At 36.1% G+C, this 144,179-nt stretch overlaps 1 protein-coding gene and 1 pseudogene across 2 annotated transcripts; one reads left to right on the plus strand and one right to left on the minus strand.

The window, feature by feature from the left end:
* Positions 1–2,668: 2,668 nt before the first annotated feature.
* On the minus strand, positions 2,669–2,826 carry LOC148091336 (U2 spliceosomal RNA; annotated as a pseudogene).
* Positions 2,827–56,754: 53,928 nt separating this feature from the next.
* On the plus strand, positions 56,755–116,585 carry EMC2 (ER membrane protein complex subunit 2). Of its 2 annotated transcripts, XR_015715783.1 has the most exons (13): positions 56,755–56,804; positions 59,656–59,769; positions 60,254–60,318; positions 62,316–62,401; positions 64,943–65,000; positions 68,956–69,041; positions 69,194–69,253; positions 74,321–74,402; positions 75,059–75,169; positions 76,509–76,613; positions 79,739–79,826; positions 90,297–90,412; positions 116,503–116,585. XR_015715783.1 is itself a non-coding variant. In XM_016224290.2 (11 exons), exons 1-11 carry the CDS (start codon positions 56,765–56,767, stop codon positions 79,823–79,825), a joined length of 894 nt encoding a protein of 297 aa, XP_016079776.1. In that variant the 5' UTR covers positions 56,755–56,764; the 3' UTR covers positions 79,826–80,128. The 2 variants fall into 2 exon arrangements, 1 of the variants encoding a protein (XP_016079776.1); XM_016224290.2 differs by lacking the exons at positions 90,297–90,412; positions 116,503–116,585 and having other exon boundaries at positions 79,739–80,128.
* The last annotated feature ends 27,594 nt before the right edge of the window (positions 116,586–144,179 follow it).

Genomic DNA, 144,179 nt, shown 5'->3' on the forward strand with positions numbered 1-144,179 from the left:
TTTTCCCCTTTATTCTTTTAAAATTTCTTCAATATATCACTTGAGTGAGGTGGGATTTAAAGGATCTTTCTATGATTACCAGCTTTACAAGTGGCTATTACATCACTGTGAATAGTCCAGGTTACTGAATGCAGTTTGTGGTTAATTTCAATATTCCTATTTGAAAGATTGGCTTATAATATTAGGCCTTTTATTTAATAGTTTCAAACTAATAGTAGTTGCTTCTGCACAAGTGGAATTAAGGACTTGAGAAAGGTGAAAGGAAAACAAATTCTTCACTATAAAGACATTTGTACTGTGAATTCCTTGCCATATAAATGCAATTCTTATTACATTTTTTGTTTTATTAAAAATTCTTTTTCAATAAATGGTGATGGAAAATATACAAAGAAAAAATTATTTTCAAACTATATTACATGCACTAATTGCAGAACATTGCTCTCCTAACAAAGGTAGAAAGACTTAAAAGGCTTATCAAAGGTTCCAGACATGTCAGAGTTGGGGACAGAATATTCCAATATTCCATATCCGTTTGCTTCTCTTAGATACCACATACAGAATTGGTTACAAATAAATGTCTATTTCCAATACCCGTCTCAGGGCTTGCTTTGTAATTTTATTCCTAGATACCTATCCAATATTATTTTACTTGACACATATGTTAACTGCTCTTGATTATTTTTTTTCCAAAAATGGTTTCCCATAGTGACAACTGAAACTCAAGTGATGATTACAACAAAAGAGATTTTAAGAGTTTTTCCAGAAACAAGGTCATTGGTGACATTTCCATAAATCACACATAATCTCAACACAGACCATCTTAGAGAGAAGCCTCACTCTAATAAGCTTAATATACAGAGGTTAAAATAGCCCCGTTGTATTTATCTTTCACTGTGCAGCTTACCAAAACCAAATATCTGTCATCAACAATTATTAATCATCCATATGACCTGCAGAGCATTTTAATAAAGCGTATTACGAACCTGGGGTTGGGGGGATGAGGGAGAGACACAAATGTGATCCGAATTTATAAAAGGAGATGAGGGTCCCTATTGCTCCACCACATCTGTTTGCCACATGTTCATAAATCACATCAATGTTTTGAACATTTCTCCTAGCACCTTCCTGTCACTCTGGTTTTATAGTTCATAATTTTACCCCTCCCCACCCACAAAAAATTCTCATTATTATATTTCAGGCTTGAGAGTGACATTTGACCAAGTATTAAGTCATGCAACTGCAGCTAATGGCTGTGGTAGTGCCCAAGGACCCTCCAGTTTCTGGAGATTTGGTCACAGCAAGCAAAAGTGGGAGCAAAACTTCTTGTTTATTCTAAAGAAGCAGAGAAATAATATAAAGTCACCAATGAGCACTGCCAAACCAAAAAGAAAGGTACTCTTTGAGTCTGAATCTATGAAATAGAGTTGCCAAAATGACAGCTGCTGACTTAAAAAGAAAGATGTTTTCCTTGCAAACAGGATCCTCAGTAACACCATTCACACTGCTCTTAAGGTTGTTTTCTTTTGCCAGTGATGCTAATGCATGTCTGCATGTAGCAGTACTTGCCCTCCAGGAGTTTGCTATCTCTGACAACTATGACATGTAAACACAGAACAATAGTCTGTCTTTACGCAATGCAATTCCAGTCAGCCTATGTGACCTGTTGGTTTATTTAATGTGAAAAGAAGTATGAAAACTTAAGATACAGAGGAAGTTAAGTTAGCTGTGCGGTATCATGTAGATGAAGCTGAGGTCTTGTCACTATGGCTGACAAGTCTCCCACCCCCTTGCTCTAAATGTATACTGTTGTTGAATATAATAACTAAAAGAAAAAACATGCCTATCTGTATCTAAGCTGGAAAACAAAAACGGAAAACCACAGGGTGCGAGAAATGAACAGAGTCCATCTGAAGCCAGGACAATGAATGGAAGCTAAAGCCAAATGGGCCATGAGGCTACTATGCCTGGATATTCTAAGGTACTGAGGTTTAAATCTGAGAGTAGAGAGTTGGGAGCATGGTAAGCTATAGGTGCATTCTCATGTAAAACTGAGAACCCAGGACTGGGAATTTGGTAAGAAAAATGGGCTGCCTGTCTTAGGTCATGGTTGAAAATCATCTTGGAGAAATCTAAACTGATACTATGTTGGGAAAGAGGGTTGAATTCACATATAAAGAACCTTAAATCAAGAAATTATTGTAAAAATTGGTTGAGAGACCCATGGAACTGGCAGAAATAGACATAAAACAGCCCACACTAATGACCGAGCCCTGAAACATGACATGTCCTTTGAAAACAATTCAACCTGAAGATAGAGTCAAAGTCTAACATTTGAGGCACTTGAGGAAACAGCTCCATGAGCATCAGGAGTTTCAACAACCAGGGGAATTTACATGTTAAAACATAGAAAATAGAATAATGTGAAAACATTTTTGCTTTAAATGTTCGAAGACATAATTAAGGAAGAAATCAATGTCATAAGAATAGCATCTCATAAAAAAGAAGAGGCAGTTTTGATAGAGAATAAAATTGAAGTCCTGGAAATGAAAAAAAAAACAAGTGAAAGAAAAAGCTCAAAATGTGAACTACATAGTATATTAAACATAAAGGGGAAATCAGTAAATTTGAAAACAGAACTGAAAAATTCACCTAAAATAAAATATATTCAGTTAAGTAACATGGTACTGAACATACTGCTATTCTCAATTAATTATGAACTCATTGGTAAATAAATTTTATTACCAATAAAAAAGACACATGGTGGATAGAATGAGCCTCTCTGACTTATATCTACACTTGATCTTAGCCAAAAGGCTGAGAAGCGATCTGACTTATATCTAATAAATCTAATAAATATTTGCTCCAGTTTAATAAATTATTAGGAAGGAAAAAATGAGGAAGCTCAATGAATGATAGGTATTATTATGTTTAAACCTTAAAAAGTTTAAAGTTCCACAGTTAACCATGAAAAGAAGCCTGCATCTTCTATGATATTAATGTCTATGTGAATATAAATTAACATTCTAAATTTACACGCAATTTGGCTTTTAGCAAGAGCCAGAAAGCCAAAACAACAAAAACAATTCTGATATTTATCATGGAGAAAAGAATACATAGAAGTCTTGCAATTGAATTTGAAGGAATTGCAGATTCATTGGAAAGCTGCTACCACTTTTTAAATGGTGGGGGAAAATTCAGCTTTGAGATTGTGCTGGAAAAACATTAAGCATCTTCCATGTCCAAAAGTGTTCTCTCCACTATTTGAAATCTTACATAACTATATATCATTTTCTTGGAATGTTTCATATTCTACATGGTTTAATAATTTTTTGAGGACTTGTATTTTTCCTTCTGGGTTATAAGAATTTGAAATTTTTAATAATGTTACTCATCATTGGCTTTCCTCACACACTTACCATGCACCTCATACATAATTGAAATTCATTAGAGTTAATTTGTGGATGAAAAGGTAAAAATAATTCTTCTGAAAATAACTGACCTTTGTAAAAAGAGCTGTTTAGATTCAGCAGCACTTTCCCCCTTTGTCTTAGAGGAAGATACCCATTCTCTTTACCCCAATTCTTACCCCACCAAATAGAGATCAGACTGGAGCCAAGAGTAAGATTTATCAAGAAATGTGTGCTTCCAATTTTTCAAGTTAAAAGTCTTCAAGGGTAGGTCCTTTGATGAGAACATCAACTATTCCTAGTTTTGAAGGTATCCGACACATAAAGTCACACTGCCCCCATTATTCAGCATTGGAGCTGACTCCTTTGTTCTTCATTCAAGAAGTATGTTACTTTACAATAGATCAAGAATGTTAATGGATTTGGTTTCTCTCCAATCACCTATTGTACATACAAAGGAAAAGGCAATCAATGTAGAATATTTGGTGATGTTTATTCTTACGGAGGCCTTCAATGCTTACTTCTATCTTCTTTCTCTTATCCCCCAGACTACTTCTGTGCATCTCTCATTACCATACAGGAGAGGCGTGCATGACAAATCATTTTCTAAATATTATTATCTATTAAGTCAAAGACAGCTTTATGTTGAAGAGTGGCTTAAAATCTGCACCTTACTGTATATATAGAACTCCTTAAGGGCCAGATGGTTTCACTTCAACGTTAAGTTGCTGATCTTCCCATGACACTGCCAGAGGAAAGTTTGGGACACCTCTTCACATGTTTCTTAGAGTAGCCTCTTGATACTAAGGAAGCCCCTCCAGATGTAACCCACTAAAGATAATACCTTGCAAACTGTAAATAAAATGGCAGCAATCAAGCTCACATCAGGAGGCTGTCAGCCTGCAGGAAGGTTTTGTTCCCTCTAGCAAAACTTAACAAATAAGATAGCAGGGAATTGAAGGAATGGGGTGTAGTTCTTACTCTGCCTGCACATTAGAACCATCCCAGATCAACTGAGTTAGAATTTCTACCCAAGAAAAATTAAAACATACATCCCCACAAAACCATGTATACAAATGTTCAAAGCAGTATTATTCATAGTAGCCAAAAAGTTCAAATAACCCAAATGCCCATCAGCCGATGACAAGATAAATAAAATGTGATGTTCTATAACAAGCAATTATATTCATCAAGAAAATGAAATTAAGTATTGATACACGCTACAACATCAGTGAGCCTTGAACACATGCTAAGTGAAGGAAACCAGTCACCAAAGGGCACATATTGCATGGTTTCATTCATACAAAATGTCCAAAATAGGAAAATTGATAGAGACAGAAAGTAAACTAGTGGTTGCTTGGAATGGCAGGGGAGGGGTGGGAAATGGGGATTGACTGCTAATAGGTATGGGGTTTCTTTTAGTGAGGATGAAAATATTCTAAAATTAGGTCGTGGTGAGGGTTGAATAATGCTGTTAATATCCTAAAAAAGATTGAATTGTACAATTTAACCGGTTGAACTGTAGGTTATGTGAATTATGTCTTAATAAAGTTGTTAAAAAAGAGAAATTCATTTCATATCTTAGTGTTTTAACATTGACCATTAATTACTTCTTTTTAAAGGGATTTATCTATATCAGTTACTCCTTTCCTCTTTCTCCATATAGCTCTTTTATAAGTAAGCTGATGGGAAACTCTTTACCATCTACTCCAGGGGAAAAAGAATTATAATCTTTGCAAAGTTCTTGTTTAAGAGAAGTTTGATACTACAAGTCTCACTATGTATAACAGTTTCAAATCCATGGCAAAAGAGGGGTTAGAGTGAAATCTGTGTCACTAAGAGATGCTGTCAACATTCTTTTGATATTAAAATACATTCTTCAGGACTAGAATTCTTGGAACTAGCACACAATTAGTTGTTTCCTTTTTACTATCTGCTGAAAACATATCTTAAAATAATCTATGTTATTCTGAAAAAGAGTTCTCATTGAAAAATTCCATTCTCACTTATCCTCCTGAAAAATATAGGTACATAATGATTAAGATTGGCAATGGGGCCCAGCTGGGAGTGGCTCAGCAGTTGAGCATCAACCTAGGATCCAGGAGATTGGGGTTCGATTCCCGGTCAGGGCAACGCCAGGTTGCGGGCTAGGCAGCCGATCAATGACTCTCTCATCATTGATGTTTCTGTCTGTCTCTCTCTCTCCCCTCTTTTCCTCTCTGAAATCAATAAAGATACGTTTAAAAAAAAAAAAAAAAGATTGGCAATGGGTTGAGAGGTGCAAGAGAGGAAGTTGGGCTGCTAAGAGTGCTGTGGGGAGTTATGAAATTGAGTAGGATTTTGTATTAATAAGGAGGGACATAGAGCAGATGCCTACCTCCTCCCTGACTGTATGTTGTGGTTCACTTGATTAAAGACAGGCTTTGAGTCAGCTTGAGCAACAGGGTAGGACTAAGCTGGTCAACTCAATTGTTATTTGAAATTGCACTTGGACACTTGGAAATAGCAATTTGGGTACTTTTGGGATTTTTTCCTCCCCTTCTGCTTTCAAGTGGTACAAAATAATGTGAAATTTTCTGGCCAATCATAGACTGATTGAGTATGTATAGTAAGAAGTCAACCACCAGCTAATCTCCCAGGGCAGACATCCCAGAACTGGTGGGTACATTCCCTTAGAATTAAAGTACCAGTCAAAGGCCTCATGAAGGGGGACAAAGGGTGCATTAATCTTACCAAAAACCTGAAAGCTTCCCATCATTTTTAGATTTGAAGTGATTTAAAAGAAACTGGGAATAAAAGATAATTTAACAAAATTTGTACAGTATGTATTAAAATAGAGGGGTCCATATCAAAAGTGTATTCATGGTCCATTCAAGAAGGGTTTTCTGTATAGAAAATGAATAGTATAGAAAAATAAGCAGTATGTTATACTATAACAATACTGTGACATAAATTATTATTCTCTCTCACAGTTGTTATTGCCCTTAACTCAGGCTATGTCCATTAAAAAAGGGGGGGTGGGGAGAAATACTGGTTCTTGCCAAAATGCAATCCTAAAGGTTAGTAGCCCTCAAACTAATTTATTTTACTTTTTAGAGCAGTTTTTGTTTTACAAAAAACTTAAGCAGAGAGTAGAGTTCCCATATACCTCCTCTCCCCTGCCCCAACTCTGTATACAGTTTCTCATATTATTAACATCTGGCATAACAGTGGTGCATTTGCTAAAATTGATGAATCAAGTATTGATACATTATTATTAACTCAAGTCTATAATTTACACTAGCATTCATTCTTCGTGTTGTATATAGTTCTATGGGTTTTGAAAAATACATAATGTCATGTATCCACCCTTGCAGTACTATACATAATAGTTTCATTGCCCTAAAAATCCTCTGTTTTCCTCCTGTTCATCTCCCTCTTTCTCCCTGGTGATCACTGATCTTTTTACAGTCCCAATGGTTTTGCCTTTTCCAACATGTCTTAGAGTTGAGGTCATACAGTAAGTAACCTATTCAGATTGACTTATTTCTCTTAACACCAGACATTTAAGATCCTTCTACTTCTCATTACTTATAGCTCATTTCTATTTATTGGTGAACAATACTCCCTTCAATGAATGTACCATGATGTTTTTATCTATTCACCTATTAAAGGGAATCTTGACTGTGTCCAAGTTTTTGAAATTATAAATAAGTTTTCAACTCATTTTGGATAAATACCAAGGAGTGCAATTGCTGGGACATATAGTAAGACTATATTTAGCTTTGTAAGAAACTGTCAAGTTTCCAAAGTGGTTGTATCATTTTGTATTACTACCAGAAATAAATGAGAATTTCTATTGCTTCATAGCCTCACCAGTATTTAGTGATGTCAGTGTTTTAGATTTTAACCATTCTAATAGTTGTATAGTGGTATTTCATTGTTTGAATGTGACATTCCTTAATGATGTATAAAGTTGAGAATCTTCTCATGTACTTATTTGCCATCTGTATACCTTCTTTGGTGAGACACCTGTTCAGATCTTTTGTCCACTTTCTAACTGGGTTGTTTAGTTTCTTACTGTTCAGTTCTAAGTGTTCATTATATATTTTGTATACCGGCCTTTTATCAGATACGTGTTTTGCAAAGATTTTCTTCCAGTCTGTGGCTTGTCTTTTCATTCTCTTTTGACCCTCACCCCATTATATGGCACAGTAATAGGCACAAAATAGAATCAATAAATGTTGATTGAATGAGCAAATAAGGTAATTAGGGTCCGCTTCTTGTTAGGCCTTCCTATGGCTGGCCAGAAGTTTCTTCTACACATATGGAAACCTAATCACAGATGAATGACTATTTTTTTAAAAATTTTTCTTAAAATGTTAATAGGCTTTTTGAACAACTGAAAAAATAAGTGTTTGAACATTGAATTTGCTTCAAATGATCTCAACAGGAAATCTATACCTCCTATTGGGATGTTCAGTAGTGATGATCTAGTAAGAACTCTTTTGAGGAAAGGAAGAATGTATTGAAGAACTGGTTCACAGAGGAAACTAAAGAGTTTGGAGTAAGTTAATTTTCATTATAAAGCAGGTCAGTTGAGAAGCAATTTTTTCTGGACCTTTTGTATAAAACCTAGTTGGGTTTTAAAATCTTTTCTCCACAAATCCAGTGTTTCCTAGGGATCAGTTATTCAAATCTACATACTTATGTTTGAAACCTGCTGCAAGAGTTTGCTTATAAGATGACTATGTAATTAATAGTAGGAAGAGGCTATTTCCCTGGTTTTACTGTTTCTGCATTTTGAAAAGGCTCTAATTGATGTGCTCTAAGAGTCTAAAGCAGTGTCTGCCAAAGTGTACCACCTGATCTTTAGATGAAAAGGTGACTTCTTTAAAAATAGGTTCTCCAGTCAAATTAGCCTTGGAACTTTTTATGCACTAGTTCAGTCTTGTTATAGAGATTATAATGAATATATTATAGCATATTAAAGTCTTAAAAATTCTGCAGTGAAAAAAAATCCCAAATTTTAATGAGTTTGGCTATAAAACCCTTTCCTAAATTAGTTTCTTCTGATATCTATTACCATCCCATAAAACACGCTTTGGGACATGATTAAAATATTTCCCCTCCCCCAAAGGAACCATCTTTTCCTTCTTCTGACCTAAGAACTGTAGAAGAAAGGATTTCACTTTAATGTTCATTTTGCACAGTACATGAGATTTTAGTATATAATTTGGTGATACTACAGCCTCCAGTAAGATATAGTCAACACATTATTTAAGCATATATGTAGCAAATAAAATTCAACCGTAATGCTTTGCCATCTGTAAAAGGATTGCATCACATCTTGCCAAAATGAAAACCTCTTTATTTGTTAATGTAGCTGTCACTCTGAGCCAGTTGTTTTTCAGAATGATGCCTTTGAAGAAGTATCACAGATTTAACTTAAATAGCCCAAAGAAATGGAAGACACATTTAGCACACTTCCTAAAAGACTAGTCACACTTCACAGTGCTTTAGAACATAGAAAACTGATTTTAAGATGTTAATCAGCATGGAGCACATTAAATCAGAAGGCTGTCTTGTATGTGAAGAAATGTGAACACTGCATTTTAAAGAGAATTACACTGGAATAGATAGAATGACTGATGTGTTAAACTTGTTTTGACTGATATTGTGAAGTACGTAAGAAATATGCAATTGGATTACTTATCTTGGCTTACATAGGCCTTGATTGTTTGGATGTGACAGAGACTCCACACATAACTAATAAAATTATTTTACTTATAATAATTTGAAATTATTTTCATTAAGAAAGAAAAGTGGTATTTTGGCACCCATACTGTGACTTTGTGTAATTTTTCAGAGAAAGAATTAGATTGGGGGAAAAATAAAAATCAAGGCAAATCACTGGTATGGACCAAGTGGTTAGACTAACTGAACTCTCAGGTCACTTAATTCCTTAAGGTATCAACTGCTGTAGTGTAATGGAAAGCACATGAACTCTTACATTAGGCTGTGTTTGAATCTTGCTTTTGGCACTTCCTAGTTCAAAGACTAAGAAGTTTATTTAATTTCTCTGTCAGTTTCCTAATCAATAAGATGGATCTTAAAAATAAAATAATTCGCCCTAGCCTGTTTGCTCAGTGGTTAGGGCACTGGCCCGTGGACTGAAGGGTCCCGGGTTTGATTCTGGCCAAGGGCATGTACCTTGGTTGCAGGCCTGATCCCTGGCCCTGGCCACATGTGGGAGGCAGTCAATCGATGTGTCTCTTTCACATGGATGTTTCCCTCTCTCTCTCTCTCTCTCTCCCCTCTCCACTCTCTCTGAAAAAGCAATGGAAAAAATAGCCTTGGTGAGGATTAAAAAATAATAATAATAAAATAATAAAATAATTCTCTCAATCAAGTATGAGTGCATAATAAAGACACCTTCAAAAATGCAAGATATGAAAGTTCCAATGGACCATTTCCAGGAAATTACTTTAGGATAACTTCCAGAAAACAAGATTACATCAAGAAAGAAAAGATTATGCTCAGCAAATTTCCTGTTAACCAGGCTCACAAGAAAATGATATACAACCCAGAAGTCCATTTCACTAATTTTCAATAAGTATAATGGTCAAGTGCTCTGGAACACTGTTCTTTCTTCTGGCTGTTGTATTTATCCCTAATGGAAAATCTACGTAAGAGACATGATATAATCAGAAGGTGGTTGTTTTGTAAATATAAATCAAAGTGAAGGGAAATAGTGATGGCCAATACACCCATGACCACTGTAAAGATATAATAAATACAAAAGCCTTTTGGAGCACTCCCATCCCACTCAGGATAGTGGGAGAGATTTGTCAGAATTCTTATTCAAAGTATTATTCTGCACTTAATTGTCACTCTTGGTGAAATCATTCTTTCCATTAACTGGATTAAATCTATAGATTAACCTTTATTGGAGGAGCTACAAAGTGTCCTCAGTCACATGTTTATAAACTATTATTTTTAGAGTGGATCACTTCTACACTTCAGTGATTATGTATGGTTCTTGCTTCTTTCATTCAAAGAAGATAACTTTATTTCCAACATATGGGAACATCTCACCATATAGTCCCTTATGTACTGACTAGATATGTGCCCCAACAAACTGAGTAAAATAAGCAAGAATACCCAAATGTAAGCATCAGAAACAAACTTGTAATTAGTAATTTTCTCAAACACCTTATTTAGAATATATTCGGTTGTAAGTAATAGAAACTAGCTCAAGACTGGTAAATTATAAAAACAGATCTTATAATATACAAGAAGCTACACAAATAAGTCTCTGAATGGAATGTGATCATTGGAGGCCTTATCAGCCAAAGATTTGGGATCATTACTAAGAGTTTCACTATCTTTGGAACCCAGCTACACTACATTCTATTATTTCACTATTAATATGACTTAGCTACACGACATATAACTATTTTCTGTTCCTCAATCTCTTTGACTTTAGAACATGCATTTTCTGAAATTAAAACATATCTATACCTTCCACTTTGATTAGTCACAGCTACTTTGTAATAGTATCACACACGCGCACACACACACAGTCACACATGCACATATACTAACCATTCAAACTCAGTTCCAAAACTGGCAAAAAAAGAACTAACAAAATTTGGTATAATTTCAGGAAAGAGTGATTTTTTACAGCAGTATTTTTTAGTCTTAGATTAGAGAGCATTATGTCACCTTGGGTTGCGCCAAGGGTCTTAGGTAGGATCGTTAAATCTGACCTCTTCTATGGCTACTGATGCTGTAACCACTAATCCTAGTCACCTTGACCTTTTGTGTCATTAGTCACAGTGGGCACCCAGTTGTAGTGTGGATGGATCAATGCGAATCTCCCCTATCACTGAAATACTACCTAAAATTGCATGCCCTATAGTGGGTAAGGGTTAACATCTTGATTTATAAGGAGTTAATTATAACCACCATTGAAACCAAGATCAAGAGCTGGGATTAAAACAAGCTAAAAGACAATCTGAAAATGTGAAAAAGACTAGAAGCAGAGCAGCTAAAATTTTGGGAAATGCTAGCACGAAAGCTTAGCATTTCTTAGCCTATCTGGAACAAAAAGCCCGTGCCCAGGTACAGGATAAAGGGAGTAGGAAAGTAGAGAGATAAATGTATAAACAGAATCACAACATATGTAATGTTCTACAACATGGCTTTTTAATTTACCAATATATATTTCTCTACATCATTACATATCACTTTACCTCATTATTATTTAAACTGTGTCATATTTCATGATATTGTCATACTACAAATTACATAATTGGTCTATTAATACAGGGTGTCCCAAAAAAGTATATACACATTCATTTCTGTAGATTCTTTTAAATTTTGAAAATGAACTGCCAAGTGTATACATTTTTGGGAGACACCCTGTAGGTATTTAGATTTTTAAAAATTGCAGTGAACATTCCATTTACAGAAGTGATGTAGAGAATATTTAAGAATCCCTATGTCATGAGCACTGACCAAAAAAATAAAAATAAAAACATGGATCCCAACTTTAGTGCTGAGGGAGATTCTGTGGCTCCCTGCTGGCCCAGGCATTAATCTTTGGTTGCTGGGTCACGGAGAGGCCCCCTGCAGAGGGTAAGGTAGCTGAGGTATTATTGGGTGAGGAACTCAGGGAGCTCAGTGCGGCAATCATTACAAAACGGTTTCTGTGTTTTAACAACCACCATAGCTATAACTTCCCTACTGGGTGAATAGAAATCCAGCTTGTACATACATCTTTGAATATTTATGTGAGTGTATCTGTTGCTTAAATGGCTAAAGTGCAATTGCTAGAAAAATGGAAGTTTATATTTATATTTAGAGAAATAATGCCAAATTGTATTTTAAAAAAAACTACATTAATTTATTCTCCTTTTAACAAACTTTCATCAACAACATCATTTTTTCATCTTTGTCTGTAGGCATATAGAAATTTTAGTACTTAATATTATCAAATTTTAATCTTTTGCTTATTATATGTTTATAGAAATTTGTATTATTCTATTTTATTTTGCATTTTTAAAAAATTGTGAGGCTGAGTGTCTTCTCATAGGTGTATATGATTAGCATTTTCCCCCCTGAGGCCAGCTACTTTGAGTTCTTTGTCCATTCTGCTATTGGGTTTTCATGTTTTTTATGGATCTTCAAATTGTTTGTTTTAAAAATATGTATTAAAGAAATTAGCCTTTTTTCTACCATATTTGTCATGTTTGCTTTTTCCAGTATTTTTGTATCTTTTAGCTTTACCCATTTTTTAAATATAGAGAAAACTTTCATTTCTAGGTAGTAAAAATTATCAGTCTTTTCCTTTTGAATTCTAGGTCTTGTGTCCCTTTTTAAAAGCCTTTCGTATTCCAATTTTATTGAAAACAGTCATCTGAGTTTTCTTAAAACTACTTTTATGGTTTTTGTTTAAAATTTTTTTGATCCATCTGGAATTTATTTTAGTGTAATGAGTGAGGTAGGAATCTAGCTTAATTATTTTCCAAATGGCTAGCCAGTTGTCCCAACACTATTTATTGACTAATCAGGTCTTTCCTCCACAGATGATACTAAATTCTCAAATGTGCTTGTATTCATGTTTAGATTTTCTGACGTGTTCCATTGATTATTTTTTCTGTTTTGGTATAATAGAATTTTTTAAAATCCTGACCTGAGGGTAAGTTTTTATTAATTTTTTAGAGAGAGGAAGGGAAGAGGAAGAGAGGAAGAGAGAGAGAGAGAGAGAGAGAGAAACATCAATGTGAGAAACATCGCTCTGTTGCCTCCCATATGCATCCTGACCAGGGACAGAACCCAAAACTGAGGTATGTATCCTGACCAGGAATCGAACCCACAATCCTTTTTTGGTGTACAGGATGACGATGCTCCAACCAACTGAGCCACTCAATGAGAAGTATCATAGTATTTTAATTACTTTAACTTTATTAAACATGTTTCGTTATTCTTTTCAGATTTTTTCTTAATAATCTGATGTATCCAATCATCTGCACAAAAAATTTTTAATTATTCTTTCACATTTCACAAAATCCGTTTTCTAATTGGAATCAGAATAAATTAGTAAATTACATTAAAGATAATTGATACCATTACAATAATAATAAGTCGTTCTACAAAAGAAAATGTTAAAAAAATAAAATGTTATGTTTTCCTAAATATTGGCATCTCAGTAAAATTTTAATTTTTTCTTTGTGTTTCTAATGAGTTTATCTCTAGATTTTTATTGTTGATTTCTAGTGTAAATTGGATCTTTTCTTTCTGCATAATTTCAATCCAACTGTTTGGTCTATATAGGAAAATTAATGATGTCTTCATTTTTTAACTATTATGCTTACTGAATTCTAGTTGTTTCCCATTATTTTAATTTGCCTTGATTGGACATTCTAGATAAACAACCACACTTCTTGGAAATACTGTCTCCTCTCTTACAATAGTTGTATCTTTTTATTTCATTTTCTTGTCTAATTTCATTTTCAAAAATAAGAAAAACCATCAAAGTAGTAGGAAAGCTAGAGATAGGGAATTTCTCTAGTGGCAAAACTTTATTAACATCCTTGGACAAAATAAAATGCTAAGAATAACTCCTTTTGTTCAGGGAAGCTACTTTTGTATATAGTCTTTGCCATATGAATCATTCTGGGTCATATTTTCAAGCTCAGCACACACCTCATGCCCTATAATTGCTCTAATAATTTTTAAATAAAAACACTGATAGCTGTGGACAGCTATAAATAACCAAAATGGAAGGCATTCGCACCATGCCTTCAAAATGCACTTGTTTAGTTTTACTTTACCAATAACTTAAACCACATGGAAAGGGCAAATTCTCCTGCACAAACACATTCTACAAGTGGCATGCACAATAAATGATAGCATTTGACAAGTTTTTACCAGGTTTTTTTTCTTTTCAGAGCCAGAAAAGCCAGTTGTTACAATCAGTGTAAAGTGAAAAAACATGTACCTTACCAATCCAAGGATTTCTTTCTTTTCTGGGCCTGTGTTAAATCACATTTATATAGCAGCAGCTTTGCTGGACAGGTTGCCATATATCCACTCCTATTCCTTTTGCTCCTGTTCCAGAAGCTGTGGGGTCAGTGACACAGTGGTGCCTATTAAATGCCATTCAGTGATGAGGTTGATAACTTTTAGGAGTTTGAAGTTGAAGACATTGATGGACTTCCAGATGTTCTGGCTCCTTTGAAGATCAACTGGAGAAACTGAAGGCCAAGCTTCACTGCACCTAAAAATACCAACTCAGGCTTCTTAGCTGAGATGCTATTGGAACTATAGCTATAGAAAAAAGATATGAATAGGAATAATACACAGAAACATTACTGAAATCATTAACCATTACAGGGAAAGTACATAAGAACATCCAAATTTAAACTGTGGACATTTTTTTTTTTTTGGCATGGGTTAAAAAGTAATCCCTCTGATGTGCTTATGTATATCATGGCCCTTTTCTTGTATATTAAACACTTGGGCCTGGAATACAAGCAGAGAGAGATGAGAAGGTGAAAGTGAAGCAGGTTAGAAGTTAAAGTCAAGGTTATGATTGCTTGAAGGATAGGGAGTGCTCCAGCTAGTTAATTCTACTGTGTTTCCAGGTGAACACAAGCGGCTCTTATCTACACTCATTGTGAAAATGTATTTTCTCACTTTTAGGGAAGAATTAAGTTGATGATTTGTTTATAATTAATATTTTATTTTGATTTCTAGTAATGATTTAGTACACTTTGAGGTTGCTATTCTAAATAACTTAAGAAAAATTTTAGATGACTAAATTTGGTGAAACTATATGTGATCAAGATCCAGGTTTAGGGGATTGTGTGACCAATTATAAATAGAATGCTTTTCATAACAACCAGGAACATAAGTGACAGAGGTGAGAAAGGGCAAAGTTAGAGTCTATATTTTGAGTGTTGAAAAGGTAAAGATAAGGTAAGACAAGCAATGATGTTGTCTGAGATAGTGCTGCATAGGCAGTTATGTGTATAGCTGTGGCTATTAGGTTTCAGCTGAGTTCCAAGTTCTAATAAATTAAAAACAGACGGATCCTTCAAGACAGTGATTTTCAATTTGCTCAGTTGACTAAGCAGCCATAACCCTTGGTACTGTCCTTCTATCCCCAAATAGTCACACACTTATGCCATTATATGACTAGGAACAATTTTATTATCAGAAGCTGGAACTGTGTTATAGAAATAAGAGTTTCTGATTCTCAAAAATAATAGTGCACAACATTTATAACAACAGTATATTTAGGAGGATGAGTATTATCTATCCCAGTTACTCAATTTAATATGAAGGATAAGCCTTACCCACTGAGTAATAATTTTGAATTTAATAATTTCATGTCAAATTATTTTGACATCCGTGAGGAGATAAGGAAACGTGGGCACCAAAATTTTCAGAAAGTGTTCTAGAAAAATTCAACTTGAGAAATGCCATTTGCTAAATTAAATTCACTGGGATTTGAATAAGGGCAAACAGTTGAGGTGGAAAGGATCTTTCTTCACATGCATTTTTAGGTATCTCCAGTACCTACCCTTTGCTTTGAGGGTTTACTGTTTTCTAGGAGCAAAATACTGAAGTAGAAATAAAATGCCTCTAGAATTTGTTAGTAGTGGGAACTCTCTGTTGATTCTTTAGTGAAGACACTGGGAGCTCAACAAAATGTCAGCCAAGTTACCCTGCTGTGAAGCCCACGCTGGATAATTACTCCTCATGCTCAGATCTCCAGTCAGTGCTTCAGTCCTCTGTCCCTAAATATGAGCAGATCGTCAAGACTACTGGACATCTGAAGAAAGGCTTGGAAACTGAACTAAAGAAGGAAAAAGAAGGGAAAAAAGCAGCACTTTGTAAGTAACAGAGGCTCTGCGACAAGAAGAAAACCTGACACTCAGTGACATCCTCCGGGGGTGAGAATTAGTGCATACATGAGACAAGCGAGAGATCTTGGGAATTAAAATTATAAAAGCAGATTTAAAAAGTAATAGATGGAAGATACAGTTGAGCAAATCTCCCAGAGAGTGTAGGAAAAAGACAAAGAATTGGCAGGTAGAAGAGAAAAAATTAAACTCTTATGTGGAGGTTCAGACAACTGGAGCCAAGTCCAAGGCTTGATTTTGAATTAACAATAAATATATTAAAAATTAAAATAAAGATAAATGAGGTAATTATTAACTCCAGGGAAAATGAAAAGATCAGTAGTAAAGACGTAGAAATCTTAGTTTTTTCAATGGTGTTTACAAAGTTATGCTAATGTGAACACTGAGGGATGATCTAACTAAAATGGTGCCTTAACTCTAGTGGACGGACTAGGAAACAATGTGTATGATGGGATGGGGAGAGGAAAGAGAGCCACATCCTCAGCCCCAGCAAGATGTCAAGAGGCGATGCCTAATACTGCAAAAAACAAAAGTAGCATCAATACCATGTATTTTTAGAAAAGTGAAAGTAAATAACATATATTCTTTAAAGTATTGTTTTTCATAATAAAGTTTCTATGATCTTGTAGAACAATTTACTGTTATTGTATATAAAATGTCTTTTAATTTTGCACATTGTAAAATTCCATTAAATCAGCTTTAAAATTTTTTTAAAAATCATTTCTTAATATATTCTATAACTTTATGGGGCAAAGTTTATTTTTCCCCATTTAAAATAAACTTTCTGAAAATGAGACATTTTAAAAATTGCCTAAGATCGCTCAGGAATTTTGGGAGAGTAACAAGATCAGAACACAACATTCCCAGTTCTCTGTCATCATGCCACAAAATCATGTTGAATTTTCACAAATACTTTAAAAATAATAAACAAACAAACCAAATAATTTAAGAATGCCAAAAAAGAAAAAAGAACCTACGCTGTTGGCACTGTTGTAAACTAATCGTGCATATTTGACAAGAACACATGAATTCCTGTGAGATATAAAAGTAGAGAAGTCAATTTCCTCCAAAGCTGTGGCAATCCACAATTCAATAAAGATCATCATGAATAACAAAAACAGCAGGATGAGTGATAAGATCAAGTATAGAATCAGTGAATAAATATGGTCCCAGGCTAATTACAGTATCTATGAAATCAAGGAAGGGTAGAGAAAATTAAACACACACACACACACACACACACACACACGTCAAAACTTTATTCCAATTATTTTCCATCAGTGGGAGTGATTATTTCTGGTTTTGATTGGAAAGGATCAGATCCAAACCAGCTCACCCTTTTAGATCAGAATTTTATTTAAATCTAGCTTATTTGAAAAATAACTTCTTTAACAAAATTATTAAAAGAACAGAAACAAAAAAGTAGATACAGATGTGGCCTCAGGTTCATCATCTGTAAAATAATAATAGTGCCCATCTCACAAGGCTGTTGTGAAGGTGAAATGAAATTACATGGAAGCAACTGACATAGTGTTTCAAAGCCATTTTAAAGGTAAACTCTAATTTCACTGCTTCTGGTTAGTTCTCTATACTGTTCTCCTATTTAGAAAAATATCTTAATAAACATATCAATATTTTTAAGTGATGGCAGGATCTTTAGGTATACGTCTGAAAGAAGAAAACTGAAAGGGGGGAAAATATATAAAAATTATAGAATAATTATGTTCATAATATATTAACATAATGTATTATCAGGAACTTTTAATTTGTTGCGTGTGAGGGTACAGACTGGAGGTTTTGGAATCTTGGACAGGGAGGAGAGAAGTGTATTCAAAAAACAAAAGACAGTGAGAAATATCCTAAGATGGGGAGAGAGCAAAGTTTAAAACAACCTTCTAATAATTACTCTTCCTCTTTCCTTTTCTATGTTGGACATATTCCCCATCCCCCCATTTTTTTTTTTTTTTAATAAAAAGTTGGCTACTCACCCTACAGTCCTTTGTTAGTGCAGCTTTGGGAAATAAACAGGGGGTTAAGGACACGGACAAAGAAAGGTCACAGAAGCAGGGCGGTGAATGGGGATCGGGGCTGGCAGTGAGAGGTGTCTGGGCCTGCAAACCTCTCCCATGCCCCCACCGCCCTAAGAAACACCTGGGAAATTGTGGAGGGTCCTGACTTTCCCAGTGTCTACAGAATAGGGAGCTGAGCACATTTGCTTGATTACCCTAGAAGGCTGGCAAATTTGGGGCTTCTCATTATTAACATCACCAGCCCTTTTTGCCTTCAGCTAAAAAAACTTGAGACACAAAGAACTATGACAGATGATAGCAAACCACAGCAGTTCCCTAAACAAGGACACACAGTAAGTTTTGATGATGTAGGGAGAATGGATAAAAAAGTTTAGAATGTTTAATGTTTCACAAAATTGCTTCACAAGCATCAGCTCGAGCAATTATAAAAACTCTGAGGCTGTAGAATCTGTTTTTCTTTTTAATGAGAAAAGTAGACTCAGATATGCTAAGGAACTTGCCCAAAGGACCACAGTGAGTGTAGGCTTTCCACTACAGTATATCAAAATCCTTAGAGGGGAGGGGAGAAGACAAATTTGGCCTACTTCAAATTTTGCCTATACCCCTTTGGAATAGATAAATCATCTTAAAAATTGACTATATGCTTAGTGTTATTGCAGCTGCTATTTAAAGATATTAATGAGTGTAATTTGGTAATGCAGACATTTTTTTTTTCAATTTTGCCAAAAATTAATGTACAGTCTAAAAGAGGCTACCCTTCACTATGATTGTTTTATCAGTATTTTTACAAGACACATTCCCTTCCATATTGGTTGTCTTTTTCTGTGACATTTTAATGAAAGAAAGTGGATTATTTTAATAAGCCCAGTTCTATAAAAGAAAATCTTTAAGCCAAAATGAAAAAGTTAGGCTGTAAAGATATCATCATATTATCAAAGTACTGATGGAAGTATGGAGTTTAAACACAAATGAGGCAAGAATTTAGTGCAATTTAAAAGCAAATATTCTGGGGAAAGCCAAAAGAAATGAAGCTTAGAAAATAAACCATTAAGGAGAAAAAATCACTACAGTTTATAAGTTATATGTTCATGACAGAAATATATTGAATAATGCATTCAAAAGCCTATGCATGAATGAGTGCCCAACATGTGTCTCTGTATCATGTCTTTAAATTTTGATTTCCTTATAATCACCCATTAGGAACACAGTTTTGGTACCAACTTTCTATTTCCCAAGTATGCAAATTCCCCCTGATTGGTGGTGGTTGCTAGTTACATGCCTGGTGTTGAAAAAGCCAACTTCTTGATTCCTAGTTTTTAGCCATAAACAAAATGAAAATTCATTGATTGAACACTGGTAGTGGTAACCTTACTGTATTGCCTGTTTTGTGAGCCTTCCCATTAAATTATATTTGAGATAATCTGATATCATTTTATGTTGAATTAATACTTTTTTTTGCTGACATGTTGGAGTTGTGAAAATTTTCCTGTACCAGTGCTTTACTAAGATTGAGTGCTATTTAGTGAATACAGGGCACTGTTCTGCCAAAAACCAAAAATCATGCCAAAAAGTTCTGAAACAATGGAGACAAAAACCTATACAATCAGAACATCATATTAGCAACAATGCAGAATAAACACAGACTGGAGTGAGCAACAACTATAAGAGAACCCATTATACTTCTTCCATTAGATTTCATTCTCTGAAAATATTTTTCTTCGACAGTTTCATCTATAATCATTTTATTTACTCAAGTTCAAATAAAAGACATTTTTAAGTTCATCTATAAATATCTGAAAATGGAAATTTCATCAGACAACATGACCAGGCTATAGCAATTAAGCACCCAATTCTACCACATACCATTCACATTGCTGAGCTTTGTGTACCCTACCATCCTCATAGATAAATGAACATAATGGGAGTATATATACCTTATAGGGTTATCTGAGGCATAAATGAGAACCTGAATGGTGAAAATAGAACTTGGCACATAGCAATTCAATCAACATTTGTTATTTATTGTTTCTGGTTTTCTTTTTAGTATAATTTTTTTATGTTGAATGTAATGGTTAAAATATATTTAGCTGTAAGTTTTAGGCTAAATTAGAGTGCTCTAAATGCACAGAAGTTTGTCTTCTCACTTAACAAGAAATCTAGACATAGGCAGTTCCCTCAGAGGCTCAACAATGTCCGGATATTAGTCAAGTTGAAATTTCTGGTATTCTTTTGGTTCCTGTGCCCCCAACTCCTATCTATAATCACAAGATGCTACAGCTTTACATGAGAGTATTCAAAGCAGGAAGAAAGGGGACAGGTAAAAAAAAACACACACACACACACAAAAGACTTTCTTTTTCAAAGAAGATTCTTTTTATGTTTTATTTTCTCAGACTGGATTTCATGCTCACCTGTAGGCTAATAAAAAATAAGATTCCTATGATTGATAGAGGCTAGTAAGAATTTATCCCTTAGGCCTGGTGCTGGGGGATTGCTACCCAAATAAAACTGTGGTTTTGTTTGCAAGGCAGAAGAGTGGAAACGCACTGACAAGACAAATGAGAGGGCGACTTGAGTGTTTGTTCCAAAGCTCCTCTATGATAAAGCTTGACTAACCACATAGAGCTGAATTATTACTTGTCTGTTTGTTCCCTGTTATTTCAATAAATGGCAAAAGGAGGCCAAAACTTATTTTTTTTTCTTTTGAACACAAAAATAAAGAACAGGTCTACACAATTATATAGGGAAATTTAGTGTAGTTAATAGTCCCTTTTTCTTCAGTGGTAGTTTGTTTACTTTCCCTGAATGATCCAGGTTAATGTTTTACATTCCTAACTATATTCTATCTGTTTATCCACAGTCATTCAACATAAGTACAAAATATTTTTTATGTTTTTAAAATAAATTGGACAATAAATAATCCACCTATTATGAATTACATATTAGCATGTCCCAAAAAAATGTATGCACACACTTTGAATAAAGGCAGTGTTTATTAAAATACATTTCATTTTCAAAATTGAGCTATCAGCTGTTAAACTGTGTATACATTTTTTGGGGACACAGAGTATAACAGAGAAAAAAGTTTTTTTAATGATTATGTAAGATATCTTACAACTCTCTCATTTTCAAAGTTCTGCATACAGCTGATTTTCAAGAGAATCACTCCACAGTGAATGTTAAACGGATAGAAATATATGTGAAAATGCATGTGAAAATCTTATGTAAAACAAAAGAATGGAAAGCCATACTCATTGTAAATAATGAATCAGTACATTTGAGGACTTAGTTCTTTACTTTAAAAATTCACGGAATTTGATTACTTTTCATTGAGAATATAGTTAAATATGAAAATGTCTATTTATAGAATAAAAAATTTGTTAGGCTTGCCCTTAGGTTTCACGTTTATTTTAGTTTTAATCTGTTTTCCACTAGGCAGCAGTTCAACCCTAGTATTCTTCATTGTCTTTTACCCGCTGCTGCCTTTGGTATAATGCACACCAGAAGTCTCCTAATTTGTGAGTGTCCCTTTACACCGATGGTTTCTAAGGTGTCCTAGCAGTTGGCAGTGATACAAATATTCATGAGAACATCATGTGATCATTAGTTCATTTTATCCCCGTTTGGCTGTTCCAGCCCCATGCAGCTAACACTATATAATACAATATGTTACTCTATGAAACTGGTCCCAGAACACAAGAATACTGTGGTAAAGAACTGAAGGGTATCTGAGATGCGTTAATACAGAAACAGAATTTAGCTCCTTTGCGAGGGACTGATTTTCTGGTCTGAAAGCTTGTAAATTAAAGATGCATGATTTAATCTCATAAAAGGTTTCACAAATGATTTCTATAACATAAGGATTTTTCAGCACTTTTGAGAAAGTAATAATAACTAGTTTCTGTCCAAATAATATAATGACCCAACTCTTCCATGGACTGGGTAGCCTATAAGAGGCTATGTAATTCACTCACATGAGAATATGCTGATAAGAAAATGTGTGGAGTAGACATTAGGCAATGGTTTCTTTTTTAGGAGGTATTTAGTTCAAAACACTTTGCTAAAAATTAAACCAAAACCCATGGATAAATAACCTTCAATCTAAGGCTTCATTTCTGATGAGGAGAGAATAAAAAAATATCATGGCCATCAGCCCTGAGAGGTGTGGTGGCTGTATTCAGAGACTGTGATCTGTGGTCTCCTAGCTTTAATTGGCCTCCTGGGGTATGCAGAATGTTGTGAGTTTGTCACACTTGTGGAGATCTTGGCACAAACTATTTACAGCTGTTTGGAGCTTTAACACACAATACAAAGGGCCTGCTGGGCCTGGCATTTGCTGACACAGCCTTGGAGTCAATGGAAAAGTCTGGCTTCTCTTTTGAGGTCCTCACAGTGAAGGATTTGCAGACTGTAAAATATACAAAAAGCTAAGAATCAACCCTAGCACAGCCAAAGCTCTTCTCTGCAGGGTTCCAGGGAGTCTGGTTAGTACACTTTTTCTGCAAAGCCCTGGAACATTTTCACCTTCTCCACTTGAACAAGGTCCTCCACAATAAAAGACTTTAAAATATTTTGCCTACATTTACCTCTCAAAGAGCTTATAACAGAAGACCCCACAGTGCAGCTGGTGGGTTGAATCCAATGCGCAGGCATTTTTATTTGTTGTTTGTATCCTCACAGTGTTTCATTTTGTTTTGTTTAGTTAATTTGAATTAGTTGTTGACTTCTAAAAATCAGGACATTTCACGTTTTAAAAAAATCCAATTCATATACTTCTCTGGAAAAATCATATCTGGCAACATAAAGTCTGAGTTCCCTCTTGACAACAGACAACTGGGGCCAGGTAGCAGTGGCATCGTTGAAAGGGATGTGGGTCCCCTCTGGAAGGCCTCTTGCATTTACATTCCCTGCCTGGAACTACTAGGCACTTGAATTGATAACAACTATAAATATGCCTTTAAATACAGATTTCAAACATAAAGAACAAAAAGGAGTAAGGAATAATATTATAAACAACATAGCCACCTCTTAATTTGCTTAAGGAACATTTCCTATTTTGCTTAAGAGTTTTTAAAGAAGTACATACGTATAATTATTTATAAATTTAAGCTCCCTGCTTATCCTTCCCAAGTGTCAATTCTCTTTTTCCAACAACATAGATAAGCTACTGACTTTAGTCTTTATCATTCTCATGCATCCTTTTTAACTTCCACTATATAGCTACTTATATATTTTTAAAAATTGAACATTTTGCAAATTGTTCTTTATATATGTATCCTGCACCTTGCCTCATTCACCCAAATTTACATTGTTGAGATTTATCCAAGCTGAAACATGTAACTCTAGTTAATTCATTTAAACAGATCTATAATCTGTTTCAATTTATTTTGTGATCTATTTTGTGACTATACCTCAGTTTACTTATCTATTTTTCTGTTGCTGAAAATGGGTCATTTGCAATTTTTCACTATTTCAGACGATGTTGCTCTGAACATTCATATGCATACTTTCCTGTGCTTGTGTACAAGAGTTTCTTTATGATATACCTAGCCAGGGATTGCTGGGCCTTGAGGTGTACTTATCCTGTTTCTCAGATATCATTATTTTATATAATTTACCCTATCAGAAGCATCTGAGAGCTCCTGATATTCTTTTTCCATATTAATACTTGTTACTGCTTCACTTTTTATAAATATACTGGGAGTAAATTCTATTTTGTTATTGTTTTAATTGCATTTTCTTGATTGCTAGTGAGATTGAACCTCTTTTCGTAAATTTATTTGCCTTTCAAGTTACTGAGATTTATTTGGTCATTTTTTTATTTGTTTTTGTTTTTGCTCATGTTTTTATTGCTGTTTTTTCTTTTGCTTACTGATTTGGAGAGATTCTTCATATATTCTGGATACTAAATCTTTGGTAGACAAATGGCTTTGGCTCACTTATCACTTCTGGTGTCTTTTATAAAGAGTGAATTTCCATTTTTAATATAAAAATTGTCAATACATTCACCAGATTTGTGCTTTTTGAGTCTTACATAAGAAATCCTTATCTAAGCCTAAGTCATAGATATTCATATGTTTTCTTTTAAACTTGCTTTTCACATTTAGATCTTTAATCAACTTGGAATTTGCTTTTGTGCATACAAACATAGCCTTATTTTATTTTTCAATATAGATACGATTCTTCCCAGCATAATTTTGAATAGTTCTATGCTCTCTCCGAGTTTATGATGTCATGGATGAATATAGAGAGTTTGGGGGCTATCAGTTCCCTTCCATTCATTGGTCTATTTGTCCTTTTTTGTGTTGTTACCACACTGTCTTAACTGTTGCAACTTTAAAATGTTTTGATACTTTATAGGGAAAGTCTCTCCTTTTCTGACTACCTTGACTCCAAGGAAGAAAATGCACAGATATTAGAAAATTTATCAAGGATTAGAATAAAGATTAAACTTTTCCAGACAGCTGCTTTAAAATATGTATTATTTCCCCCATTTTTTCGGGAGATAAGCAAATGCACTCTACTAGATGGGCAGCCTTTCCAGGCGAGCTGGCCCTTGGGCTCTGGTCTAACCTAGGTTCTCCCGAGGTAACGTCACTCTTGGCCATAGAACTATGCCTCCCACAGCGGGTCTACCCAGGTTCCTTAAGTCCAGAGCCTTTCCTGCCTATAAACAACTGTGGGGGATAAGGGCCCTGGCATCTGAACCTCAGGACTCTTGCTACCTATCTTGTTGTCTTCGCCCCTAGGATCTTCTCCAAGAAAATCCTCCACCTTTTCTATAGGCTTTCTCCCACAGATAGCCAAGCTTATTTCATTCTAGAAAAGAGTAGTCCTCCAAAAGCCAGTAGGTTTGATGAGAACAGATAAACGGTTGATGAGCCATCATCTCCCAGCCACTTCCACTGAGTGCAGCAAGTCAGCCTCAACCCCTCCCCTGCCATCGCTCCTCGGTCAGTAAACAGCCTACGATGTCAGCCTTGTATTACAACAAGTCCAGGGGCAGGTGGTTCCAAAGTTATAAATTCAGCAGCTCAAAAAATCTGTCAAGAACCTAGGATTTTCCTCTTCTTCCCCCTCTGCCATCCCCAACATGTTGGATCTGGTCATCATGCCTTTTCAGCATGGCTGTAGACAGCTCTAAGCATCACATCCTCACAAACACACATCGAGCAGCAGAAAAAATATGAATACCTGCCTTTGTCCCATTTCTAAACTGAGGAAAAAACTTTCCAGAAGGCTCCCAGCAAACATGCCATTATATCTTATTGGGCGGTGTTTCACTGACAAGAAAAATGGGATAATTACAACTGGTATATATTAATCGACATTCACTCTCTGGGGCTGAAGAGGGGCCCACTAGCTATTAGGCTTTTAAATACCAGATAAGAATTCTATTAACAAGGAATAAAAATGAGAATAGCGATTAACGAGACATCTCTACAGGTGCGCCAACCATATCCCGTAGGCCTAGTCCGAAGGGCTCCTGCAGAGCTTCGTCACGTACCTATGGCTTCCTGTCACTCTGCTTGACAGTGTTTTCTATTCATGGGAGCTTGCTCTACCAGGAGGAATCCTCAACTGATGAAGACAAAAGCTTCACTGATTAATGGAAGATTTTTGAGGCATGTCCTACACTATCTCCCAGAAAGTCACCAGTAGGATGGAGCCCCAGTTGCTCCCAGTGGTGGACTACTCAGTCATGCGCTTCAGTGACCTTCTTCCCTTCAGTATCTCACTTCCTCACAGTGCTTCCTGGGGTCGCACCAAATCGTTGTCTTGAGGTCTGCTTTTGGGAGAACTCAACTAAGTCAGCAGCAGTCAACACTGTCTGTCACTTATAATTCAGGTGCTTCTCTTCTGTGATATTTTCCCTGATTCCCAGTATAAAGTTACTTATTCCTTTGTGTGACCACTATATGGTATAAACCACTAATATAGTACATTTTGTTTTAAGTGTGTTTCTGTCCTACTATACTGTATGTTCCTGGCCTAGTCATTGCTACATTCCCATTGTCTAGCACAGTACCTGGCATACATGTAGGTACTAACTAAATGCTGAATACATTTTCAGCCCACTGTGTGATTTCTTACCTGGGGACTCTTCTCAAAAAACAAAGTATCACAATCCCATGAGCACCCCAGACATTCCCCTCCCTTCTCCCTTTCGTTGTCATCACTTCCATTACTCTCTGCTTTAACTGCTTCAGAGGTTAAATCTCCGGACTGCTCTAGGCCAGTAAGGTATTCATATGGGATAAATATGCTCTCTGTAAGTGAATGTCCCTCACGACATTTATTTTCTTTACCCATGTTTCAGCATTCCCAATCTCTGAGACAGATTGTTTAACCTAAACATTGCCTCATAGCTGGCAGATCGTGTCCAAACCCACTGAACTCCACTTACTATAAAATTCTCTATAATTCACTGGCCTAAAATATGGGCAACAGGGCAGAGGGCTACCCTTCTGATGCTGCAAGAAAATTTTATTTGAGAAACTCTAATTCTTAATGACATATTTAGTATATTCTCTTTTTTTCCCTTTAACTTTATTGTGTCATTGTGCAAGAAACTGAAACTGCCTTCAAGTATTGAAATAAAGTAGCTGGGAAACAAGTCAAATAGTGTAGTGGCTGCTATCTATTTATCCTACCCTTCCTCTTTAAAAATTAAAATCCTATGAGAAAAATAAACAAAAAAAGAGTTACTGTTGTCAATAAAACAGATGCCAATTCTTAATTTAGAATGACAGTTTTTAAAAGAGCAAAAATAGAAAACAGGATTTTAGGCAAATTTTTACAAAGAGAGGAAGGATGAGATTTTCAGGCCAACGTGAAGCTAGAGCAATGCCAACATAACCACTGACGTCACTGGGTTAGTATCAGATCAGTGTGCTAACAGCCGTCATGGTGAGGTTGGCTTCACATACTGACATCCAGTTGACACTGAGTTGAATGTAGTAAACAGGAGTGATGCCAGTGGGGAGAATGGGTGGGGCTGAATCAATGGTCAGACAGAATAATCTGTGAGATGAATGTGGCTCAGATATTAAGTCTTGCAAATAGTGGACATAAGTGCAAAAAGAAACATGTTATAACCAATATTTCAGTCCAGTTAACAGAGGCAGATTTATTGTGAAACCAAACAAAGATTAAGGCTTAGGTTCCCTTCATTCACACAGGTCCCTCAGAAATACCAGTACCTAATTTGTATCCAATATTTTCTAAGAACAATTTTTAGGGATTCCCTGCTCCCCAACTGTATGAGCCTCAAGCTCTAAAATAGCTAGATCTTCCCCTGCCACTTATATTTAATTTTTAAGGGGTTCCAGAAAAATATCAATTAAAATTGTAATGAAATACTGATTTTAAAAAGAGTGTGTAGGACTGTAATTCTGACAAATAAAAAGACACATATCATTCAACAAGTATTTGTAACCCCTGATCAAGAGGTTTAATATTCTGTCTCCTTAAAGTTATTACAATATAATTGAGGGATCAAGACATGGGCACGTAAAAATAACTATTGCAATTAAAACTGAAAAAGTGAGAAGTAGTCATTTAACAAATATTTATTAATTGTGAACTCTGTGCCAGGCACTGCACTAGGCACTCAGTATCCAATAGTTAATAAAACAGATATAATTTACCTTTGTGGAGCTGATACTCCAGTAAAAAAGAAATTTTTAAAAAGCAAATAAATGAATAAGTGGAATCATTAAAAGTTGTTAAAAGTTCTGTAAAAACAACTCTCAGGTTGCTAAGACAGAGATTAAAAAGGAAACGTCTTTTAGGTTGGGCAGCCAGTGAAGGTCTGTTTGAGAACTTGACACACCTAAAAGGGGAGAGGAATCAGCCATGACAAAGGTGAAAGAAAATACATTCTGGGCAGACATGTAAAGACCTGAGGTGGGAAACAGCTTGGCCCTCTCGAGCAAGAGAAAGGAAGCCAGTGTAAGTACAGTAAAAAGCCAGAGACATAAGGCAAAAGATCGTTGGTATATTCTACTGGCAGATAGAGGCTTAGAGTATTTGCTATATCTCTTTCTTAACTTTTGAAGTGATGGAGTCATAAAACTGACCTTGGTTCTTCAAACATAGTAGTAAAAGTAGTACAATATATAACCATTACATTCCAAGAGATCAGTTTATAACAATTTTAGTAAAGGGAAAAAATTGTGTTGTTTTATAAAGTTCTCATATCACATTCTCTGTCCCCCCAAAAAAGCATATAGCCTTGCTGATGTGTTTTTATTGAGTTAAAAAAATGACAAAAGCCCACCTCTCAATGTCCCAAGTAAGAAACACTATAAGTGGATATCAACACTGACATTCATCTGGGTTATAAAAGAATGGGTAAGGGCTGTACCCCACCCCACTTTTGGAAGAAGTAACCAACCACATTCACAGACTTTAAGCATAAATGAATCTTATTTTATCTTCCCATCTTAGGATAGGGGAGGGGCAGGAGAGGAATAGCAATTGCGACTGTTCAGCTTTCTAAAGTAATGAAATCTTAGCAGCTGAGGTCTGAGGAACTGTGTGAGTAAAGTTTCATTATTACTTAATATTAACTTGGATAAAAATAATAAAAGGAATTTTGGTGAAAACCTTTTGGCTGACTTCTTTCTCTTGGAGTTTGAATCCCTATTTAACTTCTTAATGAAAGAACCAATCAATTAGGGCTTGACAAAAAGGAGGTGGACAGGGGCCTGATTATACCTGCCCTTGAAACCAGTGGCATGGAGATTGGAATTTGATCTAAATGCAATGGCAGGCATGTTTTTTTTTAAATGCCCTAATGTTTTATGTCTAAAAACAACTTTTCCATCTGTGATGCTGATGAAAAAGAGATGAGATAAAAGAACAATTAATTCTAAGTTGTAGGTGGCTATATTTTAAACTTCAAATTGTAGTCATAGTAGATAGCAATTAGATCCAAGGTCAATTTAAGGTGAAAATAGTTGTTATTGTACTTAGTTTATGACTTAAAAAGGTAAATACCACTGGTTGTTTTACATATATGATCTAGTCTTGGAAAACTTTACATGTAAAGGAGAAAGAATCTTCCAGTATAAAATTAAAGTGTAATCAAGAACAGTAAAAACAATATGGCTGTTAATTCAGCACTGAAGAGGACAAGACTCAGGGTCCAAAAGCCAGACAAATGTGAAAAAAATTTGACAAATGTGACCCATGGGAGATGTAGGATGACCTGGAGGTGTTGGAATTGGATGTACACATCTATCGCTATATGTTACAGCTGGATGATTTAAGAGACCCCAAAGCTAATGAATATCACACGGAACCAGAAACTCCCTCGACACCCATGTATACATGTGTAAAATAACAAAGAATCTGAATGCAAGTGTTTGTACTTCATCACTCCGTCTGAAATTCTATCCAGTTCATTCAAGCCCAGAGAAATGTGCAGCTTTAGCAAAAATCAGTCCCTCTCTTGAAACAAAATATTAATGTTACCACTGATGCACCCACTTCTCTAGGCATTCTTTATTTCAGATGTTCTTAATAGAACTCTGACACTGCATCTAATCAATCCATATTAAAGGGCGAGCAATAGGACTTGACATTTCTTCTGGAAAATTACACGTGTTAATATAAAATCTGGGCATTTGCCACAGAGTTATTTTGAATTAAGTGAAAACTGCTGGTTAAGAAAACAAAAAAATTTTGCCCGAAGAAAACTTGGAACTTTTATCCAGCTTAATTTGGTACTGAAATTCAAAAAATGAGACAGGATAAATATATTGCTTTTTCTATGCTGATATTTATGCGTCAAAAGAAACTGCTTTTGCTGTTTGTGTCTTTGTGTTTTCTATGATACAGTTTATCCCATATTAAGTCTAACTTTAAAACAATAAACTTTCTTAAAGTAATAAAATTTAGCTTCAAGGGAAAATTGTCAGTTAAAGTCTGGGTGGATTAGGATAATTGGACAACCAGACACAGTATACAGTATCTTTCTAGAAAGACTATGGTTATGCTGTGGATAGAGTATATATTTTCCTAAAATATAAAATATTATTACATAGTGCCAAGAATAATTGCAACTATTAACTTCAGCCTGATATAAAAGATGTCTTTAATGTCAGAATCATCATTTTCAGGGTTTGGACATTAAAAAGGCTTTGAGTATATACTGTACCCCCACCTCTTTAATAATTACATTCCCTAATATACACTAATTTACACTGGCCAAAAATTGATTGCTAATGCCATTAATTCAATCCAATCCATATTTGCTCAGTTTTTTACAAGACAAAAACATAAGCTCAAAATAAAAATCTCATATTGGCAAAGTCACATATAACAATAGATTAGATGAGCATGACAGCTCAAAAATTACATGCATCAACAATCCATGCTTTATGAAAACTAAGTCTTGGCTGGCCCAAGAGAGTCAAAGTTTCGCCTGGACCTCACTAGCCTCTCCTTGTCTATCCAAGCACTGGAGTTTGGATAATATCAGAAATTAGCCCTGGATCTACTCTTTTCTGAATCCACAGGTAATCTTACCTCCTACAGGGCTCAACATAACATCTCCAACACAGACCACTCACCCAAACTCCAACTGCCTTTTCCATTTCCACTTGGGGTCGCATGTCCACTTTAGAATATATTCTCCACAGAGTTGTATTTTAAAAATGTAAATCAGACTGCGCCTTTTATTTTCTGGTTGAATTTTGTCAGTGACTCTATTTCATTTAGAACAAAATTCAAATTCCTTACCTTTGTCTAAAAGGCCCTGCCTGATGATTTCTTTCTAATTCTTCGCATCCTCTCTCTATTGCTTATAGCTATTCTAGCTTTTTTCCCCTTCCTTGGAGCAGCCAAAGTCTTTGCTCTTTTTAGGCCTTTACAACTGTTCCTGGACTGCTCTGCTTTTCCTGTGCCCGTTCCCCTGTGCTTGATTATCCTGAGCCTTGGGTCAAGGAACAAAGACCACGCCCTTAGAGGCTTTCCCTGACCACCTTGCTAAAGTCTCTTTTCCCATTTGTGGTCCTTCTCACCCAGATTTTTTTTCCCCACTTAGCACTAATGACAGTCTGCAACTATCTTGATTTTTTAATATTGTGAATTCCATAAACCCATTTTTGTTCTCCCACCCTTCCTAGCTGTGCCCTGCTCCGTCTCTAGCTGGAAGCCTCAGGGAGGATTACAGTTGCTATAGCATGAATATGAGGAAAGACTGAATCAAGATTCTGCCTGTTTCAGCAACAGTGGTTATGAAACACAAAGCCCTCTGATTTATAAAAGCTCTTAGGAAAAAAAGGGTTTTAAGGAGGAAAGTGTGTTTTCCTAAAGTTCTAAAAGAGTTTCAGTTTATCCATACATGCCATTTTTAATAAGAAAATAGACTGAAAAGTATTGATTACTGTAGAAAATAAAGAACTGTGGAAAAGTATAAATGAGGGAGTGAACTGAGGTAGAGGTAAGGAGTTTTGATTAATTTGACCTTTTCTGCGGGATGGACTTAAGGGAGGGAGAGACTAAAGGCCACTTCTCCTGCCTCTAATAGAGACTCAGAGTCATACTCTTGGGAATTGGCCTTTAGCTTCTTTGTCTATTAGCAAAAAGTCTTTGAGCCAGATGTTCTAGTTATTGTATCTGTAAAATAAAGATAATATTTCCTACCTCATAGAATCTTAAGGATCAAAGTAGTTAATTAGTACACAACACCTAGAACAGGGTCTGACACATAGTAAGAGCTCAGTAGTTACTAGTTTTTATTACTATCTACCTGACAGCCTCCCATTGTTGTTTAAAACTGTAGTTAGGCCTCATTTCCTCTCTGAAGCCTTTTCTAAGTCTATCCCTTTTCTGATTTTCTTCCCAAAACAGACACACAAAGTATTTGATTTCTGTTCTTTGTATATACTTGAATTACTCAGTAGCATGAATAAATTTACTGCCAATCCACAATTGGTAATCTATATAAGGACAAGTTAAATTTTGCTCAATTACTTGCAATTCCTTTTAAAGGCAAAAAGTTTTCTGCAATGATAGTTTCTTAGAAATACATTTAAATAAAATTGTGGAATTATAGAATTTTAAATTACAGGTAAGGTTTATTTTCTCAAAGGAATTTTATCAGGCAGGCACAGTTAACTCGAGCTCAAGAAGAGAATTTATATGCCATTCTCCAATGTTAAACTTCTATAAACTAAAAGTTTCTCTAAGAGATTTATCAGTGGGAGGGGCAGTATACCCTTCTTACATTCTGAATCTAATGTTAATGTCTTCACCTTATACTTACGGCACCATTATTACAAGAACACAAAATCATATTCCAATTACTCTCAATTGCTATTGCCATGACTTTTCCCTCTGAGAGATTACTTTACGTCAAAGTACATCATATTGACTTATGGGAACTTCCAGAAATCACACTAATTATATACACATGGAAAAATTACTTAGTATTCCAGGGTTGCTTTATAGGTAATACTTAGATAATAGATTAGTACAAGTTGAGCAAGACAATAAAATAAAACTAAGTCAAAGGAATGATAAATTCTAAACCCGTGCCCTAAAAGGTAATATATATCTTTTACCTTATAAGATTGTTACTAATCATTTATTATCAAGAGGCTTTTAAAAAATACATGTTGAATCAATAATTACAGTTTCTGGTATCCTTTATAATTTGTCTAGCAAATTGCTATTGATATACAGGGTGAGGCAAAAGTAGGCTTATAATTGTGAGTACACAAAACACAGTATATTCTTGTATTATTACTTATTAGTTATTGTATTATTTTTTATATGAACAACTGTGAACCTAGTTTTGCCCCACCTGTATATCAGAAGATGACTCTGGAGTTTGTAATCACCAATGAAAATGACTTAGATGTGTAATTTAAATCTCCAAACAACAATTCTACTTTGGTAAAGTGTTGAATTTCATCTTTGGTACTAGCAGTTAAAATATCAGTGACCTAAAGAATTTCATTAATATAATTATGATCTTTCACCTTTCTTTATGAAAAACTTCTCTCTCACCCACCTTCATGTGATAGTTGGAAACACACATTGTTTAAATAAATATTCATTTCTTTCAAAGTGACTTTGTTGCAACCTCAAACATATTTAATCCCTATTTTTGGGATGACCTCCCTCTTCATACCTTATTTCCTACCAGATATGCTTTCCTTACTGCATCAAAGCTCTCCCAAATCTCACCTTCTCCCCAAAACTTCCCAAATCACATGTCAACAAAACTATAATGATTAATGATTTTCAACCTAAATCTCACAATGTGATTCAGTTTAATGTAAATATACTAGTTTGTCTTTTTTCGTCCAACCCTTTCCTCCCCCACCCAATAACCCCACTCCTATTATAAGGCTTTGCCCTCCAATGGCTCTTATCCTCTGTTTTCTCATCAACCTTTACCTGTCTTGCATTCCATTCCCTCAGGGCTTTCACAGGATGATTAGATCATCTGAGAAACTAATTTGAGCTAATGTAATGTATTGAAGTAATACTGCCTATGGTCATGTGATAGGATGAGTGTAAAACACAGAATCTGAGAATGTATGAGCTCAGAGGGCAGAGATCATCAGTCACTGGGCAGGGGAACTGGAACCAGCTAGTGAGATTCTACCACAATTAGGAAAAAGCTTTGTTTATGGTTTGTTTTATAGTTTACGATATATATTTTAAGTTTTGGTACTTCAAGAAAAACAAATTTAATGATTAATAAAAAACCTTCATTTAGAGAACACAGCATTTAAAAAATTCCATGGAATAAGTAGGTGTTACTAGAAGTAAAATTTAATAAAATTATAATTAAGTAGCAATTGTAATACATGACTTTTGATTAGATATTACTTTCCTTGAGCATATTTTGATGTACTAACCTAAAGGCCAAGTGACTTCATACTTCCCAGAATGGCAATTTCCCAGCATAACACACCCTGGAACGTATTATTGTGGTTTCAAAATGGTCTGTGTAGTGGCAAATTTGTCATAATTATAATGTTTTGCAGAAAATAATAATGTGCATATTAAAGTATTAAGTGAAAATTATTCCTAATTATAAATGTTGACATGTGTGGGGATTTATATCTATGCTATGTAACTTAATATACTTTTACATTTATATTTTATATAATTCTATGTAAGTTTAATAAACATATGTGACACATATGACTTACATATATTATAATTTTAAACTTACTTTAACTTTTTCCAGATTTAGTTCACACTCTTTTCTCCATGTAATTTATTTAGCTGGTATCCTACTTCTTAAATATAAAACTTCTGAGGGGACTGATGGACCAAGAATAAAGTCTTCATGAATTTAAAAAGCAAACAAACGAACACCTATGTTAGTTCAGAGAAGGAACAACGGGTGATCTCTCTCACGCTGGTGAAGGTGTATATCACTACATTTTCCTCTGAAGGCCAATTTGGTCTTTATAGCAAATACCTGAAAATTGTGCGTACTTTTTCATCTAAAAATATCCCCTCTAGAGATTCATTCTAAGGACATAGGTAAAAGTATAGAGTTGCATATACAGGGATGTTCAGTAGCACCGTGTATCACATTAAAATAATGGTAATCGTCTAAAAGTACAAAAAGGAAAGCTTGATTAAATATTATGGTATATAGCTACAATGAATAATTCATGCATTAAAATAACTATGCATATTACATATATTAACATAGGAAGTGTTTATATGTGTTCAATGAAAAGTGATATTATTATATATAGCATGAGGCCATTTTATTTTTACAATGTGAATTATATGTGTATATACACCTCCCTGTGTGTGCATGCCCTTCTTTATGCATAAAAAAGTCTACATTTAGAGCACTAATGAATTTTTCATGATGAAGGAAATAGTCTATATCTGTGTTGTCCAATATAGTAGTTTCTAGCCATATGTGGCTGTTGAGCACTGGAAGTTTGGCTGGTGTAACTGAGGAACTAAATTTTTAATTTAATTTAATTTTAATACCATATGTGGCTAGTGGCTATCATATTGGGCAGAGCAAATCAAGAAGGATATATACCATGATGTTAACAGTGGTTATGATTTACTATTTTTTATTTTCTTCTTTTTGCCTTTCTAATTTCTAAGGTTCACAAATGAACATGTATTACATATGTGATAAGAAAAGAGTAAGAATTCCTTTTTGAGAGGTCAAGGAGAGAATTCAAACATAGGTCTAGAAGTCTGAAGATCGGATTTGAGTACTGATTCTGCAATTTACTGGATACACTGATTTTTACTTAAAATTTCTAAGCCTCTGTAATACCTGCAACATTTCTTATATTATCATTCCATGGTATTTTGATTAACTTATTTAATTTTTGTGCTAATGTCTTCGTTAAGAGAAAGTTAAGAGCAAAGAATCCTTTATGTTGGAATTCTATGTGGAAAATGAAAGAATGAAAAAAGAAATGTAAGAATACAGAAATCAATAATGATTATGATGTTTATAAAATAGGAAATGAAAACTAAAAGCCTGCACAGAGTGAAAGAAGAGTCTCCACATTTACCAAAAGCAAATGAAATTACTTGAGACAGAGTTATTAATGTGAATAAAACCTTTGGCATGTATCTTATAGTTAACCATTACCCATTTTAATAAGGCATAATCAAAACAAAAACATTTGTCTAAGAATATCTCACTGATTAGATGAGTTATCCAAAACATTAATAGAAGCCAGGCACTCTCATTTAATTAAATTTCACTAATTAAATTTTAAAATCCACATGACTATACAATAAAAATACAGCATTTTGTATGCCCAGTATATAATAACATAGCTTAAAAGTAGTGTTTTAAGAGATTGGTAAAGGATCTTCTTAAGATAATATTTTGTAAGTTTATAAGAATCCTACTCAAAGAGTTCTTAATTCAATGAAAAGGGTCATTGCTTCATGAGGTCAACAGAAATGCTCTGATAACAGTGCTTTGAAAAACACAGCAACACTTTAAAAACATTTACTTAGAAGTCATATGAACACAAAATTATAAATTTTATGTTTATAAATGAAATCAGGCATAGAGTATAATGGCACTTGGAAGCTAACATTTAAAGCAACTCAAAAAGCTCTTTCTCTCAAATATCCATAGGAAATAATGCATTTCAGACTACTGAGTGCATCTTAGGATATTTTTGCAGGGTTCAAATAAGAAGACAAAAGAAATAAGCTATAGCTATGCAGAAAAATAAAAGAAATAGAAAGATGTTTTATATTAAGTATGAGAAATAAAATAAAAAGGATATCTCAACTGTCCTAATGATTAGGTTGAAGTATTATTATTTACTTTTAATCTCTGTCCTAGAAAAACTCATTTGTGATCTGATTTGTGTAGGGAGCTACAAAGAGATGAAAAAATACTCTAAAATATATGAAAAATAGATACTTTTCTAAACTGAGAAGTTCTCAATTTGCAAATGCCAATTTTTTCCTCTTAGGTTTCTTAAGGAATTAGCTGAAGTCATCATAAGCCACTAACAATTATTTTCAAGACATGGGGAGAATGGCCAGATGCCAATGGGCTAGGTTATAAGTGCTTATTACCACCAGGAGGCGAAAATAACAATGTTAGAAGCTATAGATTCATAACATCAACTACATAACTCAGAAAATACCAATACATATTTCAGTAGATTTGCAGTCATTTAGACCATGGATAAACAAAACAAAACAAAACAAAAACCAATTTGGCCCTTTTACTTTCCTTGAATATTATTAAAAACTACCATAGCAACTATTTATAAGTTTTTGCATTTGAGTAAAAGAAAGAATTATTACAGTGACTTATAGTTTATGAAGTATTTTGCATTTCACTTTTCATAGTTTTACCATAAAACTATGCATAAAGTTAAGATGAGATGAGAATTTTACAGATGAAAAAAATTGGAAAATTAATATATTCATTTAAGATAAGTGGTACTGGTGGGACTTTAAACCTAGGTTTCTTGATTTTAAAGCTAGTCTCCTGGCCTTTATGATTTCTTTGAGGCAGAATCATACAAAGTACAAGCATGTATGTTGATCCAGATACCTTTCCTTTACGCATTCCCAGAGCTAGCAAAGGAAGGCCTAATGAATCTTTTCTACCTCCTGTCCCACCCTCCACACCTCAAATAACATAGGTAGTATGGGTACTTCCTACCCAATTATTCTTGCTTTGAGGTAGGCACACATGCCCTTCAGTTTGGAATATAGCAGATCACTGCCACCCACTTAAAGAATAAACTCCAGTCTAGACCTGCTGAATCTTTTAACAACATGCAGTATCAAATCCATATGTAAGCATTATTATAAACTGCTGTTCAGAAATGTCAGAGAACTGTTGTCCCAGGGACAGCAAATCATTAGAGCAACATAATTACTTTTTAAAGCAAAACTTGTAACAGGAAAGAGACATTTGGTGCATCACTTGCAATTGTCTGGTTCTTCTCCTTACCTGAGAATTCTTAATGAAAACTCAGTCTGTGATTGATCAGTAAAGTTATCTGTAGCTGTATAAAACTAGTGCAGCCTGGCTGACGTGACTCAGTGGTTGAGCGTCAACCTATGAACCAGGAGGTCATGGTTCAATTCCTGGTCAGGGCACTTGCCTGGGTTTTGGGTTCAATTCCCAGTAGGGGGCGTGCAGGAAGCAGCAGATCAGTGATTCCCTCTCATTATTGATCTTTCTCTCCCACTCCCATCCTCTCTCTGAAATCAATAAAGACATATTAAAAAAAAGAAAAGAAAAAAAAGATGTCCCTGCCTTTGGATGCTGACTGATATCACAAAGGGGAAAGAAATGTGTCTTGGTTTCTTCCTCTCCACAAGTTTGCCCTTGACTGATTTTTCTTTTCTTCCCAGATGAGACGGACAGCCTCTCTCGAGGCTTTCCTTCTAGGCTAGCCCTCTTGGAGATTTAAAATATATGCTATAAAGGATATGAGAATTAACCATAGAACAGGCTAAAAAAGAAACAAATGTAGTATTTTCAACAACTAAGAATAGAAGGGGACTCCTTCAACCTGATAAAAGGAATTTACAAAAAACCCGGAGCTACTTACCATTTTGAATGGTGAAAGACTAAATGCTTTCTCCTAAGATCAGTAACAAGGCAAGGATGCCCCCCCCCCTCACTATTTCTGTTCAACACTGCTCTGGAAATTCTATCCAGTGAAATGAAGCAAGAAAAACAAATATAATTAATTCAGATGAGAAAGGGAGAAATAAAACTTTATTTATTTGCAGATAGCATGATTGCCAATATAGAAAATACTACAAAATCTACAAAAAAAAAAAAAGCTAGTGTTTTCATAGTGACATGGAAGCACTCAAAAGGCTCATATAGTTCCAACTCAGCTCAAGGAAGGATTTTTGGTGGAAGAACAGGTTGAATTTAGCTGAGCATAGAATACAGGGCAGGGGTATGGAGGAGCATTGTAGCAAGAGGAAAAAACATGCAAAATGTATGAAAGAATAGGATCTTTGAGAGAAAATTCAAGTGGTTCAGTATTATTGGAAAGCAGACTTTTTGGAGATTTTAATCTAGGGAATGACATCAGATTTGGGTTTTAGAAGGCAATCCAAATTGCAACATGAAGGTGGTTGGAGAGGTGAGACTGGAACAAAGAAACCAGGTAGGAGGCCCTTATGGTATTTGAGGTGGGAAATTACTAGGGTGCAAGCTTGGTAGTGGTAAGGAACATGAAAAAGAGAAGACACAGGATGGAAGTATTAGAAGATAGGCTTGATGTTATTTGAAGACTGAATGAACATTGAGAGTGAAATTGAAGGAGAGGGATTCTTTCTGGGTCTTGTTAAAAAAACATTTAAGTATAGTTTCAGATAAGACTCCTTCTCAAATTACTAGCACAACATATAAAACAATATTTATACATTTTTATTCTCTGCAATTCCCTGCAGTATGCAACAGCTGAGATTCTCAAAAACTGCTTGTTGGATAACAACCGAATGAAAGAACTAGAATAGTAGAGAACTAAATGTTCACAATTTCAGATTCTGGGAACAGTCAGGCAAGAGAATTTTTAATTGAATTTCAAGGAACTACAATTGTTTCCAAAGCCCAGAAGGCACAATTCCTTCCAAAGCCGTAAGAGTCAAAACATAAAAGACTTTATAAGATTAAAGGCTCAGCATCTTTATTTTTGTGATACCTAGAGTATGTTATAAACCTGAAGATAGTTACTAATAAAAAAATATAAAGCTCTTTTAATACTATCAATGTTATTTAGATGTACCATTTCCTTAAATCTTTAAAATATTTTTATTTCTCATATAAAGAACTGTTGTAATTTCCTGTTGCTATTTTCATTTTTCCCCTGAAAAAGAATTTGCATGATTCATACACATTTAACAAAAGTAATTCAGTGAATTCTGGACCTTACTTTCCACCATCACTATTCTCAGTCTTTTCCACTCTTTCCAAATGCCCTTTCCTATTATTAGCCTCACATTTTCAGCTGAGGACCCCACCTCCCACTCAACTATCAAAATAAAGACATCCAGCCTCAACTCCCTTCATTCTCCTTCTGGAAAACCATTTCAATGGTGACTTTTGAATATATTGGAAAATAACTATATGTAAACCTCCCTAATCTTGTGATATACAAATTGAATGTTGATTTAAAAGTGAGCTGAGTTTACTTCTTGACTGAACAACAAAGGGCCAAAGAGGTTCCATAAACAGTCCATGGCAGCCAAGCAATTTTCTTCACCTTAAAAGGTCCATCTCAGCTCTAAAAATATTTTTCTATGATTAAAGAGTAAGTCTATGAATAGGTTATGGGTAATAGTGAGAATAATACAAAATAAATTGACTATAATTTATCAAAAGTATTCTTGTCACTTAAAATCTAGCTATGAATATGTTAAAAATAAAGAATATATCAGTATATATTAATTTATTTTAAAATATTTATTAAGAGCCTGGACAGGTGTGGCTTAGTGGTTGAGAGTCGACCTGTGATCCAGGAGATCTCGGTTCAGTTCCCAGTTGGGGCACATGCCCTGGTTGTGGGCTCAATTCCCAGCAGGAGGCAGCTGATCAATGACTCTCTTTCATCATTGATGTTTCTATCTCTCTCTTTCTCCCTCTCCCTTCCTCTCTCTGAAATCAATAAAAATATTTTTAAAAAAATATATATATTTATTAAGAGCCTACTAAGCGCCAGAAGCTACTTTTCTTCTAGTCTGTGGGGATACAGCAGTGAACAGAACAGACACTAATCCTCCTTTTTCGCGCTCATATTCTAATGAAAGGTAACACAGAATATAAGTCTGAAAAAGCAAACTGTGCATCGTATCAGGTAGTGAGAAGTGCTGTTAAGTAACAGAGCAGAGGAGGTATAGTAATTGCCAAGAGTGGAGAGGAGGGAGGGTTACAGTTTTCTAAACAGGGTCACCAGGGAGGCTCTCACGAGGAAGGTGACAATAAGGCAAAGACCTGAAACAGAAGAAGGAACAGGCATGGAAAGTTCAGGGTGGGAGTGAAGGGTGAGGGAAGACTGACACTGAGGGAGTTGGGAGCATGCAGGAAGTAATTTTTTAGGCAGGATGAAAAGCAAGTGCAAAAGCTTTGAGGTGGTACAATTTCCAGCATGTTTCACAAGCAAGAGGCCACAATAAGGGGGCCAATGGGGCTGAAGCAGAGGGAAGGAAGGATAAGTAGGCAGTAAGAATAGGAAGACATTAGAGTAGTGGGTTTCTGTTAGGCCTTATATTTAGGATGAGATTGGAGGATTTTTGAGGAAACAAATGATGTGATCTAACTTATCATTTAAAAGACCCACTCTGGCTTTTATACTGACTATCAGAGAACAAATGGTTAAGCAGGAACCAGTAAGAAGTAGTTGCAATAATCCAGGTGAGACAGAGGTGGTGAGAAGTGGTTAAATTCTGGATATATTTCAAAGGTAAAGTCAACAGGATTTGCTGACAGATTGGATGTGGGGTATGAGAGAAAGACTATAAAGTTTTTTGGTCTGAGTGCCTTTCAGATGGACTTGCCATTGCTGAGGAAGGGGAGACAATGGAAGATACTGGCTTAGATGGGGACTGAGGAATGGAATATCAGGAGTTCAATTTTAATCATGTCAAGTATGAAACTGCTTTTTAGACATCCAATTAAGAATGTCAAGTAGGCAGTTAGATATATGTGAGCCTGAAGTTAGAGGAGAGATTTGGGGTGGGGAAGGTATAAACCTAGAAGTCACCAGCAGATAGACGATATTTAAAGCTATGTATCTGGATGTTATTACAGAGATGTGCAATGACTCATCTTTGGGCATTCTAACATTGTTAAGTTAAAGAGACATGAAGGATCCATGAAAGGAGTTGAAGAAGAAGCTGTGATCAGGGCAGGAGGAAAACCAAGAGTGAGAGTCCTGGAAGCCACTGTATAAAATGCTGCTCATAGGTCAAGTAAGATGCGGACTAAAAATGAGCCACTAGATTTAGAAAGATGAAGGTCATCTGTGTTCTTGAGAAGAGGTATCTCGGGAAAGGAGTGTGCAAAAAATCTGGTGGGAGAAACCACCACATACTCTTACGCTTATGATGCATAAGAAAGGGAAATGATTGAGCAGTGGAGGGAAGAATTGCTGGAATGACAGCCTGAGTTGAAGAAAGGGCATAGAATCTAGTAATCAAGTGCAGGGGTTGCCCTTAGATAGAAGCACAAACAACTCACAAGTAGGACCAAGAGAGAAGTCAGAATATATACATGTGCAGAAAACACCTTATGCTCATTTATTACAACTTTTCTTAGATTCATATGTTATCTTTTATTTATGTGCTCATTATTTTAAAATAATTTTAAAGTGATTTAAAAAGTAAATAAACTCCCTTTTGTTATATTTTTGTACATATTTTATTTTTATACATAATGAAACAGTGGCTTTTTAGATTGTAGAATATCTCCTCTCAGTTCAAAGAACTTGCATGCAGCTCGAGCAATTGCAATGTGCTGCAATACAATTCCAAGTGGCAGAAATAACTCAGATTCATATGGGGGATTCCAAGCCCCTTTACTGTTTTTCTTAACCAAGAAAAAAAGGAACTAGCATACTTTGTAAGGACATTCCATTAACGGAGATATGCCAAGATAGTATTTTTCACTCTATATTCTTTATATCAAATATAACCTTCCTGTACATTATTTGTCCCAGGGTATTAATATTCAGGATATATAAATTCAGAGATAATATTTGGCACTTGTTATATTTAGGCTAAATTAAATACACTTGTCCTCTTTCCTATGATTCATAAATTGGAGTACGGTGATGTCAATAAATTATTCAGACTTTCCAAATATTTTTCTTGATATAACAATAAATAATAATCTAATAATCTAATATACCAGAATTACTAGTTTCAAAACTTCAGCTTATCTTAAATATAAATGAAATTACATTATTTTTCCAAGACAAAAGAATGAGAAACTGCATTATTTTTCAAAACAGTGACCTCTAAGTGTGTTTCTCCTGCCTACACCATTGTAATTTACTAAATATACAGGGAGTCCCCCAAAAATGTATACACAATTTCACAGCTGATAGCTCAATTTTGAAAATGAAATGCATTTTAATAAATACTACCTTTATAACTATTCAAAGTGTGTGGATATTAGTGACATTTCTAAGAAAGAACGTATATTTTCCTGGAACATGTGTCACCGACCTACGTTTTTCCTTTTTTCACCTTAAACAGTGTATTTGTTTGCTAGGGCTGACATAACATGTCATAGACTGGGTGGTTTAAACAACAAAAATTTATTTTCTCACAATTCTGGAGGTTAGAAGCCCAAGATTAAGGTGTCTGCAGGGTTTTTTCTTCTGAGGACTCTCTCCTTGGCTTGTAGGTTGTAATCTTCTGTCTTCACATGGTCTTCCCTCTGTGTCCTAATCTCCTCTTCTTGTAAGGACACCAGTCATATTGGATTAGGGTCTACCCTAACAACCCCATTTTAATTTAATCACCTGTTTACAAACCCTATCTCCAAATATAGTTATATTCTGAGGTATTCAGGGTACAGCTTCAAAATATGAATTTGGGTCGGTGTGGCTCAGATGTTTGGAGCATCGGTCCATATGCCGAAAGGTTGCAGGCTTGATTCCGGGTCAGGGCACATACCATCCCCAGTTGGGGTGTGTACGAGAGGCAACCAAATAATGCTTCTCTCTTACATAGATGTTTTTCTCTCCCTCTGTCTCCCTTCCTCTCTCTAAAAGCAATAGACATATCCTCTGGTGGAACGTATTATACAGATTTCTTTATAATTTCATATTATTTGTTCTTGTTTGAGTCACACAACTCTGGGAAATTCACATGCACAGAAATTTTAAAAATAGCTTAGGTTGAAAACTTCATCTTATATTCTTCATTCAGTGGCCCCTTAACTACATTATGCAACACCTAGAAAAAGGAGCTGCACATGGAAATTCATATGCATGAGAATTTGGAAGACTCAAAAAGTCAGCCTAAGTTGTACGGGTTTTTCTAGAATGACTTAGGCCTAAGTCCAAAACGGTACAATGCTTTTTAACATACTGTAAAAATGGCTGCCTGTATCTATCATATGGTAGCAGAAGAAGCGTAAAATTAAGAACAAAGAGAGGCTTATTGGTAAACTGGACTAAGCTATCTTCCTAACATGAGGACTTATATTAGCATATAGTTGACAATCAGACTTTCCTCAGACTCTGATAAAATAATTTAAAGGTCTTGGTCAATGTGTAAAAGTTCAGATGACTCCCAGTGGTGGAAAGGGACTACGGTAAACTAAAATTCTGGACTGTATTTTTTAGGGCTGCAGTTTAAAGAGCAGAGCTACATTTCATAGGATCAGTGGCAAATACACGGCATTCTCTTCCTCTGGAGATGTCCCTAGAGCTCCATCACTCAGCTTGATCAAATTAACTGAATCATTGTTCCACTCATTGAGCCAGTGTGTTCATTGCCTAAAAATTCATGACTCTGCCAACTGTGGCTACCACTATTATGGTGTGCTTTTTCTTGTTGGCTAATATCATGCTTTTTGGTGAAGAAAACTATAGGACATTATAATTGAAGTTTCTCTATGTAAATTCAGGAAAATTCTTCATGGTCATTTTTTCTTGTTGAAATCCCTCAAGTATTATACCCTGGGGATAAACTCAGGACTTGGCAAGAGCAATGAGCAGAAGCATCTTTTAGAAGGGAATTTGAATTCACACCACATGAAGTGAGGGGAAAACTTCTGATTGAACATGCCTCTATTTCTTCATTCTCCTGAAGCCCCAATAAAGTAAGTAAAGAAATAAAAAAAGGAACAAAAATATGATGAGAAAATGATGATGAAATATTTCAACAGAATTCTTAGGGAGATGGAAAGCAGATGGAGAATAGTGTGCAGTAAAGAAAGCTATACCCTGGGTTTCTCCCTAGGCTATCCATGAGAAACATGCTTTTTGCCTTTCTTCTTTCTTTTTCAGTTTTAGTCTAATTTGCCCTACAGAAACCCAGAAAGGTTTAGGACATGGAGGTACAAGGCACTGGGGAAGCTGGTGGTGAAGCTCAGTGCTGAACAAACTGAGAGTGGTTGAAAGTGGCTAGAATATCAGATTTTGTCTACTTCCCACACCCCTACAAAAAGTAATTCCACCCTAGCTGGTTTTGCTCAGTGGTTAAAGCGTCGGCCCTCAGACTGCAGGGTCCCGATTCCACCCAAAGGCGTGTACCTCGGTTGCAGGCTTGATCCCTGTCTCTGGTTGGGGCGTGTACGGGAGGCAACCAGTCAATCTACCTCTCTGACATTGAAGTTTCTCTCTCTCTCCCTTTCACTCTCTCTGAAAAGCAATGGAAAAAATATCCTTGGTGAGGATTAAAAAAGTAATTCCTTCCCTATTTCCTCTCCATTTTCCAGCCTGCAGGAACACCAATGTTTTAGCTTCTAGATGAATTAATACATCTAAGAGGCTCTGAACCAGAGACACTAGCCAGCGGGAGGTATAGGGAGGGAAATGAGGCTGAAGACAAAAGGATTAAGTCTTCTATCAAATGAGATAATCAAGAACTTATACAAGGTCATATTATTAGTAACTGGTAAATCCAGAAATCAAGGCAAAGTTTTAGAATTCCAAGGAATATCACTGTTTTAGAATATTAGCTACAATTGAAAAAGCAACTAATTCAATAAAGCTTCTTTTTGGTGGTAACTGTGAGAAATAGCATATCCTTATATTTGTCATATATTTACTCAGATTATTATTTGCATACTTATAATTTCATTTGGGGTCTATTCCTGAGTGACAATATTTTTCAAAAACAACTGTCTCTTCATAGGTTAGTCCACTGGTAATTCAAAGATATATTTCAGAAGCTCAGCTACCTGAGTCTTTGGGCAAAAAGTTTTGATATTTTATTGAGTAATACATACTTTTTTCTTACTCAAGTTAAAAAGTTCTTTATCTTTTCTAATGAAAAAAAACTTGCTTATTTAAGTTAGTGTCATTTAAATACCCTTAAGTGACTGTGATCTGAAACTTTAGAGAACTCTGGAAATCAGACCAGTGTACTCTGGTTGAACTTTTGTTTTTCAGTTAATTGTGCTTAGCATGCAGCTCAGGTTGATAATCTTGTCTGTGTTGACACCAAAGTATCTGTGCATTGATATTAGGCTGCCAGTTATAACTATTTTCCTAAGTGATAAACTAAATTTAGCTCCTGATAGTTCAAAAATATTTCTCTGTTATCATGAACACTTCTCAAAAAAATGGTATCAACATCACTTTATTTTGTTTTTCATTTCTCAGCATATTTAGAATGGGAAACTTCTGTTCAAAAGTAATAGTTAAAGGTGTAATTAGGTATTTATGAACTACACAAAAACCTTCAAGACTAGTTTACATTTAAAAAAAATATATAGTGCAAATCTAACCTCTTATGCTCTATATCAAATTGAATCAGGCTAGATTAATGATAATAATCATAAATGCCATATCTGACTACTAAATTAATTATTCCTTAAGTTAATATATTGGGTAGTATCATAATTGGGGCAACTGATACATTAAAATAGGCTACTTTTCACAAAATTGATTATACATGTTGCATATTTCAAACCAGAGTTAAATGTACTAGATTCTTATTTTTTAGTAATGCTGATGAGGCAAAGAACACTAGTTCCTCTTGAGAGTTTACAGTGTACAGAGCTATAATTCATTAGATTTCTTATATTTATTCCTGCATTTGGATATTGTTTGATCTACAACTTTATTGAGAGGCTGGATTTTAGCTGTAAAATTTACCTGCAAACTGTTTTATAACAGAAAATAATCTGCTTTTGCTTTCAGTATTACTATTGTAAATAAAAATGGACTGAAACTAGAATATGACATCCTCTGTTCCTTTTCTTCCTAAGGACAGCAAGGAAGTTACAATACAAAGTAAAATAAAAATAAGAAGAAAGCATAGTTTGTGAAGGCACAAGTCAGATTCAGAAACCTCTCCTAGCCTGAAGCATTACAACAGACACAGCATACAGGCAGGATCTTAAAGGGAGTCTCCTGTGTCATCAAGGAAAAGATTACATCATCATTGATTTCATCTTTTCCATCTCCTAATTTTAATGGCTCTGCTTTCCCAAAGGCTGCTGTAATTTATACCATGGGCCATCAAAATAAGTAAAACTTAAAACAGAAACACTGCTTCTGTGTTTTCTTTAGTGTCTTCTCCATTTGTCAATACCACACCTATCTGCAGAGATAATAGTACCTTCTTCTCCAGTTCCAATGACAACGTAATTTATATTTCCACTATTTTTCAGTGAGACCAAGAACTTTTGTGATTTGTGAAATAAAACACCAATAATACGTTTACTCTGCGTTAGTCTAAAATTTAACCAAAATGAATTTTGCTGAATTTATGAGACAAGCTATATCCAAAATAAATTTGCCATAAATGTTTGGCGTCATAAGATACTTCAACTATAATTTTATTTTTCTTCTTAGATCATACTGGAGCAACCCTTCCCCAAACATGTTTTTAAAATAAACAAAATTACAGTAGTTCTTACTTTCTAAGATGTTCACTCCTTCAGAGATTTACTGGGAAGAAGTAAAAAATCTTGAAGAGGATAATAGATCCCAGCTGAGAATCCTGTGCCAAGATACTCAGACATTTTTTTCTTTAAAGACATAGATAATAAGGATAGGAAACAAGTTTTAGCTATTTAAGAGTGTTTCTTTAAAAAACTCTATATGTTGCCACCTTGAAAATAGGTGAATTGCTATTTCAAATTGCCTTAACTTATCTGAGTGGGAAGGGATTTAAGAAGTATCAGCAGTTCTCAAATGTGTCTGCTATGTGGTGCCAATTCAGGTAGAGGTTGCCACTGGTCTCTGGTAAAGAAGTTAAATTTTAACTCCTTTTAGGGACTGTTCTTTAGTAAATACTTTAAGTCCTTTGGTGTTAAAATAGAGATTTTAAGATGAAATGATGTGAAGCTAAATTGTTACTTTTTTTTCTGCTCCTCACTTACCTACCTAGAAGAATTTGAATTAAAGGCCTTGCTCATACAAGATTATCAGAGATAACTTCTTTTGACCTATCTTTATACAGGGAAACCTCTATTTACTAAATGTCTGCTCTTCCTATTGTTACCTGAAAGGGGATCTTGCCCTTAGTGAGTCTGCCTAGGGCCAGCCCCTAATGTGTAGGTTCTTGACTTTAGGCAGGAAAAATTTCACAGCACAAGTCTATGATAGGCAGTTAGACAGACGAGAGCGGAGCAAGGACACTGGGCCAGGTACAGAGGGTCATCAGGGTGGAAAGTCCAGGATGCCTAGCAAAGGACAATAGTAGGGTGGGACCTGCCCCAGGGTGGCCTTTCCTTCTCTAGCATATTGCTGGTCATCTGGTTTGGACACCCTGACCTTTCCTCCCTAGAGATGACATCTAGGCCTCAGTCATATTCCAGCTCCAGGCCCAGAAAAGCGGCAAAACCAGCCACGGCTGACCTCAGAATCAGCTGCATTAAATGATGACCTCCGCCCTGAACAATCAATCAGTGGAGACCACAACCCTGAAAGGACACACTTGAAAAGCTGCTGAATATTATGAGATCCTTCCCTGCCACCTCCCCTAAGATCTCCAGGCTTAAAACCATTAAGGTGCTCTCCTTCCTGGGAGCAGCCTGCACCTTTGTCTTTGGCTTTCCCTCTCCCTTTCTCTCTCCCCTCCCCCACCCCTAGGCATGTTAGCATTAGCTTTCTCACTTTCAAGCCCCAAAGTCCTTCCTTTGACTCCATAACTTGTTTCCTAAGCCCTTTCCGTCTAGGAATTACTTCTTCCACCTCTGTAATTTTTACCAAATAAATGTTCTCTTGCAGTTTGGGTCTTGGCTCTGAATTCTTTCCTAGCCAGAACCCAAGTACCAAGGTTGCTGAACCCAGGTTCCATCTGACCCCACTGGACTAACGCCCAGTGCTGCTACCGCCGCCTACAACAAGTTCAGGTGAATTTTAGAGGATGTTTATTAAAGCTGGGCACAGTGAAACAAGGAAGAGCTTAGGACAGAAGAAGCAACAGAAAGAGCCTAGGCTGGGCTGCTTTGGCTAAGAAGTCAGAGAAAAGGGGCCCTGGGGACAGGTTCAGGGTGTTTTCCCAGGATTGCTGCTGCTCATTGCTTCCCTGGTTGTAAGCCTGGAAGTCCTTCAGAATTTAGCAGATGCAAGCCTGTGGGGAAAGAAGCTGGGGAGGGGAAAGGCGTGGGAGTGCTCCCAGGAGGGATTTCCTGGTGTAGTTGTTTAATGTCCTCACTTAGCAAGATAAAAAAGTTGGCAACCTTTATTGGTCCTTCCACCTTCTCCCCTGAATGTTTACTGGTTCATAAAACTCCAAATTGGTGAGCAGTGATCTAATAGAGCTTCTGACATTCCACAGATACTCATTGAGTCTCTGGGGACAGATTGTGAACAGGACACACAGGTGTTTAATAGAGTTTAGAATCTGGTGATAGACACAAATAAGTAGATAATAATACAGTGGGATAAGTGTTTTTAGGGAGAGGAAAGTCAGGGAATACTGGAGCATATGAGCAGGAAACCTAACCCCTATCTAGGGAAGTCACGAAAGGATTTCTCTTGGAAAGCAATAAAAATATATGAGTAGGGTATATTGGCCTTGTGAGCAAAATATCTTTCAAGGTATCTAGGTACTTGGAAAAGCAAAACAAAGAGCTTCTTTATTATCATGGAATTAAAGTTAATGACTATAATTAGAGCCTGCTGAACTTTGATGAAATAATCATGCCCCAGCCAATACAGTTCTTTAGTGAGCAGATATTGACTTCTCTAGAGACAGAGTAGTGGGATAACATTTTTGAGGTAAGAAGTTATATTCTCCCCCACCACTCCCCCAGAGTGAAATTTGCCTCACCCTCTTCCAGACCAAATCATTGTCTCAGATGGAGAAAACTAGTAATTCAGGAACCTTTCTCTCTGGTTTTAGTTTTCACAACCCATCAAATAAGATATGTAGGTGCCTCTGGATAAATCACAAGTAAGACAAAACACTGAGGATGTGGGGGAAATCTCCCGAGACTAAAATATTGCTCTCACAGGGTAATGGGTAATGGAGGCTGGAGAGGTAGAGAGGAAGACAGTCAAGGGCAGCTAATAAAAGTAGAGTTTGGTGGCTCCCAGGGAGAGATGCCCTATGTACAGTCACAGTCTCAAGGAGGTAAGAGCACCCCAGAAAATAAAAGGCTGGAATGTATGTCTACAGAGAGAGCCTCAAATTGACATGTGATCAAAAGTAGTTAGGAGAGTCACAGAAGGTGCTTGTGGAAACAAGGGTGAAACTGCCAAGCTAGAAGACCAATCAGGTGGGCTTACCAAAGCCTTGAGATGACATAAGCATGACTGATAGTAGCTGGTTGGTAAATTATCAAAGTGCTTTGTATTTGTTGATAAAGAACCATTTACCCAGAATCACCCACTCTCCCCAGACTACAGGATTAATGCCTGGGATAGCAGAGGAGCATCCAGAATGCTGCATAATCACTTAAGCCAGTGTCTGCATCCTTTCTGATTGGTTGGTATACCAGTTATCTATTGCTGTATAACACTTTACTCCAAAAATTGGCAGCTTAAAGCAATAATAAACATTTGTTATCTCACAGTTTCTGTGGGTCAGGGATTTGGGAGCAGCTTAGCTGGGCAGTTCTGGCTCAAGGTTTATCATGAGTTTGCAATCAAGGTAGATGAGTCTGTAGTCTTGACTGGGGCTGGGGGATCAGTCCTGGGATGTCTCACTCACATGGCTGGCAAGTTAATGCTGGCTGTTGCAGGAGGCCTCAGTTCGTCGCCACGTGGACCTCTCTGTGAAACTGCTTGAGGGTCCTCGTGACACAGCAGCTGCCTTTCCTCAGAATGAGTGATCTAAGAGAGAGCAAGGCAGAAGCTGCAATGTCTTTTATGACTTAGCCTTCGGAAGTAATATCCTATCATTTCTGAAACATCCTATTGACAATAAAGGTCATCCTATTCAGTATGGGAGGGACTACACAGGGTGTACTAACCATAGGTGAAAATCACTGGGACCATCTTGATGGCTCCTGCAACAAGGGTGACCTTGCCCTATGTGTTGTTAAATATTTTGAGTATCACTTTCATACATGAGTCAGAGTGGCCTTGAAAAAGGAGGCAGCAGCGTGGAGCAAATTCCAACCTGAGATTAATTTTTGTCTTCCTCCAAGAACGGTACCTCAAATATAAATTGAGTTTTATACAAATGCAAATTTAGTTCTTGCAGTTGCGCACCTGATTTTGTGTACTGAGATTTAGAGCTATTAAGTCTCATGTAAATGCTCCCTGAAATTAACTACCAAAGTTTCATTTGTTCACCATTTCTCTTCTGTTGCTATAACTCTTTCTTTAAAATGCATCATTCTTCAATAACCTTGCTATTTGTATGAGTCTGGGATGTACTCTGACTCTTCCTATTAGGTACCAATCTCATTGTATCATCCCTTCCTGCAGCCCAGAATATGGACCACCTGTAATGTCCTTCTAGTTAACACAGCATATGCTACCTAGGGCTGCCTTGGCATTTAGAAGGGTGAAAAGCAGGTTGACAATGAGGGTCTTTTTGGGGCGGGATATTGATAGAATTTGGCCTTGCTTAAGTTTATTAACAACCAATCATCAGTGATAGTATGGCAGCTACCCACTGAATTATCAAGAGGCATTCTGAGTGCAGTGTTTTTGGAATTTTATAGGACTTCATGGAGATCTTGAGAATTTTAGAAATGCTGCCATTATTCAGAGTTAAAGTTATTCTTGGAAAGATGTTTGAAAATTTTAAATTACTTGGATATATTTGGAATCTGAGTGAAAAAGGAAAGAAATATGAAGTTCTAGGTAATTTATCCATAGTAGTAGCATTAATTCGCAACCCAAGAAAAGAATGAAAAATTACTGATTTGTGTCTCATAAAAAAACAAGCAAATTGTCAAGCCTCTGTGGGCTATATATATTCTACTATGCCTTTTCTCCAACAGAAGGCAACCATTGCTGAGCTATTAATCATATACCAGAAAAAGACATTCTGTGGAGTTGAAATATAATTTCCATATGTCAAATAGCTTCTGAATCTAGCTAGCACTTCAGGAGAACACACCGTTTTCCCCTCATCAAAAATGAAAGATTACAGCCAGAATGAAATAATAATAATGGCTACTGTGGCAGCTATGGAGATTCTCTGTTAGAACCTCCCTTCAAGAAAGAACTTGCTGTCCTGCTGCAAGGAGTGCAGGGAGCTGACAGCCGCAAGCTACTAAAGCCTTCAGGATTATCTGCTTCTGGGCTGAAGCTGTACCCTTCTGAACAGCCCCAGCCAATGACTGAATATGTGCGGGTCCTGGTGCTTGGCCATTTCTGTCCAGTGTAGGCCTCCCCTGATGGGTAATCTTTGCTCTGGAGCTTTTCACATTGAGTTGGCTGATATTTCATCAGATCTAAATTATGGTGTGAGGCTCTTTCTGTCTAATCCTGCTTCCTACTCTCTTTTCTTTCACAGGTATCAAATGTGAAAGCTTTCCCAACCCTATCCTGCTTCCTCCCCCTTTTTTCTTTCACAGGGAGTGACCTCTAATAAACCTCTTGCATTCCTAACTCCATCAACATCTGCTTCCCAGGGGACAAAAATGACACAGCTACTATTTACTAAGAACCTACTCTGTGAAGGAGTATATCATACTAACAACCTACTATGTGAAGAGGATGTTACTTAACCACTCTCAACTGTTCCCTCATCTGTAAAGTGAGGTAGTAAGAATTAAATGAAAGAATCTACAAAGAGCAATTTGTACAGTGCCTGATATATAGTAAGTACTCAATAACTGGTATATAATACAAAGAGTGTTATTATGCCATATGCCAGGTTCTGTGTGGGGAATTCCGTGTTTATCACTCATAATCCTTGTTATAATCAGAAGTATTATGATGCTCATTTTGCATATGAGGAAACTAGAGTTTCACGAAGGTAAGATAACTTGCTCAAATTACTTCATTTACATAGTTAGAATGTGTAACCTGTGATCGAAACCCAGAAAGTTTTGTAGAAGAGAGCAATGGACATGTATGTTGGCAAAGAATCCATTTCTGTTATCCAGAATATAAAGGAGCTCTGTACCCTCTATGTGGTATGTACAGTTTGTAATTAATACAAACAACTTTGAGGGTTCTTTCATAACTGTGAGCCTATGCTCTTAATTCCATTACATGTATGACATTAGAATCTGTTAATGGTCCTTAAGACTAAGCATTTGTCTAACAGCTTAAAAGAGCAATGTATAATGACACGACTACTCCCTGATGAGTACTGCTCAGTTATTTTTACTTTTAATTTGGGTTTGTATGATGTTTTCCCATGATTAGATTGAGGTTATATTTAATATTCCATAATTGTGCTACTGCTCGAAAAATTACATCAACTTAAATCATTCCCTCTCTGCCTGTCCCCACCTCCACCCTGCCCACAGGACAAATGTTCAAATCCATTATTAAAAGATGCAAAAGAAATCTGTAATAAAAACACAATGAGCAGGAAGAAGTTATTAAATGGTGGAAGAATTTCTAGTTAGGTGGCAGCAATTTAAACAGAGCAGCATCTTTTGCAGCATATCTATATTCCTCACCTCACAGTTTTAAGGTGAAGAATTTTAATTAAAAAAAAATTGTTAAAGTCCAAAAAACACACCTGAGATTGTGCTGTATCCTTAGGAATAACGTAGTGATGAATGGGGTTGGTGGGGTTGGTAGTGATGAATGGGATTTAGAGGGTGGGCAGCTCTTTTAGACATTCTGCCAGGAAACCACTGTTTTCCCCAAATAAATCTATGGAGTTGAGTAAATAAACCCCCCTATGTTAAAAAAAAGCACACGATTTATGATCTGAAAGATGAGATGGCCACTTAATGTCCAATGTATCTATGTGCCTTTAAGCCAATTTTGGCCAAGAGTGGCCAGTATGACCATAGAAAGAAAAAGATGGCCAGTAAAGCAAATGACCTGTGGTCTGATGGCAAGGGTAAGACACGTGAGAACTACAGGTCTGAGCAAACAACTTACTCATTTGTGGCTAGAGTGATGCTAACAAACCACCAAAGAGAGACTGTTAAAAAAAACAAAACTACATCTATAACAGAATAACCTGTAATTATAAAAAACATATACGTTAATATTCAGTATATTTTTTGCATGAGATTGCCCATAATACAATTTGTTTCTTGTGAAAAAATACTTTCTCGAAGATTTTTCTAGTAAGAGTTCAGTTATAGTTCTGTTGTAGAAAATGGAGTCTAGATGGGTAACAGTTATAGTACATAGGGATTCCTGGATGTTTGGTGCCCAAAAGGGATGTTTACGAAAATACATTTTTGCACAAGGACTGTTACATACGCAGAGATGTACGTGTGTACCAGAACAGAATATGCACTTTGGGGAAATTAAATGAATACTGTTTGAAAAAGTGGACTCAAGTATGGTTGTAAATCTCAAAAAGAAACAGTTCTAATTTATTACCCATGTGGGAGAAATTCTGGGTGTACTCTTTCTGGATGTACTTTCCTCTTCACTGTTACAACTATGGCACAGAGGGGCAATTATCAGTTTGTGAATTCTACTGTGAAAGAACCAAAGTGACCTCACTGTAAATGTTTCCCAGAGGCTCTCCTTTGCTTTCTAAAATAATATAATTGGATATGAAATAAATGGCTGGCACATTTTAAAAACATATATACTGCAAATGACGGCAAACTTGGAAAAACTGGAAGTGCTTAAATGCTATGGTTGTCTTCAGCAAAGGGGGCATAGGCTCTTGTGTTTTGGTTACATACTAAGTTACATAATGCTTTAAAAATGTAATAAAAAACAATGTTCAAAAGGTTCCTAAAACAATTCCATCTTAATCTGGCTTTTGGTAAAGAAAACTCTAAGGAAAACTTCCTTCCAAATGTGAATGTGTTACAGTGAAAATCTATTGACATGAAATGAAGATAAAGTAAGTAATATTTTCCCTTAAATACAAAGGGATATGGTTATGATTCACTAATTAGAAACATTAACATGATTTAAAAGCTATGGTAAATTTTATGAGTTGTAGTGAGACCAGTGTACTTGGATGGGTAAGTGTCAAAGTAAACAGAGGTCATAGACTGTGCTACATAATGTGGGACTCTTTAATTCACTATGATTAAGACAGAACAAAACAAGTAGTAGGTTCTAAATAAATGATTTGATAAGCATGTTGACTACTGCAAAATCGGCTATGATGGCCTATGAAATATAATGTCCATTTTATAAATGCCACAGGTTTATTAAGTTTAAGAAGCTGTTTTAGTCTTTCATCAGGTCTGAAAATATAGATTAAGTAAATCCTGGCCCATAAAAGAGAAGCAATCAAGTGTTTTGTGGGTCAATCTGGCTTGATAAATAATCAAGTTTATCTCATCTCAAAGAAAAGGTGGGCTTATTCAAAGTTATTCCTTTCTGACCCTAGTTCATTCTGATGTATTATCATTCTAACTATTCAAACAGGATCAACCTAGGGGTGCGGGGCTGAGAAAGCTTCACATTAAAAAGAAAGCATACATGGTCATGAGCCCCTTTCCTTGTGTTTCCAAAGGTGTCTGAAACAGCATCGTCTAATATGGAGCTGCTTGGGTATTCCCTTGATATTTGCCACCATACTGGGCAGTGTTCAATCAGAGAAACCGGATTATATATATTTTTAACATTCCTCAACTGAAAGCTCTTTTTCAAAGGAGTGAGACGGTGAAGGCAAAACTTACAAGAGAACGTCTTGTAAAGGTAGATTTATAGAAAGTATGATGTTTATGCTTTCAGGGTTATGGTTTTATCTATAGAAGATATTTCCGTTATAATTGCATTATAAAAATTTAGGGAAGCTATAAAGAACACTGTCCCTGACACAGCAGTTTTTTTTTGTTTTCCTGAGTGTGCCTGAGGAAGCCAGGTTTTATTAGATTATTTGAAATGTTACCATATGCAAACGACCACCTTCCCCACCTGAGTACCACCGGTGACAAGTTTTCCCTGAATGGTGCTTTTCCCCTCATGAGGTTAAGAGGAGCAAAGTGCAGGGTTTGGGGCGGTCTCGTAATCGACGCAGTTCTTCACCTTCATGATTTATAAGCACTTACGTGTCGGCTGCTCTGGCGAAGTTTCAAACCTAGAAGCTGGCGGGCAGCCTGATCCTCGAGGGGCCTGAACGAAGGGGACGGGTTGGCACGAGGGCATTTCCTGTGGCATAAAGAAGCCCTCGGCCCAGGGACATAACGCGCCAGGGCTGAAGCCCGCTTGGTCCCTCAGAGTGTTAACAGTTCGGGGGATTCAGCAGGGAACCGGGAGCGACTGCCGTCGAGGGAGGCGGAGCGTTGGGGACGAACGAGGGGTTCGGGCAGGACGTGGCGCTGCGGCAGGCCACGGGAACAAGGACCTCCCCAGGGTGCGGGAAGAGTGACTACACCTGCGAGGAGAAAAATGAACAACCGGGAGCGCGCGCTGAAAACCCAGCACTGAAAACGCGACGGGAGCGCACGCACCTCAGCACCGCCGGGCTGTGCCGGGGACCCGCCGCCTGGGCGTCCTCGGCGTCCCCGCGCCGCGCACCGCCCGGCTCGCCACGCCCCTCGCCACGCCCCCTTGCCCGGCAGCCCCTCCGCCAAGCCGCGGGCACGTGCGCGGCGGATCCCGCCTCCTCCGTTTTCTCAACCAATGAGAAACGGCGTCGTAAGTCGCGCACCGGCTGGCCGCAGGTCACGTGATCGCGTCTCCCCGCGTCTCCCCGCCCCTCACCCAGCTGCCTGTGTGTGGGTTCTGAGAAGATGGCGAAGGTCTCAGAGCTTTACGATGTCACTTGGGAAGGTAACAGCAGGCGGGCGCGGGCGCGGAAAAGCCGAAAGCTCTGGGAACGGGTGCGGGACACCTACTGCCCTCGGAGAACCGGCTCCTCAGCTGTCTTTTCCGCACTGGAGCTCTCCCTGAACGGGGGCCGAGGTGGAGGCCGAGGTGGAGGCGGAGGCTGACCTGTTCCTTGGCCAGGCCACTGACCGGTGGCTACGGTGATCCCCACCGCTGGTGTCATCGATAGACCGACCTACCTGCGCCCCAAGTCCAGGGCTCAGGGCCGCTTCCCGTAGGAGGCGGGAGGGACCTGGCGCTGCTGGGCGGCGCGGAGGAGGCGGGATTGGTTCCTGCTCACGCTACTTTGCAGCCAAGAAAGGCAGGACCTGTAAGGCATTTCTATTTAGTGCTGTGTAGTAAGGGTTACAACTTGGTGCAGAAAAGGTGTGTAGGAGACCCAGGAACAAATCTTACTCGTCTGCATGCTACTTTACGTTTCGTTCCCTCTTCGAAGCTGAGGTCCTGATACCTTCCCCTTTTAATTACCCCTTGTTCCGCGCAAAACGCATTTACACGCACAACACAACTTCCTTCTTACTCCCTACCAGGGATCCCGTTTCTGAAGGGAAAAAGAACTGGTTATCGTGGGCATGTGCTCAGGTGTGATGGGCTTCTGCCCCCATCCTAGGTTAATAAGGTGCAGTGTTCTTTAAGTCTGGAGGAAGTCAGGCTTTGGACCAATTCTGTAACAGATTTTTCCCTTCTCAAAAACGTGAGCGCGAGACATGCTCGAGAGAAGAGCCTTGAGTTTCTCTGACGCATGAAATACCTGCAATTGAAATTTATATCCCCAGCATTTAACAATAGACTTAAACAGATTATTTTTTTCAAGGAACGCCTTCTTCCAATGGTTAAACAATGGCCCCATAACATGTGTATTGAAAGTTATATTGACTCATGGTGATTAAGTCTCTCCAGTATTACGAAGTTGCAAACACGAATGGGAAAAGGTAAAATGCCTCTACACTTGAACTGAATTCAATGATTTATTATTGGTATTGTGGCCTCTAGTGCACTGTGAACCTCAGTGTTTCTACCCGTATTTGGAGAATTCCATTATATTAAAAGCATTAAGCGCTTAGTGCTAGATTTCGGATATATGAAATTAAGTAACACACAGTCCCTACCTTCATGGAGTTCACAGTCTAATGGAGAAGACAAACCTGTCAATATGTAGTTTTAAAAGGCTTGACAGGATGTATTTCTTAAGCTGCATGGCAGTTATGTGGCTGTTCTTTTTAATGTTTTTTAAAAATGTTTCAAATATATCATGCTTTTTATTTTTAGAAAGTGCTGTTTTGAAGGTATATTCAATATAGATTTCTTAGATGATAGTATCATGTATATAATCTTAAGGAATGAGTAGGTGTGTACCATCAGACAGGGTGGTTTAACTAAGTAACTTGGACTACCCTGTGGGCATTCTAAAATAATAAGTAATAGCTACTTCACGAGTTTGTTGAGGAACAAAAGAAAACATGTTAAAGTGCTTTTAAGCTAAGTACTGTCTAGGAAAGATGGTCTGGCTTCTATGTATGTCTCTAGCTTTGCCTTAAGCTATTCTCTCTCTGTCTGAGCTGGCAGTGCTGGCTTTTGTTGAATTCCCTAAATGTGCCATGCTCCTCTTGTATTAGGGCTGGACACATGCTGTTCCTTCCCCTAGGAGTGTTCTTCCCTCATTGTCCCATTCTTGTCCCCATTATAAAATTCCCCTCAAAGGTCATGTATTTCAGAGAGCTTTCCTTGACTACTCCACAGCCGTTCCCCATCCCGCCACCAAAATTTTAAAAAGGGAAAGAAAAAGAACAAAAACAAGCAACAAAACCTTTAACTGTGTTTTCATACTCTTGAAGCGCTTACCCAGTTGTGTTGTTTTAAAATTTTCTGTCTCCTAGAATGAAGGGAGGGACCAGGCCTCTTGTTTCAGTGCCTGATGTATGAGAGGATCTCAGTAATTATTTGTTGACTAAATGAATTGTTAATGGGTTAATAATAAACATTAACAATTTGTTACAAAAAAGACTATAAGTAATTTTTCTAGTGTTGGAGTAATTTCTTTAGTATCTTAGATAGACTTAGGCAACTCAGCTATAGGATATAGTTTGCTTATTTGTGAAGTAGGGTTTATACCTTTCCACAGTTCTATTTTAGGGGACTTTTTTCTTTTAGAGACTTAGTGGTAACAGATTTTTTAAAATGTAAAAGGGTGATGGGAGGAATCTTAGGGATAGCTTTTTGTCTATATATTTTTAGGAGGGCTGTCAGTTGAACCTGTGCCCTTAGGAATTCCATTGAATCATATGAATTAAAGTCGTGGAAATGGTTAGTTCAAAAAGTACTGCTTCTTAAAGGGTTAATCTGATACCCTGATTATGAAAATTTTATATTCTTCAGTCAGTGGATCAACTTCAGGAGCACCTTGAATTTTTGAGATTTTTATGTATAATTTTATGCATTTTTCTGGGAAAATAACCCTCAGCTTTATCAAATTCTGAACATTTTCTGTAATCTCAGAAATGTTAAGATACATAATTGCTTAAAGGGATAGAGGACCTTTGTAGTGAACTCATGCCATTCATTACTTTTAAAGATTGTAATATCGATTATAATGCATTTGTGGTCTTCCAAAGGATGTTTTTCTTGTTAAAGTGGTATTTTGTTTTTTGAACTTTGAGATACATGGACTTTTGTATTAGTGTGAGTTTATTTTCTTTACCAAAAAAGTTGACTTTAATTTTGTCAATTTTTTTACATTGATCGAATATATAGGTATATATGTGTGTATGTATAATAACAAATTTTTTGTTTTCAGAAATGCGAGATAAAATGAGAAAATGGAGAGATGAAAACGCAAGAAATAGTGAGCAAATTGTGGAAGTTGGAGAGGAATTAATTAATGAATATGCTTCTAAGCTTGGAGATGATAGTAAGTTTTTAAATTTATTATATTTATGCTCAGCAAATGTCCATTTACTGTTCTTAGTTTTTTAAAAAAAGCCATCAATGTATCCATGATTTTTCACTTTTTAAAAACTTCTCAGGAAGACTAATGATACTTTGAGAAGGCTTTTTAATTGCTGTTAGTAGTAAAGCTATCAAATAGGTGTTTTTGTTTTAAAGCTCACAGGGCTACAGTCCTAGTCTGGTGAAAATGTATTTCATAAAGAATCCTTTAGAATAGTAAAGGTATTAGATAATTGGAGGTTTTTTTTACTTGATAAGATATTAAAATATTTGATATTGCTAAAAGCATTTAAGGATGCTTTCTTAATTGCTGATATAATACAATAAATCAATTTTCAGTTGTAAGTACTATTCTCTAAAATACCAAACAGGAAGAATTCATTATATAGTTTCTGTTGGGAGATTTTTATAGTAAATTTAGTTTTTCTCTCTCTATATGTATCTAGTTTGGATCATATATGAACAAGTGATGATTGCGGCCCTAGACTATGGTCGGGATGACTTGGCATTGGTAGGTATTTAAACTAATTTTATATTTAATATGCTTCATGGATTATATATAAGCAGTTAAGACTTAGTATATGGCTTGTATGCAATGTTTTCTATAGCTGGTTTTCAATGCTACTCTTAGAGTAAGTAGTCCTAATTAGGTACTTTGAACACAGTATGTTCTTAAATCTTTTTAACAATCCTGAGAAGTAGATATTTCGTATTCCAGCTTTACTGAAGAGATTAAATTAGTTGGTGAAGGTTATCTGCTTACAGGATGAATTATACTATGCTGTAGAGTTTATAATAAGCAGATAGTTTAAAACAAATTTATCTTTTGGGTTGTTGAATATCTTTCATAGTATGTTGTTAAATACTGTTTTACAGTATTATAAATGTATATCTCAAATTATTGGAAAATCCTAACACGTACAGAGCACGACTTAAATTCTAGCACTGCTTTTAAAATAGAAGAATGATAATAGCTCTATTTTACACTCATCTGCTAGGTACTGTGCCAAATGCTTTACATCACGCTTTATTTAATTTTCACATTATTCCTTGATTTGTGTTTAATATTACCATATTCATTTTATAGATCAGGAAACAGGTTTCTGTTCTTTTGTTTCTATAATTTTGAGTTCTTAAGTACTACTTCATACTCCTTTCTCATTTAAGCCAAAAAATATTACACAGAAATAGAAAATAGAAATACCAGGAGAACATATGTGTGTCTGAATTAGCATTATCCTTTTCAAGGTAATTAAATTACATTAGCTTGGCTATGCACATAATTCCAGTGGAGCTGCCAGTGGTAAAAAATATTCTACAAAACCTTTTTGGATTCCCTTTAGAACCTATGACACATAGTCTTTTGAATATTCACAGAGGTAGCAGCTTTTATCTTGGGGGAAATTTTGAAATTTTTTTTTTCACATTAGCCAAATGCCATTTGATAAAGTAGGAGATCAAATTAGATAATAATATTGATAAACAAAGCAGGAATTCAAATTAGATAGCTTTTCTTGTAACACAGTATTTACTTTTTAACATTTCAGATTTTCTACCCAGTTAGCTTGATTGACCTAGTAGTATGACTTTTGCATGATGTTAAAGAAATAATTGAGCATCATTTTCAATTAGTTAGTTTTGACTAACTTGAATATTTTTTCTTATCATGCCAAATTTTCAGCCACACACTTTGAAGCTATACCTCCAGATCATATTAAAACTAATTTTATTACTGGTTAATAATTTCTTTACTAGTTAAAGGCATTTTTTGTCACTTATGCTTTGGACACTAGAATGGACCATTTTTGTAATCTTTATCATTTCTAGCATGACTAAGACTTTTATAATGAAGTTCCTCATATATTGCTGAGAACATACCAGGTGCTCAGTAAATATTTGATTTATTTATTTAGTTGAGGTGTTGGGTGCATTATGGATATCTGCCTAAAGGAGATTGGTACTTCATAGATAAGGTGTCTGTATTTTATGACCCCAGATCAGGATGTGTGTACTGACAAGATTAATATATGATTTCAACAAGGAAAAATTAAGCAAAATGTTAGTAGTAGTTGCTAGGGACTTGAGAGTACTGCCAAAGAACTTAATTTTTATCTAAAGAATCCTTATGCATAATTAGGAAGGAAATACTAGGAAACTGTTGTAGGCATTTAAGTGGGACCTGACACAGTATGTAAATCATTTTTGAGAAGGAGTGATGTGGTGGAAGTACTTGGAGTTATTAGTGGACACATGATCTGTTCATTTTCCCAGTTACTCTTATGATTAGTGTCTGAGAACTTATTGTTTCTCTCACTGTAATTTCAGAGTTCTCTTTTCACCCTGTTACTCATTAGATTAATTTCACTTCATGTCATTAGATCACACTAATTTGAAATTATTTAAGAAGATACATTAAAGACTTACGATGGGCATTCTTTGTAGCCCATTTGGTATATGTAATGTAATTACTACTACTTTTTAAGTCTTGTTTACCAATTATTTTTTTAGTTTTGTCTTCAGGAGTTGAGAAGACAGTTCCCTGGCAGTCACAGAGTCAAGCGACTAACTGGCATGAGATTTGAAGCCATGGAAAGGTAACCGAGTCTTGTAAACACTGATCTCATTTTTTTTAATTATTATTATTTTTTAAATATATCTTTATTGATTTCAGAGAGAGGAAAGGAGAGGGAGAGAGAGAGATAGAAACATCAATGATGAGAGAGTCATTGATCGAGCCCGCAACCCGGGCATGTGCCCTGACTGGGAATCGAACCCTGATCGCCTGGATCCCAGGTCGATGCTCAACCGCTGAGCCACGCCCGGCCGGGCATGATCTCATTTTTAAATGGTGGAAAGGGGCTACCTTTATGTTCTCCTATACTTACGGCAGCAGTTGATTGTGCAAGATCTCTTGCCCTTCAGATTCAGAGTAATGTCAGAGTGCTTCTCAGCATAAATCCTGCCCTTTACTCCCAGTAAGAGTTCTTTATAAGTAGTCTACATCCAATGTCATCAGATATATGATTTGCAAAAATATTCTGACATTCTTTTCATTTGCTTAATGCAGCGTTTTTCAACCTTTTTCATCTCATGGCACATGTAAACTAATGGTTAAAATTTTGCAGCACACCAAAAAATACATGTTTTTGCCCATCTGACCAAGAAAAGGTATAATTTTGATTCTTTCATGCAGATGCCTATTGTTATATATTGGCTGTTGTCATTTTTCAATTTGATAATCTAAGGGAGAAGAAGTCAGTGATCCTGACTAAATAGTCAAGTGTTGCATGTTTTAAAAATTCTTGCAGGCCGTGGCACTCCAGTTGAAAATCCCTGGCTTAATAGTATCCTTTGATTGCAATTTTTTTTATATTTTATGAAGTCCAGTTTATTTTCTTTTTCTTTCTTTTACTTTTGGTGTCATATCTAGAAACCATTGTCTAATCCAAGGTCACAAAGATTATACCCATCTTTTCTTCTAAGAGTTTTATGATTTTAGTTTTTACATTTAGGTCTTTAACCCATTTTGATTTAATATTTTTTATGGTGTGAAGTAGGTGTCTATCTTTATTTTTCTGCATATGAATATCCAGCTGTCACAGTATTATTTGCTGAAAAGACTATGCTTTCCTTATTTGTCTTGGCACCCTTGGTGAAAATCAGTTAAGTATGAATGGGAGGGTTGATTTCCGGCCTTACCTATGTTGCGCCATATTGATTCTACACTGTATTGATGTTGTGGCTTTGTATTAAGTTCTGAAACTGGGCGTGTGAGTTCTTTAGCTTTTTTCCCCTCAAGATTATTTTGAGTCCTTTGAGGTTACACATGAATTTTAGGATCAGCTTATTTTGCCCTTTTTTGTATACTTCACTGTTTTTTTCATTATTATTTAATGATTTTATTTTCTGTTTCCTCATTTAGTTATAGATTCTTATGAGACTAGCATACCTATTATATTACCATGTATTTGATGTCCAAACCAATTTTCTTTATTTTAACTACTGCTGAGTCTGATTGACTTTAGAGTACAGGGATATGGCTTGCCCTTCACAATATATGAACACATTTATAAATTAAGTATACTTTGATTTTTTTCAATAGCCCGCTACAGTTAAAGTATTCTTGCCTATTGGCATGATCATAAAATCACAAACACCGGCTTGAGTACTAAAATTTTTGAGCCAGTGTATAGTTAATAGATGGGTTACATGATGATATAGAGTATTCATTTCTATCATTAAGAGATATCTTTAAGAAGATATTATTAAGAGAAAAATATAAAATTAAAAATATCCTATAGGGAAGAGATCCCAAGACTGTATATATGTTATTTCTAAGTTTAGAAACACTGCTGTAAAAGTTTTTAAACGTTGTTTTTTGTGTTCTTTAAAGATCTATATTCAGAAGTGGAGTAATTGATAGGAAGGGAGTTGGGGGTTATGAAGGAATTTCAGAATCACTTAGCTATTTCTTTGCATCCCAATCAAGATTATCATATGTAAGAGTATATAGTTAAGTAAAGTTCTTTATGTGATTTCTAATGTATCCTTACTTAGGCTCTTTATCACATAATGCTAATTTTGGCTTCATAGTTATATGGTGTCATATTTTATTATTTTTTTGTTTAATAAATTTGTTAACTGTCTCTTTATGAGATTGTAACCCAGCAAAGAGTATTACGTATGGATACTTAATAGGTGCTTAATGAACTGAACCAGCTCAACTAAGAAAAGCTATTATAAATATTCTTTAAAGGAGAATTAATACATAGATCATTTCCTTGTGAATGTATTTGTTAAAATTAAACTTTTCTTATGTTTTATTGGTTGTAATTCTAGGTATAACTATGACCTCAAAGGTGTTTCTTTGTGTTGCTGGTTTTTACCTTTGTATTTAGGCCAGGTTAAATCAGTATGTTTTTCAAGTAACTTCTTCTATAAGTACTTTATACATTACTTTTTTTCCTTTAAAAATAATGACACCCTAGCAAACTTTTATAGGAATATTGAAAGTAACTTGGATAGTAATTGTAAATGCATGTAAAGCGCTGCCAGTTTAGTCTTTTTCTGTATTTACTATTTGTCACTAAATTTTAAGGTCTTGATTCTTGATGTTTTTTCTTCTTTTTAAATAGATATGATGATGCAATACAGCTATATGATCGAATTCTACATGAAGATCCAACTAACACTGTAAGTTAACTGATGGTCCTAAAGATCATATAGTATATTACAAAAGGCAGAATTAATTCATTTTTGAAATAATGGAAAAATACAAATGGAACCATATTTTATCATCTGTAAATATTTCATGATGAGCTGTTTTTAAAAAGTAGACTTAAAACTCTTCAGTAAAATTTGATTTATGTGAGATATCTTATTAGAAAGAAACTAGTTGAAATTTGTGAAGAAGGAATTTTATGTGCTTGAGTAAAAGCCCAGCAGAAGAGCTCAGTATTTTTAACTTGCTTGTGTTTGTATAGTTATATTTTAGCTGTCTTAATGAGAAATGAAGGTAGTCATCTCAGTAATTAGTATATGGAGTTAATGAAGGTGTTTTGTTTTGGATTTTCTTTTTTCTACCTGAGTAAGAATGACTATATCATATATAAATATGTTTAGAGAAAAAATATATACATATCTTTGATTTATCCTGATTTTGAACAAATTTTATATCAGCTTATTGGACAAAATATTTTTTCCAAATATATAATATTATTTGTTTTAAAAATACCCTGGTGAAAAAACTGTTTTTATTGTTGAGAACATTTTAGTTTACTTTTGGTATAATAGCTTCCCTCATTTTTACCTTTTATTAAATGAAAAGTAAAAGACAGACTTTAGATAACGTATTATGCATTTTTAATGTTTTATGTTATGTCTATGCAACATATGCCTGCTAAAAGAAAAATATTTTTAGAATTTTTTAAACAAAAACCAGTTTGAGTTTGTATTGTCCTTTTATAAAAGGAGAAATTCTTATATTAACACGTAATACAAAAACATGGCGCTACCTTATTTGGCAGTATTTCACTAAAGCGCATTTAAAAAAGGTAATATAATATATGATTGTGGATTATAAGATGCAGAAATGTTTAATAATTGAACATGAGTAACTTGATTCATTTAAAATAAATTATTTATGCTAAGTTGAGAAATGATTTAATATTGAAGTGTGTGATTTCTAGATAGCATTAAACCAGGCATTCATTGGTCATAAATCTCTCATCTCTGCTTGCCCCTTTTGACACTCTATAATAATACTTCTGTATATTGCTTAAAAGATCGAGTTTTTTTCCTGTTTTACTTAGCTATAATTGACCAGTACCATTATACAAGTTTAAGTTACACAATGTGGTAATTTGGCATAAGTATATATTTTGAAATGTTTTATATATGTGTTTTTAATATTATCCCACCAAAGGGAAACTTCCTAGGTTTTATTTTTTGGTAGATAATTTGAATGGCAAGGATTCATTATTTGTGAAGATTCTAAGAATATAGAAAATTCAGGGAAAAGTTTTGGCAGAGCTACAAGCCTATCTGTTACTAAAAAAGACAAAAATAAGAAACAGCTTTTATTAGTTTTGTCTAGATATTCCTGATTTAAAAAGGGAGTTAAAATGGGAAAGTTTTGAAGTTTTCTAATCTTAATATATAAAAGCACTGTTGTTTCTTTCCTGAAGATTGTGTAATGTACTTATTTTAAATATAAGACTTAAGCATAGTTTCAAAGGTATTTATTTTTTTACCCAACCATACAGGATGGGGCAAAGGTAGGTTTACAGTTATAATAATAAATAATACAATAGTTAATAATAATACAGGAATAAACCCTGTTTCATGTACTCACAACTGTAAGCCTACTTTTGCCATACCCTGTATATTGAAAAAATGAAGTCAGGTTTCTGAAAAAAATTTGAGTTTCATATATTTTTCTCATTAAGTTAAAAATTAATAGCTTGTAATTTATTTTCTTGAGATTAGGAGTCAAACTTTTTACTTTTGTGTCAGTTTAAGTTGATATTTTTAATAAATTATATTTCACTTTTTCAAGATCTAAAATAATATGTAATTACATACTGTTTTGTCTTTATAGTACTTTCTACATTTTATGGCTTTAAGACTGGCCAAAAAAGAAATCCAAATGGTTCCCCTCATAGACTGTATATGAAGTGGTAGTAACTAAATCCCTTAAAACGCAAATGTTGAGCACAAAGCAAAGGTAAAAAGAAGGAAGATAGCATTCATTTAATACCTGACTATTCTTATATTCTGACTATTGTGTTATATTCTAACTATTGTGTGAGTTGCTTTATTGTGTTAGTTGATACTTGGAGGTGGTGGTGTTACTGAGGTTTGTGGAAATTAAATATTTTGCCCTTGGTTAGAAAGCTAAGTGACAATAATTGGGATTTAGTTTCTCTTTTTCCCCCAAATCAGGACTATGCTCTACCATATTGCCTGTGAAAGAAGTAGTGTCATGAAAAATGAAAAGAATAGACAAATATGTTTCAAATGATGTTGGATTGGTGAAATTAGGTATTATATGTCCAAAAGGAATTGGTTTCTTAATTATCTGTTAATTTATTCCTCACCTGTATTCAGAAGGACTTCGAATAAAAGCTTTCATTTGAAGTCTAATATTTTCCCTAAAGGCTTTAGGATTGAGTTACTTTTAGAACTTTACTTCTACTTTTCTATAAATTTTTCAGACTTTCCAAATTTTACATATATTTTGGTGTTTTCATTGTTTTACGTAGTGAAATTATTTCAAATATATTTGAGTACCTACTGTGTGGCAGGCATTGTGTTAGGCCTTCGGCATGAGCCGAACATTTGAGGATACGCACTTTTAACAAGTAGGTCATTTTTTTGTGACTGAAATTGTTATTGCTATTATTATACTGTTCTTGGTCTCATTAGAAAGTCTCTTGATTCTCTCTGGTTTTTAGACTCTCACTTCTTCAGAGCAAAACCCCCCACCTTTCTCATCCCATGACAGGTAGCTCCATTAGTCTAAAGAAGATCCATTCATTTTATTCCATTGTCTGCATTTTGTGGAGTGTGTATTATATAAAAAAATAATAATTATAATTAATAAAATTAACCTCGACCTAGTGTGTTTTGTTTAGCCTTCTGCATTGAATAAAATAAATAGAGATGGAGGGGTTGTAAATTTAATAATTCATATAGTGCCCTCCAGTCCTGACTGTTCACTGCAGCCTCAAATGTACAGTCTTGATTGCACACAAAGTTGCTGTCTCTTCTGCCTTTGCTCCAGTATTCTTCCTATTACGCAGTGTCTTCCACACAATTTCCTCATTTGCTTAATGTCTGCTTGCCTTTTTTATTTCAGTTCTGGTGTTATATCTGGGACCTCTTTGCTTCCTGACCTTCTACCTCTTCCACTCTGCTACAGTCCATGTTAGGGTCTACTCCATGTCGCCACGACTTCCTATAAATCTCTATTATTGTTGTTTTTTATTCATGTATCTTTTTTTTGTATTTTCATTGTCTAGCATAGTACATATTAAATAGTAGATGTTCAGTACATATTTGATGAATGCATAAATAAATGTCATTTATTTTGTATTTATCGTTTTAAAACTTTAAAATGCAAGTTTAAATGTTTTGTCTATTTTAAAATATGTCTTTCAGGATCTATATTATTCATTTGAAAGACTCATAAGTAGATTGGTCTCTTAAAATTGTGAAAAAGTAATCAGAAGCCATATTTGTATAATGACATTCAGGTGGCCATGGTGAGATTTTTTTCCTAATCTCCACTATCCCTCTGTCTCTTAAGATACAGATCTTATGAATGAGACAGAGTAAAGGATTTTAGGCTGGATAAAGATTAGGATTCCCTGCTGGCTTGTAATTATCAGAATCTGGATGGTTATTTATTTGAATGAAATGATGCATACATTGTGTACATCAAAAGTAAAGCATATGTGATTGTTAGAGGAATGTTTGAATTCCCCGGTGGGATGTCATGGAGTATGTTTATGAACCCCCACTAAGCAGTAGTTGTACAATGGAGTTTCACTGGCATTGAGATAATAATTTGCACAGTCAAATTACCTTCTTTACAAAAACCCAGGGAATCATGAGCGCCTAATCCTTTATTAATGTCAACCCATAGGCTGCAAGAAAGCGTAAGATTGCCATTCGAAAAGCCCAGGGCAAAAATGTGGAGGCCATTCGGGAACTGAATGAATATCTGGAACAGTGAGTGTCCTACAAGAGGATTGTGTTTTGTTATTCTGATAAATCTTTTTTAATTAAAATGGAATTTGCATTTGATTTTCCTTTTTGCCTACATGCTGTTTGTTTACCAAATAGCTACACACTTACTTTTTTTTTTTCTTGTCCCTTACCAGATTTGTTGGAGACCAAGAAGCCTGGCATGAACTTGCAGAACTTTATATCAATGAGCATGAGTAAGTGTTAAGTACACATAAAATTTTGTTAGGAATGCAATTTTCATTACAATGTAAGTTCAGAAGGCCTAGTGGTTTCTAAAGGATTGGTGAGAAGGTATGAATCATATCGTTTTAAATGAATAAAATAAATAGTTAAATGGGAGAAAAACAGATAAACGATTTGCTGCTTATAATATGTGAATTGCTTTAACTAGGTCATTTGTGTTTTCCTAAATTATTTTTGTTTGGGAAATTAGTGTTTCCCATAAGGCATTCTTTGGAATTAGAAAGGCCTACATTTGCTGAGCTAAGGTTATTTTTAGTGAATCACAATTGTGAATTTTTAAAGTTTAAATTGTTCTTATAATACAAAGAGTATTATACTCCCTGCTGTTTAAAAATTCTGTCAATTGTATGCATTTATTAGCCTTAGTACTATGAGAATCAACTTTTCCAAAGTAGAAGCATTCTGTTGCCTGGGTAAAAAACCAAGAATAATCAAGAATGTTGAATGCTGTAGGAACTGGCTTATTGGATATTTAATGTTTTTGTTAGCTTTTTTATTGCTGCAGTGACAGGAGGAAATCCCAGTGTGAGAGGATTAGTCCAGTCTTAGTGCAAGTTTTCTAATAACACAGCATTAACGCTAACCTCCAACTACAGGCAGGACTTTCTTTCCCCTTAGTTCTCCTGAATCTGAAGTATATCACATTGTTTCTTTCCTTCTTATAGAGAGAATAGAATCAGATTCTCATGCACATATTCTTACTATGGGTGCATGGTTAATCTCATCCTCATACTACAATAGCTGACAGGAAATAAAATAGAATGAAGACACTTGTCTCTTGCCTTTACTCAGGGCTGTATATGTAACGTGAAATGGAGAATTAAGGTAGTTAACTATAATTCTTACATAAGTGGGAGCTAAAATTAAAATTATAGCTGTCATTTAATGAATGTGTACTACATTCTGGGAAGCAGTGTTCAGTTCTCTACCATATTTTAACTATCAGATTCTCTTTGTTTTCCCTTTACGAAATTATTTCCTAAATCATGTTCAGTATAGATGTGTGTATGCTTGAATGTTCGTGTATGTAAGCATATTTAGGATTCTCTTAAGTATGTGAGAGTGGTAGTATATTTGGTTTAAATGGAAATAATTTCATTTTTATAGTTTTTAAGTCAATACTTATAAAGCATACAGTATATAATTTAAATAACATGAACTGAATTTTCAGAATACAGTAAAAAAACCTAAATTTTATTTTGTCTGTAAAACAGATGACAGTCATCTAAAATGTTTTGTGCCTTTTGAAGATCTGTGATTAAAAGCATTTAAACATATTTCAAATCATCAGGAAAATTATTTTTTTCAATAAAGGAATACCTAATGCAGAAAATTTGGAGAACCCAATAAAGAGTAAAGACGAAGACAAAAATCTTGTGTAGTTGTATCATCCTAAGTTAACTACAGTTTGTTTTATTTTTTTAGTATCTCTTGAAACAAACAGAAACCTAAAATAGAGTTATCTTTTGTATCCTAATGCTTTCCACTTAGTTATATTTAGTCAAAATTTTTTTATCACAGTGAACATTCCACAGTGTGATTTCAATGGCTCTATATTATTCCATCTTATTAATCTGGTTTTCTTAACTAATTTTCTAAGGGAATATAAAGGTTGGTGTTCATTTCCACTATAATGCTGTACTGATTTGTTTCCTTGGGCTAAATTCTTAAAAGTATAAATACTTGATTAAATGCTGTACACGGTTTCAGAGAGTTTGATAAATTGTTCCTAGTTTACTCTCAAACCAGCTATTATTAGCAACCTTTTAACAATACTGAGTGCTATCATTCTTTTTAACCTTTGCAAGTTTTGATAGGTGAAAATTGGTTACTCCTTAAAAAAATTAAGAGCTCCTTGTATAAGTGACTGGAACATTTATTCTTTCAGAAATATACCCTTGTTAGTTATGTCTTTTTCTTACTGGTTTTTTTTTTAACTTATAGACATGTTTTATTTTTAGATGGTTAGATATATCCATGTTTATTGCTTTCATGTTTTCTGTCCTCTAAGAATTATATAAATATACCACCTCTGTTTTGCATGTTTCTAATATTTCTATATTTAGTTCTCAAATCAGTTATACTTTATTTTTAACCTATCATTAAATTTATTATTTGCTTCACCTTGTAATGGCCAGAGTTAGTTTTGCTTTGTTTTGAATCTCTATAAATGGAGTTTATTGAGATAGAGTTGAATGTACACGTAAGAGAAATGAACTGAAAAATCCCAAGAAATTGAAAAATACAAAGACAGAAAAGCACCTGAAAAATTTCTTTTCAGAGGAAATGTTAACTGTGTTAAGCTTTCCCTTTTATCTAGTATCACAAAACTTTTTTTGGTCTTAAAGCTATTCGTTCATAATATAACCATTTATTTTTTTCAGTTGAGCACTTAGAAGAAATATTCAGATGTAGAGCACGTGGAAATAAGTATCTTCAGGTTTTTTGAAATGAAAATCAGAATCTGTTCACTTAATATTTTACTTTTGTGGGCAAGTCATTATAGTAGGTAGAATTTTTGTGTGTGTGTGTGTGTGGAAGTGGTAAATTATTTATTGTGTGATGTCAGTTTAGCACAGTTTTATGGACACAGTGGCAAAAAGGTAGCAATTTAGGAATTGCTTGATACATTTCACATTTTGACATTTTCTCCATATGAATAGTTTATAAGCTATTTTAAATATAATACGTTACAGGCAGCATTGCTAGTCTAGATCTAGAATTTTTTCCTTTAAATTTCCGCAGTAGAATGTTTGTATAAACCTATTCAGTGTATTTATAGAGAGAAATTGGGATATAGAATTCTGCCATGTATTTTTTTGTATCTTTAAGTTACCTTTAAGTTTGCTTCTGATTTATAAGTTCTAGTGTGTATTTAGTTATTCAAGTGGTATGTGTTATAGCAGTTGACCATATTGAGATACTTTACTTGTTTTAAATATAAAACAGTTAGTTAGAATTTATGTTAGCACTACCAATATATATTATAAACATAAATACATATTTTAAACAAAGACACTTAAGTTTTTTACTTGAGTTGTAGTTAAAACTAGATGTTATATCAATAAGCACCAGATAATATTGTAAGTTAATTATGATAGTGATCATGGTTCCTTTTTGTAGGTCCAGCCTTACTGTAAAATTTAATAACAAATGGAATTATTAAAATATTATAAGGAAAGATTATAATGTTGATAAGGCAGTCTAGGGACAGATTTGTATCTTATACATACACTTTTGCGAGGAACAGAAGAACTTTAAAAATTTTATTTAGTAAGAGAAATATTTAGAAGGGAACTGTCTTTTGATGAAGTTAGGTGTTTAGAGACTACTTTACCCTTGTTTTAGAGAATAATAAATATCAGGTAGATAAATATCAGTACTTTTGTTCTAGACATTAATTCAGTCATTTGTTCACTCATTTATCCAGTTATTCATTATATACCTATCATATGTCAAGAACCAGGTTTTGGATATAAAAATGAAAGAGCTAAAGAGCTGTATGATCTTTGATGAGAATCTGTATATAACAACCTTCATAAATCTACAATACTGTGATTTGTGGGTAATCTGCAGGGCTTTTTGGTTCCTCAGACCCTTTGGATTTTATTGGTGCACCTGTTTTTATGTTACCATTGACATCTTCATCACTACTATTACCACCAAATTTTTCATTGTGGCGTGCAGTGCTTATAGGCAGTAAGTGTAGTGGTTAAGAGTGTAGACTGTCCCGAGTGGCACATCCTGGGTTTCAGTTTAATCTCTGTGCCTCAGTGTTCTTAACTGCAGAATGGTGATAATAATTTCCTACTTCCTAGGGTTTGGGTAGGATTAGGTAAGTTAATACATGTAACACCTAGAAAATAATATATAATGAGGATGTGATAAAAGTTAGCTCTTGCCCTGGCCAGTGTGGCTCAGTTGGTTGGAACGTTGTCCTCTGCACTGAAAAGTTGTGGGTTTGATCCCTGGTCAGGGCACACACCTATGTTGGGGGTTCTATCCCTGGTCAGGGCGCATACGGGAGGCAACCAGTCGATGTTTCTCTCTTTTCCTTCCCCTCTCTCTAAAATAAAACATAACTTTTTTAAAAGTTATCTCTTATTAGTCACATGTGTAAAACTGCAACGTGTATATTTTGAAAAGTAAGTATATCAGACATTAGTGTAAAGATAGGTTATCAGTGACAGATGCCAAAAATAACTGTAGGTAGCCTTTTTCTGATGAGTACTCTCATCACCTCACTGGGAATAAATCTTAGGACACCTGTGTTCTTTAGGATTTCCTGTAAATAGTGAGGATATTCACATGACTTGAAACATAAAATACATTAAGGTGAATTGTAGTCACTTGGTGTAAAATGATTTTTCCAGAGCCTTTTGCCGCAGTTCTCTCCTTAGGTTTTCAGCAAGATTTTTGTTTCTCCACACATGATTAAATACTAGCAGAGTATATATCAAAGCCACTTACTCAATCTATTTTTCATGGGTTTAGAAATTTATAGCTTTATTATGATTTTGTATTTGACAGTAAACTTAAGTAATGAAAAGTCTTTGTAACAGGATATGTTGGTAAATTTATGTCTGTAAAGGATTCCTAGTAAATAGGGTATTTAATGAAATGTTTATTTCCACCTTACACTTTAGCTATTTGATTATTTTATTAAATGATTTGTGGAATTCTAGAAGTTATTTTATCTGTAACTTGATCCCAGGTTTTGAAGCTTATGTTGTTAATAATGTTTGGATATCGTAGTAGTGACTTAGTTTTAAAAAAATGTAGCATGTATCGGTTGCTCATGCACTGCTTTAGGATTCAAGCCTCTGTTTATTCATTTCATTAAAAAATTAAATATTCATATTTATGAATTCAGGATAATAAGCCCTTTATTAATAAAGCTATTTAAATTATTTAGGAAACAAAATGCCTAACATCACTAAAATTGTTTTAAAATTATTTTAAGGCATAACTGTGATAAAATTTGTGACTTTTAAAATTAATTTCTCGATATTTTTCAGCTATGCTAAAGCAGCCTTTTGTTTAGAGGAGCTTATGATGACTAATCCACACAACCACTTATACTGTCAGCAGTATGCTGAAGTAAGTGTTTTCAAAAACAACAATTGAATGTGATTTTATTTTTGTTGGTTTGGGTGTTATAATGGAACTAAGATTATGTCCTTAATGTTATGCAAGTATATAAATATTTAAAACATCTGATAAAAATTGCCTTGTGGGATTAAAAGTTTTAAATTTTTAATACTGTAATTGAAATAGTGACTTCTCAGTTAAAAGCACTATTTAAAACAGTGAAATCGTTTGTATTTTTTATTTGTATATATTTTCTTTTCTAATTATGAATTGATTATGCCACAGTTGTCACCATTTAATGGCCTCTAAGACATTTATAGTGATTATGAGTTTGAAATTTATAGTCTAGAAAATTCATATCAAGGTCAGTATTTTGGGAAGTAGCAAGTATTTATCTTACTTTGCTTACTATTAAAGATAGCAGTATAGTTCAATGCTAAAAGGTTAGAAGGACATCATTATTAAGGACTGTTAATAGTTTTTTGGGGGAGGCTATGCTTTAAAATTTAGATTAGCTTCAACAACTTTAAGATGAAATCTTTTAAACATCTTGCATTTGTTTACAGAATATCTGTTTCAGTTACTAATGCCTATGGTATGATGAAACATGCTATATTTCAGAGTAGTAAAATAAACAGGTTTCAGCACTCTGCAATTTTTAACAGGTTAAATATACCCAAGGTGGACTTGAAAACCTTGAACTTTCAAGAAAGTATTTTGCACAGGCATTGAAACTGAACAACAGAAATATGAGAGCTTTGTTTGGACTTTACATGGTGAGTTAAGGTGCATGTTTAATGTTATTTTACCAAATCTGTCGTTTAAACTCCATTAACTATCCTATTCAATCACTTCTCTCTTGTTTTTTCCCCCTCTTGTTTTTTGGATAAGCATATGAATTTTTTCTTCTAGTTAATTATGAGTAATAGGTTATGAGGCATTTTTATTTTTGAATGTTAATACATCCTGTCTATTTGACATTTCATTGTAAAATGTTTTTTATGTATCAGAAATGAAATATTCCCTTATAAAATTAAATAGTAACCGGTAAAAATCCACACTATATATTTCTTAATTGTTTTGACATTCTTGGGTTTTATGCTCAGCATTGTTATATTTCTTAACCTTAAATTAAGGTTGTATGAGATATTTTTAAATGATGGCAATAAAAGACATATTAGAAATAAAATCTCTGATGTCAAATTAAAACACTTTTTATGGTATAGAAAACCACTTTGGAAGTTGTGGGAAGTGTGTAATTAAATATTCCTATTGTTTATGTATGCCAAATGACAAGCCTAGAAAAGTAAATTAACAAGAGCTTTGGGGTAGGAAGAATTTGCTGAGCTTTAAAATATATAATAAAATGAGCCCCTTTCTACAATCAGAAATGTCTGGAAAAATAATCTTTTCTTTAATAGGCCAGTTCTTTGAAATTTTAATTTATCTTAGTCTTTTCATGGACTTTGGATGAATGTCTTATTGGGGCTCAGTGAAAAGAATTGATTGCAGAGATGGAGGCAGGAAGAAACAAATGAAATACTTTTCAGAAAAGAAATGGAATTTTACCTTTAAGAGCTGTGGTAGACAACTAATAAAATAATTTTAGATATTGTTTAAGGTATCCTTTCTCTTTCCATTTGGATTATTCAGTATTTTAAAATATATTGGTTTTTTATTTATTTATAAGTCTATATGTCTGTCTGCTAATGTAGCATAGTTTTTATTGATTTCAGAGAGAGGAAGGGAGAGGGACAAAGAGAAACATCAATGATAAGAAAAAATCGTTGATCAACTGCCTCTTGCATGCCCCCTGCCTCCTGCACACCTGCTGGGCATTGATCTTGAAACCCTGGCATGTGCCCTGACCAGGAATCGAACCAAGATCTCCTGGATCATAGGTCGATGCTCAACTACTTAGCTCCGCCTGCTGACCTATAGTGTCATTTTTAAACACTATAATTTTATTCATCTTTATTTTTATTTTAAAAATAAGTTGTTTTGGTACAATTTTTAAAAACTGTTATCATCCCATTGCAACTGTGACCTTACATGTTTTTTTTATCTTACTAGAAAAAAGTCATTTTGTTTTTGATGTTTCTTTTTTGTTTTTAGTCAGCAAGTCATATTGCTTCTAATCCAAAAGCAAGTGCAAAAACAAAAAAGGACAACATGAAGTATGCTAGTTGGGCAGCTAGTCAAATAAACAGAGCTTATCAGGTTAGTATTAATAATTTTATATTATGATATAGGTCAGTTAATGTATTGTATTTCTTTGTTGTTGTTTTTGTGTCTGCAAAGTACAAAGCCAGATGTCTATCACTGGACTTTTATATCTTTGGGCCTTGTGTGTCTCATTTGTCAGGCTAACCTGGACCTACCTATTCGTATGGTGGTCTCAGGGTTCCAAGAGCAGCAAGCAGGCAAACTGATGTGCAAGGCCTTTTCAAGCTTTTAGAGTTGTCACATGTTGCAAATATTCCCTTGAGCAAAGAAAATCACATGGTCAACCTAGATCAGGGATGCAGTATTTTACCTCTCAATGGGAAGAGAAATAGGTGGTCATTTGGCAGTTTATTACACTATTGTATAACTTTATAGTCCCTTCTGCTTTTTTTTATTTTGCCTTTTTATCCACTTTATTGAGGTATAATTTACATAAGATAACATGCACGCATTTTAGGTGTACAGTTGAGTTTTGACAAGTATATACTTCCCTCTCACCACCAGCCCATTTCAGATATACAGCATCATCATTCCAGAAAGTTCCCTTCTGCCACTTTGTAGTCAACTCCACTCCACACTGCAGACAAGCACTGATTTGATTTTTATCACAATAAATTAGTTTTGCCTGTACTCGAACTTTATATACATGAGATCATAGGTTATACACTCTTTTGTGCCTGGCTTCTTTCACTCAGTGTAATGTTTCTGAGATTCATCTAGCCAGCGTTCCATTTTATTTGTCCTGTTACTTTGTACACCAATGTGGTTGTCTACAAATTTTATAAAGGTAAATTTTAGTCCAATTTATCCCAGTTATTACAATGGATAAATTATTAACCTTTTAATTCTATAATCATGTTTTTTTATTTATGTTCTTTCCAGTGAGTTTTCTTTAAGATCCAACAGGGAATTGTAAAAGAAGAGTTTACTTAAGCAAAATCTGTGTGAAAACAAAAGTGCAGAATTTGCAATTAATGTGGCAAATTATAACTTTCAGAGATTGACATTTTAGTAAGTAAATCTCTGGGATCTAATTGAGAACTTCATAACTCATGTCTAGGCATATAAACAAGTATAAAGAAAAATATTCCTTATTGTAATGTTTTTCTAGGCATTTATAAATTAGAGAAAATGAGGTTTTAAGAACTGCTTTTCTTTCTTTGTTTTCACTTAATAATGAAACAGAATATGGCTACTACTGGCTTTTCAATTAGGTAATTGGTTTAGCATGTTCAGTAGAGGCAGGCAAGTTTGATTAATGCTCATGAAAAACTTTAATGTGAACCTACACACAATAATTTTCCAGATAAATGCTTCTTTGGTATACTGCTAAATTCATCTGGGCTAGTGATCCATATGTTATTTATGATTGTGGAGGTGATTCTGTTACTATCCTTTTGGGAAATAGAAAATTAAATCATGATTTGAGGGAAAAATAGGATTCCGGCTTAATCAGTTAAATTGCCATATAATTCTGGGATAGACAAAATAATTGCATGTCAGGCAAAATTTGAAGTGATTGATTTATATTTCCAACTTTCTTTTTATTTGTTCTGACACAAATAGGTTTAGTTTATTCTAAATAGCACTGATTGTTAGTATTGTTGATACACAAACTTAGGTGATTTTTTTATTTTTAAAAACCACAAATTTATATTTACTATTTTATTATGTTTAAGTACAAACCAAGAAAAATGTATTTTAAAATACTTCTTATGACTTCAGCTCTACAGGAATTTAATTTTGCTATGTAAGTGTTACTATATGGTATCCTAGTTTTGCACCCCTCCCCCACCCATCAAAGCTTTTTCTTAGAATTAGACCTTTAAGTATCTGATTAGGACCATTCCTGTTTTGGGATAGGCAGTGGTAAAAGAAAAGGCTTTCTGTTCTTGGTAAGTCCTTGTGAAAGTGAATTTATCAACTGGATAATAGGAACAATAAGCACACCCCACATCCTTGAGTCACCAAAGGCAATTATGAAATGGCAAAGTTTTAAATGGGGTGTTGCTATTATGATATTTTGTAATTGTGACTTAAATATTTTAACATTTGAATTCCTTAAATTAATAATGTCTTAAGAAAGGTAAAAGGGATCTTGATTTTTATGAGCTCTTCCCTTTTCCTGGCATTTCCTCTAGAAATCCCCTTTACTTACCCTGTCAAATCAAGATTCAGCCACAGAAGCTAATGGTTTAGGAAGTAGGGGAATCATAATGTTAAGCTGCACCCAGAGAGGTCAGTGGCAGGTTAACAATTCCTGAAACCTGTTGCTTCTATGATGGTACCTGTGCTTGATCACTTAATCTTTCTCAACAGGTCATGAGAAGTTTGCCAAATTAAGTTAATTACAAAAGAGAAGGAACACATTATAAATCAAGTACTAAGTACTTAAGACAGCATTGGTATTTGAGGGAAAGATCAGTCACATGAAAATGTATTGAGTGCTTAGTTGTTAATTGAAAGTACTATGTGTTATTAATAGTAAATGTTAGTACTTTAACCATAGGGAAAATAGGTATTATAGATATAATACACCTACCCTCATAAAGAACACTTACTTTCCTGGTAAATCTGTAGTGTTAAATCAAACTGATAAATGATGGGAATTGTAAGTCTAGTTAGAAAACTAATTTTGAAATCAGCATGGAGTGTTCAACAGTAGTTCCCCTGCTGATTTTGTGTACTATATTGAATTTAATACCATGAATTTGGTTTAAATATACAAAGATAGTATTTAATGTATTATATTTTGTTTTCATTGTAAAATCCAATTTAAACTAGAAATGCATATTTTAAAACATGTTTACATCATTGTGTAATAGGTAACAAAGTTTTATTTGACAGGTCTTTGATGCAGAAGCATGATATTACCTAGTCAGCTAATAAATCTGGAAAAATTTAAAGAATTACAACCAATTTGAAATAATTTTAGAGATATCTTGTACTTTAAAATGTTTAATAGAAAGTATATTTATATTTTACCTTTGTTTGAAAACATTTGATTATATGCTAGTGATAAAATAGATAATGTTAACTCTCATTAGCTATAAGAAGGTAATGTTGTGATTTTAAACCTGCCACTGAAATTGAACCTAATTGCATTGTTTTAAAATTAGTTTGCAGGTCGAAGTAAGAAGGAAACCAAATACTCTCTTAAGGCAGTCGAAGACATGTTGGAAACACTGCAGATTACCCAGTCTTAAGGTTTCAAAAACTCTTTCACGTTCATTTCACAACTGCACAATTGAACTCATTGGCTTGTGACTTATTTACTAAATGCCTAGTGCTATTTATATACTAATTTTCTGTTAAGGCATTTATAAAGAATTTGTTTATATAAACCCAAAATGCCTTGCTAAGCAGAAAGATTGGGAAAGCCCATGGAAGAAGGATTTAAGAAGAGTCTTATTGATTATACATCATTCTCTTAATACCACACTGCTTTTAAACCATAAGCCGATGTAGAAATAACCTTGCTAAATAAACCATGATGATTTATTAAACTTGCATATGAAAATTATAGTCTTTTTATTATACTTTAATAGTGAATATACTGTTTTAGAACTCAGATTTCTAGTTAACCCCTTTTTATTTGTGATAGGAAAAATATAGCATATATAACTGACAGCAGAATACTAGAAAATTATTTTGATTCTTTTAGTGTCAGATTGGATTTTGTTCAGTGTTTTAGTAGGCTCTTGTTTTATGTACTATAATGTTGTTCTGCTGAATCATGCTAAAATATCTCATTTTCCAAAATTCAGCAATATCTCTCTGTAAAATGTATTGCCATAGAACATAATTAGATTTTTACCTATAAAATGCTTTACGGTTCATATATGCTATAGAACTCAAATTTAACCTTTATGAAAGTTATATTTATTGAACCTTTAACTGTAAATTACGTAAAAGAATATTCAGAGATCTAGAGAATAGGAATTTAAGGGTTTTCAGTAACTTATTTTTACTTTAGGGAAAAATAAAAAATCTAAACTATTTTAAAAGAAAAATTTTTACAATCCTCATATCTCATTATCACCTTAGTAATAATTGAAATGTCTTCTTTTTTTTCATACTAATCAACCATTAAACTTTGAGAGTTAAACACTTCATTCAGACATAAATACATTTTTAGAATAGGCGATTGTTCTTTCAAGACAAATATTTATTGTTAGTAGTAGTTTGTAATTTGTATATTAGTTACATATAATATATATTATATATACACGTAATCTTATTTATATCAGTGTTACACAGAAACGCCTGCTCACTTGTTATTACTGGATTTGGGCACATGGGGGTCATGGAGGAGTTGACAACCTGCGTCTTTAGGAAGGAGACTTGCCAACATCAGCATTTTAGCTTCTCAAATAATTCTGTTCTCCTGCCTGGTCTGATTCTTTTCACATTACCACCCTTGTCATTTATTCTGCCACGAATCATGAGCAAATGTGAAAAAACTCGTCATATGACGATAACTCTTCTCAGCTAATCTGTTAAAACAAGATGTACTCTTTTTGCATGAATTTAGTAACTACATTCAACACAGTCAGCCATTTAAAATTTGTTTGCTTGTGAAGGCCTGGGGTGGGGGTGGGTGGAGGTGGGGTAGAAGGGGTCAGTGGGGGAAAAAACAGGGACATCTGTAATACTTTCAACAATAAGGAAAATACAGAAGAAAAACAGTTGTTTGCTACAGAGGAAATACTGCCCACATACTACTACATTACCTTCTCTCTAACCTTTTACCCTCAGTCACTAGAATAGTGTTTACTTTAGCAATTATATTTGTGTAATAAGTAATTTAGTTCCTCATAACTGTTAGCCTTAGTTTCACTTTATTGCTTTTTAAATTTTAATACCTTCTTGCCAAGAATTTTTTCTTCAGTACATTGTTAATATGTAGTAATTTAAATACTGGTAATCCCATTGTGGCAGACTGGTGTCTCTTACCTCCACTTCTTCCTAGTAAATAGTATCCTTTATTGTTGAGATAGGAGCAGAGATTCCCTGCTCCTCAAGGAGATGAGGACCTTACCCCAACCCCAGGAGATACATCATGATTGATTTAAATTAGAAATGGCTTCATTTTTTATGGTCTGTAATATGCCAGGCCTGCATTTGTGTTGTCTAGTATGGTAACCATTAGCTCTGTGTGGCTATTGAGCTCTTGAAATATGGTCAGTGCAACTGAGAAATTGAATTTTTAATTTAACTTCATTTAAATTTAAATAGCTGAATGTGACTCAGGGCCACCGTATTGGACAGCCCAGATATCAAAACTAGGCTTATGACCTAGTTGGGGTTAGTGAAACGAACAGAGGAATTTTGGGAAGGGTCTTCCTTTCACATTGAAAAGTCAAAGCTTTGTGAGATGAAGCTTTTTGTCTTTTTCTCCTCTTTCTGGCCAACACCGTGCCTGGAGGTACAACAGCCACCTTACAGCCATGAAACAGCAACTATGAGAAGAAAAGCTACATTTCAAAGAGGTTTTCTTAGAAAGACAATGGGGATCCTGGGTCCCTGATGGCACTGTTGAACACTTGAACCTACACGAGCAATTGCCAACCTCTGTACTTATTACATGAGAAAAATAAACTCTTGATTTCTCTTACTTTAGTAATATATGTTTGTTACTAATATATCCACCATTTAACTTTTTTTTAAAAAAATTTATTGATTGATTTGAGAGAGGAAATAAGAGAAAGAAACATTGTTTTCTTGTTCCACTTATTTATGCATCATTGGTTGCTGCTCGTATGTGACCTGACTGGGGATTGAACCTGCAACCTCGGTGTATCAGGATGATGCTTTAACCGACTGAGCTGCCTGGCCAGGGCCATTTAAAATTTTTTTTTAACGTGGAAAAGCTCTTACTTTAGACATGCTAGGAATGCTGTTTCAGAATATAATCACTTAAAGTTAAGTGGATAATTATATATAACAAAAAAGTTAATATCTTGTTGCAATTCAGCCTCCAATATCTAAACCAACAGAAGTGAGGAAAAGGCATATTAAAACAGCCTTATCCATAAGAATAATGACGACTTGGGAGCAGAGAGGGATGTAGAAAAAGTAGAAGTGGAAGACCAATGTTTTAGTATACTGGAAGCATACAATTTTTATTGGTAAATATTTTAAAGGACATTTGTTTTTAATGCCATAATCCATTTATTCTCAAAGTAATACCATTTTACTTCATTTCATAGAACTATAGAATTTTAGAGGGGACGAAAAAGATGATTTAGTTGTACTCCATTTTAAGATGAGGAATGAAGTTTCAGAGAAATTAAGCTTTCTGTGACAGCAAGGAATAGGATTGGGGTGTCAGGGGCTCCCAAGCGCCCTTTCTAGTATATATTTGGAGCACATATCTGTTCTTTGACATGTTCCCATTTTAGAGTAACAAAAATAGAGCCAAATGTATTCAAAGGGCACTGCTTATTATCAGAGCAGAGAAGAAAATTCAGATTTTATGATTTGTAAACAATTTTTTAGTGGAATAATAAAGTCATAATTTTATTTCCAACTAAGTTTAAGTTACCCACTTAAAATGTTGCTTCATCTATAGTCAATATGAGAACTATTTTAGACTATTTAGGACTACTTTTAACCTCTCACTTTGAACCCCTGATGTATGCTATCTCCCTTTTTACTCTTGGTTGATAACCTTGTTATAGGTTGAATTGTGTCCCCCCCAAGTTCATGTTGAAGTCCTAACCCTCCGACGTCAGAATGTGAATTTTTTTGTAGATAGGGTCTTTAAAAAGGCAGTTAAGGTTAAATTAAGTCATATGGTTTGGCCCCAATCCAATTGATTGATATCTTTATAAGAAGAAATCAGGACACAGACAAACACAGGAAAGATCAAGGAAAGACAAAGATAACCATCTACAAGTCAAGGAGCAATTCCTCAGAAGAAACCAACCCTGCTGACACCTTGATATTCGACTTCTGGCCTCTAGAACTGTGATGAAATAAATGTTTAACACACCCAGATCTCTGTGTACTTTGTTAAGGCGGCCCCAGCTTTCTTACCATTTTACAGAGAAAGAGAATCAGATAAAAAAAACACCCCAGTATCAGATATTCTTTTACCAACTTTATCTCTTGGTAAAAGGTGAAGCCCTACCCTTTTCTGAGCTATTTACCACCACTGTTCCCTCATTTTTATATTTTAGCTATACTTCAATTTCATGAATTTGCCATACTTGCTTCTACCACAGAGCTTCCTGCCTTCCCCCAAATTTCCCATCATCTCCTTTGTTTACACTTACCCTTAAACTGTTTCTTTTATTCATTATCTCTGCTCTCTTATTTCAACCAGAATCTTCTGGCCACCCTCTCCCCCATTATTCCTTCAAAATAGTTTAATTTTATGTCACCAATCTAATGGATATTTTTAGTCTTTTAAACCATTTTTTGCTCTTATACATCACAAATCTACTCTTCCGTATTTCCATTGCCACCACCACCCAAGCCCAAGCTAGCATCACCTGACTCCTGGACTATAACAGGAGCCAGATGGCTAGATTTCCTTTATCTTGACTTTCTCCCAGTCCATTCTGCACAGCAGTTAGAATGTTACTAAGATCGCCGAAGACACCAGTTTATCCTTACACTCATTAAAATTCTTCAGTTTCCCATCTGTTGCTCTTTGGCCTATGAAGGAGGAGAATCAGGAAGGAGGATTCAGATTTCTTTAAATATAAACTATCTCCCTTTACTCTCCCCCTCTATTTCTGAATTTAGCCACACGTAACTTCCATGGTGTTGCTATGCTTTCTTCTTCAATATACTTGGTACTCAGTGTTCCTTCGGTAAAGACCAGTGACCTCAAGAATTTTTAAAACATGTAATACCCGACTATTTAGTCAGGGACACTGACCTCTTTCCCCTTAGATTTTCAAAAAATAACAACAACCAACACCATAGCTGTCCAATGTAAGTGAATCAAAATTATACCTATTTTTTTTTTGTCAGGTCAGCAAAAATATATTTTGGTGTGTCAGAAAATTTTAGTAATTAGTTTACATGTGCCATGAGATGAAAAGGGTTGAAAATCATTGGTATAGAACAAAGCCTTCGTTGACTCATTCTCCAGAGGTTAGGCCCCTCTTTTTTTTCCTACTGGTGTTTTTTAAATAACGTTTTATTTTAAAATACTTTTAAGACACAAGAAGTTGCGATACAGTACAAAGAATTCCCATGTTCTAGCTTCTCCCTATTATTTTACATAACCACAGTGCATTATCAAACCAGGAAATTGACATTGCAGCAATACTATTAACTAAGGTACAGACCTTATTTGGATTTCACAGTTTTTACATGTTCTCTTTTTTCTGTTTATGAAATGTTATACGTGTAGCTAGAACTTAACAAATTCCCTCTTGCTGCTCAATAGTTAAATCCTCATCTAAGACTGATGCCTGGCACCAATTGATCTTTTCTCCATCACTATAATTTTGTCACTTAAAAAGTGTTACATAAACGGAACCACACAATATGTAACCCTTTCAGACTGGCTTCTTTCACTCAGAGTATTTCCCTTAAGATCCATGGGTGCTGTTGCATGTGGCAGTAGTTTGTTCCTTTTTACTGCTAGGTAATATTCCATTGTATGAATGTGCCACACACATTCTGGTAATCCATTCACTGTGGAAAGACATTTGAGTTGTTTCACAACCAAGTGGAGTTTATTTCAGATACACAGACTGCTTCAATATTTGAAAATTGGTCAATGCAATCCATCATATTAAGAAAATACCTGGTCATATCAGTTGATAATAAGCATTTGACAAAATGCAGTACCCACTTATGACTTAAAAAGCTATCTCAGTAATAGAAGGAAGTTTCCCCAGTTTGACCATAACCCACAAAACTTAAGAGTTACTATCATACTTGATGAAAGACTGACTGTGTTTTCGTTAAGATTGGGAATGAGGCAGGATGTGCACCCTCAACCACATCTATTTGACAGTACCGATGTATTATTAGTTGGTGCGGTATGATAAGGAAAGGGCATGAAAGACAACGATTGGAAAGGAAGAAGTAGCTGTCTTTATACGCAGGTGCCTGGTAGTGTCCATAGAAAATCCCAGGAAATCTCCAAGAACATCTTGGAACTAATGATGAATTTAGCAAGAAAACAGAATACAAGGCCAACAAAAACCAACTATACATGCTAGCAATAAATAATATTTATAATAAAAATATTAAGTACAAAATTTCAAAACCTTGTATAGGAGATGTTTGCTGAAAACTACAAATGCTAATGAAGACCTAAAAAACGGAGAGACATACCATATTCATGGATTGGAAGACAACATAATAAAGATGTCAGTTGTCCCCCAAATAATCTAGATAGGTTGAATATAATTTCTATTAAAATCCCAGACAGAGTCTTTGTAGATAGACAAACTTCCTAAAATTTATATGAAAAGACAATCTAGAATAGTCTCAAAAACCTTGGAAATAAAGTTGAGGGAATCAGACTACCATATATTAAAAATTATGGAGCTACAGTAATCACTACAACGTGGTGTTGCTACTGGTGGTGTGGTTTTCTCAGACAGACACAGCAGTGGAAAAGGTCCAGAATAGACCCACACCAGTATGACAAACTAAATTTTGAGAAAGGTGAATAAGCAATTCAATAGAAGAATTGTGTGAGGCAACTGAATATTTAAAAAGTGGTATTGGAACAATTGGACATTTCATAGCAAAGAAAACCCCTCAAATTAGACCTCCCACCTTATAAAAAATTAAAATGAGTCATGGATCTAAAATGTAACATGTAAGACTGTAAAATTTTTAGGGAAAAAAAAAACAGGAAGAAATATCTGACCATCTGACCTAGGTTCAGGCCAAAATTCTTTAATTGACAGCAAAGGTGAAACCTTTTTTTTTTTTTTTAAAGAATAAATTGGATCTTGTCACAAATAAAATCTTGTTCTGAGAAAGACCTTGTTAAAGAAGATGGAAAGACAAGCCAGAGAAGACCCTGTTAAAGAAGACAAGCCACAGGCAAACATTTGCAAATATACTGTGTCCAGGATATATGAAGAACTTTCAAAATTCAATAGTAAGAAAACACTGATTAGAAAATGGGCAAAAGACACTTTGCAAAGAGGCTGTAGGGATGGCAAATATGCACATGAAAAAATGTGCAAAATCATTAGCTATTAATAGGGAAATGCCAGTTAAAACTTTAATGACACACCATTGAACACTTATTGGAATGGCTAAAATAAAACACCGATAACCCTATGAGCTGATGATTATGAAAAACAACTTGGAAATGTCAAATGTTTAGCTCCCCTGGAGAACATTTGTCTATTTTTATATTATCATGTACCTTTCAATGGGATCACTTGCCACTATCTTTTCAGGTGATTGTCCTCCCCAGTAGGTTCTTTAGTTAGATCAGAGACTGTTTTTGTCCATTATTGTCATTCCAGCTTCTAACATGATGCCTGCACACAGTACATATTCGAATGAGTTAAAAGAAAAAATACTCTGCACGTTATGGTATACTTTATTTAACCTTTCAGGAGTAGTTTAGCTTCCCTTAGTTTTCTGGTAAAAGAAATTGTAATCAGGAAGTCATTTCAAAAATCTAGTTGACATATCAGGACCAACATCATGGTTAAGGCTGCCAATGAGATCACAGATATGCCACATAAATAAAAGAAAAACCCCACAATACCTCACAGTTTGATGACTCACATACATAAGCCTGGATCACTCAATAGCTGCAGAATTTTCTCTGACTCTAAGGATATTGTGAATGGTCAACAGTCATTAATGGGCTAGTGAGAGTTCTAGTTAATGGTTCTCAAAGCATGGTCATTTTTTAACTTGGTAGAAATGCAAATTATTGAGCCTCGCCCCAATATGTTACATGAGAGACTCCAGCAATTTATTTTAACAAGCCCATCAGGTATTCCTGAGGCCCACTAAAATTTGAGAACCGTTGGTCTGGACTAGACTCAGTTGTTTAAAGACTGATTGGAAGAAACAGGTGATTCTGTGGAATTCTGGGTTATTCCCTTTGTTCTTTTATTGTTTGTACATGACATCCTTTGTGCTATCCCCTTTTATTCTGCTTTATTTATTTTTCCCATCATTTTTATTGTGGCATCTAAAGAAAACCCATATATTCTTTAGATGCCATAATAAAGAACTGAGGTGTACATGTCTGTTTTGTATATTGAATGGAATACATTTCTCCTGGTAATTTAAAAATGAGTATAAACAGGGTGTCCCCAAAAATGTACACACACTTTGAATAATTATTAATTCCAATGGGTTAAATCTGAAAAGAAAGAAACATTAATTGAGCTATTGGTTGTTAAATTGTGTATACATTTTTGGGGGGACACCCTGTATGTAGAATTAATGCTATTATTTTTCTCAGAAGTCTAGCTGAATTTATTTTATTTATATTTGTTGCCTTCAATAGCTTTTTAAACTTTTTTTTTTTTAAAGAGGGGGATGGAGGTAGTTCAGTGGTCTTTAAAAAAGATAAATTCTGTCTACACAGATATACACAGAAGTTCATATATACATCTCTTCTTTCCTCTCCCCCCTGTATATATGTATATTTGTATTTCTTTTTGCACCAAATTATAATAACCACAGTGGATTATAGAAGGTATGAGCTCTGTTTTATAATGGGCATAGTAGAAAGCAGGAATAATATCAAGTCCTATATTCTACCCTCATTGTTTCTTAATATAAAAGTCTGATTAATAGTTAGAAATATTTTGATGCCCCCAGAGTTAAATTAGAAGCGTGTTGCAACAAACCATTTCAGCCACAAATAAGTGAATTCCAATAGGGTCCATTGTTTCTCTAGTACTTAATATAAGAAAACATAATGTAATAAAAAGTGCAACTTATATTCAACTCTTTAGGTCCTGGAAAAATTTCTCTACTTTAAGAAACTGCTGCTGCCAAAACAAACTTGGAGATAGTAATTTGGCAAATAAGTCACTGATAGGGAAACATCTGCTTGTAGATGTCCAGGTAGTAATGAACCTTTGTAAATAGAGAATGGGTAGTAACTTTGAAGAAATCTGAGCTTATGCCTAAGTAACTTGAGAAATATACTACTAAATAATTCCCTTTAATTGTGAATTCAGTTCCCTTTTAGGTAACTTAAACGTTGCATGAAAACATGGATAACGATTTTGTGAAAATGGAATTTATCAGATGAATCACCAAAACAGTTGAGGTTTATCAAAGAGCATGTTCTTTAAAACCTCTAGGTAACAATGCAGACCATAATATCACATCAACTTAAAATAAATTTGAAGGTCTCCAGAGTGGTAACTATAGCCAGGGGTTTCAAGGGTTGGACTCAAATGACAGCTGATTTTAGATCCAATTTCACTATCCTGGTGTACGTGTCACATTCCGCATGACAGAGAGAAGCAGAGACAACACAGCCCCATTGGCCGATAATTCCCCAGTCTCCCCACTAGCCTGACTAAATATATACACATGGCTAGAGTTCTGTGAGGGCCATCAGAGTTGGGTGGTTCCAGATCAAAACGACTGAAGAAAAACTTGTCTTGCTAAAAAGAAATTAAAACACCATGATTTGTTTCTGATTTAAGAAAATGAATAGCAGTGAGAAAATAGAATTGGAACCAATCAAGTAGTGGATCCAAAGTGGCACCCTAGATTCAGAGCTCTGACGCCTGCACACATGCAGTCTTACGAATATTAGAATGAGAGGGACTTTTAAAAAATAAATGAGTTAAAGATGTAAAAGTAGTTGAGGACAATATTTTTTCTATTCCTTTTTGGAGGATACTAATAAGCATTTCATTTTTCTGCAGGAGACTTCTCTAAATAAGGTTTTTCTCACAAGGAAATATTTCCTTGTATAAAGAGAATCATTAGGGAGTATTTTGTTATTAATTATATTCTAATTTAGCTTAATAACTTTAAGTTTGATCTTAATTTTCTACTAACAAATCTCAACTGTTGGTGGATTTTTTGAATTCATAATTTTAATAATCATTGGTTAGAAATGACAAAAAAAATCTTGGTTTTCCATTGTATTGTTTTTTTCTCTGCAAGCTTATAGAAGTACGCCATCTAGAGTAAGTTTTGTAATTTTTAAAGTATAAGAACTCCTCCTCCATGCTACATTTTAGGTTTTTGATGTCACAGTTTACATCTTTTTATATTATATATCCATTAGCAAGTTATTGTAACTATAGTTATATTTAATACTTTTTTTCCCTTTAGCCTAGAGTTAAGTGGTAAATGCACCATCATATTACACTATTAGAGTTTGCTAAGTCTGACTATATACTGAACCTTTACCAGTATATTTTATATATATATATGTGTGTATATATATATATATATATGTGTGTGTATATATATATATATGTGTATATATATATATATATATTTGTAATTTATCTTCATTGTTGAAAGTATTATAGATGTCCCTTTTCCCCTTCATTGACCCCCTCCACCCTGCACCCCCTATGCCTTCACAGCACTATTGTCAGTGTTCATGGGTTATGTATATATGCATATAAGTTCTTTGGTTAATCTCTTCCCACCCCTTCCTCCCTTCCCACTGAGATTTGTCACTGTTACATTTTTTGTTTTTTATTCATGTTACTAATTAGTGTCCTTTTGTTACAGCTTGAAGAACTCCTTTCAGCATATCTAATGAGGCAAGACTAGTGGTGATGAGCTCCCTCAGATTTTGTTTGTTGGGAAAGTATCACACCTTCACTTCTGAAGGACAACTTTGCCAGGTAAAGTATTTTTGTTGGCAGTTTTTTTCCTTCAGCACTTTAAATACATCGTCCAATTCTCTCCTTGCTTGCATGGTTTCTACAGATAAATCAGCCATAGCCTTATGGGAACTCTCTTGTATGAGAGAATTTTTTTTCTTGTCACTGCTATTTAAAATTCTCTCTTCATCTTTGATTTGAGACAGTTTTATTATAATGTATGTTTTAGAACATTGTTTTGGATAGAAATTTTGGAGTGACCTATTAGCTTCCTGATTTTGGATCTCTAAATCTGTGAAGTTCTTAGACATTATTTCTTATTGAAGCTTTCTACCCCTTTCTTTGTTTTTTCTCCTCCTGGGACTTCAGTGATGCATAGTTTTTTCTCTTAAAGGTGTTCCATAGGCTTTCTTCACTTCTTTACATTTTTTTCTTTCTGTCCCTCTAACACGGTAGTTTCAAATGATATGTGTTTGAGCCACCGTGTCTTCCTTCTGCAGGTGGGTGCAAGCTGTGGCTGAAGCCCCCACGGACTCCTTCAGAGCAGTCAATGCACCCTTCAGTTCCAAAATTTCCTCTTGGTTCTTTCTCATGTATTCTTTCTCTTTGTTGAACTTCTCATTTTGTTCCTGTATTGTTTTCCTGATTTCATTAATTGTTTATCTGTCCTCTTGTAGCTCTCTGAACATCTTCAGAACAATTATTTTCAGTTCTTCATTGGGCAATTGCTGGATTTCCAGTTTCTGGTATCACATACTGGGAATTTACCGTGTTCCTTTGATAATGTCATGTTTCCCTGATTCCTGATGACTCTCAGTACCTCGGCATAGGTGTCTACGCATTTGAAGAAGCAATCGCCTCTTCCAAAGTTTATGGACTGACTCAGTGAGGAAAGATGTTCAGCTCTGTGTGGGGAGGCAGTGCAGTATGTCGTAACCCCGGGTCTAGTGGTTCAGACCGCCAAGCGTGGGTGTATATGGCAGCTCTGGGTCATGATGTCTCAGTGACTCAGGCTGCTGGAGTCCATAACATTGACAACTATTGGTCCTTGATGAGCACTGGGGGGGATTTGCAGTGTACGCGAGGGTTGTTGGTTCCTCAGCGTCCACTTCTGGGTCCAGCGGCTGGGGACTATGGCGGGCAGTGTTGGTGACGGAAGCCTCTGGTGTGCATACCTTGGCTGTGGGAGCCAGCTGCAGGAGCCTATGTCATGACAGGTGCCGATGGCAGAAACACTCACAGTGGTGGGGGTAAAGCAAGCAGCAAGGGTTGGGGCCAAGCGTGGGTGCACTGGCAACTGCAGGGTTCCTGGCTGTCCGCGTGCAGCCCTGTGGCTACAGAGTCTTGCCATGGGTGTGTACATGGCAGTGGAGTTTGGCAACGGGAGCCGGGTGGGGGTGTGCAAGTCCACAGCTGAAGGAGCTAGCCTTGAGCGTGTGCACCGTGGTGGAGTCAGCCATGGGAGTCTAGGCTGGCGTCTTACACTCCCGCAGCTATCGATGCCAGGGCAGGATGCTGGTACAGATCCCAAGCTCTGGTAGAGAGGGAAGGAGAGGTGTGGAGAGAGGGACTCAGGCATCTGGAATCTGTGAATTCAGAAACCTGTGGGGTGAAAACCAGTGACATCTGCAGGGCATCTGTTACAGCTGTACTGGTTTCCTCAGTGGCTGAAACTGCTAGGGCCCTTTGCGGAGGGGCCGCACTGGGAACCGTGGTCATTTCTGCTCCTTCCGCTCTTCTTTGTTCCCAGCCATATCTGTATGTCTCAGCTTTGCTGGTCTCTGGTGTGGTGGAACTGAAGTGGATTCTTTGTGCAGTGTCCTGAAAGGCCGGGGAAGCTGATCACTCACCCTGCTGTCCCTTTCCCAGCACGGGAAACTCTTTCCCGCTGGGGAGTTCCCTCTTGGCGCTGAGCAGTGCCACCCTGAGGGATGGGATGAGGCACACAAAAGGAAGCTGTTCTTTCTTTCCTTTTTGTGCAGTTATTCTCAGGGTTTGTTTTGTTTTGTTTTGTTTTGTTTGTTCCACAGTGTTGCTAAAGTTTCTTAAGTGGACTCCTGATTCTCTCAGAGCTGCTTTTATTGATCGATAGCTGTCTAATTGTTGATCTTTGCGGGGAAGCAGAGGCTGGGGTTTCCTACTCCACCACCTTGGCGATGTCACTCCTTAGCATTGATATGTCATAGTGATTGTGACAAAGAAAGAGCTCACAAAATTCATTGCAACGTATTTTCGACTTAAAACCAAAGCTGAAGAGGCCATGAGCCTCTCTATCTCATCTCTGCCCTAAAAGGTCCTTTTCCAGTTTTTGCCTCTGTTGGTATGTGATGCTTGGAATCTTTGCTTTGGGGAGGTCAGAATTCAGAGCAGTTGTGGGCAAATGATGTTTCTTGTAACATCCCATATGCATCAGATTTTCTAACAAAATTCTGCTTTGATTTATTAGTGTCCTGTATAAGTGATTTCTACAAACTAGAGGAAAAGTTCCTTCAGAGTAGAGGCCTTGTCTTCAATTTCATTCCCCTGCAGCATCTAACATGTATTGTTTCCACAGTGGATGCTTATAAATATTTGTCGTTTTCACATTTTGTACTCAGGCCAACTAATGCTGGTGAGGAGTGTCACTCGGTTGCTGAATTTTAAACACCCAAATTGTTTATTAGACTATGAATTTAGTTTGTAAACTGTGGGTTTTGTTATTTTATTGAGTATGGCAAATTTTATTTAAGGCATAGCAGGGCCTCCTTGATTGCAGTTATGTATTGCAGAGGTTCAGAATGAAAGATTTATAAAATTTCTCAGTACAGTAAGAATATGAACTAGACGGAAAAATTGCTCATTGGGTAATAGTAAATGTCAGTGTTTTTTATTTAAAACTAACTTATTTTTTAGTTATAAGGAATGCATGCATTTTGTTTATAATATAGCTTCAAGACTTAACTGTGCTGCCCAGAATATCTTCCAGTTGCTATGGGGAGTTCTGTTACTCATCAATGTAGGGTTTCCTACTTGGCAGCATTATGTATTTATGATGGCATCTGTGTTTGCTGGTTGTTGCATTTGCAGTGGAACTTGTATTTCAGCCAGTTGAAGAGGGAGGGGAAAAGAAAGCAAATTAAACTTGACTTCTTGGCAGGGAAGCAGTAGCTTCTTGTTTCTTGGACCCATATATTCCAAGAACACCAAATACAACTGCAGTTGTGTTACTCTACCTATAAGTGACTATGTTTTGCACTATAATAACTTTGTATAATAATATTAAAATCCCAAAGTTAAAAACTAACTACTATGTCTTGTCAGTTGACATTAGCCTGTGTAGAATGATGCTTTATTTACTGATTGGTTTTAGTCAAAGGAAAATCATCATTATTATGAATATCACTGTATAAGCTTTTATTTACTTAAAACAAGTAAAAATTTAAATGAACTAATTTAAAAAGTTCTCAACTTTTAAGAGAGAATATTATAATAGAAAATAAAAATAAACTCAGTATCTGGGATTTTTTTTTTGAAAACAACTTTCAGTATACGTTTTAGAGTCAGTGCACATTAGCTCAAGCCAGTATTCTAATCCCTTTATATCTAACACATAAACCTGGGATATTTTCTATTCTTGAAGATTATCTGCAGGTGTACTAAGAAGTACCTTATTAACATTAAGAACATAAAAGCACCTTCTTAATAGTGATTATTAATAGTGATTATTAATCACTATTAAGAACCAACAACTTAACTCCTTAATGTGAACATTAAATTATATTTATTGTACTTTATAGATTTGTGAACTATGTTTATTATAATTTATGTATTTCATTTTATTTTTTGAACACTGGCTTTCTCTGAGGCAAAGTTTAATTAAATATCTACTAAGTTAACTTAGAACTTTGTGTATACCCCAACTGTGTTGTACAGTTGTATTTCTGGGTTTTGGAAGCTTATTATAAATGAGTACACTGGTGGTGCCAGTGTGTATAAAACAGAAGGCAATATGGACACAAATATCTAATATTTATTTTTTATTTGCTTTTGAATTTATTTATTTATTTAATTGAATATATTGGGATGACTTTGGGTAATAAAACCATACAGTTTCAAATGTACAACTTAATAAAACATCACCTGCATACTGCATCATGTGCTCACCGCCCAAAGTCAAATCTCTTTCTGTCCCCATTTATTCTCCCTTTGCCCACTTCCATCTCCCCCACTCCCCCTTCCCTCTGACTATCACCATACTATTGTTCATGTCTATGTGTCATACACACACACACACACACACACACACACACACACACACACACGTCTTTTTTTTTCTTAATCCCTTCACCTTTTTTAACCCAGCCCCACAACCCCTCTCCCCTCTGACAGCGGTCAGTTTGTTCTCTGTATCTATGCTTCTGTTTCTATTTTGTTTGTTAAATTATTTTGATTAGATTTCACATATAAGTGAGATTGTATGGTATTTGTCTTTCTCTGTCTGGCTTATTTCACTTTGCATAATTTCCAGATCCACCCATGCTGTTGCAAAGGGTAATATTTTCTTTTTACAGCTGCATAGTACTCCATTCTGTAAACGTACCACAGCATTTTTATCTACTAATCTACTGTACTAATCTACTGATGGGCACTTGGGCTGTTTCCAGATCTTTGCTGTTGTAAATAACTCTGCAGAGAAAATATTTTTTCTAGCCCTTTATAATTTACACAGAGTTTCTGTGCAGTTCTCATTTAATCATAAATACCTGTGGTGTATTATCTTTATTACTTCTACTTAAAACATAAATATAGAACTAAGGCAACTGGAAATTATTGTTACAAAACATAAATTAATAAAATATAAATGTAAGCTTTGATGATCTAAAAAGAAAGATATAACAAAGATTAGGGTAGGGTGGAGATTAGGTGCAAGGAACAGTATGATTATTTAATGTTTCATTGCAAGAAGACAGTTTAAAGGTAAAACACAGTTTCAAAAGTGACATAAAATATTTTTATATATATTTTTTCCTTTTAGAGAGATCTTTTTTTAGTAACCATATCTTCTGTGAAGGTGAAACTTTTTCTGAATTTCACTAATGTCTTCTATTTATCAACGATTTTTTAAATTTAAAAATAACCATTATTCCATTTTTCTGAAATTATTTATATATGCACACCTGAAGTACTCTTTTAAAAACTACCTTTTTGCAAAGATGTTCAATAAAAATTGGCAATGATTATTTTGGGGTGATAGAATATTGGTAGATTTTTTGTTTCTTCCTGGAATTTTTCAATGTACTTTCTAAAGTAAGTTTGTATCTTTTTTCCCCCTAAAACAATAAGGGCATTATCCTTAAAATTAAAAAATTCCATGCAACTACTGTTCTGAGGAATATACTTTGGGAACCACTGATGTAGATAATTATTTCCTAAACTTTTCAGATGAATGATCTCTTTTACAATAACATATTATTTTGAAACTCAGGAATTTAAAAAAAATTATTTTCCAATTTTTTTATGTCATGTAACAAAGTGATTTAGCAAAGTTTTTGTAAATTATTTTATTTTATTCTTAAGCAATGACATCAAAGAATAGGTTGCTACTTAAAAATATATCATAGGTGTTAGTATTTTTATTCCCAGTTAAAATAAAGCCAAATTGGATATAATCACCACTATAGTTTATTTTATTTGCATTACCTGTTGAGATACAAAAAAAACAACAGATGATTTTTAAAAGAATTTTGATTAGATTGAAGTAATGAATCTGAAGGAGACCATTTTGAGGCAAATTGGCATATTTATTGTATTCGTACTCACTAATGTGTATTTCAGCATTTTCTCATGTTACCTTTCTTTAAGCAGTGACTGATTGTTGGTATAAATTAGGTAATAAGGGACCAAAAGCAGCTGATTTAAAACTAAGTAATGATTAATACCCTCATGGTGACCAGCAGTGACTTGTGTTATGAATGGACAGGGACCGTATCTGGAGCCCCTCCTCGGGTTTCTGATGATCCTATGCATTCTTACAGCACGTGCACTCCCAGGCTTCCCAAGTATTCCATGTTAGGTAGACAGCTAAAAAATAATTTTTATTAACATTTTAAAAAGTAGATATTAAACAGATACCATTGTTAATTTGAACATCATGATCTCTTAAGAGACCTTGCGAACCCTCGACAATTACTATTTGGGAAATGGCCAAATAGGAACTGATGTAGGAATAGGATTCCATGCAGTTTTCAAGAAAAAGAGAGAGTGGGAGAGGGGAGAGCAGAAAGTTATTGACTGAATTTAAGGCTTATTAAAACTTTGAGGGTGGAAGAAGAAAAATAAAGGACAGAGAATTAAGGAAATGTAACAGTTACGGAGCAATAGCCATTGAATGAATGAATGATATTACATACTTTATCTCGTTTCATGCTCACAGTAATCCTAGCCTAATTTAAATGAGAAAGTAACAACTCAGAAAGATAAATAATTTGCCCACAGTCACCTCGTAAGTGGGGAGTCAAAGTAAGGCTTGTAATAAAGCTCAGGCTTCTCCTCCTCAGCATTCCATGTCTTGAATATTCAGAGATGTCCGCAGAGACTCAGGAGAGGGTGATAAAAGCTACAGGGAGAGTTTCAACAAGGAAGTGCTCTGCATTGCATTGGCAGCGAGAGCAAGAAAATGAGATTTCAGAGAAGACCCTTAGACTTGGCAGGGGCCTCAAAGTACCACTTCTAGCATCCAGAAGAAGCAGGGCGATATTCTGTGGAGTTAAGAAGACCTGTTCTTCTCTTTCACACAAGGTTTGTGCTTCATGCTGCTAGTGTTGTGTCTTACTCAGTTTTTCCTGGTATCACTGAGGCTTAGTACAGATTTTTGCTTATAGTAGGCACCAGACTGAGACCTTACAAGTGTATGACTGCTGTTGATTTCTAGTCATAAGGTCTCGAAATGATCAGTCTAAGGTCCTGATGCATATTGAAGGTTGGAAGGGTGATAGCACTCTGAGGGATGATCCACAGAGCTGATTTGAACGTGGTGGTGAATGAAAACAACATGGATGTTAACTGATGAAAAACAAAGGTAAGTGGTGCATAAATCCCCAAGATCAGCCTCGGGAGTCCAAGGAGAAGACTGCCTCTCACCTCTCCCCTACTCCAGCTCTTCCTGTTGTAGTGGCTGTGAGTCAGTCATGCCACCGAAAAACAAAATTTTAGACCAAGTGGGGTCACAGAAATTTTGGCCTATCTTAAATTGATGGCAGTCTAAATTTTTAAAAAAGTTACTATATAAAAATGTACTAATGCTCGTAAAATGTTTCTTCAGTTGATGAAGGAAAACATTTTGTATAATTCCATGCACATTTATGAATTTAAAAAATCAATGAAAAATGGGCAGATTACATGAACAGATAATTCATAGGAGATAGTTGGCAAAATACAGTTCCGTAAATATTTATTGAATAAAAAGCAAGCCCTGGTAGGGAGCTAACAGGAGACACAGGGAGGAGCCAGATTTACCAACAGTCCTGAATGTTACATGGTGGGAATCTCCTAAAGTGCTGTCCACGTTGAAGTAGCATTATCTTATTAGCACTGCAGTTGGTGTACTTGAAATAGACTTGAGCTGGTGGGAAAAGGAGGCAGGCAGACTGGCTCTTGTGAGAAAAACATTAAAACTATAGTAGGGATATAAGGGAAACAAGAAAATTGGCGGGGTTAAGAAATATTAAAACTCAAAAGTAGAGTAAGACTTAATGCAACAGATGTGGTAGAAGGTAAGGGATAGCAGAGTCTAGGAAAAATTCCATTTTTCTCAGTCACTTGTGTAGCTACCTCAATGATCCAGTGTTTGCTAGGAAATAAACAAGGGATAGCACATGCATTTATTACAATTTTTAAAAAATTGAGTTTAAAAAGCTACTTCTAAGAAAGACAAACACCATATGACCTCACTAATAAGTGGAATCTAATGAATAAAATATCCTGACAAGATGGAACCAGGGCATGCATACATGGAACAGGCTGGCCAGTGCCCGAGGGGGGGGGGGCGGCTGTTGAGGTGACTGGATAAATAAGGTGAAGGAATGAGCTAAGGAATTTATGTGCATACCCCAGGGACGCAGGCAATAGTGTGGGAAGGCCACGGGAGGGGGAGGTGGGGATGGGTGGAGGTGGGCAAAGGGGGAGGGGAACAGCTGCAATAATGTCAACATTAAAATGTTTTAATAAAAAAATAAAAATTCTAAATGCATTTTTTATTAAAGAATTTACTTTTTCAGAGGAGTTTTAGGTTTACAACAAAATTGAGAGGAAGGGACACATGCCCCTTCCCCTACACATGGTAGCTTTACTCACCAGAGTGATACATTTGCTCTCAGGGATGAACCTACATTGACACATTGTCACCCGAAGTCCATAGCTTACCTTAGGGTTCACTCTTGGTGTTGCACATTCTGTGGCTTTGGACAAATCTGTAATGACATATATCTGTCATTATAATGTAATATAGATATTTTCCCTGTCCTAAAAATCCTCTGTGCTTTGCCTGTTTATCAAGCCCCCACCCCAACCTGGCAACAACTGGTCTTTCGTCTCTATAGTTTTTTCTTTTCTAGAATATATTTTCTTTTAAATTGTAGCTACATGGAGTTATGAAGTTTTGTATTAGTTGTATATGTAATACCATCTCTCTTCCAAAGTAGAATCATAAGATAAAATTTTGATAAAATTTAAAAAATTGCCTCTAAGAATACATGTTTATTAACATAGTCATGTAAGAAATAGACATGGAAAAATAGTTCCCTCAAGTGTGACTAAAAATACAGTTGTTAAGGTTCTGGCCATTAGATTCAGTTCTGGTTGGTGATTAAATTAAAAATCAATACTTTTACTAATTTTACTTAGAGAACTTAGAAGTGGTATAGGTGTCGTTTAACATTTCTCTTTTGTAACAGGTAACACAATTTCTGATTTAGAGATTCTTTATCATAACATAGAAGCATTTTCTCTGTGTAGAATTTCATATTAACCATAGAAAATAAAGAAGCTCACTTCAGATATATTGAAGTTTTTCTATGTAAAAAATTCTAACATTCAGTTTTTTATGACATATGGAAATACTCTTTCAGAAAAGTTAAAACATTTTGAAAAACTAACTTAGTAACATGACTATATATACTGAGAAATGATCAGTGTTTTATACTTACCCAGATTTGACAGAAAGGTAATTCATAGAAATTCTGGTTGTGCACATTCAGATTTAACTTGATTTAGAATACTGTCAAACAGAAGAGTCTAGAAAATACAAATAAAAGAAATAAAACAAAGAATACTAATTTGTGGCACAAACGTAAATGATGACGTATTACAAGATTAATAAACAGTTTCATTTAATTTTAGGTTTTGATGCAACACTTAAAACATTGCTGGGGCTCAGCTAAGCTATTGAATCGGGCAACAAGGAAATGTGAAAGGCGATGAGCTTTGTTACAAAGCCCTGAAATGAAATATGGCTAGGAAAACAGCAAGCTGGTTATGTGCCAGGGGAGGGGAAAATATTAGAAGCATAATGTTCCATCAGAGCCTTGTTTTTGAAAAGGAGTAAAAGAAGTAGATATATTACCATTTAAATGTTATTTTATACTTATTGGAACTTCATTTCTAAAGAACGAATGACAAAAGAGGGTCTGGAGCTATTGATTCCTTTCTTTAAGTATAGATATATCTTCTCTTGATACTTTCATCTAGGACTGTTTCTTTTTTTGCAATAAAAGTTCAGGTTCTTTGACTTGATCAGCACCTAGTTCTTGCGTCTTTAAGCCCGAGCCCTCTCCTCCTGCCATTTGCTTGCCTGACTGTTTGGCAGCTCAGTATGATTTAGTTAGAAGAATGTTTAACATTGTGGCTTATTTGGACTGCTTGAAATAAGATAGTCAGCTGGGGGAAGCCAATTCAGGCCACACATATTTAAGACTTAAATACTGAATCTGTATGGTGCATGTAACTGTTTTGGAAATTGCCAAACAGGAGTCACACAGCCTAAGTGCGGCAGGCTGGGTGTGGTCTAAAATGGCCCTAGCTTTCCAAATTTCCTGGCTTTCCCCCTCTTTCTGGATTACCCCAAATTGATTTCCTTCAGTGTTGAAGCATCTGGTTAGCTCTTTTGGTTTATTTTTTTCTTAATCAACTAAGAGAAAAATTGATTTTGGGGGGAAAAGGTATGACTCAACCCAAAGTTTGTGTTAAGGATAAAGTTTAGTGGCACTAAAATATCCAAGTCTGTGTTTGTGTGGATCTATGGTGAGCAAAACAACAGGATCTAATTATGTTGGGAAAGTAGAAAAATTGGAATATACTAAATCTATCAACCCCTCTAACCTTTGAGTAGAAGATGCGTTCTTCCTTCAGTTGTATTATTCCTTCATTTCTTTAACCCTCATGAATTTAATAGTTTGTGTAATTGTTATTTCTAAGGTTGTTGTAAGAATTAATCATATAATCATTATAAAGAGTACTTGGTACATATGAAGCACTGAATGGGTGGTAGGCACTGATTTAAAGTAACGGTTGTATGTTACCACCACTACTAGTAATGCTACAACTACTTGGGTCCTTTTCATGAATTTTCTTAGGGATTTCCAGTGACTTCTCATCCAAAGAAAGTGCTGGAGAAAGATTTTCACTGCCTATTTCAAAGTCTTTCATGAGAATTCCCTTAACTGTTTTTCTTGGCCAACTATTTGAAGGGCTTGGGATGCTTTTCCTTTTCTTCTCTAAATGTTTTGCCTCAAAGACTAAGTCCTCGCTCATCAGTTTTGATAATATTCTGTATCAAAGCATAGAACTTTAGGACTTACTACTTTATTACATAGTTGGCTTTATTTAACAATTTCAAATTTATTCTCATCTCTTCAATGAGTTCATAGGCTTTTAAAATGCTGCCTGAAACCAAAGCACAGCGTTGAATGAAAGAAAATGCAAATATTTCAACTTGTATCTTGGTTTTAAGCTCTATTCCTCTTGAACTAGTTACCTCAAATGATGGACAGCTAAAAGTCTTTCTTAAAAGTAATTTAAAAAAATAGCAAATTGAAAACACTTATTACCAATTTACCAATGCTACAGAAAGTTTGGAAGATAAAGTAAAAAGCCACCCACAATCATACCATTGTCACATAATTTCTATTACGCTTTTGGCATTTTCCCTTCTAATTGTTTTTCCATAACCGCATATTTGCATAGTTGTAATTCTAGTGAACATTCAATTTTTTTGTTCTTTTTGTTTTTTCAAAGTATTATGTTTATATACTTCATATGCTATTACAGAGCATTTATAACCATTATTGTAAAAGACTACTTAATTATTCAAGTGAGTAATTATTGTTTTCTCTTCCCTTCCCTGAGTATTTATTTATTGTTGTAGATGTCTGTCAAGCCTTCCTCTCCCTCCTTGCTATTATAAATAATGCTGTAGTAGACAATTGTATGACAGTAGCCTTTGATATATGTTGGATTAATTCCTTCATATACATTCCTCAAATGCTTCCATAATGATCCTATTATTAATATACTATACTAGGCCACTCGTTGGAAAATGCTAAGGTAGGAGATTAAGAGAGGAAAAGGGAATATCTTTTTAATAAAACTATACTTCTTAAGGAGAAATACCCAGCCTTATTGTTCTTTGCTGTTTCCTCTTGTGCAGAAACCATGTTCATCCATTAAATATTTATCAAGCACTTATTAATTGAGCACTCAAAGTGCTGGAGACATACAAAAGCATCATGCCTGCCCTCAAAAAGCTTGCTGTTGACTGGGAGAGACAGACATGTAAATGGGCAATTAGAATACACAGAAATAAGTACTACAATGGGTGTTAAGTATCTCTGGATACTGAGGACCACAGAGAAAGGGCAACCAAACCCATTTTGGAGGGTTCAGAGAATTCATTAAAAGACCCCACAAAAACACAACAACAAATCTGTGCTAGTCACTAGAGATATAACCCTGACATTCAGGGAGCTCCTGGTCTGGTGGCGGATACCAATGTATGTATTAAAAGTAGCTATAATATGTATAAAATTCCAAATGACTTTCTAGACCAAAATAAAGATTTCAAACAAAATATCTGGACATCTATCTTATGACTAAAGGAGGCTCTAGATGAAGTGAAACAGTGAGAGAGCATTTGTGAGGTGGGCTCAGGAATAGCAGCCGGTAAATTGTGTAGGGAATGAGTGTGATGCAAGAAGTAGCCACACCCCCTTTCCTACATCCTATCTGCAGCCAAGCCTCCTTGGGGAAGGGGGACGAAAGCTCTGACCTTTGAATGAAAACAAGTGTTGGTGAATATATTGTACTAGCCCTTTTTATTTCTAAGTCAAGCCTTCATGAAATCATGAAGAGCCTTTATATCATGCTACCAAATTTAGATTTAACCTATCAGCCATTAGGAACCATTGAAAGTTGTCGAGCAGGGGGCAGGGTTTAAAGCAAGGTCACGCCGTGGTTATCACATGGTGCTGTGCACTTGGCAAAACTCCTATAACTGCAGACCCAAACGAATAAACTTTACGCGATGTCAATTTCAAAACAAAGGGAATAAATAAAGATCACATTGGCAATAGTATGACCTTTTTTCTGTCATAGTTTTGGGTTGTCTTTGTCCGTAACCCTCTTCTCTAAAGTTGGATAGTCATGAGTAATGCGATTTGGCTTCTATTCATTTTAGTTGAGTGCATATAAAATCTCTCGACTGCAGGATTCAGTATGAAATCAAAGGAGCAGCAACAGCTTCTCCAGAACCCTCTTCCTCAACCTGAGCTATTAGGAGTGGACAGGAAGGCTGGCACTGCTGGTGGAGCTACATGCCTTTCCTGCAATGCCAGTGTTCAGAAAATGCTGGGCAGTTTCTCTTTTCAGATCCCAGCTAAATTCACATTGAAGCCAAGCCTTTTTAGAGAATTACTTTTCCAGTTGCATCGCTGACAAATGCTTCCTTCCTCTGTAGCCATTTCCTCGACTTGCACTGCTTTCTCATCATGTGCTTGCTGACTCACCGCAGCACCTAGTTCCATGACTTGGGCTATTGAATCTTGTGGTGTGTACTTCAAGGAGAGACAACCTCAATGTCCCTGGTTCTGTTACCCATTGTTCTGTCCACATGTTATATACGGAGTGGTAACAACAAAGGGCCCGGTTGTTTGTGGTCTTCCTACAGGAGCTACAGTGAGGGTTGTTTTTTGTTTTATTTTTTAAAAAGAGATCTTTATTGATTTCAGAGAGAGCAAAGGAAAGGGAGAGAAAGATGGAAACATCAATGATGAGAGAGTCATTGATCAGCTGTCTCCTGCACGCCCTCCACCGGGGAATTGAGCCCGCAACCCAGGCATGTGCCCTGACCCAGACTCGAACCACGAACTCCTGGATCCTAGATTGATGCTCAGCCGCTGAGCCATGCCTGGCTGGGCTATGGTGAGGGTTTTAATCTTCACTAACCAGCAGAATGATATAATTCAGTCACACAAGAAGAAAACGCTCGTCCAGCTTGTCAGTTTTTTCCTTGTATCTCAGTGTTAACATTTACAAGTAAGCAGGTTTTTACTAAACTTTCTTACCATTTGTTTTTGTTTTATTACTCTCACACTAGAAAATAGGAAAAATATTCTAGAGAATTACCTCCAGGGGAGTATTCTGTATCACAACAGAAGGAAGGACAGTAAAAAGGAGTGATATTTTGGCCTGCCCTAATCATGTTCATTTGGTGATATTTACAATCCTGCTGCTCACCCCTCCTTTAAATGGTGTATTAAAAGCCTGAGGCGTCTGAACCCCTGCCTACCTACTACATGCGGCTTCTCTCAGTGTGCCCTCATTGTCTCATGGATTTTCAGCAGACATCTTCCATTCATAAAATGAACATGTGAAAAATTCGACTCTATTTTGAATAGAAACAATCACCAAAGCTCAAATAAATTTCTCTTTGGCCCTTCTCTTTCATTTGAGAGAGACAGAGACAAAGCAAGTATAATTATTAAGAGATTTTTTTTTTTAAATCAACATTTAAAGCAAGGTCAGTACTAATTCACCTGACTTTCCTATCCTTAGGTATAAAATGCTGTTCAATGGATTTTTTTTTTTTTTTATAATTATGAGCCTGAAATACTTTTAAAAACTTTCTAAATTATTAAGGAAATATTGATTCATAAACAAGTATTTATTGATTATCTACTGGGTCCCCCAAACTAAGTAAGCTTAGTATTGGTACCTCTGTTTAGAGATGAGGAAACTCAGGCACAGTTAATTTCAAGCACCTGCTTGAGGTCACACAGCAAGAGAGTGGTGAAGGAAGGAGTAGTTCCAAAGCTCATAGTAGTTTAATTATGCTCCCATCCAGCTTCTCAAGGAGTTGACAATTTGGATGGGAGAGTAAGACTAACGCGTGGAAAAAAAATATAATAACCCCAGGACCATATGGCTGAGACGTTGGGTATGACATTCAGAGGACAGAGTACTTAGCAGAGATTATAGCAGTTAGGATTCAGGAGAACGTTAGACTTGAACTAGGTCTGAGGGTGATATAGACCTTGCAAAGGCAGAGGGTGGGAGAGTGCAGCTCAGCCACGAGGCGCACTCAGAGCAAACCAAGGCAGTGGGTGAAAAGGAGAATGCAAGTCCAGAGTGTTTTTAGCCTTGCATGCATTTACCTTTATCTACTTCAAGTTCAGGCACCCATCAGCATGCCCCATCTCTAACCATATGGACAAGTAGACTTTCTTACGAAAATCTATTTTTAGACATTTAGAGCTGAAAGAAAATTTTAAAAAAATCTGCTCTGTAATTTGGGCACAGTGAGGGTTTGTAATTCATGGAAGGTTATTGAACCACCCTATTGCTTATCTGGAATTCAGTGTGCTCTCTTCACCACCAGTGCCCGGGCAGGTGGGGTCTGAGTAAGGGGGTTGGGAGGAGAGAACGCCTACAGTACCAGGCATTCTCAAACTGTCTCCTTTCCAAGTACTAAGCAGACCCATTTCTGCTAAGCTTCCAGATTGCAGGGCTGTCAGAAGGAAAGAGAAAACAAAGTACATGTAGTTTCTTTTAAGGTGCACATGTGGGCTGGTGTTTCCTTTCTTGGCTGTTAGAAGGCGCCTTCATCACGGTACAAAGGAATTTTCTCGATACTGTGGGGATTTATTGGCTCAAGTTATAATGTGCCACAGAGGCACCTTTTCTCTCTGCAGAGTTATGTCCAATGGGTGACAAAGCAAATACACAATAGGCTTCTGAGATATGATGTGCAGAACAGGAAAGGAAAGAGTTTGGAGGTTGAAAAGAAAGGGATAAAAAGGAACAGGGAATAGGTTTGCTCTTTCACTTCAATTTTGTTCCCTCGGAAATTATACTGTTAAAAAAACAGCAAAACCAAGCAGTTCATAGTTCACAGACATTAGCCTCTGGCTAGGAAGCAAGAGCTGGTCTTTCAGGAGATGATAAGGAGGCCAGAAGGTGGAGAAGAAAAATGAGTTTTAAAGAAATACTTTGTTCTAAGAGGATTCTTGGAAGGTCATTCAATGGATGTTCTTCAAATCTACTTGGGAGGTCTTTACAAAATAGGAGTGATACTTTTTCCACATGGTTCTGCCTACAAGTGGATGCTGAGAGCTGGACTGGGTGACTTCTACTCTAGCCTTGCAAATCTGCGATTGCATTCAAGTTATTTAGTCAAAGGAATTGGCTTTCGAATATTGAGAAGTATTTAACAGGGACATATTAGAAAGACTATTTTGTCAAAATGAAATGACACAATTGTTAATATAGTTAAAAAGTTGGAGGCCTAGGGCAAAAATTTCTGAAAGAATTCCTGAAGCCATTGTTAATTGAAAAAGTCATGTCTACACAAATCCTGTTTCATTGCAGTAGAGGGAGTGCCTCGAGATACATTTTTTTATAATATAAAGAAATAAATCTGTCAAGGAGGGCTGTGTCTCCAACTGTGCCTCTGTCTTGCTTTTGTGATTTGGGACATTCAAAGTGTCCTCAGGAAATTGAGATCTCCTGCTAGTGGGGTATTGCATGCTATTGCATTGTTTATGGAGAGTTTATGTTGTCTGATTATCTTTTATAAACGCCCTGATTAAAGAGCAGAAATTTCAAGCAAATAGGAAGTTGTTATTCAAAGACTCATTACTTTTCATATAGAGGTCTCTTGGGTTATATTCAGTAAGTAGACACCTATGTGCCAGGCGTAATTCAAAACATTGGAAACAAAATGGAAGTAGAATGGCATGGTCCTTATCATTAATATTCATTGTCTGGACTCTCAAACTCTCTAAGAACATCATACCTAGTAATAATATAATTAGAAGAAAGTTTCCTTTGTATAAAGCTAGATTGTTGCCAGAATTATTCTGATACTTCTAGCAGAGAATCTTGAAATTGTAAAGGACTTGTGAAATGTTTCCTTTTGAGTCAAGAATCCATTTCAAAAATCACTGGTAGTTCTAGATAAATCAGATTTTCCAATTTATTCATAATGTGGTAGGATAAAGTGTATTTTCATAGATCTGCAAAGGCAGCATTGGTAAGGGAGACTTGCAACAAGAAACCTATTTCAAGTTTTGTTTCTTATTTCTGAAATGGTTTTCTGTCATAACTCTGGAAAACAAGCACCATGAATTTTTCAAATTATCATTAGGCAGCTCTGGCATAATTTATGTTAAGAGGTTTTGGCCTGTTTATGTACCCTGGAATTTGCCAAAATTAGTAATGTGATATTCCATATTTAGCAAACCTATAGAGCAATAAATAAGGACATATGACTATTGGGGAGTGCTGTTTTAAATTCTTTTTTGTGGCATTCATGAAATGCAGGGGTCTTCCAACTCAAGTTCTGCAATATTAGGCAGCAAGTTGTACTCTGAACCAAACCAGATGGTGATCAGCTCTATTCCTATTATCAACTCAATGCGGCGATGGTTACCAGACCTTACTTGCAACTTTAACATTTGGAACAGATTAACAGCAGTTAGGCTGAAATGAGAAACCTCCCTTTTACTAAAAGGTTCAGAACATATCATGCTGTAAAATCAGAAAGACTAGTAAGAAAAATTATGAGGGAAAGAGTTCACTGTCTACCTTGGTTTCTCCCTGCAGGACATGTTATTTCCCTTTTAGGAGTACCCTTTTTCAAAGGAATTTTAATGTGGAGTATTGTGAGGATTAGGGTCTATTAACCTATCAGCCTCCAGAGGTGCCCCATTCCACAACCTGTTGTTGAATTTATCTCAGTGTAGCCCTGGACCATCTAGGCCTTGGGCACACAAGGGAGATTGTTTGCACTTTGGGGGAGCTTCCTTTTCAAGAAGATCTCTCTCTCTCTCTCTCTCTCTCTCTCTCTCTCTCTCTCTCTCTCACACACACACACACACACACACACACACCATGCAATTTCAGAGACTCACCCAACCACTGAAATTCATAAAACATTTGGGCTGCCCAGGTTTGGCCTAAGGATTTGAATGTATTTGGCTAAACGATTTGCTTTGCCTGCTAATGCAATGCGCTGTCTGTTTCTTGTAGCAATCTTTTCTTTGCTGCATCTATCGGTCAAATCCATTTCTAGAGCTTTACAGGACCGGGGCAAATCAATGTGTGTTCTTTAAGTCTGATGTTGCATGCATGTAAAACCAAGTGAAGGTGAACATTAAGGCCGGCGAGTCTTAGAGTTACAGCTTTCATAACAAAATGTAGAAACAGATATGTGACTGAGTTCAACTCCCATTACGCGGTATCAAAAGAGGTACCGAGAGGTTAAACAACTTTCCTAACGACACAGTCAGTGTGTGTAGCCCATGTGATGATGAAAGAGGTGAGTGTTGCTGATGAATCAGTATTCTGCTATGCTTGCCATTCAGAGACAGGGACAGAAAGGCAGGTTCTCCACTTCCTGTGCCCCAATAATGGCAGCCCTGCTCTGCTTCTTCTGCTAAGCTGACCAGCTCGCCAGACAAACCCTTCAGAGAGAGGCCAAGTGCCTTTGTGCGTTTCGTTTGTTCTCCAGCCAAGATCTTGCTTCAGGGCTGATTGAAAACCCTTTTGCCTGTTCCTTGGTGTGATAGGAAATATAAACTCCCCTTTAGGAATGGGATTCTGAGGCCTCTTACACTCAAAAACTCAGGGAGGATGTGAACAACGCTTAGTTCCAGAAGGATAAGCATCGTGTCTGCTTGAAATGGATTTTGGGGTGCAGCCGTCGGGAGTGCAGACAGTGGGTGAAGAGAGGCCTGGAGGAGAGTGGCAAGAGGCGAAAGAAAGGGAGAGAGCCAGGTTGGGAACAATCATTGCACATTATAAAACAGGGATTGTTTTTTACCCTGAAAGTGGAAGGAACATTTTTAAGTGTTTTTAACTGGGAATGGCATGATAGGATTTGTACGTTGAAACTACATGGCTGCAGTCTAGAAGAAGTAGGATTATTAGAAACCAAGAGCAGATAAAAGCTGGCTAGGAGAGTAGACCAGGTTAACCATAGCTTTGACTAGCGCGGTGCTTCGGGTCTTAGTTCAAGTCATATCCATATCTACCTATACCACAGATATGTATGTTTTAAGAATATCAATTGTACTATAGATACTGTTCCAACTCTGTTTTTTTAGCTTCACAATTTATTGTGAATATTTTTTTGCTGTTTACTATTCTTGTTTTACATTATACATACTTTTTTTTTTTTTCTTTAAATCCTCACCCAAGGATATTTTTTCCATTGCTTTTCAGAGAGAGTGGAAGGGAAAGAGAGAGATAGAGAAACACCGATGTGAGAGACACATCAATTGGTTGCCTCCCACATGCACCCCTACTGGGGCCCGGCATTGAGCCTGCGGCTGAGGTACATGCCCTTAGGCTGGAATCGAACCTGGGACCCTTTAGTCTGCAGGCCAATGCTCTAACCACTGAGCCAAACTGGCCAGGGCCACACATTTATTTTTTAATGGCCATGTAATATCCTCTCATGGGGCAATATTATAGTAGTTTATTGAATCATTCCCTATTGATGGATATTTGAGTTTCCAGCTTTGCAATGGACATTACTATTATGACTATCCTTGTAAAACATCTTTGCTTATGTCCATGATTTTTTTTCATTGGGAAACTTCCTAGAAATACAATTTCTGAGACAAAGAACTTAGAAGCTTTAAGTTTTGTAGGGTATTGTCAAATTCTATGTGGCTGCAATTCAAGTTCCTTTTGTGGTATAGCTGATACCCAAGAGCTGCATGTGAGTTGTATGCAAGATCTCAGGACTGCATGTACTCCTCTCCCCACACGTGTTAGATGTGATGTTTCCTTATGGTGTAGAGTACCTTATAAATAATCAATGTGCCAGCTATCTCTCTCATTCCAGACACTAGAGTTAAACTTTGGAATTGGAAAGGACTTGTGAAATTTGAGTTAAGAATCCATTTTTAAAATCACTAGTAGATCTAAGTTTATAAGATTTTCCAATTTATTCAACATGTAAAAACATAGTCCCTGCCCTCAAGCATTAAAATTTTTAAAAAATAAACTTCATTTTCTTAGAGCATTTGTAGTTTCACTCAAAAATTCAAACATTTAATAATTATACACACAAAAAAAAAGAAAAATCAGGGACATAAAAAGATGTGTGTTTTTTAAAAAATATATCTATTGATTTTAGAGAGAGGAAAGGAGAGGGAGAGAGAGAGAGAAACATCAATGATGAGAGAGTCATTGATCGGCTGCCTCCTGCATACCCCCTGCTAGGTCGACGCTCAGCCGCTGAGCCACGCCTGGCCGGTAAAAAGGTGTGTATTTTTGAAGTAAAAGAAAATTGTTTTTTCTTTACATCTCTTAGAAGGTACCATTATAATTGGTTAATGTTTGAAACTGCTTGCAGGAGGCTCTGTCACTTCATAGAAGCCTCTATTTGCTTCTGAAACTTAAAGAAATCATCATAAAGCTAAATGAAATTTTATGACAAAATTTTTTTTAGATGAGATGATATATTCTATTTTTTTCTTCTCTAGTTGATATTCATGAGAATTTGCATCGCAGAGAAGAACTTGGATGTGCTGGCTGCCAGGGCGTTCTTACTCCCACAGTGCGTTTATGTTTCTAATGAGATGAACATTAAGGCCAACTTGGAACCATCTTATCTGTGTATAATCCAATTCCTTGTTACAAGCCCAAAGCTTACCTTTCAATTAAAGTAATACCCAACTTCCATTCATCTTTTTCTTACTTCCAACACTATCTTGCTACATAGCTGATGCTCAGTAAATGCTAGATTCATTAGTCTGGAAAGCAGCAATTAATAGGCTGAAGACTCTGGTTATGGATCTGCCTTGCTCTGAAGGTTAGCAAAATGCTTTTGGTTAGTGCCAGAAAAGAATGCTCGATGTAATCAAAGTGAGTGCAGTAGCTTAAAATCTTAACTCATGTCCTGGGTAGCAACAGCAACTATTAACACCGCAGTCACTTTTCACCAGTTACTATGTGCTTTAAGATAAATTCACTTCTACCACACTCATTTTTCTCAACTGTCCATGTTCTCAAATTGTCCAAAAAGGGGGGTGGGGAATGTTTGGCAGAGCCAACCAGCAAAAAGGCGGCCTAGCCAGACTAACAAAATCATCCAATAAGAGCCTTGTTTCTTTGGGACCTCAGAGGTCCCCTTTAATAGGCCCTTCCTCTGTTATTCTACTTCTAGAATACTAAGACCACTCTGGTGTCTCACTAGCCGAGAACATTTCTCTGTTAAATCCTTGTGAACTAACACTTCACAGGAAGAGTTTATAAAGTATTGCTTTTCTCAGGAGAAACTGCATTTTATTAGAGGATCTTTGGAAGGGGGAAAAAACTTTATGACTCAAAGTAGCAGTGGATAGTGGAGGAGACTTTAGGGGATGACTTATGGGTGCCATTTGGAAAGCTCTTTTTAAGGTGTATATTTGGAAAAGTGTTTGTTGTTTGCAGCTTATCAGATAAGCTGATGCTAACTTGATTGAACCTGCCTCTCCCCTATTCTATGAAATAAGAAACTGGCTTCTTTCTATAATCTGCCTAATTCCCCTACTATTTTCTTGAAATCTGTGATGATTCAAAAGTGCAATCCAATGGGAACTTTTTAGTTCCCATCTAGTTGGACTCCCCCTTGCTAAGCACTTCCCCTTTGAAACTGTTTTTTCTTGGTTTCAGCATATCGTTCTCTTGATTCCCTCTTTACCTCTCCCAATATTTTCCCCCCCAATTATTCTCACCAGCTTTTTCTCTTTTCCCACACTCACTTCTTACGGGAAATAAGGTTGGCACTTACCATATAGAAGCAAACCTTTTTTTCTCTTTGTCAATGGGTTATTTCTTTCACACTTTTGTCTTTAGCTATTACCTCAGACCCTACCACTTCCTGCCAGTTCATTCTCTCTCTAGAGCTTCAGAAATCCTACCTTATCTGCCACGTGTATCTTCTGAAGATGTAAATGAAACAAGCACAACGTCAAGCTCTTTATACTTCCTACTTGCATCTTCTCTTATATTTTCGATTGGAGTCAGTGACATCACCATTTATGCAACGGCCCTCTCCTCCTAAACCTGCTAGATAACTCATATTTATTCTTGAACTCTCACTTTCACATCCAATTGATCACCAGATTCTTTTGTTGTTCTTTCTAAATTAATTCAACAACTCTCAGTACTAGATACTTTTCCTTTAGTTTAGACCTTTACCTCCCCTAGCCTGTTTTATTTTTGAAAAATATATCCTTATTGATTTCAGAGAGAGGAAGGGAGAGGGAGAGAGGAACAGAAACATCAATGATGAGAGTCCTTGATTGGCTGCCTTCTGCTCACCCCCTGCTGGGGATTGAGCCTGAAACCTCAGTCTCCTGGATCAAAAGTAGATGCTCAACAGCTGAGCCACGCAGGCAGGCTGGGCATCCCCTAACCTCTTTTATTGCAAAAGCCTAGTTATAGGCAAAGAGCCTGAATTTTTCTCTTTCAACAGTCATGACTTTGTCACATTGCTGACAGATATGATCATTTGCCTCTTCATTTAAAATTATGGTAGCTCCCTATGTTTATGAGACAGAGCAGGTCATTCATTCATTCATTTATTCATTCAATTAATATTGAACACAGGTTAATATTCTATATTTTTCTTTACTCAATAATCTAATTCCAATGTAATTCTATGGTTTATTGTTTTCTTCCTAACACATACTATCCCCTGCCTACTCCTCCCACCTCTTCATTCTTTGAAAGGTATTCTGTACTCTAGCTATTCAGATATGTTATATATTCTGCTAAGATATCATGCTCTACCGTCCTGTTAAACTCCTGCTTATTGGGAGGTAATTCCTCATGGATCTTGTGTATTTCTGTACTTCTCATGAGCAGAGGTACTCACTGCCTTTGTTCTAGATTATCTTTTCTAAGATGTTCATACACAAGCAGCCTTAGAAGATAGAGACAGTGTCTTCCTCTAGAGCAAAGGGCAGGCATTTTCATTGACCATTATAAAAAAAAAAAATTGGCCACCCTAAGCTCAGGGTTCCTCCCCTGTAATATAGCCTGCTATGCGTGCAAGTGTTATTTGCCCCTTTTTGGGTCATCCATGGGAATTGGGACTCAGTAGATTGGTATGAGAAAGTGCTCATATTCTGGCTATGACTATGGTTGTGAGTTAAAGCCCTTTCTGTTTGATTTAGGGATCTCATGTTTTCTGCCAGCATCCATGAACCAGTTGCAAGATAATTAGTTTGCTAATAGGGTAAAATCTCAAAACTTTACACTTCTAAACACAGTCTATTTATCTTTTAAGCTCCAGCTTAAGTGTTCCCTCTTTGATGCAAATATCACTGATTCTGGTAGGCAAACTTATTCTTGTAAGTCTGCGATCTTCCAGAGCACTGCTTGTTTTTTTATAGTAATTGACACATTGTGTTGTGATATGTCTTTTCAAGCCTGTCTCCTTGATAGATTAATAGCCATTTAGAATCAGGTACCAAGTCCCAGTTAGCTGGTAGCATTTATGGAATACACATTAAGATATTTGATAAACACTGAAGAATCAGTGAATGCAGTTCTCCTTTTTCTGACTTCCACCTAGTAGGCCTCTTCTTCTTTATAATATCTGAGGTATTGAGTATAACTTATTTATTTATTATATATTTATCTTTATTGTTGGAAGTATTACAGATGTCCCCCCTTTTCTTTCCCCATTGACTCCTCCCCCTCCCTACTCTTGCCCCCGCCCCAGGCCTTCACTGCTCTGTTGTCTGTGTCCATGGGTTATGCATATATGCATATAAGTTCTTTGGTTGGCCAACCAAAGAATTTGAGTAACTTATTTAAATTTTATTCAAAGCATCCTCCTCCTACTCTCATTCTGGAACTACTGGGAATGATGACTTCTTCCATGCCCTCTCCACCAATCAGAAACCCCCCCACTATGGAAGTGTTTACATGTTTGGATTGCTTTCCCATTTGTGATATAAGGCCAAATTCCCAAGAATACAGACAATATGTAGACATTTTATAGAAAAATAGCTTTATCTTACTGTATATGTCCTTATACAGTAAGATAATCATTCTGTTTAAATGTTTGCAGTTTTCTTTTTAACCTTTAAGATGTTATAAACCATAGCTTGACATTGATTGAATGAATGAATGTGGTTTTTACTTTATGATCTGGGGCATTACATGATGATCAGGCTGTTTTAGTTGACACTGTTGATGACTACTGTTCTTTGAGTATTCCACCATCCAGGCTTCTATTCAGGCCACATTTTCTACAGCACCAGTCATTACCTAATTATCTTTTAGAGTTGGTCACAAAAAGAGTAAGAAAACCATATTTAGGAGAATGGTGGAGAGGGTAATAGAAACAAGATTGAGTATTAGTCAAACCACCAAATCTCATTGGCTTGACTCAGTGAGTCCAGGTTGACTCTCCAGGAAAATTTGTCTTCCTACAGTAACTTGAGAAATAAAGCTACTTAGATCTTGAGGCTCGATTGTCTTCCCAGCTCAGTAAGATGCCTCAACGGGGGAAGAGTGAATGGAGAGTTCATCACCTCTTCAAATCCCACTGGCCAAAGGCAATCACATGGCCCCATCAAATTGCAAAGTCTGAAAATAGTGGTGAGCATTACTAATGAGAACCAAGCTAAATTTAGCTAAATTTTGAGAGAAAGAGTTCAATCATATGAAAGAACATCAAGTCTGAGAGGAAATGAATTTATTGGTACTTACTGCAGAAGTTCTCTAATTTTTTCAATTTATGGCACTTTCAGTATCTCAGTATTTTTTGCATGAATCCCTAGGCCAAAATAAATAAATAACTATAGTTTTGAGTGGTTAGGTCCAAACAACTGAAAATATATTTATATGCTAACAACTTGGTAGCTTTTTGAGAAAAAATAATACACCTAGTTGAAAGGAAAAAAGTTATTTTAGTCTTAACTACAGTTACTTACTGAAAAAGTGTGTGGACCTCTTGGGCACCGTACACCTCTCCAACATTGGGATTAGGTTGGTACCACCACCCTCATTTCCTGTTTTACACTGATTTTCACCCTTATTTCCTTTTTGTCTAGCAACTACCAAAACTCAGCTTCACAAAAGTATGACATCGCTGAAAGGAATATAGTATGAGCTAATGTTGAAATTGTGAGCTACTTTGGGCTAGTAGTTCACACAGTGGCTGGCAGATTCTGAATATTGCTGTATTTCCCTTGAAAATGTGAAATATCCCATAGCACCCTATAAGTGTGCTTCAGTGTCCTGGGGTGCCTTGGTACACAGTTTGGGAACCACAAACTAGGCACTATATGTAGGTCACTTCTCACAATAGTTGGAAGGTAGGTGTTATCATTCCCAAATTGGATGAGAATACTAAAGTTTTAAAAGGATACTAATTCTACCCAAACCTCCTACTTAGTAATTAGCAGAGCAGAGGCTTGAACCCAAGCCTTCTGGCTCCGAACCCCATTGCATCATGCCATGTGTCATGAGATTTGCAGGATTAAGTTTTTCACAGCTTCCTCTCCCCATGACCTTTTCTGGGTTTCAAGCAACATTGAAATGACTTTTTTTTTTTTTAACATGTGGAAGTGCTTGAAACTCATGGAAATGATTTTAAGTCATGTCTACATTTTTAGCTTTAAGGCACACCTGCTAGAAAATAAATTCTCTTGAGCTGAGATTAAAGAACTTTAAAATGGTCTTCAAATGGCCCCAAGGAAGATTGTTTAAGCTTTGAAATCAAGGCAGTACATTTCTAATGAACTTGTAATTATTTTACTGCTAATTTTTAATGTGAAGCTTAGTATGGACCACATATCGCCTTTTCCGCAGCTGTCAGGACAGTGCCTAAGCTAAACCTTCTTCAGCAGCTGTTGCCTAGTTCACTATGGCCTATGTTGGAATTTTCCCAACTCTGCCTGTACATAATTTCTAAGCCTCAACAGACCCGTGCAAAAATGAACCATAACTATAATCTTTCATGTTACTCATAGTTCTGTTTAATTATCTGAAATACTACCTGATAAATAGCGCAATCAGAAGAATCCCAGTTTAACAGTAACTACTTCCACATCACTTTTCTGCTCTCCTCTAATTTGAAGCAGGTTTTGGATTACTACTCCTAAATTATGTAAACTAATCAATGACTAATTTAAGAATCTTCAAGCTGTTGCCTTTTTTTCCTTTCCTGTGTGTGGTTCCTAAGTGTCAATGAATTCAGGCCTAGTCAAAGGAAATGTTTTTCTCTAGATTTTTTAGGCCTTCAATTTTCTAGTGAGCTTGTTGAGGGGATGAAAGATGGGTGGTTAGACCAAAGAAGAGTCAATCCTTGCAACAGAATATTGTTTTCAAAGAAAATGTTTCTCAATGTAGAATTAAAAGTATATTTGCATTAAATGCCTCTGAAATAGATTATAGTTCAGAGAAATAGCTGAAGTGGAAAACTGTTCTTTATTTTTTTAAAATTCATCAACAAAGGGCAGTAGAGTGACATTTTTTGAGCACCCTGTAAATGCCAGGCATTTTACACTGATTATTTTGTTTGAACCTAAAAGCAACAGTGGGAAGTCATTGTTCTTACCTTCATTTTGCAGATGAGGAAACTGACAACTGAGAGCCTGAGGAAATTTCCCAAGTTTACACGTGAATGAATGTGAGAGCCTGCATTCAAACTCAGGTGGGTCTTACAACAATGTGGCAGCAATAGCTTTTGCAGACAGGGTTGTGCTGTCTTCAGATCAACATATGTGGGGATGGGTTCATGTCTTTTATGTTTTATAACAGTGATAGTATATGAAAACATAATTTTCGTAGGTTTATAGTTGTGGTTGCTCAAAACACAGTTTATTCTTGTATTATTATTTATTAATTATTGTTTTGTTTTCCATGCAAACAACTGTAAACCAACTTTTGCTCCACCCTGTATTTATTGAGTGCTATAATGTGACTGGCCCTTTCCTAGAAGCTAATTAGTGCTGGTTATGAATATGGATATTTATTAAGCTATATTATATATGCATTTTCTAAAAGTTTGTGATTTATTTTTAGCTCTTTTTTTTTATTTGATATTAGGGATCTTAAAGGATCCCAGTGAGTTGGTGATGATCTACAATATTGAAAACATCTTTGACTGGATCCCTGGAGACCTGTGGATCCATGTTTGCCTTTTCTACTTGGTACCTTGGTGACCAAGAATTAATTTTTATGTCTGGTGGATTGAAATATATGATCTCTGAGGTTCTTCTGAGTACTACAGTTCCGTGATTTTTACTAAGCACACTCATGTTCTGTATGTAATTCCCAGTGATCCATGTGAATACAATGAAATGCTGGGGGGTTACACAACTCAGAACTGAAAAAAATGCCTTTGGATTGAGCTTTGGGAGGTATAAATGAGATACAGTGGATGAAACCTTTAAAGCGCTATACCATTTGTACTAGTTTTCTGTTGCTGTGTAAGAACTTACCACAAATTTTGTGGCTTAGAACAATACACATTTATTACTTCCTGGTTTGCATGGGTTAGGAGCCTGAGCTTGGTTTAGCTGGGTCTTTCGCTCAGGGTCTCGCAAGGTTGCAATCAGTATGTCAGTGGGCTACGTTCATTTCTGGGCTTGATCTTCTTCCAAGCTCTGGTTGTTGGCAGAATTCGTTTCCTTGAGCTTGTAAAATGGAGGCCCCTATTTTCTTGTTGGCTATCAGCCAGGAGCAGGTGGCTCTCAGCTCCTAGAGGTTGCCCACAAAGTTTTGCTCTATGGCTTCCTCATAAGCCCTCTCAAAACCTGGAGCTTACTTTTCAAGCCAACAAGAAATGGTATTCCCTCCTGTCTGATAAGATAAAGCCTTACATAATTATACTGGGTTGAATAGTGTCCCCCAAAATTCATGTCTTATTTGGAACCTCACAATGTGACCATATTTAGAAATAAGGTCTTTGCCTATGTAACTAGTCAGGTTAAGATGAGGTCATAGTGGAGTAGAGTAGGCCCTAATCAAATCACTTGTGTCCTTATAAGAAAATAGAAGCACATGGACACACAGAGAAGACAGGCATATTATAACAGAACCAGAGACGGCAGTTAGGCTGCTACAAGCAAAGATACACTGAGGATTTCTGGCAACCACCAGAAGCTAGAAGAGACAAGGAAAGTTTCCTCCCTTACAGCCTTCAGAGGGGGCATGGACATACAGATACCTTGATTGCAGACTTCTGCAATGGATAAAAAAGCTGTGGTACATTTACACAACGGAATACTACTCAGCCATAAAAAAGGAGGAAATATTCCCCTTTGCAGCAGCATGGATGGACCTGGAGACTGAAATAAGCCAGTCAGAGAAAGACAAATAACATAAGATCTCACTTATATGTGGAATCTAATGAACAAAATAAACTGAGGAACAAAATAGAAACAGAAGCCTGGATACATGGAACAGACTGACAACTGGATGAAACAAGGTGAAGGAATTAAGCAAAAAAACCCATCTATATATAACGCATTGGCACAGACAACAGTGTGGTGATAGCCAGAGGGAAAGTGGGGGGGGGCAATGGGCAAAGAGGAGGAAAATGGGGAAGGAAAGAGATTTTGCTTGGGGTGATGGACACACAATGCTATGTGCAGATGATGTTTTACTGAGTTTTACACTTGAAACCTGTATGGTTTTGCAAACCAATGTCACCCCAATAAATTCAATAAAAATTTAAAACAACATAAAAGCATCATTAGCACTCTGAGAAATTGGTCAATAAATCAATATTCCATTGAGCAGCTACCATACACTCAGCATTTTACAATTATTATTAAGTATACTTCAGTACATACTCACTATTTAAAATGATAAAATAATGTGGTCAAATGAAAGCTCTAAGTCATTGCAAAAGTCTGCCCTCAGATTACTCTACTTAGGATATACTTACACAGAATATTTAGTAGATTCCATCATATTTATCAGATTTCACAAAACTGGAGTTCAGGGTTAGCAGGAACCAACAAAGCAAAGTGATGACTATAAACTATAGGCACTCTGGTTTCACATTGTTCTTGAATCCAAACTTCCACCAGTGCTATGAAAGGCAGTCAGATTTGTGAACTAATGTTCCAAACACATCTCTCATATTTTCCTATGGATTTCTCTGTGGGCTGTGAGGCAGACGTGTGTTTTCCTTTGGGTACTGCCATAGAACTCCCTTATGGGATAGATTTCAACCCTTAGTCAGCCTTGGGAGAAAAATAACGTTTCCTTATATATGAACTTGGCGCATATTATGTTGTATAACAATTTGGGGTACATAGTTCCTGTACCTAGGAAATATTCTCTGAGGTTAAAACTTTTATTTCAGAGATAGTTTGTTTGAAAATCTATCAGTATTGTCAAAGATAGAGGCTTACATACTTTCATACACAATGCTATCAAAATCAGATCCCTAAACTATTCCTGATTCTGTAAAGATCACAATCAAAATTTTCCCCTCTTGCCAAAGTCCTATCTTTAACACTGCATGAATGATCCTTTAGGGTATTGGTGTTTAATACTGCCAGAAAGAGGTATTAAATGCTATAATCCCAGAAATATTATTTGGATAATATCAAACATGGGAAAATAAAGTACATTTTAGGTCTTTAATCTTAGAGTTGCCATGTAATATAATGAAGTGAAATTGTGTCATATAAAGAAGTTCATATGGATGAGCTCCAGGCTCTGGAGTATTCTACAGGTCCCTGATGAAACTTAGATGATCAAAGGCAGTGGTTCTCCTTTGAGTTTTCTGGATTAGGTCTTTCAATGAGAGAGGTCAGAATCTGATAGCTAAAATCATGAGCTCTGGAGTGGATTGACCCGAGTTCAAATTTGAGCTTTGGCACTCTTTAGCTATCAAAAGGGATAGTATGGTACATCATAGGGAATTTATGGTGATTAAATAATGAATGTAAATTGCATAGCATAAAGCCTAGCACGTAGGAAGTGCTTAATATATATGCTAGCTAAAATGAATCAATAAAAATGAAATGTGAACTCAACACGCAGTTCCAAGTGTCTATGAGGCAAACTTAGCTATGGAGAAATTTGCAAATTATCTTGGGATTTTCTTTGGACTAGAATATTTTGACACCACCCATCCTGGTAAGAAGGAACATTCACTGGCCACCTACTGCATGTCAAATGATATGTTAGAATCTTTGCATAGATGAGCTCATCAAATTCTTAAAAAAAACTATGAGAGATTCTCATTTCAAAATAGGGAATTGATCTCAAATAATAATAGCAAGTTGCAGAACTGTGATTTAAACCCACATCTGTTCATTCCCTAATTCAAGCTCTTTCTGTTCCACTATGCTGCTTCTCAAAAAGCAAAGCCTCCTCCTCTTCCCAAAAGTGGCCTGAGGTGGCCTCTGAAAAAAGTTCGCTAATCACTTGACACAAAACCCCTCACTAAATGCAAGTCAGGAGGCTCAAATCTTTGTGTTCATTTTAAAAACACTTGTGAATCTGCCCAGGCAATCAAGAGTAGTATGCATATCTGAAAAGCCACCAAGTATCTGAAGGATGTCACTTTATAGAAGCCATGTGTGCCATTCTGTCATTACAATGGGGGAGTTGGTAGGTGTGCCCAGGCCAAAGAGTGGGGCTGGACTAAGGAGTCAGTGGCTCAAAAAGAATGCTGAATTTTTGCTGCACATGCTTAAAAATGTAGACAGAAATGCTGAACTTAATGGTGTAGTTACAAATTCTCTGGTCATTGAGCACACCAAGGTGAACAAAGCTCCCAAGATGTGGCGCAGAATTTACAGAGCTCACAGGCGGATTGACCCATACATGAGCTCTCCTGCCACGTTAAGATGATCATTACTGCAAAAGAACAGATTGTTTCTAAATCAGAGAGGAGGTTGCACAGAAGAAAAAGAAGAAAAAACTTATGACCTAGGAGTAAATTCAAGCAGCATAAAATAAATGTGAATAAAAGTTAAAAATTTTTGACTTGCTTTTGAAAAGGGAAGTTATTTTGCTCAAAGACTGAACCTTTCTCATTTGAATCAAAACCTGTACTCTATCTGGAACCAAGCATAGGAAGAAAATGGTGGGTCCAGTTATCTTGGGGAAGTACCATGTACTGAGGGAATTTCTTATAGGACAGAGATCTGAAATTAATTGTGAGATGAGGCCTCAGAAAACAGAAAGTGTAGAGAAAAGGGTACAAGCGAGAAATGGTTAGTGCATCTAACAGGTCTTGGCTCTGCTATGCTGGCCTAATATTGAAGTTTAAACTATACTACCAGCCCTGAACATAGGTAGGTTCATGTATCTTTGAGTTCTAGAGTCTTTTGAGGATATAAATTCCAAATCCTACAATGGCTTCCCTTTTATAGGCCTTATGTCTATTCAAAACCACATTTTTGCCCACAGTGGGTTAACAACTCAAATATCACATTTTTGATGATCCTGGGAGATCTGTAGAACTCAAAGTAAATTAAAGCCAGGTCTATCAGCCATATTCTTACCACCTTTCCAAGGTAAGGACACAAAAGAATCCTATTCAGGAACAGATAAATCCTTCAAAGATCTAATTTTGTGGGAGTAAAACATTTAATATATATTGTCCACCCCCCCCCCCTTTTTTTTTTTTTTTTACTATGAACTGGATACTTAAAACCATGTGGCTGGTTATCAGAATAAAAATAAAATGATCTTCAAAAATAAACAAAACCTTCTAAGTGGTGCATAAAAATGATGTCATTGAAATCTGAAAACTCTCTTTAACAGTTTATGTTTATATAGTGATGTCCTGCTGATGTCTGATGTAAGAAAAAAAACAAAACAAAAAAACCTCTTAGAGAAAAATTAGCTACTTGAACCTGGGCTGCTCAATGCATTTAGTAAGTCCTACAATTTTGGTAGACTATCACATCATCTAAACGGAGGAGATAAACTTGAGGTGTAAGGGATATGAAATGCAGTTTGCATTCTTGACTTTCTAGACAGTAGATTTTAGAAGGTGATAAGTTAAAGCTTCTGAGGAAAAAGGTAAACGAATTCTGAAGCTGCCAGTGACATATCCTGGCTGGACTAAAGTGAAGGCATTTTCATTAGTCTAGGCAACCTAAAAGCTATTGACATGGAACTCTTTTATTTATTTATTTTTAATCTTTAAAAATATAATTTCCACATCATTATATCAACAAGTTTTTCTTCTTGGAGATATTGCAGCTAGGTACACAATAAAAAAGGCTCATCTTTTCAACAATGAGAAAAAGTAATCTTGGCATAAATAACATAAAATTAAATCATGTTTAGCTAAAGAATGAAGAATTTAAATAACGTACACCTTTCTTCATGATCAGTACACATGATAAGCAGTGTACCTGAGAAGCAAAGCACTCAGCATCTCAGGATGAAAAGTAATTTGTTATGTGAAAAATACCAAAGCTGCTTGTAGTCAATCTAGTTACAGATAGATTTTTGGTTGAGGGAAAAAGATATTTTATTACCATTGATTACAAAAAATTATCATATTGATTTAGTCTATGCCAAATTGGATAAATTTTGCCATACAAATATCTTTAGGGACAGTATTGGGTTAGTAGCCAAGAGCTTGGGCTCTGCTGTCAGACTTTCTAGGTGCCAATCCCAGCTTCTCTATGTACTAGCTTTGTGACTTTAGGCTCGTTGTTTGTTGTCTTCTAAACTACATTTATTTGATTATAGAATGGGATTAATAATGTCTATTTCATAGTGTCATTGTGAGCATTAAATGATAAAATGCTTAGCGTAAGTATTAGCATAAGCATTTAATAAACACACCATAAATGTTAGCTGTTACAATGACATAGAAATCTATGGAACAAATCAAGTAATTCAGTGAAAGTTCATATCATAAAAAATGTCCTCAGATATATAATTCAGTCCAATAAGTTAAGGATTGCCGACCTTCCATGTTTCAAAATCTGCTGTATAATAAATGGATTCTTACTATAATTTTTAAAAATTGCTTAAGTTATATTTATAAAATTAAGTTCTATTCAAACATTTACAGAAACTGGGAAATATGCCCATGGGCTCTCTGGTTTCTTATGAACTCAGTTGGAAAGCCCTGAGTTATGTTGAGTGTTTTCCCCTTTAGTAGAGATTCATGTTCAAAATTTAGTACTGACCCATTTAACTGCTTACCCCAGAATCAGAATATTTATCTTACTCTACTGAGAATATCGAACCTTTTATATGTAAGACTTAAAATAAAAATCTCTGAATTAACTTTGCATCTTTTGAACTATTTGTGCCATTGAATCTGGCAGTCAGCATTTCAGTTGTATTTTTGTTATATACACCAAGAGAGCAGGGCAGAAAGAGAAGTTTAGACCAGAGTCTCATGTTTAAGTGTGAAAGTCATCAAGAAAGGACTGAGTGTCAGCTTCTTCTGACAAACTCTTAGAAGGTAAACTGATGCTAGGTAGGTTCTCGTAATGCTAAGTGACAATGGTGCTCAATACACACTTTCTGAATGTTTAAATTCAGTTTCACTTGCCTGCTCTTGCCCCCCTGTCCCCCCAAGACCACAGACCCTTCTTCTGCCTATCCTTCAAGGCTCAGCTCAGTATCTGCCTTCATTCCTGGAAAATTTTCCACAATGTTGATCATTCTTTTTATGGTATCCATAGCCTCTTCTACACCAAATGTGGTCGGTATCCTTTGTATTGGTTTCCTAGAAGGTCTTGTCCCTCCAATTAGGTGCGAGCATGCAAACCATCATGGTCCTCTTTCCCCTGTTCCACAGTGCTGACTATGTTGTAGGATCTTAATAAATATTTATTTATTTATTTATTTATTTATTTATTTATTTATTTATTAAATATGTCTTTATTGATTTCAGAGAGAGGAAAGAAGAGGGAGAGAGAGAATTGAAACATCAATGATAAGAGAGAATCACTGATCGGCTGCCTCCTGCACGCCCCCGAATGGGGATCGAGCCTGTAACCCAGGCATGTGCCCTGACTGGGAATCTAACCACGATCTCCTGGATCCTAGGTCGATGCTCAACTGCTGAGCCACGCCCGTCCAGGCAATAAGTATTTATTTTATTCATTTATTTGACTGATTCAAATGTATGACCTCAAACCTATGATTCTGCAGGTGTTTTGGCGAATCAGTGCTTTTATTACTGTGAATCTATAGATAAGATGCTTTAAATATAAAGATGCAATGTTTTCATCCCATCACACTTAGCCATGTTTCCATACCATGGCTCAAGGCTCCACTGAAGTTGTGCATCTCCAGCTGTTACTAGGGTTTTATTTTCATCTTGGAATAGTAGCAGAAATGCCTCTGTACTTCGTTAACTCTGAAACATAGAGGGCTTAGTTTGTGTTTACTAAAAAGGTTTTTAATGTCAAGTGGAGGGCCATAAGAGGTTCTCTGAGCTCTGTTTTCTGTAATTACCCAATCATCTGCCTCTTCCTTATGTGTTCTCTTATGAGAATCACAGACTATTGCTTAATTCCTGGAACCCAGTACAAGTTGGAAGAATTTTCAATCTCATAGCAATCTGCAATTCAGCAAATATTCTAATTGGATGGTGAGAACAGGCTTCCTCAAGATGGGGTAAGAAAGAGGCACGAATGAGCCCAAGAAGACCACCCTGGTGAAGAGAGAGAAGTGTGCCCAAGAGGAGATTGTTAGCAATGAACAGAGTGTCCTGAGGTTTTATTTTTATACGCGAAACCCAGGTTTACCAGAAGAGCCCCTCCTAAGGATTTGGCCCTGTACAAACTATAGTGCTTCTACGCAAATGTACTCTAGGAGCATAGGCTGGAAGATTCTGTTTGGAGCTCATCCAGCGGGTTTTTCCTGTTACCTATCCCACAAATATCTGCTCCCTGCTAATATTTCCAGATCTGCAAACAAATACTGCTCCTGTTTGGATGACTGAAAAACTAGGCAGAAGACAAAAGCGAAGTTGGACTAATGACAGAGCTTTTACATTTCAATAAACCCATGAAGTGTTGGATTCTAAACAGGACCTGGTGTAGGGATATCTTCAGAATTCCTGTTACAGACGTGAACAGTTGTTTTGGACCTTTTCTTCTATTAAAAAACCTCACTGTTGTTTGGTGTCTGCAAGTAGAAAGCAAACTGTTCAGCTTGCTTTGAATATGAAAGAGAAGTTGCAGTTGGGTTTGCCTTGACAAGGCCAAGTCTGAATTTTGTAGGTTTTTTTCTTCAAATACTGCAAGCGTATGTCCCACCCCTTGAAAATAACTTCATTCATTTAATTTTGCAATAAGAGTCCCTAGGTTATAATTTTTACTAATATCATCTGTGTTCAAGGCACTTGTTTGGTCTCTGTCTATGGAGACTAGTACTGCAAAAGATATATAATCTCATTCAAAGGTAGAATTCTGTTATTTTCTTGCTCTTTTCCAAAAACTCACGAGGGTTAAAAATCTTTAGTCTGCTTGGAGTCTGATACTTCTTAGAATGATCCAGCTGCCACGCATTCAGAGCAGCACTCCCCACAAACTGATGATATCATCTCTGTGTAACCACACACACTTACTAGAAACTTAGAGGATGGTGACGAGCACACTCCTGCATAGTCTTTTCTGAACATTAATGGGTTTCCATTGCCTATTACTTCTTGGTTACCAAACAGAGGAAAAAAGGAAAGGATTAAAATGTTACTCACTTGCTAAGACTCTGGAGGGATTTGCAAAGACTTCAGTATGGTGGGGAAACACCGCTCCACCTCTGTTTCCATTTAAAAAAAAATTAGAATACATAATGCCAGAGGACATATTAATGCATTCTGAACATTCTGACTGTCTGTCTGTCTGTCTGTCTGTCTCTCTCTCATACACACACACACACACACACACACACACACACACACACACAATAATAAAAACTCAACTCAGAACCCACAGTCATAAAAAGACCCCTCCCCATAGCATGCTGGTGTAACACACAGAGCAGAAACCTTTCTACTCAAACTAGAGACATGGCACTATAAAGGTGAAGGGCTAGTTATCAATAATTCCTTCCCCATCTAACCCATTTCAGCGATGCTACAGTTTGATTTTGTTTGTTTTAATTTTGTCATTAAGTAGGGAGAATGGGATCCACAATCCTCTGTAGCAGTTACTTTGCAACTGTGAGTGCAGAAGATTCCCTCTTGGTCAGCTGGACAGAAAGAGGCTAGGAATTTTGTCCTGGTTGCAGACTATGACTCTGCAAAGGGCTAATTCCCCAAAGCAGGGAATCAGTCTCACCTAGGACCTCCTCAGAATGTCTCAAGAGCCCAATGGCTCCATTGGTTGAGTTGACATGGAGGTGAAATGTACCTTCTGCCTTTTGCATCTCCTCTTCTACCTGTTTGTCACCCTATTTTGCTACCTACTGGCATCCTTTCCACTCCAATTCTAGGGCCTTGTACTTCTTATTGCTCTCCAGATATAGAAAACCCCAGTTATGACAGCTTCTGTCTTCTAAATGTTCCCAAATAGTATCTCTTCCCTTCTAATTATGTGTCCCCTACTTTCCTCACAGGAATTTGCAAGTGGATTTTAAGAGGACAGCTTGCTGGCTGAACTAATCCACACTTAAGTATGAATAATTGATAAACTTCTTATTACTCCTAGAATGTTTGCATTTTAAGAAGAGTCTGATTACCCAAAAGAATCAATAGCTGGAGACATTTCAAAAACCATGAAGTAAATTAAACCAGGCAATTTGGGGAAGATTTCCTGGGCCATAAAGGAAATGGGCAGCTGTTTTATTTGGTCCTGGAACAAGGCAAAGTCTGTGTTGTTGACTAAGCCACCCTGTGAAGACCATTATTTGGCAGCCACAGTGCATGAAGAGACTTAGTTGAGAGTGAGAAAGGAGGGTGGCCTTTGGGAAGGAAACACCACAACATGGGTTAGACCTAGAAAAACTTCACATTTTCTGGGCAACCTCATTTTATTGGTGAGCAAAATATCAATTAAGGATCACTACTGCGTGAGGAACACTCGTGTTGTTTGGTTGTCCATCAGAAAAGGAGGACCCAGTGATGTTTGACTCAAAATCTGTAATTTCAATTTGCTTTTGCTGGAGAAGTGACTTTACTTCTGTGTTGGCTGCTGCAGTGAATCTTTTGAGCATTTTAAAGAAGAGCGAGCGCAGCATGTGAAATGAGAGAGAGGGTGGAAGTGCCAGTTGTGGCTCCTTGCTGTCCGGTCGTGAGCATGCATGTCATCTCTGAGCTCTGGTTACTCACCTGTCACCGTGGGATGATGATGATGACGATGACGGGTACTGTGCTGGGTTGTACGGTTGCAAGGATTCACTGAAATAAGGCAGGGCTTGGGGAGTGGCAAAGTTGGGGGAATCTCCCAAATTTCAGGTCCTTTTTATTCTCAGTCTTTGTCAGTGTCTTTTAAAGCCAGAGGACACCTGGTGCTGGAGATTCTGAGCACACGCTGGACCTGAATGGACCTTAATAACCTCGATTTTTCCATTTGTATGCACATGTGGAGTTAAGAAGAGGCGAGTCTGGAGCCTCTAGGTCAAGGCTGGCTTTGGAACTGGACCTTGAAGTAATGTTGGCGAGTGAAGGATTTGCTTTGCATTGTTCCACTTCCAAAGAGACTCTACGGATTTTTCATCCTGCTGGGTGCCCACCGTGTGGACATGATGCCAGTCAGGACAGGCAAGACTCAGTCTTGCTCATTGAGAGACAGTCCCTGAAGGCCCCAAAAGGCCCAACAAGATACATGAGTGATCCTTATTTGTGAGATTGCCAGTCTTGCTGGCTTGAAAATTTTTAATTTCTCAAGACTGCATCAATTGTTAGGTCATCACAACTCTCTGCATTTAGTCTCTTCATGACTCCTAACGTAGTCAGTTCAACTGCTTCCCATCCCTCTAGCCAAGGCTACTTTCATGCACTCCTTTTTTTTTTTCCTATACGTATGTGTGTTTTCCAGCGGTTTAACCATAGTTGCATAAATATTTTTTCTAATTTGAGCCTAAAGCTGACTCTAGGGAAATATGATGATATAGTCAACCAGACTTTCTTTTTGGAGTAGAAAGGATTCAGGGAGCTTTCACAGGGTGGGATACTATCCTCCTGGGAAAATATCAGTCATACTAATGTATATTGCACTAAACAATGCTGCTGATGACTGAAATTTAAAAACCCCGGTGACTCACCAAACCTGAATCATTGCCTAAAATATAGTACTACATGTATCATTTATCCACTTAAAAAGTCGGTTGAAAAAGTCTCAAAAGGTTTCTTTGGGCAGAAAAGACCATATTTTCAGAGTTGACAAGACAGCTGTACTTGGAGCTAGGGGGTGTCAGGTATGTCTCACCGTAAAGGTATGTGCTTAAATTTTCTACCAGTTCTTCTTTAGACTGTGGATAGTTCCATTAATAGAACCCACTTGAAGGTTGAGAGCTATAGCTAACATTCCTTTTTTTTTTTTTTTTGGCTTCTTGGCATTATTGTGACCCTTCAGTGTAACTATTCATTTTCTTTTTTCATTTATTCTTTCCTTCCTTTCTCTCTCCCTTGTTCCCTGTCAGGTTTTTTGATCCTACATTTATAGGAAAATAGTTTAACATGCTATTAGAGAACACAAAAGATCCGAATGAAGAGATATACCATATCTCTGAATGGGGAGACAATATTATAAAGATAATATTTCTTCCCAATTTGATCTATACTTGTAATGCAATTCAAATAAACATCCCAGGTATCCTTACATATCTAAAGCAAATTGGAAAAGTAAAGCAAAGATGAGGGACTAACCCTTGAGAAATAGAAGTTAAAAGTTGAGACAGATTTATAGATAGAGACCAGGCAGACAGCTCTGGTGGAGAGGGGGTACTGGGGAGAGGTGGGAGGATTGAGAGAAAAAAAAGGAGAGAACTCATGGACATGAACAATAGTGTGGTGATTGCAGGGAGGGGGAGGCAGTGGGTGGAGGTGGAAGAGAGCATAGAAGGGATAAATGGTGATGGGAAAAAGAAAAGAAATAAAGGTTCATTACAAATATATAATTAAATTACTCTAGCACTGGCTCAGGAATGGGCAAATAGACTATTATAATAGAATAGAGGTTCCAAGATCATGCCTATGTACACATGAGAAGTCTATAAGGATAGATTAGTTATTTAAATCAGTTATAAAATATTGGATTATTAAAAATTAATGTCGACATAACAATAACAACAACGACCAATACTTACTGGACACTTACTATGTTCCAGAACTGCTCCAAATGTTAAAATACATGCACCTATAGACTCAGGTAATATTTTTAGCATCATTTTACAGATGACAAAACTGAGGCACAGGCACAGAGAGATTAAATAACTTGATGATTCCTAAGCGGGGATTTCAGCCCAGGCAGTTTGGATTCAGTGTCCATGCTCTTAGCCACTATTCTAGATTGCTGTCTCAGAGCTACACTGACTCCTTCAAAGCAGAAAAATAAAATTAGGTCCTTACTTTCTACCATATACGAAAATAACATTTGGATGAATTGTTTTATTTCTTTTTTTTAACCTATAACATAATCTAATATTTCTGGTAACTGGTATCAGGTGGGTGGTGACTAACTTTTCCTAATGTGATTCTAAAACTCTAGATTTCTTGGAATCTCATATTGATATCAGGACCTTCACTTTTAATTTTAATTTTCCCATTTCTTGTGCTCAATATCTAACAGAAGAAATAAATTTTCTTTACCAAGAATTATTAACTATTACATCATAGGAAGAAAGTAAAGAAAGAAGTGATGGACCATGCATCATCCACAACAGAATAGAACCTTCTGTCTGGAATCACTGTATACTGCTGGCACCAGATATGAGGGACTGCTAAAAAAGGGAATTTTTGACACAGAATATTGAGCCATACATCCATGAAAGCTCTTGGGGCATATTAGCTAAATGTCAGTATTATTCTTTTTAAATTAAACTTATTGGGGTATCATTGGTTAATAACATTATAAAAGTTTCAAGTGTACAATCTATTATATCATCTGTACATTGCATTGTGTGCTCACCACCCAAAGCCTAACCTCCTTCTGTCACCACATATTTGACCCCCTTCACCTCTCCAGTCTCCCCCTATTCCCCTTCACCTCTGGTCACCACCATTCTACTATCTGTGTCTCTGAGTTCTTTCATTTGTTGCTTTCTGTTTTATATCCCACATACGAGTGAAATTATGTGGTTCTTGGTCTTTTCTGTCTAAGTTACTTTGCTTACCATGATATTCTCAAGTTCCATTCATGTTGCAAATGGCAGCATGTCATCCTTTCTTATGGCTGAGTAGTATTCCATATTCTTTACTTAGATGCTTCTTGAATATCAGTTCTGGCAGGAAGCAGAAGTAATCGCCAATGACATAGAGTCTGAAAATAAGGGTGCATACCTAGAAATCCATAAATTCATCTCTACCTCTCGATCAGTTGAATAATGGTCATGTGGAGTCAAGATGCCAGCATAGAAGTGGGTCAAGTTTCAGTGAGTAAAAATATCTAAAAAGTTGACTTTTGTTTACATTTATATTAACTTGTATATCAAAAATGTCTCTCTGACACAACTAAACTCTGGAGCTTCGGCATTTCCTCATCTCTTTCACATTCACCTCCATGGATTTTCACTTTGTACCTTGCATATGATCTTTCCTTCTCCCTTAAGGGTAAGATTGGAGTTTAAATAAGCAGAGTACAGGCAGGGAATTTAATCTTTCCTGAAATCTTTCACAAAAATTTATGGGAGTTCAAGAACGTAAACTACCATGATTATATTAAAACCTTTTACCCCCTCTAGTATATATCTCCAAACTCCTGGGAGCCCAGCTCTCATCTGTCACACACAGCTGTTACCCATGCCACTCCATTCTGAGCAATGTAAAGTCATACACTTCCTCCTCCTAATGCACTATGGTCGCCCCGAGGAATGGAACATTTCTTCCATGATAATTGCTTTTCTCAACAATCTATTCACCCAACTTTTTCCTTGGGTGGTGTTGGTGGAGTAGGAAAACGGGAACTAAGTGGACAGAGCAGGTGTGCTGGGGGTGGGGACTGTGGCTCTGGACGCTATGTGGGCATATATAGGCTCTGCTTTCTCCTCAGTCCACCAGGGGTAACATTTCTGCCACTCTCCTCCCTATGTAAGAGCGAGAGTGAAAGCAAGGGCCTGGAAACACACCTAACATTTCTTACTAAAAAAAACACATAAATATATTTGATTTGCCATTTGAGAAACAAGATTCTTTTTTTTTCTTTCTTAACTTGGCTTCCTATTAACGTAGTAATATTTAGCAGCCCTGCCCCCCAGCCAGTTCTGAGGTCTTAGACCTCCCTTCTGATCTCTATGTTCTACCCGAGAATCATACTATCTAGTGTGGTATTTGTAGATTTCATTCTTCCATAGAAGCATCAAAATGTCTGTGACATTTCTCTAAAAAACTTTGGCAGACTTTTAAAAAACATTGGCGTTGTATTGAATTCAAACACTGTGTTTACTTAGGTCTCCTTTTATGATCCTTCAAAGTACTTAAAACATTTCCTTTATAAATGCCTTATTCATTCTTCCTCAGTTTACCCCCTTATAAGCTCTTTATTTCTATAATGCGATAGTATATTTACAAACTCAATGGACTCTCTTATTAGTTCTAACAGTTCATTGGTGGTTTTTTTCAAACGATCATACCATTGTACCTTCCCCTGAAATTATCATAATCCTTTCTTATTTTTCTTCCTGCATTCATTAGGATGTTCAATATTACTATACTGAATAGTAACAGAGAAAATGGAAATTCCTATGTTTTTCCAGTTTTTTTTTCTTCTAATATATCTTTACTGATTTCAGAGAGAGGAAAGGAGAGGGACAGAGAGAGAAAGAAACATCAATGATGAGAGAGTCACTGATTGAGCCCACAACCCAGGCATGTGTCCTGACCAGGAATCGAACCTCGATCTCCTGGATCCTAGGTCGATGCTCAACCGCTGAGCCCCGCCCAGCCAGGCATTTTTCCAGTTCTTAATGGGAATATACTTTAACTGTTGGTTTTTAGTTGATAGTCTTTATCAAGCCAAGGAAATTCCTTTCACTTCTAGTTTTCTGTGAGTTTAGTAATAAATATGGATTAACCTTTATCAAATACAATTTTTCTTTCATTTGTGGAGATGATAATTTAATTTTTTTCCTTTAGTTTATTAATGCTGTGAATTGTATTAATAAGTTTTGTGATGTTGAACTATCTTGGGTTATTTGATTACACCACAGTGGATCATGATACGTTCATTTTTAAATAAATTGACAAATTCAGTTGTCTGGTAATTTTTCTAAGGATTTTTGCAAGTTTAAAATGCTCATAAGTTAAACATAGATATACTTCCCCCCTCTATTGTTTATCCATTTTTATTTTTAGTTATATTGATTGAAAGAGAGACATCAACTTGTTGTTCCCCTTATTTATGCATCATTGGTTGATTCTTGTATGTACACTAACTAGAGATCGAACCCACAACCTTGGCATAGTGGGACAGTGCTCTAACCAGCTGAGCCACCTGGCCAGGGCCCATCCGTTCTTAGACTCCAGGTTATACTAGCTTTATAAAATGAGTTGGGTAACTTTTTCCTCCTATTTTTCTGGAACAATTTGTGTGAGAAAGGGATTATCTGTTCTTGAAAGTTTTGTAGTACTCCACTGCAAAAACGAAGTGGGACCAAGTTTTGGTCATTTTTGGAGGGGGAAGATATTGATTCCCATATCCAGTATTTTAGTCTGATTCATCTATTCAAGTATTATATTTCTTCTTGGGTTTCTCTTGGCATCTTATATTTTTCCAGAAATGTATCCATTTAAGCTAGGTTTTCAAGTATCTTGGCATATAACTGTTAATAATATTCTATTATTTTAAAAATCTCCATTACATCTATAGCTTATTGCTAGTTATTTTTTCTAAATTTTTAAAAGCAATATTTTCAGAGTCTTTTCTGTGTTATTAACCTATTTCGTGAATTTTTATTGAGGTTTTGTTAACTATCTTTATTATAAATAAGCTTTATGTAACTGATTTCTGGCCTTATCTTTGTTTTTCTCCTTCATTTTCTCATATGTGGTTTATTATATTGCCATTTTTCTAATATAGTTGAATGCATACTTCAGTTATTTTATATCTTTCTTATTTTAAATAGTTTATTTAAAGCTCTAAATATTGTTCAAAGTGCAACTTAAGCTCTGTTCCAAATTTTGACATTTAGCGTTTTCACTCATTCAGTTTGAAGTACATCGTAGTTTCCACATTGTGTTCTCTTTTTCCCAAGATTAGTTGTATGTTTGCAGATTCCATATGTATCCATATCTTTATATCTGTCTATATGTATATGATTTTTAAAGTTATTCTATTGTAATTGGTTTTAAATGTATTGTGTTGTGGTTAGAGAATATAGTCTGCATGCTAATGATTACTTGGTATTTGTTGAAGCTTCTTTTGTGCCTTAGTTTCTCTAGGGCTAGTTTTTGTTAATGCTCCATGTTTACAAAAACTGTGTTTTCTTTAGGAGTGTAAATATTGATATTTATTGTTCAATGGAATTAACTGTGTTCTTCTATTTTTTAAATATTTCTAGTTGCTTTAAACCAGGGGAGGGGAACTTCCAGCCCATGGGCTGCATACGTCCTACAAAATCATTTGGTCTGGCCCTGCCAAGGCAATGAAGGCAGGACTTGAAATTCAATAAATCTAGGAGCTTTTTTCATAGCTAATTTTTAAGTTGATAATTTTGTATGGCCCACGAATGATGTTATAAATATCCAAATGGCCCTTGGCAGAAAAAAGATTCCCCACCCCTGCTTTAAAACTATCAGTTTTGGAAGGAATGGATTAAAATCTCCAACTACAAATTCTTGTTATGGCAAAATGTATAGAAACTTACAAGTTCAATGATAATTTTACTTGTAGGCATGATAACTTCAGCATTTTTCTTCTTTTAAATATGGTACCTGACCCTCCCATTTGTGCATAATTCTGGAAACATATTTTTTCATAACAAGTGCAAGTGAGTAGTGAAAATAGCTCCAGCACTTTTTTTTTGTTTTGAGCACTTATTGTGAGACTGGGCAAAGTAAAGAACAATTTTATAGGTGTGGCTATTTTCCACTAGAACATGTTTCAGGCTGCTTGATGTCTAATCCCCCCGCTGATTTAAGATTTTATTTCGCCAAGTCATGGTATGTGATTTAGCTGAGTCATGATAAGCGATTTCGCTAAGTCCTGATAACAGGGCTCAGTTCTTGTAATTCTTCTCTATTTATTCTACTTTCTATATAATGTGATTAAGTCCTCTATTGTTATTTTTTAAAATTTATCTTTATTGTTGAAAGTATTACAGATATCCCCATTCTTCCCCCAGTGATTCTCTCCAACCCACATTTGCTCCCTCCCCCTCAGGCCTTCTCCACACTAAGTCTGTGTCCATGGGTTATGCACATATGCATATAAATTCTTTGATTAATCTCACCCCAGCCACCCACCCACCCCGCCTTTCCTCTGATATTTGTCAATTTATTCCATGCTTCTGGTTTTAAATAGCGTCTATATGGTAATTACTCCTGAATTTATCTCTATTTGATTGAGCCATATAAAATTTCTAACATTTCACCATATTTTCTTTTTTTCACCCTTGACTATTTTTTGATATACAAGCATAGAAATTTTATATGGCTCCATGATTCAATCTATAATCTGTATCTCCATATCTATACTATATCTATCTATCCACACACACCCCTGAACATATATTTCCTCTCTTCTCCCACGCAATCTATCAGCAAGTCCTGTTGACCCTACCTGCAAAATCTGTCCCACATTTAATCACTCCTCCCCAGCCAGCCATAGGCTGTTGGGATAGTCTCCTGACTGGTCTCCCTGTGTTTCCCCTGCCCCATTATGGGCTCAACACAGCAGTCAGAGTAACTAATTCTGTGCCTAGTCCTTTGAACACGTGAGAATTTATCAGTCCTTTAGCCAAATCCTTTAGCTGTTTCAGAGCTAATTCCAAAATCCTGCCCATAGCCTGTCACATATGACACGTTCTGACCATCACCATCTCTCTGAGTTCAAATCTTTGTACCCCTCTCTCTTCTGTAGCTACAGTGGCTGATGTTCCTCAGACTTGCCCAAAATGCTCCCATCTTGGGAATTTACCTCTCAGACTCCTATGCCTGGGACACTTTTCTCCCAGGTGTTTATGGCTCAATCCTTTATGCTGTTAGTGGTTCCAATGACACCTCAGCAGAGGGGAACCTGATGCCTCTATATAAAATAGCACCCCTCGCTACCCCTCATTGTCTTTTTATCCTGTAATATTCTTTTCCATGGCACTTACCAGAACCTAAAATGTTATACATGCATTTGTTTATATATTTATTTTGTGTCTCCTATAACTAGAAATAAGCTCTACCCACTGCAGATTTTTGTCTGTTTTGTTTGTATTTTATCTCCAGCATAAAACAGTGCTTGACATACAGTAGGTACACATTCAACATTTGTTAAAATGAATGAATATATGAACGAATGAATGATCTAATTATAGAGATGGGATTTTTTTTTTTAATGGTCAAGTTGTCATTACTTGTTCTCTCATAGCCCTCTCTGCAAGTTGAACTTTTTAGCATGTTGTAAATTACTATCAGATATTTCTGAATTCATTTTGCTTTTTTACAGCCAAATGTTCAAGGCTTTTCATGAGTTTTTCTGTCCCAAACATGGACTTATATATTCTTTAAGAAGTCTTTTAAAAAAATAAATTATTTGTAAAAATAATTAAGTACTAGTTTAAAAGACCAAAACATAAATACTTTTGAGATTTTTGGCAAAATTTCTTTTCTCTCTTTAATTTATGAGCACCAGTATCTTCATTTATTTATAGTGTAGGAAAGTCAGTATCAACAGTTCACTTTCTTAATAGATAAATATAGATATTTGTATAAAATTTTAAAAGTCAAATAAGTATGTCAGATAATTTAATGAGAGTAGAAGTAAGAAATGCCAGAGACTTTAAAAACTTATTCCAAAATATTTAAGTGGAAAAAAATTTATAGGTCCATATATTCACATCAGTGTCTAGGCTTCATGGGAGTAAATTTATAAAAAAAGAAAATCAATACATCTGGGTCATAACAAACTTTAGTTATACTTTTTTGTTATTTTATATTTCAATATGTCTTTACCACCATTTTGTGTTGGGAATAATTGCCACATGGACAAAACACAATTACTTTTTCTCTGGGTAACTTGATAGAGAGTAGTAACCAATAAAATCACCATGTGCAGGAAATGCTTTTGCCAAAATATGAACAGATGACCAGACTCTGGGACTTCTTACTTGGACTGGATGATGCAAAGCCAGTAATTCATTCTTAATGAACTGCTCAAGGGATTCCCAGGAATTCAACTGCTTTAGATTTACAGTTTTCTGGGGAGCCAATAATACTAGATGTTGCTACTCTGTGTGACTCATTAGTGCTTGCATGTAAGCAAGAGAAAACCCATCTGAGACTACTTTGCTGTCAGGTTCATAGAGGACCATTGGTGTTCTGGGGATTTGGGGCTCACTTTCAGTTTGCTTTGGGGCAAGGCATTCTGAAATTTTCTCACTGAAGCTGCCTCCTCCCCTCCTCTTCTCTTGGGCTGCCATTTTATTCTGATAGCCGGGGAGCAGGACATTCCTCTCACTAGGCCTTATCTGACTTTCTCCTTCCTTCCTCTGTCTCGGGGCCTCATTCAGCTTGGCTGAGCTGGAACTCTGAGGAATGCAGCACAGTGGCAAATGCTCTCATGTGTGTGGCCACGTAGCCTCCAGGCCTGGGGCATTTCCAATCTCTTCTGGGTTCCTCACGCCAAAGGTTTGCTAATTAACTTTGATATGTTTCCCTTTATTCAGTGGATTTTTCTTGGTGTTAGCACTGTTTATTTAATATCCTTTCCTCCCAACCACTTTTCACACAAGATAAAACAAAAGCAAACAAACCAAAACTCCCCACTAATAACCAAAACACCCCTTCTTAGCATTTTCGCACCTTTCTGTGAGAAGAAAGAGTAGTGAGTGAAGTCCAACAACTTCACATATCTACCTTTTCAGCTCAAAACTGTGATGTGTGTGTGTGTGTGTCTCTCCATGGGTCCAATAAGCCTTGTACCCTTGGATAATATCAGGGTGTGTGTCAGCCTTCTCATCAGTCAGTTTTCTTCATACTAGACAGTCATCTTCCCCTAAACATCTGCTACGTAAGTCTGATCTAAGTAAGGTCTGGTAGTGTCAGCTTTATCAAGCTTGTAGAAGAGGAAGATCTCATGCCTTGCTCTAGATCTACAAAATCCCATTGTTAATTTCTGAGTCTATAACCAGCATTTTCTGGTCATAATGTTATTATTCTTTTATAGCCTCAGCTACTCTGGAGGTTGTCTGGAGATGTTCCTGATATTGATATAGTTGTAATTACTCTAGTGCTTCTCTCTCAAACGTCTCACTGTAGAAGCTTAGGGTTCCTTGAAAATGCTTCAACACACACCTCCGGGATGACAGATACTTCATGGGTGGGACCATGCTCCTTCTTGAGACAACCTTGCAACCAGAGTAGCTGTTGTAGGTTGAACTGTACCTCCCTCTCTCTGCCTCCCAAAAGATATGTTGAGTTCCTTATCCCTGGGACCTGTGAATGTGATTTTATTTGGAGATGGGATCTTTGCAGATATAATCGAGTTAATGTGAGGTCCAACTGGATTAAGGCAAGCCCTAATCCAATGACTGGTATCCTAATAAGAAAAGGGAAATTGAACATAACACAGAGGAGACACACTGGTAAGAACATCATGTAAAGACAGAGGCAGAGATTGAAATATGTCTACATGCCAGGGGATGCCAAGGACTAATGACAACGGCCAGAAGCTATGTGAGAAGCATGTAACAGATTCTCACTTAGAGCCTCCAGAAGGAAACAACCTGCTAAAACCTGGATTTCGGAATTCCAGCCCCCAGAACAGAGAGAGAATAAATTTCTGTTGTTTAAGCCACTCAGTTTGTGGTATTTTGTTATGGCAGTCCTAGAAAGCTAGCATAGTGGCTTTCAGCTCTCTTACATCTGCATAAAACGCCACTTGAAGGAAGAATTGGCTCACTTGTGAAATGTTTAGAAACCATGACTGTCCTCCATGGGTGGTGGTGGTGGCTGGTGAAAGGAAGCAGTGAGGCAAAAATCACTCTCTTTGCCTCTCAATAAACTTTTTTTTTTTTTACTAGAGTAGCAGTGTGTTCTATGTATTCTACAGCACTTCTTGGAATATATATTTCCATTTGATAACTCTTAGTTACCATTTCCTCTCCTCCCTGGTGTGGACCAATCTTTTTGCAGCTTGGGAAAATTATGATTTCAGTGATGCTAATTATACTTTACTCACCCCATCCACCTTCACGAGCACTCAGCTAATGGATCAAGAAAGTGCCTCGACTCCTCTTCCTTTCAAATGATTTCCTTCCCAAAGTAGTACACTGCCTGGGAAGCTATGCAGGAATATACCATTATTTCCAGACTGTTTTGGGGTCACTTCTCAATCCTGAGGCTCAGCCATGTTTTTTACTATAAGGCCCATAATGTTCTCATGGAAATAAAACCAGTAGGACCACCTCCCACTCCTGTCCCCTAAGACATGTCTGGAATACTTTTTTCATGTATTACTAGAAATCACTGAAAAAAATTTGAGAGGGTATGTAAAACTTTTTTTGTGACAAATGAATAAAGGTCAGTTGCTGTTTTATTTGGAAGGAAAAAATAGGCAGCATTATTGTATAAGTTCGTTAAGGGCTGAGTATCAGTTCCAAATCCAGGAAGTCATAGTTTCCTACCGGTATTGGTTAAAAGCAGTAGTTAAATGGATTAGTAGAGCTAATTGGGTGATTTAATATGATTGTTTTTACTCTTTTTAATTAAGGGTATATTTATTTTCTTAGTAATATTTCAACAAGCAATTATAGTTTAAATAAACAAGTGAAAGAATGCAGACACTTATTCAAAAGAGATGCTCACAACATTGTTTTATAATTGTAAATTTATAGCTGTATTCAGTGGATTCCATTGGGATTTAGTGAGTTTATTTCCTTTTGGGTTTTAATTAGAAAGCCCTAATGGAATTGTGGATAGCTATACAAACTAGAGGAATGGGTATGTTTTGATTATATTGGATGTTAGTGATTTTTCTTTAATAAAGTTCCAGTCATGTTATGGTGTTAGTTGAGTGGTGGTTTTTTTTTTGTGTTTTTTTTTTTGTTGTTGTTGTTTTTTAAGAATAGTGGAAATAAAACCAAATATTTACTTAAAGTCATTTTGAATGTTGTAAAAGTAAGTGCTTATTGAGAAAGTTAAATTTTCTCTAAGAAAAACCCTTCAATTTCTGTGTTTTGACTTCATATCAGTGTAAGATTGGGAGCATGAAAAACTCCAAATAAACAAAATAAGTGTTTAGAAAAATATTCTTTTATTTGTGATGGTGAACAGAGGCAAGACAGAGAGGAAAGGCCTTGACATAGATGAACTATTTCCTGAGATTTTCTGGAAGGGAGAACTTAGAATTCTTTTTGGATTTTTCAGTTAAGTATAACAGTATATCTGGGTCACTCTATCAGCTCATTTTCTACCTCCATAGTTGGGAACCAAAGAAACCATCAGCAATATAAACTCAGCCATGAAACCAGGGTTCCTCAGTAATTGGTGGCCATACTGGGGTTCCAACAGAAACTTTGTTCCTGCATAGTTTTTTCTCTCAGTAATTATATATACATATAAGCTCTGCAGCTTCTCAGTAGATGACAGATGATAGCCCATGTCTTCCCTCCTTTATCCTGAAACCCACAATGATTGTCCTAAGCACAATACTTCATGGACTATCTTCTCTTGAGCTCTCACATTCCTGTTCTACTTGGACTAACTCTTAACCAAGTTGACTGCCAACTTCCTCTACATACCCCAGCCTTGTCTCTACTATTAGCCCTTACCCATCCTACCCTTTAGGCCACAATTCCATTATAAAAAAGTTCTCTTAGCTGTTGACCTTTCTCTTCCCTTCCTCCATTTCATTGACTTAATTTAGAATAACTAGATTCTAGAGCAGTAAGAGATCTTAAGAGTCAGTTTACCTCACCTTCTTTTATTGATGAATATAATGAAGAATATATAATGATATGCTGAAGCTTTCAAAGCTGAATAGGAACACTGTATTGGTATCTGTATGACATATGGCTCTTCACATTTGTTAATGTCATTGTTATTATTTACAGTAATACTTTATTATATCCTAGATTACTTTTATTAAGGCATCATTTAGTAACATAGAAATAAATCTGATAGTGATGTTACTACAGTAATTCATTTATTGAACACAGTTATTGAGCATACAGTATGTGTCAATCATTATTCTCAGTGTTGGGAATTAAACTATTAAAAAATATTAAAAATCCCACCCTTAATGGACTTTACATTCTTGTGGTGGAAGATAGAGTCTAAACCTATGTAGGTGAAATACATAACAATTTGTGATGGTGCTGAAAATTCAAGCAGTGAGAGGGGAGAGGCAGTGTAGGGAGTTGTATGTTCATTGTGGGGGTGGGGTGGGTCTGGTGGTGAAACCAAGACTCTGGAATATACTGGAACTGAATCAAAGAAGTATATACCCTTCTTGATTGCATTTTTGCTAATGAAGAAGGATAACCACATATAATCCTTCCAATTTTTTTTCTTCTGATAAGAACAATGGAAAATTGTAGTGGAGGGTAATATAAGGAAAGCATGGTTTTGCCCTGGCTGCCACCCTCATTACCCTCATCTTTCTCTGAGAATCTCATTTATCAAGAAGGCATGACTCACCCATTGACATGGCAACCACTAGTTAAGTTAATTTAAATGTAGAGTTTGCATTTCTTCATTTTCAAGACCTGGTTTCCTTACTTGGAGGCAAAGAGTATTTAATCAAGGCTGCATGTAAGAGAAAAAACAAGATGCCAAAGGGACCTACGACTGCCAGGGATTCAGCTCAAATACCCATGTATTGGTCATTCAAAGGAGAGGGCAACAGCTTGGAAACCACTTTACTGTGAGAGGCTAGAGGGGGAGTTGGGGCTGGTGACTTGGAACACAGATGAGTAAGCACTGCCCATTCTTTCTGCTTTTCCTAACACAGTGAGTGGTACTCTGTTTCAAAATTAGGAGAGAAATTCTTCAATTAGGTAGAAGTGATTAAAAAAGGGAAGTAATGTTTTTCAGTTATTTTAAATTTGTGTTTGTATGAATATACCGTAGGAAGGAATACATATGTTAAATTTCTTCTGGTGTCTTCGTGCCTCTCCTATAATTTCTCTTTCCATTCCCAACTCTCTTCCTCTCCCTGCTTTTCATGTTGGTGTTATTTAGGGTTCCATTAACAGCAAGTAGCCAGCTTTCCTCCCACACCATAAGAGAACTGTCAAAAGTAAGTCATGGCCCAGCCGTAGAGAAACAAAACTGGGTTTGGGTCAGATGCTGGATTCCTATAAGCCAGCACAAGATAAAATCTGGCCTTGGTGGTAAGTTTGACTTGAGATCCAGGCAGGGCATTATGGAAAAATTAAAAGGAGAGGAAGCATTCTCAGAACCAGGGACCTTTTTGAGGGGGCAGATTTTGCCAGCAGAGGACATCAGAGCAGAAATTGAGAGAGAACTGGACAGGGGCTTGGCATGGGGCATGGTTGTGGATTCCACAGAACTACTTCATCGCGTGGGATTGAAGAGCTAGCTCTCTACTGACCTAACTAATTCAGCCCTGTGTGGACAAGATCTTTCCCAGGACAATATGTGACACTGAGAAATGCTCCCTTGGGATATGTTTGAGGAGCTCCGGGTTACTGTGCTTTCTCTCATGAACAAGCTATCATTTAAAATTTTCCTCTTTTACTAATACTTCCTCCCCAACACTATGGCTACCATATTTGGGTATCATCATCTAGAGTCAGCCTATTGGACTGTCCAGTCAAGAAATCTGTCCTTTTTAATCTTTAATATGTAACTTGGGCCCTTGCAGCCTCAGGCATCCCTAACACATGTATAATTCTCTAGAATTATAAATAAGTTGTATTCAACGCCAATTAACATCATCATCAAAAATATTGTGAATGGCACACATCTCATGCAAGAAGCAAGCACTGACTGTACAAAGTACTCTCAACTGGAATCCACCCAGCTCAAATGACTTCATGCAGAGAAAATAAATACCAGTGAGCAGCCCACTTGACCCGGGGAGAGTGGACATTTTTCTCTCGTTTTCTTTTTCTTCCTGCAGCAGCCCTCAGCTCGGCACGCTGCCTTACTGAGGAAATATTTGTTACAATGAAAAGTGTGCAGATGTTGGTATATTTTTTCAATGCCACTTTTGATTTTGAAAGCCAACCAGTCCAAGTGAGATCACCTAGCATTTTCATTTTAGAGATAGTAGCCCTGTCCCTTTGCCTTCCTCCGGAGGGAGGAGATGAAACGTGATATGCAGCCATTTGTACTGAGCATGTTCCTGCTGAAAGGCCTTTCTTTGTGTAGGTGCTTTGAGTCTCAGAGAAAGGTAGTCATTGTTTGTCTCTAGTGTTTGAAGATGACCTCACCGATAGAGTTGTATCCCCAAGTGACTGAAGTGGCTGTGGTCTCGGAGGTGCGTGGGAGGCCTTTCTGTGGTTTGTGGTAAGGGCCTGTTTGCAGGGCCTGGCATTTGTAGAGCCACCTTTCTTCAGGCTGCTTGTCAAGATGAGTTGGCTCATATCTGTTAGCTGCACACCAGGTTCCTCTGTTGGCGGGTGTTCTATTTCAGAATTCCATAGTTATCAAGAAATGGACTATGTCAACACAAGGTTTTATTGTGTTTTGAGGCACTTTGGGGCCTCTGACAGCTGCTCTCATTTTTTTTAGAGCAAACTGCTGCTGAAGGTTTGGCAAAGGTTAATTTTTAAATGGATTCTGAGCTGCTGTATGTGGCATCTCCCTTGGTATTTGAACCATTCAGCACATAACCTCATCGTTAGATCACTTTTTTTTTTGATGAAATTTTTGTTGGTCACCTTTAAAGCTGCATCAATCACTTGGTAATGGAAAAAAAAGTCAATGTAATGATCTGCTTTGAAAATAAACAGTATAACTTGACTTTGGCGTCGAGAGCCTATTATCATGTGGTAACATCATTCTGTTCCAATGACATTATCTGCTAAGGATATTATGATGGTGGAAAATATTTCAATTTTGTTATCGGAACAATGAAGTTGTGATATTTAATTATAGAGAAGAATGTTTAATTTGGGGAATCTGGTATGTTGACTGTCACAGTTTACTCATCAGAAGTCTGGGCAATGCTAATCAAATTGGAACAGAATATTATTTAGTGACCCACCCATGCTATTGATTCAACATTTTTCTTCATTTTCCTAAGCCTTAACCTTGAATGTGAGTTCTTCCATTAAGTTTGCTGATTAAAAAATAAATTAATGAGTTCAATTAATACACTATAGTAGTAGGAAGTAGGAAAGGGCTAGGAAATGGAGAATAGCATCTTTGGCCAGTTTTTATTTTGGGAGGGATGTGAAACCTGTATGAATGACACAGCAAGAAAAGTATTTCCAAGTTGAAATATTAACAAACTAGGGGAAGTGCATTCTCTCTCCTTCTCTCTCTCCACACACACACACACACACACACACACACACATACACAGTGTGTGTGGAGGAAATTAAAAATAAAATGAATTGCCCTGCAATTACATTGATTAGACTATTATGGGATGAATAAAGTTTGTCCTTAACATCATAGAGAAGGTAGCATCAACCCATGAACCAGGAGGTAACGGTTCAATTCCTGGTCAGGGAACAAGCCCAGGTTGCAGATTCAATCCCCAGTGGGGGGCGTGCAGGAGGCAGCTGATCAATGACTCTCTCTCATCATTGGTATTTCTATCTCTCTCTCCCTCTCCCTTCCTCTCTCTGAAATCAATAAAACATTTTTAAAAAAATGGTAGAGAAGGTGACATTGGGATAAGATTTGAAAGGCCATCCAGGCTACTTTTTATTCTACAGTAACTTACTTTACTGCTGACAATCAGTTGTGCCATCCTACCTTCTTAAACAGTCTTCAGTTATAGCCTCTAGCTAGCCAAGAAACAATTGAGCCCCTTTTGCTTAGCACCTGCTATGAGTCATACATCATGCC

Source organism: Miniopterus natalensis, chromosome 16 (genome assembly GCF_054644295.1).
Source record: "Miniopterus natalensis isolate mMinNat1 chromosome 16, mMinNat1.hap1, whole genome shotgun sequence".
NCBI lineage: Eukaryota > Metazoa > Chordata > Mammalia > Chiroptera > Miniopteridae > Miniopterus > Miniopterus natalensis.

What these genes read in the sequence shown, in the direction of transcription:
- EMC2 (XM_016224290.2), top strand. Translation starts at nt 56,765, where the DNA reads ATGGCGAAGGTCTCAGAGCTTTACGATGTCACTTGGGAAG. An exon ending in TTCTAAGCTTGGAGATGATA is followed by an intron (nt 59,770 to 60,253) that starts GTAAGTTTTTAA and finishes ATATGTATCTAG; the next exon opens with TTTGGATCATATATGAACAA. An exon ending in GTCGGGATGACTTGGCATTG is followed by an intron (nt 60,319 to 62,315) that starts GTAGGTATTTAA and finishes TTATTTTTTTAG; the next exon opens with TTTTGTCTTCAGGAGTTGAG.